This window comes from Desmodus rotundus, chromosome 11 (genome assembly GCF_022682495.2).
Source record: "Desmodus rotundus isolate HL8 chromosome 11, HLdesRot8A.1, whole genome shotgun sequence".
In the NCBI taxonomy this organism is placed as follows: domain Eukaryota; kingdom Metazoa; phylum Chordata; class Mammalia; order Chiroptera; family Phyllostomidae; genus Desmodus; species Desmodus rotundus.
The window spans coordinates 46,395,139-46,539,317 of NC_071397.1; the positions used below are offsets into that span (position 1 = coordinate 46,395,139).

General features: G+C 38.0%; 1 protein-coding gene across 3 annotated transcripts; it reads right to left on the reverse strand.

Annotated features, from left to right (window-relative positions):
• Positions 1-46,214: 46,214 nt before the first annotated feature.
• On the reverse strand, positions 46,215-104,390 carry MAP3K7 (mitogen-activated protein kinase kinase kinase 7). 3 transcript variants are annotated; one of them, XM_045188595.3, is made up of 17 exons: positions 103,963-104,389; positions 92,038-92,148; positions 89,147-89,212; positions 88,605-88,650; positions 87,083-87,221; positions 78,388-78,512; positions 75,762-75,890; positions 73,883-74,013; positions 72,183-72,264; positions 70,017-70,147; positions 69,238-69,367; positions 66,679-66,759; positions 63,584-63,648; positions 54,843-54,948; positions 50,538-50,599; positions 49,723-49,838; positions 46,215-47,179 (listed from the first exon to the last, which is right to left on the reverse strand). In XM_045188595.3, exons 1-17 carry the CDS (start codon positions 104,080-104,082, stop codon positions 46,999-47,001), a joined length of 1,821 nt encoding a protein of 606 aa, XP_045044530.1. In that variant the 5' UTR covers positions 104,083-104,389; the 3' UTR covers positions 46,215-46,998. The 3 variants fall into 3 exon arrangements, with proteins under 3 accessions (XP_045044530.1, XP_024407495.1, XP_045044531.1); XM_024551727.3 differs by lacking the exon at positions 66,679-66,759; XM_045188596.2 differs by lacking the exons at positions 72,183-72,264; positions 73,883-74,013 and having other exon boundaries at positions 103,963-104,390.
• Positions 104,391-144,179: the final 39,789 nt, after the last annotated feature.

A 144,179-nucleotide genomic window follows, 5' to 3' on the forward strand; every position in this document is an offset into this window, starting at 1 on the left:
CAAACCCTGGTGCACACGGTACTCAGCAGAGGCTCATTAAAGGTATTTGGTATCAACCATTTGAAGGACAGGTGTTCTTCTGAAATGCTGGAAAAACACTGTATTTTCAAATAGTGATAAAACACCTCTTTACTTTTATTAATTAAAAAAGAAACTATTGAGTTGTCACTGAGTGGTTTTACTCCTATAGATGGACCTGTGAAATGGAATTATCACAAACTCCAAATCCTCCTCTAATTGTTTGGGAAATATTTTTCTGAGGGAGCATTCCCAGGCTCTCCATCATCTGAGATGCCCTGGGTTCTCCAACACTGGCTGACATGGGACACGTGTGTGTCCTTTGTTAAGGAAAATAAATACACAGATTCTCTTTGGAAATAAATAATGGATGGAAAAATCAAGGAAACCACACTTATGAGCTATCCCTCCATTTTAGCTTTCACCTGGGTATAGAAATTCGTTGAGGGCAGCCTGCTCCTGTAAGGAGGCAGACGGGAAAAGAGTAAATCTAGAATGCGTGCAATGCAAAAACAATTGCATTCCATCAGCAAAGGAAAGTCCCTGCGTTGCTCCCACACTGCATGATTCTCCCTCCTCTTCACTTCTGCTTGCCCTCAGGACCCACGACATCTGCTGGCCAGGAGGGACGCCGTGAGTCTGCGGCTGTCCACGCCCCACATCTCGGTCAGCCAGTGACCCCAGGAGGCACCATCGCCTCTGTGCTGTCCCATCATCACCTTCGTGAACAACAGTGTGTTCTGTTTGAGCATTGTTTTGTAAATAGTTTGCTCTAGAAGAGAGAGTGGCCTTTTTAGAAACTTGCTCCTGGCATGAAGCAAGATATTTTGTGACTCTCAGCTCTTCTAGACAGCAGTGTGTGTTGAAGAGCCAACAGGGAAAGCGATGGTTGCTAGGGGAACAATTGAATTGCTGACACAGAGAAATATGACATGACCCAGGACTCTTTTCTTCTCCTGCCACATGGAAAAGAAAGCAGATGAGTCACAGGGAACGGTGGATGGCCCTTTCTGCTGTTTCGAAAGCTAAAAGCCTATTAGCCTACAGTGAGAGTGTCCAGTGGTGGTTAAGGCTGAGAAAAACTGACAGCAGCTGGAATGTTGGGGGTAAGTCCTGAAGGCTGAGGGCGAAAGTGTGACACGGGGTGAGCTGAAAAGAAAAAGCCACCTACTAAGGTGACTGACATTAGTAGTTGATGACAAAGTGCAGAAAGCACTTAATCCATATAGAAATGTGTTTCCTTGAACACCTTCTCCTGCATACTGGGAGATGTTTTTGAATGGGTTAATTCATTCACTCATGTACCATCCAGTTGCTATTTTGAGAACCTGCTGTATGTTTAAGCAACTTGTTGGGGGATGTAATTTACATACTTTAAAATCCATCCGTTGTAATAAGGTAGTTCAATGATATTTTTTAAAGTAACTTTGTAGAGCTCTGCAGTCGTTCCTCCAATCCAGTTTTTGAACATTGCCATCTCCCTTTGTCCATTCCTAGTCATCCTGCTCCCAGCCGCGGGCAATGCTGATCTGCTCTCTCTCTAGACTAACCTTTTCTAGACATTTTATTTAAATTGTATCACATGACCTACAGTCTTTTTGTCTGGCTTATTTCATTTCACATAATGTTTTTGAGATTAATCCATGTTGAGCCACATGCCAGTAGCTTCTTCTCTTCTAAATATTAAGCAGTATTCCACTGTACACCTATACCACGTTTTCTTTACCCATTCACCTGTAGATGGACATTTGGGCTGTTTCCCGTTCAGGGCGATCAGGAGGCCATGAACATGCACACACAGGCCTTCGTGTGGACATAGGTTTTCATTTCTCTTGGCTGCATGCCCAGGATAACTACTGGGTCACATAGTAACTATTTCTTACCTTTTTAAGAAACTGCCAAAGTGTGTCCAAGGTGGTTTTCCCATTTTGCACCCCATCAGCGGTACATAAGGGCTCCAGTTTGTTGCAACCACAGTCTGCATCTGGAGCTGTCAATCTTTTCAACCACGGCCATTCCGATGGGTGTGGAGGGCCCTCATTATAATTTTTAAATTGCATTTTCCTAATGACTAATACTGTTGAGTATCTTTTCATGTTCTGAATATTTTTTATTGGGAAAAATATTTGAAATAATAGAATTTTGAGTGGAAAATATGAAAAACAAAAAATGATTAATGAAAGCACACGTTTTTCAATTATAAACTATTTGCATCAGAATCACCCAGAGTATTTGCTTAAAATGCAAGTTCCTCTAGCCTACAGAATCTATGCCTGGAACAGGATTCCAGAGACCACATTTTCTAACCATCCCCATGCTGGGCAATTTTTATGCACACTGGAATTTGAAAGCCACCACCCTAAACCCAAGGCCCTTCTGCTCCACTGGTGACCCTTCACTGACTGCAGGTTCAGGCGTCCCCACCACCTGGCGTCCTGAGTAACAAGTACCCCTGAAGAAACATTTGCCCTAAGCATTCTGAACTCAGAGTGTAAACCTTCAGGAAAACCATCTTTCAAATTCCATATTTTTTTCTCTGAAAATGGAAAAATTAGAATTCATTGGACGCATTTTACATAATACTTGTGTGCTCTTACTGCACAAAGAATTGCAAGAACATGGTCCCCTCTCCTCTGTGAAGTGGGTCAGAACTGAGTGCTCTGCATTCAAATGTGAAACACAGTCTCAGCTGAGTTCACAAAAACATTACCCATTTTTGGCAAGGAGAACTCTGTTTGAGTATCATTTCCACAAGGAAAGCTTTAATGTTATCATTAGGTTAACTAAAAACGCATCAGCAGCTGGCTTTAACTCACCTGCCCCAGGTGGGGAATAGTGGTCCGGGATGGGTGCAGGTGTCTTTAATCAGTGTCACTGCTTCTCTGATACTTGCCTGTGCAGGCCAACTGCCCTCAACGGTTTAAACAGCACGTTCAGACTCAGGGTTGTTGTCATCGCTACATCACACGTTATGCAGAACTCTGAGAGTGCCATTGCTGTTACTGAAAAATCAAAAATGAAAACACCACGGCCATGGCCAGGACAGGCTTTGGGAGGAAATTTCACTTTAAAAGAAAGATCTAGGACTCAGAGGGACACATTCTTTGGACACCATGATGATGGCTCAAAGCGGAAATTGTTAATAAAACTGGTAGGAAAGGGTTCCAAGAGCTTAAAGTGGAGGTGGGACTGATGGTCTGGAATCTTACCAAGAAGCTGCTTTTGTTTTCATAAAGGAAAAGCTAAAAAGGAACTCTTCCCATTTGTACTTCAAACTAGTTTAAAACACATTAGGATATGTGTGTGTGTGTGTGTGTGTGTGTGTGTACACGTATGTATGTAGACACACAACCAACATCCTACCCAGACACCACCCTCCCTCTAGCTGTTACTTCTATGTGAATGGTCCTTGGGTGGCGTCCTGGGCAGCCAGTACCTCACTGTGCTGCTGCATCCCACCAGGGACACTCAGAATACACACATGTGACACCAGGATGGGGCACTGCCTCTACCCTCTACTCTTTGGGGGAGTCTTTCCCTCCAAATGTCTACTCAAAAGCACTGGGAAGTAGAATTGCTTTGTAGGAACCCAGAAATGCAAACATTGATGGAATTACTAGGCACTGCAAATTGGAACAATTAGCAAACCTTTGTGATGAAGGCGGGGTGAACATGAAACAACTTGAGAATGGAGTAAAAATGGACCTATTATTCTTCAACTTAATTAAACGCACATAATATAGTCAATGTGCTTTTGCCAAACCATATATTTATCCGTGCTGTTTGAGATGAGGGCAGGGCCACTCCCAAGCCAGACCCGTTCACACCAAGCCTGGACTGAAAGGAACAAATAGTTCCTTCCAGTGGACGAGAGCTAGCTCAATTGCACAGTATCTTGTACACAAGTAAAATGATGCCAATAGCACTGAGTTATTTTTTTTGTAACAGTCACAGGTTTTTATAGAAATTAGTGATAGAGAAATGGACCATCTGAAATAATGCCATTTAGTAATGTGACTTTTCCCCCTTTAATTAAGTCCAAATTGTGGACATTCTGTTCCCTATATTTGCCCAGATGGTAAATTAGACATGTTGGTTGGAAGTGAGGTTTAAAATTGGCACATAGTTAGAATTTCTGTCCTACTAATATAAAAATGTCAAGTGGCCTGTTAATAATTTTACATTTTCAAAAGACCATGAAACTCTTTTCTAATAACATGGTTGTTTATCCATGTTATTTTTTAAAAATGTGATCTGTATAGTTATCATTAACAACCACCCTCTGGGGAGTGAGTAACCAGTGACTCAAAACTGTCATCAGAAGCTTGAAGGGACTGTAGAGATGATCTGGGGGATTTTACTCCTTCCCTACAGGTCAGGCAAACCCTGGTCTTCTGACTCCTTGTGGAGCCTGGCCCACATCACTCGACTGTGTGCAAACACTGGTAGTGGAGAACTGGGTTGGGCCAATGGCCTGTTCTAGACCCCACCTCTCATTCAGCAAGGACTTCTTGTGGGCCCTGCTTTCTTCTGTCACCTCTCTCTCCCTGTCTCTCTGTCTTTCTCTCCATTTGTTTTCCCCTTGAAAGTCACCTGTGCTGTAATGCAAATATTCGCTTTTCTTCCTCAAATAAACTCTTCTGATCCCTGGAATACACTAGTCGGCAGTGTCTTGTCACCTATGTTTCTAAAGTTGTTTCCATTTCAACCTTGAATGTCTTCCTTGATAGGACTCTTTTGGGGTGGGGCAACTTTTAGATTTTGTGAAATTTCAGAATGTCTGAAAAGTTGCAGGAACAGTGCAAAGAATTTCCATGTACCCTTTGTCCAGGTTCTCCAATAGCTAACATTTTCCCACCTTTGCTTTATCATTTTCTCTTGGCGTATGTACATATTTATTGTAGTGGGTTTTTCGTCTGACCCATTTGAGAGTAAGTTTCGGTGTGATGCCCCTTTGCTCCTATAGTTCAGTGCGTGTTTGACTATGAAGAGTATTGAACTTCAGTGCTGAGAAAAGAAAAAGGAGATAAGCAAAAAGCAGGAAATTAAAATCCATCTGGATTCTTACTACCCAGAAATAAATATTTTTGCTGTATATTCTTCCAATTCTTTTCTATGCACATATTCAATTTCCTTACACAAACATGGCATCATACAAAGAGCTCTAAGCCCTGCTCTCGGAGGATGCACAGTGCCACGGGAGAACTCTGGCTCTGGAGTCAGCCTGGGTTCAAATCCTGTGTGTGCTACTCACTATCTGCGTTCATTTCCTGTGGCCTCCATAACACAGTACCACAAATGGGGTGGCTTAACACAGCAGAAATTTCTTCTCTCAGAGCTCAGGAGCCCGGAAGTCTGATGTCACAGTGCTGGCAGGGTTGGTTCCTTCTGCAGCTCCGAGGAAGAATCTGTCCTTTGCCTTTTTATCCGAGCTTCAGCTGACTGCCTGCAACCCTCGGTGCTGCTCGGCTTGTAGATAGATGTCCCACTCCCATCTCTGCCCCCATCTCCCAGAGACTTGTGCCCCGGGAGCCTGTGGGTCTCAAATCATTGCCTCCTTTCTCATGTACAGGTGCCTGTCAATGATGAATCCAGGATGATTTCCTCTTGAGAGTCTTAATTAATTTCCTCTGCAAAGGTCCTACTTCTAAATAAGGTCACATCTTGAGGTTCCAGGTGGACATTTGGGGGGCCCTCTGTAATCCACTATACAAGCACTGTGTTCACGGATTAGGAGTCCTACCTTTCTGGGTGTTCCATTACTGGGGTGTGTTAAGGATTCAATGTGAAAATATGCAAAAAGCAATTAGCACAGTACCTAGTACATAGTAAGCATTCAATAAATGCTAGCTATTGATTAGGCAATCACATGACTGTAACAAAATGTATTCAATCAACAACCTATTGGCTATTTAGTCCCCACCCCACCCCTTATTTTTTGTTAAGCTGTTAGTAAACACCCTTGTGATTTTATTTTTGAAAATTTTTTACATATTCATGATTATTTTCTTATCATAATTTCCTTGGCCCGAGTCACACAATTCTAAGGCTTTCCATTTAACAATTCCTTTCTTGGGCTGCATGGTTTTATGATTGATTTTCATTATTTATATTGGGATATCATCTTTGCACAGGAGATCTATCTGAGTTTTCCTCATGTTGCCGTTCCTGGAGAAACACACTATGCTCATGGTCTGATGATATTGGTACCTGTTCTCTGGGTGACTCCTCCCTGGATGGGAAGGAGCGCAGTGAGGCCTGAGAGGACACACAGCAGGACGCGTGTCACTGAGGGCAGAGGCTGGGCGGGGGAGGAGCAGGTATCAAATCTGAAGCAAAGCCACTGGATTCAGCAAAGCAGTTCTGAACACTCAGGTGAACGGTAAACCACATCTGTGGCAGGAAAACAGCCCACCACAAATAAGAGCCTAAAGCCCCAGCTGACACATCGGTGTTCATGTCTTAAGATATTGCTCAGCAGTTCAAACGTCCTGGTTCAAAGCCCTCACCACACGGAGAGGAACCTGAGAGGCCATCTTTCCGGGGTAACCCTCAGGCCATGGGTGATTCCAGCAGCTTTGTTTGTCCTGCCCCCTTCCTCCTCTTCCTCTTCCTTCTCCTCCTCTGAGCACAGGGGAGATGGGATGTGCAGAAGAGGAAAGGCCCATATGCAGTATTCCTTGCTGCCACCAGACTACTTTGGTTTTCAATTTTAATGTTGCTGTTCATTATGTCAGAGCTCAGAGAGGTTCATATAACTGCACCAGCAAACCAAGTCAAGTCAGATGACTACAGGCCGGTGCACTAAAGGCACTGGCTTTTGACAGTTTACTCCTGACGCAAATGCACAAACCATTAGTCAGCTTATTTTGACCACAGTTAGAAAATATTGCCAGTGCAGGTGACCACAAATGGTATTTGAAAACATCTCGACAGTTTGGGGAGGCCAAAGCAAAGAAACACACACACACACACACACACACACGGCTTTATTGCCTCTCCCACATAAAACTAGTGTTCTTTGGATAGACATTCTTTTTTAAAAAAATACTGACTGGAATAATTCCAAAAAGTCAAGAATTTGGAGGTGAGTGGGTCTATCTGAAAAATCTATATTTAGCTTTGCAAAGGGCTTGTGAAAACTTGTTTTTATTTTCTATATTTTGATTGTTGCGGGTTTGCACCCCTGGAGTTTCGTTTTGACTTTTTGGGTTAAATGAGTTTCAAAATGAAACTTGTCCAATTGTCAAAATTTCCCCCAAGTTTTCATTTAAAAACTGCAACTCTCTTACTCCATCAGCTATGACTGTTAGTTTTTATCCAGAATTCCCTTCTTCTCCTTCTTGCAAGCTATCTTCCTCCTATTGTTTACTTCCTCTTTCCCTAATGCCTTGGGAAACAATGAGCAGAGGCCAAGGGAACATTGATTTACATGTCCAAAGAACTGAGCTCGTATTCTTGCTCTTGGGTGGCAAAGCAAACCTGAGCAGATCTGTGCCTCAGTTTCCCTGCTGGAGAAATGGGATGCAAACAAGATCTCCCTTTTATTTTTCAATGGTTCCATAACCAGAAACCAAGTGGAACTTGATTGTCAATGAAGGAACAATGTTCCTCCTAAGTAAAAGTTGTCATTATAGGGAGGGATTCATCACTCAAGTGTCTTCATAAGCATTTGAAGTCGCAGGACCTGACATTGGAAGCTACCAATTGGATTGCCTGCCACCCCAGGAGGGGATAGCCTTAGACAGATGCATTGATTTGCAAAAAGAAGAATGAATTATCACGCCAATCTATGATGCAATAATAAGGTAAATGAGCTAATCAACACTCTATACTTCCTCTACCACATTATGCAAAATGTTGAATAAGCTACAGCTATATTCAGCTTGTATCCATTTCCTATTGCTGCTGTAACAAATCACCATAAACTGAGTGGCTTTAGCACAACGTAGATTTATTACCTAACAGTTCTGGATGTCCGAAGGCCATAGTCAGTTTAACTGGGCTAAAATCATCAGGGCTGTGTGCCTCCTGTAGGTCAAGGGAGAATGTGTTTCCTGTCTTTTCCAGCTTCTGAAGGCTTGTGGTCCTGTCTACCTCTGTCCTCTCATAACAACCTCTGTGATTGCACTGGGCCCACCTAGACAATGCAGGATAATCTCCCTGTCCCAATATCCTTTTCTTTGTGACATCTACATAGGTCCTTTTGCCATATAAGGCCACAACAGGTTCCAGGGATCAGGATGAGGGCACCTTTGGTGGGCCGATTGTTCAGCCTGCCACCAGCTCTAACAGCATGGACCCTTGTCCTCGCTCACTGTTGATGCCAGTACTTAGAACACACCTATGTGGTAGCAGGCACTTGATTAATGCATATAAAATGAATGGGAGAAATAGATTATGCTTGTTCTTGGCAGTTTGGTTCATCAGAGGCTTATGGAGCACCTATTATGAGCCAGACCCTGGCATACAGGGCTGTTCTGGAGCACACAGCCTGATGGGCAGACAATTAAGAAGGAAACTGAAAGGAACAAAAGTCAGCCCTGGGTGTTCAGAGCCCAAGGGAGCAAGGACCCCATAAGGGTTCTGTTTGTACCTTGTACTTTCTTCCTTTAACTATTGGCTGCTGTCTTCTTTAAGAATTGTTTGAACACATCCCTTTGGCAAATGTGATTAATTTTACTCAGCTGTGTTTCTTTGTTTCTGTTTTTTCCCCCTTGCATACTCTTCTGATGCACTGAGTTTCTACTGAGAATTATTAAGAGAATCGATGACTACATCTCTACAGGGTCTACCCACTTCCACCAGGTACCCACTCAGAGGAAGCTCAGGTGGCTTAAAGGAGGTCTGTTGCACAGCTCAGAAACACACAATCGGTCAAATGGGTTTCCAGAGCCAGCCTTGGGGAGGCAAGCACTGTAGCTCACTGCTTGTATGTGTAAGTGTATTTCAAATTTCAAACAGCGCCAGTACACACGTGACCTTTCCAAAAATAACCTGTTAGCAAGTGTTAGACTGCCTGCTCATACACCAGTGTCTACAACGTGAATATCTCGGACTCAATTCGGGATGACTCAGGTAAATTGCGGGACACAACATGGCTTAAGGCCCTTTAACACTAGCCATTCTGAATTTCAGAAGGGCTGTGCAGATGCAGGCCTTCTATTACATGGAGCCAAGCACCAGTCTCCTCTGTCTTCACCAGACCTGGGGCTTTTTGCTTCCCCCACCCCTAGCCATCTGAAATGGAGTCCACTTCAGTGCATGAGTAGCTGGCTTAGAGGAGGTGGGCAATGGGAGGCTGAGGGAGCGCATTCCAGCGCTGCAGCGGCCATGTGCGCAGAGGTGAGCCAGACATGGCTACGTGTCACTCAAAGGGTGAGGACTGTCTGGTATTTGCAAACCCAGATCCTAACCCCCTCCCCAAGGACATGAGATTCTTGCAGAAATATATAGTTATCCATTTTTGAAAGGTTGATAGGTCCTGTTAGAGTTTGAAGGGATGCCTATGCTGTTCAAAGGTATGAGTTAAATTGTGAACACATTTGGTTCAAGTTTAGTCCCCAAAGCTTTTCCTCTAGAGTCTATAGTGTCTCATGTCCTATTAGCTGATAGCATTCCTGAGCATGAATGTTTCTGTGCTGCTGACCTTTTGGTGGTGGATGCTGGAAAAAGTACAGAGTGCTAATCCCACACACCTGCTTTCAATTCTGCCCACATGGGTTTGGAGTAGGAGGTTTATTCACCCCAAATATTTCTGCACAATTTTCAAAACCCGCATTTTTCCATGCTAACACATCTCTGCTTGTCAGCACCTAATTGAGTACACACACACACTCACATACCCGGTTTTGGGGGGTGGGCGGTGATTAGGTGCCTACCATTTTTGTTCTCAAAGGGTGGGGTCAGTGAGTGTGAGCTAGAGTGACCACTAGATGGCAGTATATGAAACACTCAATGTGAGCAAGTGAACGGAGTTTGAGGACTAGCCGGGGCAGAGGTTCCCAGATTTTAATCTGTAAACTTTTTAAAGAAGAAAACAGAGAGTGCTCCATAGGCTTGTCAAGTTTTTATTTTGCCAGCAGATATAAGATAAAAAGCAACTCCCACTGCTTCCCAAGAGAAACATTTTAACCATAAAGAAATAAGGACACAATCTCAAAAACATGATTGTCTTCTAGATCTAATAAATGTAGCATTGTGAAAGCCTCACCACATTGCCCTTGTGCTCTCACATTGATGCTGACCAGTGAAAGAGTCATCGTGAACACGCATTTGGGAAATAAACCTAGAGGAAGATTTGTAATTCCAGATGTGTTTCTGAGTAAAATCAAGATCTTTTGCCTCACACCGTCTTACCTACAAATTGACCCAAAAACTTAAGTAGGATTTCCATCCACAGGCACAAAGGAGAAGCAGGATGGCCATCTGATTAAACTGGATTGGATGAAACTCGCTAAGAAGTGTGTGTCCAGACAAGCACGAGGAATACCTGCACCTGTGCTGGCTGCATTCTCGTTGAGCCGCCTGCTTCCTCATCTGAACTCCCTCAGTTTTCGCCTTTTCAGGATCAAAACTGACCATTGCTAAGCCTCCCTAGCCCCTGGGACAGGCCCATCTAGCAGAGCCTTGCTGAGCTGGGCCAGCCTGCTGGGCAAGGGCAGTGCCAACCCAAGCCCCCACCATCATTGCATCTTGCTCTGACTTTCCAAGGAATTCTTCACGAGAACATGGGGCCCTGTCTGCACTACCCCTTTCTGTGGTAGAGGTGGGTGTGAGTCTACCTACGTACTCTTAAAAAATGTGCTAAACACTATATAGTGAGACAAATTATGGGCTTTCAATCAGAGAGACCCTTACTCAAATTCTAGGGCTTGGGAAATCACTTCACCTCTTTAATCCCCAGTCTCCTCATTTGAAGATGGGGATAATAATAACATATGCCCACTATAGTCATAGTGAGACCAAATGAAGTCATCTATAATACAGTGCTTACTCTGTGTTCAATATGCATTAACTAATATTAATAATAGAATTAGTTTGGGTGCAGGGTGCTCCTTTCTAAGGCAGGCAGGATGGGTCATCCCAAAATATGCCCTTGTTTGCAATGAGAATGCTACACACTGTGTTTTGGGAGAAATTTGCTCCCAGCAAATTGCCAACTCTGAGTCTCTGGTTTCCTTTTGCCAGCACTTACTTTGTAGCTGAAAGTGACTGGGATGTTAGGCAGGCTGAGGATTTGGTTCTGCAGTACACTGAAGGATACCTAGCTTGTATCCTCCCAGGACCCTGGTAGTTAACTGAGCTCTGTTAACTCAGGGATGGCTATTACTTGGCATCAAAAGGTTGGGGAGTCCAGTTAAGCTTTTCTGTCATTCTTAATTCAGAAAAAGGTTTCATAGCAGGTATCTCACCAGCAAATACGCAGCTTCTGGTGAGGTTGGAGAGCACAGAGAAAACTCCAGGTAACCACATACTGAAACTGATACTACGACACTGGAGTTGTGGAATGACTAACTCTGGCCTGGTTAGGAAACCCCTCATTTGTCACGCCCTCGGATAGCTGATGATAAGGCTGTGCTTGTACTGCCACCTAGTGGTTGCAAAGAGCAAGAGTCGGTCTGGGAAGGATTGTGGTCCCCACAGTCAGACCTAGCTGTGCGGTTATCACCAAGAACCAACATCTTGCTCAAGAAATTTTATAATATGGACATTTTGTTCACAGCTTTGCAAGCCAATTTATTAATTTAATTTAATTTCATCATCCCCTCAAAGCACTGGCAAGCTTGTGAGAGTCAAGCTAGAGACCGAAGCACCAGCCCTAGAGCCTAAGGGCTCATGTGAGTCACTACGTCAATAAAAATCTTTAAGTGGCTTAAACTAACTACTTTAAGTGGCTCTAACCTTCCATTTTCTCTTAGAAAAATGGAAGTTAACAACACCTAGAGTTGAAGTGGCCGTGAAGTTTGCAAGTGAAGTCCCCTTGTGAACGGAATGGAGTCCTCCCCTGGAGTCCTCCCCTTTCTACCCTGCTGCAGCCCCTGCCCCTCTGCTCGGGTACTCCGCCTCTCCATCTCTGATGCCCCCACCTTGCCTCAGTGCACCCAACCAGCCCCTCCTCTTCTTCCCCAGGAAGTAGAGGTTCCCTTTCCCTTGACAGTGCTGGAAAGTGAATACCAACAAAAACAAAACAAAACCAAAAAATTGGGAAAGATCCAGCCCAGGAAGCCCAGGACATGCTCATGGAGTTGCTAATCAAAAGAGGTGAGGCGGACGCTGCCATTTACCACCTGCCCACGAACCAGCAAAAACTTTCATGCAGAAGACAACAGCCACCCAAAGGTGGGTTGACAAGACAGGATGGGCCCGGAAGCAGAGACCAAGGGTTCTGCTTATTTCCCCCAGCCTCTGCGTAGGCCCTCGGCTTTCCTGCATGACCTGGGTGGATGCGTCTTCAGAACAACTTCCTGCCGGTCCAGCCCTCCGATCTCTGAAATTCTCCCGTGACTGGTTTCTGCAAACCTATTTGCACTCCCCTAACTGTACCCCTGCTCTGCCCCCCACCCACCGCGGCTCACTGTGTGTGTCTGGTGTCCCCAGCTGACGTTTAGGGCAGAGGTTTCCAAACTTGCTTGATTATGCACCCTTATCCATAAAATCATTCTGAGCACACACCTCACTATTAATATTTAAGTATATATGCACTACTATATTAATGTCATATATATTATGAAACATACAGTAGCTATCCTAAAACGATGAGAATTTAATGTACTCTATGTCCTAGAGTGGGTGCAGCCTCTTTGGGGCCCATAGGTCCATAGGTCTGGACCATTTTTTTGGTTGTAAGAGCTGTAGTTCAGGCATAGAGAGGTTGTTCTCATGAGTGGACACTAGATAAGAGAAGCTGGACATCCGAGGAGGACTCTGTCCTGAAGCCCCCACATAAACTCAGAGGTGAAGGAGACACCTGCCGGGGGGGGGGGCAAGGCATGAGTAGGACCCATGATTCTCTTTTCAGATTACACCTTCCTTGGGCACATCTCAGAAGGAGGGGACCACATGGGGTGGAGAACCCAGAGGCCGCTAGCTTCCCTGCCTTATCTATAGAATCTTCCAATTGTCCTGAGAGGACTCTGTTGAAGTACCTATGAACAGCTGCTCCGCATCTACTGGATACAAGCATCACTGGTTCACTTATACCCACTGTGATTTAATCCCCAAAGCAACCCTGACAGAAAGGTGAGCCCACGGCACCTGGATGCTGAGGCCAGGAGAGGTCAAGGAGTGCCCTCAAGGCCACACATCTCATCAGCACTGGAGTCCACCCACTTCTAAAGCCCCTGACTCATCAAACACATTCAGAAGAATCAGTGTGTGACAGGAACATTAATATCAAATTTGTTAATGTTTAGAGGTGATTAATCTTTATAAAGGCTTCACTGTCGCACTTGTTCCTCACAGAAGCACTGTGGAGGTAGAAGAGAGCTGGTGAACACACAATACGAGATACAGATGATATATTACAGAATTGCACACCTGAAACCTATATTATTAACCAACGTCACCCCAATAAAGTTGTGAAAATGTGATGTCTGACCCCAGAGCCAGAAACTAACTTCCACCTCCTTCTCCAAGTCAGTCCAGCTCTGCTGACCAGGACATGGGAATTCAGGACCTGAACAGCAGCATCTGGCTCTTGCAGGAAGGCCTCCCCCACCGGAGTGCTGCCTGTTCTGGGCGGGGTTCACATCCCACAGAATTTGTCTGTCAGGTAAGCACACGGCGGATGAAGCCAGGAGCCCTCGCTCAGAGTCTGTGCGAGGATCGGAACTTCAGTTTTCTTGCTGTGAAATGGAGGGGCTGGACAAAGACTCTCCAAGGTGCCCCTTACCTCTAACTTCTGTGGTTCTAGAAGACCAACATTTTTGAGTAGAAAAGGAAAGAGAAGTTTGAGAACAAGGATAATTGCCACTCTTTAACACAGAGTCAACTCTACCCCTTGCCTGGGGGACAACCCTCCTCCCCTAGCTGTGTTCTCGAACTCCTAAGCACGTAGGGTTTGTTCCTTTTTGAAATTGAGCTAGCATGTGGACACCCAATCCTTCATGTAATTTCTGAAGTTTAGGAAAGTATTCTTTGTTTCTGGAGACTCCTTGGTGTCAGAATGTGGGATTGTTCCCCTGAACTAACTACTTTAAGAATGCCAAGCAATGCTCACAGGGCCTGGTCCTCCATGGGTGGTTTCTCCTCAATTCTGCAACAATTAAACCCGAATTTCATCCCACGATGTGCTGAGTCCCTGAAACACAAAGTTTGGGAGATGTATTCAAGGGATAGTTTCAAAATCCCTCCTAATAGTTCGTTGTGTGTAAGTATACTTTCAGTTAATTTTTAAAACATCCAGTGTTGCATATGCTCACAAGGGAATATTTACAAATATAAAAATCTAAGCCTGTTTATAAACTTGTGCTTGTTCATTGCCTCTAACCTATAGCACAGGGCAGTGAATTCTCACTCACCCCCTACACCATTACCTACCTACCTGAAGGTCAGGGGCCACGTCTCACACATTTGTTTTTCTGGAGTTCTAGTTCAGTGCTGTCTCCGTTGAACTAGATGGGCTTTAGCAAAGGGGAGTTCACAAGTTTATTTTGTCTGTCTGTTGCTGGACAGCTGTAAGGGGGCATTATTCCCGGCGGAGCTAAGACCTTCCTCTGTGTCTTCCTCACAGAGCGACAGAAATTAGAACGGCTCATTAAGTCCTCTCTGATGGGTAGCAGGAGGAAACAGCAAGAATTCTGGGAGCCTCTGCAACCAAGTGTTCTGGACACTAGTCCCTGCTCACCTTTTTTTACCCCCAAATCAATACACAGCTTTCATTGCATGTTTAAAATATCACAAATAAGTATGAGGAATCATTCTGCCTCTTGCTGTTCTATAGCTGGACCACTTAGATTTTAGTCATCAGCCTGCTGAACTATCGCTTTTTCAGAAATATAGATCCCATCCAAAAATGTTTGATCTTTGTTTTAACTGCTGTGGCTTGCTGAATTAACGCAGCTGAATTCAATACAAGTTCAACGTCATTTCCCTCCAGAATCAACTCATTTTTCTGGGCCTGAGATATTGAACAAGAAAACCCCGAGGATGTGTTTTTTGCCTAAGAAATTTCTGATTTCACCAAGAGAACCATCCTCCTGAATAACGACGCCGATGGGGGAATGAGTGCACATAGACCTTATCTTGTGCCAGAAGCCCAGTGCATCGCCCTTGACCATGTTCCGTGTGTGACTGCAGGCAGTGCGAACAGCGGCCAGTTCCTTCCTATTTCGCCACCACTTGTCAACCCAGAGCCTCTTCTTGTTCTTTCCCAGGAGAATGAATGTGTTGTACATCGTCGTGATTGAAGTCCCTCTGCAGGTGCCTCCGGGGCCCTTCAGAGTGACTGCAACGTTTTCTAGGAGGTAGACGCCTGATTGCTGAGAATGGTCCTGATCTTTGCAGTAGACAAAGGACCTTTGCAGGTCCTGATCTCTGCAAAAAACTCCTTGCTCCCTTTTTGATATTTTAGCACATACCCACCCACACCAGCAACATACTGTAGAAACTGGCCATACGTGAACAGGTTGGGGCTTCCTTGGCCCAACCGCCATTGGGCTCATCTTGCACCATCCTCCACCCTAAAAGCAAAAGTTTGTCCTGCATTCAGTCTCAAGGAGCTTGTAGTTTTCTCTGTGGCTGGCTGTAAGCAACATCACTAGGTCCCACTGACTCTCCCTTCTTTCCCACTAATCTATTATTATCACATGAGCTAGAGGTTCCTACCTTTAGATTTTATTTAATATAGAGCTCTAATGATGAAGAGGCTTAAGAGATCATTTGCCTGCTTTGTCCCATATAGCAGCCACTGGCCTCTTGTGACTATCTAAATTTTAAACCGATTAAAATTAGATAAGAAATTGGAAAATGTGGCTCCTGAGTTGCATTGGCCATATTTCAAGGGCTAATGCCCACTTGTGGCTGGTGGTTTCCATAGTAAAAGTGTAGGAGTAAGTACAACATTTCCATTGCCACACAAATTTCTATCAGACAGTGCTGGTAGACAAAAGCACTGATTTTAAAAACAAAGAGATTAGATGCTTCACCCAAGGTCTGTGGCAGAACTATGAATGAAACTGTTTTCCACACTTAAAAGCTACTCCCCTCTTCACTACATTGGAAGAGGTGTTTACAATGCTAGCGAGAGGTTTCTCAGTGGTGTGTTAATACATGCCATCACAAGGTGACACCTAGGACTGTCCAGTCCTCCCTGGAAGAAGCTGGGTCAGGCAGTGTGGAGAGATAGGCAGGATGAGTCACAGGAGATGAGGGTCCATCATGATTCAGGGTGTGTGTCAGGCACGCCCAGAAGCAGGGTGTCTGCCTCCCACATCTGTATTCCCAGGGCCTGGACCAGGACCGGGACTCCCTTGTGCCAAAGGAAATGAGAGGAACTGGTGGTAACACAAGTTGCTCTGTGTCAAGCAAAGGGGTGGCTGGGGAAGACTGGAGAACTCTAATGAGGATCTTTAATAAGAAGTAGGGTCCCTGTGCTGGCCTGTCCCTCTGGCTTGTCCGGGCCCTCTAAATTTATGCTCTGCATTCTGGGATATATGACACCATCTTGGAGCTGTTAACCTTTGCCTTAGTTCATATCATATGAGACTTGGTCATGAATTTCAACCCATTGTGAAAACATAGACTGGGCATAAATTAAAAGTTTTGTTTGGTTTTATTTTGAGCGGCCACAGAGCAGAGCCATGGGAACGTGGAATAGGAACTCCCATGGGTCTTGGCTCCAGCACTCTTCAAATCTGGGCACCTCACTTAACATGGGGCCCGTATCTGTGAAATGGGACAACAGCAAGGATTCCTTGTTGGGGTTATTGAGGAGACTGATTCAGGTAATAACCAAGACAATTATGTGCAAAGCAGAGAACTCTGTACAGGTGTTAGTTAGTTATTGTCTTTATTATGTTCCCTGATTTGTACCTCTTTCATAGCAATTACAATACTGCATTCTGGGGGGGGCACCATTACCTTAGGTTTACCAGACATGCGTATTGTGTTGCGTTTAAAGACTTAATGGATTGACCCAACGTCCTTATGTGAGGATGATGTAATCACAGCCTATGTGGTTTTGTGAGCCAGCAAAGAATAGTTTAATGGTTCAATTAGCTCCTTGAGGAGATACATGATGCTTAAGATATGCCAAATAAGCAGCATGCAACCTCAGTGGGGAGAAGAGAAGTCAGCTGACTTCATGTGAAGACACAGCTTCCTGCAGAGCCAGATGCGGTTCACATTTTCCTCTTGCTTTTTCCCAATAGCAGTGCTCAGGGGGGATAAACTTTACTTAACCTAATTAATTTTAATCACAGCTTTCAAATCTCATACTGTGAAAAGAATTACAAATTGGAATACATTAATAGAAACCATAGTTTATGCTGTAAGCTAATCATGAAATGTGCATTTACATTTTCTGCATGAGTTTGCAATTACCATTAAGATAAAATTTCATTTGTCCTTTTAAATTACCAAAATGTGAAGAGCAGATTGAGCCAGGCCCATTTTTGTGCTAAATTACTAGAAGAATGTCTAAATTTCCAAGAATTAGACAGCTTCCTCCACTGAGTTGTAGTGAGAAGTGATTTCCAGTCATCTGCTCCAAGCTATTTGTTTTGAAATGATAATCTTTTAAATTAATTGTGCAAATGTCTCACCCACTTTAACAAGTAGTCCTTAGAGTTTAGTACAGAGAAATTTTATCTCTTTATATATATATGCATCCACCCATCCATCTATCTATACACATAGAGGTGTATTTAGATCTATACATGTAGTTTTGCTCCCAGGTTTTATGTAGACTTTGAGGGATGGAGAAAGGAAAAACTAAACATGACCTGGTTTCTCAAAGGATCTGAGGCAGTTCAGAGGAAACACAGAGGGTATAATAATACAATTTTAATAAAGAATTAGTTTTCAAGTTAGAATAGAATGGTGAGACATCTGAAGAGTACCATCCTGGCTTCTATGAGTGTAGGATTTGGCGATTTTTTTTTTTACCTCCTTTCCCGAATGTCATCTCTCTTGGTCCTCAGGTGGGCAGCACAGGTGTGATCATCTCCATTTTACAAAGAAGCCTGAGTGTTAGTGAGGAGCAGAGAGGGCCTCTGGACTGCAGCCTGAGGCTATTTCAATAGGAAGGTCCTGGCAGCTAGCAACACAACTTCTGGATTATGATAGCTAGGTGAGGGGAACAAGTCAGCATGAGCAGTGACCACATGCAAATATCTGAGTGTTAGTTATGCAAAGTGTTGCAGGTGTGAATATTCCTCCATAAAACATTATGAAGCTTCAACTGGTTTGTCTTGATTACCTGGCTGGACTCATTTATGCTTCAGTTTCTCAGAAATATTTCATATCTAAATATGCCTGAGAATGTTTCTGGTATATTGCTGGCTGGTTCTCTAGCAATGCCTTGAAAGCAACCCACAGCAGCAATAATGGTAATAGCTGATTTCAATCACTGCTTGCTGACTGTGTCCAAGACACTGTGTCATATGCTAGTCCTACCCATTTAGGGCTCTGTCCTTTTTTCCCTCAGGTAAACATTCCATTTGTGCCAAAATTTCTATCCAAGATAGCCTTAAGATATCCAACAACCAGTTGGCTCACCTCTGCATGTGCGAAGACCACGAGGGGCCCCATTGGTCCCCTGGCTGGCCTACCTGGAGTCAGATCTCCTTCAGGACCAACAGCCAGGCTACTTTGCCCACAGGTGGTCCAATTCCAGTTTCCAGGTCTCCTTTACATGCCAGCTTCTCTCCACCTGCTTCCTCCTGGCCTAGTGCTTTCTTCATTCAGGGCTGACATCACTTGCTTTTGGATTCACTATCAAAAGACCCTACCCTGGGGTACCTTAGGCCTAGGCCCAGAGCCCATATCTTGTCCATTGTTCTAAGGAACAGCAGACAGTGTGCAGTCCCTGAAAGACCTGGGCTTTCAGGTCACGCTGATCTGGGTGTGAACGGTGGCTCCACAAATGTGCCTGCTGGGAGGTCTGGTGATTGACTGAACTGCTCTGACCTCCAACTTCCTCATCTGTTAGCTGGGATTTACAGTCCGCTTTGCAAGAGCTTTGGGTAAGGATGAAAAGTGCCATCTATGTAAAGCATGAAAACGGTCCCTGGTCCATAGCTAGTGATCAATGCTCTGGGTCCAAGGCTCCGCCTGGGACTTTGCCCGATCTCCTGCTTTCTTTTCTTGTGTCCCTTAATATCTTACTTAATTCTTACCACAGGAGATTTATGGGCCTATTTTCTGAGCAACTGTCAGACTTATCCAACCATTTCTACCTCCTTCCTCCCCACTCTACTCTTCAATTCTAGGTTTGTGGAGTTACCTGAGGGCCTGGACCCCTGCTGGCTGGTGCCCTGGGTACTGGGAGCAGGGAGGCCCCAAACATGGCTCTCTGGTGATTTCTGCACTGTTCACTGAGTCGAGGGCAGCAAACCCCTTGTGGTATCTCTAGGTTGGCAGACAATCAAGATGGGCAACACAGCAGAGATCTCATTATCAAAGTGTGCTCTGTGGACCAGCAGCATTGGCATCACCTGGGAGCTATCTAGACATGCAGAATCCTCAGTCACTTGGTCAGATCTGCATCATAACAAGATCTCCAGAGACTCATATGGCCACCAAGTCTTAAGAAACTTTGAATTGGGCCCCCAGAGGACAAGGGTCCCCTAAATCACCTCTAGAGGAGAATTTGGGTTCTTCTTCCCTGGTCTCAGTGTTGATGTCTACAGAACCTCCAACAGGTGTGTGTTCAAAACATGCATTAAAGTCAAATTCATTTGCATAGGAGTCAGTTTTTTCTTCTTTCCAGGTTATCTAAGCAAACCTTTAAATCTGTCTTCCCAAGACCCACAGATAATATTGATGCTGCCAGCTTGTTTCAGGCTAATTTTTCCTGTCTGCAAACCATTCAGTAGAGTCTCCCAGACCATAACTACTCTGGCCCTTTCCTGTTATGGAAACACAATCACACACACACACACACACACAGACATACACACAAACATAGTTGCATACACATGTATGTACACACATCATGTACACACATATGTACGCACACGTGCGCACACCAGAGGCCATGCTGTTTCCCACCCCTGGGCCTGAGCCTGTGTCATCTTTCCTTCCAAGATGGCCTTCATGCCCGCATTCAGTGAAATTTCAGTCATCCTTTAGTTAGAGTGTCAGCTCAGCCAGAGCCACCACTTTGCTCCCACAAGGCCCTATGTAACATGGCAGTGTGATGGCCTTTCTGTTGTCACCACATTGCTTCACAGTGTTCTGTTTATGGCCTGACTGTGTCCTGGAAACCCTGAACCCGCGAGGGCAAGGACCCAGATGTATTTATTCATCTTCTATCTTAACACCCAGCACAACGTCAGGCCCTTTGTAGATGCCCCCCAAATGCTCATTGCCTAAGTGAAGTGGAAAAAAGCTTAGCTTGTTCCGGGGGCTTGGCATTTTGTCCTTTGAAGTTTAATCAGAATGAAATAAAATTGCTGCAGACTCTGAGTGTTTGGGGGGAAAATTCTATACAACCTTGCAGCCTAACTGGAAAAAACAAATCAAAGAGAAATTAGATGGCAATTTTTTTTTTAAACCTGCAGTGGTATTTTAATTAGAGAATATTCTTCTCATTGAAATTCAGAACTCACAGGGAAATAAGTGTGTTAGAATACTCCTCCTTACATTTTTTTCACCAGCTATTACAGGACCTGCTGAGCAGCCTTTGTGAGAGAAAGCTCTGTGGAGGCTGCACAACAACACACTCAACCCTTACACAGCACGCTGCACTTGTGACAAGCTTTCCTCACTCCCGGCCCTTGGGGGGAGAAGGCTGGTGTCGTTGACTGGACTTGGTGGCTGAGGTAAGGGATCTAAGCGCAGATGACTCACTCGCTTTCACACAACCGGCATGGCCCACACAGAATTCAGAGTTTCGGGTCCTCCTCTCCTGTCAAACAGTGGTTTTTCCTGCCTCCGAATGTAATCTCTTTTGACAAACATTACACTTCCAACCCAAAGACTCTTCATAAGGAGGCAGTTTGGCCTGGATCAGTGTGCCCCAGACTTTGAGATGTCACACATCAGTACAATTGCTGAAACTAACTTAAGGGTGACTAAGGTTAGAATTGCCAGCTTTTTATTTTCCAAACTAGGAATGCTAAGAAAGTCTATGGTCAAAATTATGGCCTAAAAGAAAATAACTGCTGACATTGAAAAAAAAGGGCTGATCCCAGGTAAAGCTCAGTTTTTACATTGAGTACATTTAGCTTTATGAGAAATGCACCACAGTGTTGTGATTCTTCTCCTATCACGGCAAACCCATAAAATGAGCAATGGCTGGAGTCCTGTTCAGGGGACTCAAGCTTTGCTGATCTTTAATATGTTCAATCCATGTATTTGGTTGAGACCCCTAAACCAAGCTTTGGCAGCAGAAAAGTGATGGAGAATCCACTGGCCAGCATTCCTGCGTGCTCATTACACAAATGCACACGATGACATTACTTTTCCAGAGTTGCTGTGTAGTGTCTACTCTATGTTCATTAGAGAAAGAAGATGGAAGACTTGAGAACCTTGAAGAGAGTTTCCCTAGCCAGTTTCAGATAGGATTAGGCTAAGCAGAAGTTTTGAGCTGACAATTTTATTTATTTATTTAAAGATTTTATTTGTTTATTTTTAGAGAGAGGGGAAGGGAGGGAGAAAGAGAGGGAGAGCAACATCAATGTGTAGTTGCTTCTTGAGAGCCCCCTACTGGGGACCTGGCCTGAAACCCAGGCATGTGCCCTGACTGAGAATTGAACCAGTGACCTTTTGGTTCGCAGGGTGGCACTCAATCCACTGAGCCACACCAGCCTGGGCTGAGCTGACAATTTTATATTGTGATGTATCCTACTCTTATTTTTGCTTTGTCTACACAAGAAAAATAAACAAGATAACACTATAGAGATGTGAATTTGGGGACTTACATGCTAAGGAGAAATAAAACAAACACAATGCTCTATGTACATTATGTGGAACTTATGGAGTAAAAGGTCTAAAAATAAGTACTGTGATTGGTTGAAGGAGGGGAATTGTGGATAGATTTTTCTTTTGCTTTCCAAGTTTTGTTACTGTATTTGCTTTACTTTTGGAATTTAAAGTAACTTTGTAATTATAAAGATATGAGAAAAATTGAAGATGTATATCTGTACTGACTTTAAGGGATGTGAATGAAATGTCGTAGGAGCAAATTGTAAAGTAATGAATGTGTTGTGGCGTGTTGTATTTTCCAAAGATAGCTTAACAATTGCCCTGGCCACACGCTTCTCTAACAAAGGACCCTAAGACTCCTCCCGCTGAGGTCTTCCCCTTAAACCAGGACAGACCTCTATGACAGCCTCAACCTGTTGAGTATAGGATGCAATGTGTCTTTTGAAGCTAGATTGCAAAAATGCCATATACTTCTGCTCTGCTCTCCTGGAATTCCTTTTTAAATTTAGCTGAATACCATGAGGAAGTTCAAAGGAGCAGCCCATGGAGAGCCCACATGCAGATGTTCTGGTCCACGGCTCAAGTGACCAGCATCAACTGCCAGTCATGTTAAGTGAAGAAGCCTCCAGATAATTCCAGCTGCAGCCGTTGAGTCTTCCCAGAGGAGGCCTCAGACACCTGGAGAAGAGACAGCTGTCCCTTCTGTGCCTAGGCCAAATTCCTGACCCATAGAATCCCTAATTCTAAGCATAATTAAATGGTTGCTTCATACCATTAAGGTTTGTTACATAAAGAATATGTGTGTAGTATAATTCTTTCAGTAAAACCAATCAAGAGCAAACCAAAAATCTCTATACATCTATATGTAAAAATATCTATAAATGTAAAACACCCTTGTACATCTGTATATGTAATCACTTAAAAATTTTTATTGTTAAAATATATACAACATAAAATTCACCATTTAAGCATTTTTAAGTGTACAGTCCATGGCGTTCAAGCACATTCACATTGTTGTGCAACACCATCACCACCACCACCACCTCCACAACGTCTTCCCAAACTGAAACTCTGCGCCCGTTTAACACTAGCTTCCCATTCCCACCTCCCCGCAGCCCCTTACCAACCACTCTTCCCCTTCCTGCCTCTGTGAATCTGACTACTCTAGGTATCTCGTAAGTGGGATCACACGAGATTTGTCCTCTTACGCCTGGCTTAGGTCACTTAATATAAGGTCTTGTAGATTCAGCCATTTTCTTCTTTTTTAAGGATGAATAATTTTCCACTATATGCATAGGCCACATTTTATTTATCCATTCATCCACCGATGGACACCTGGGTGGCTTCTACCCCTTAACTGTCATAATGTCATAAACCTGGGTGTGCAAATATCTGTTCAAGTCTGTTTCCAATTCTTTGGATATATAACTACAGTGAAATTGCTAGATCATATAGTAATTGTTTTTAATTTTTTGAGGAAGTACCCTGCTGTTTTCTGCAATGGTTGTACCATTATACATTCCCACCAGCAGTGCATAAGTGTTCCAATTTCTCCACATCTTCAACAAAACTTGTTTGTTTGTTGAATAATATCCATCCTAATGGGTGTGAAGTGGTATATCCCTTCAGATATCTGTGATATCTGATGGTAATTTGCATTTCCCTAATGATTAGTGATGTTGAGCATCTTATCATGAGCTTGCTGTTTATTTGTACATCTTCTTTGGAGAAATAGCTATTTAAATCCTTTGCCCTTTTAAAAATTGGTTCATTTGGGTTTATTAATTTATTTTTGTTCATCTATACTCTTTTAAACGTGTGTATACAAGTATATATACTCAAGGCAGAGGCAGAGGAAAACAGGCAACAGAACGTTATCTCACAGGGTGTGTGCTGGGGAGAGAAGGCCAAGAAAAGTGAGTCCTTTTTGCCTTTAATGTCGAATACTGGGGTTTCACTGGTTACTAGCGGGTGTCACGAATTGAATAAAGAAAAAAAAATACACAAATTATCAATGTCATTTTGATTAAATATGTCAAAATATCTGACCTGAGATTTCTTTTAATAACACAGCCTTCAAAATGAAATAATCTTGGGCTGACCCTCCCTGCAAATTTCATTGGTAAAATTGTAATTATGAGACGAAAACTTCCCTTTGTTGTTCAAATTGCAGATCCTTGGCCTATCTTTTTCCACCTCCCCCCTCCTCCCTTCTGGAAAGATCTCAGACTAAGAGAGGAGCCTGTCTCTCTTTAAAGAGACTATTTGTTTCCATGGTAATGTGCCACCTACATCTTCAGAGTTGTAACCTGGGAAATTCTATTAAAGGCTTATCCAAGCAGTTGCTTTTGAAATGGTTTTAGATATTAGCCATTTGCTTTATTCACCTTTGCTGCCCAGTAATCTTTTGAATTTGGTAATTCTGCTTGTATCAAATAAAGGAAATAAAATAAAATAATATGAAGTGGATTATAATTGGTCTGATGGGGCCCACTGGGCACTTTTGCCAGGAACTGTCATGGGCTGCCACAGCGGAGCCCCTGGGTGCCTGGGATCCTGTGGCCCAGACCCCCTTCTGCACGGAACTCCAGCAGCAGGGCCCAGCAACTAAGCAGAACTTCTTGGAGAAGCCCTGTGAGGTCAGCAGACAAGAGACAGAAATTACCTCTATTGTCAAAAGTGACTTCAGTTGTTAATGGATTTCAAGTCTTATCTGTGAGACTCTGACACAGACACGTGGAGCAGATTGTACCTCTGCTGTGAAAGCGAAAGCAACTGCAGGGCAAACCACGGCAGGCAACCCTGTCCCCCGCGGCCATCACCCGTCCTGTAAAACTTCATTCATGGATGCTTGGAATAGACGGTGTTTATTCACCAGTATGATTGATAGGCACACGGTGTATATGATTTTTAATCTGTCTGGACCTTCAAACAAATGACATTTAAATCAGTTCATAAACAGAAGATATTTCAAAAGCACTTTTTCAATTTAGGGAATTCAACAACTTTACCTTATACTGAAAAAAAAAAAGCATTCTATTGGTTTTCCTTTTAAAAAAGCTAATTGTTGATCAATTTTTTACCTCTAACTCTTGAACAGATATTTTAGGTAAAATATTAATATTTTAAAACATTTAGATTGGGATGGTGAAAGGTTCTGGAGATGAACATGGTAAGGTTGTATAACAATGTAAATGTACTTAATGCTACTACTGAACTGAACACTTAAAAATGGTAAACTTTTTTACGTATATATTACCATAATAAAAATAATATTTAGAATTTTCCAGTTGTAAAATATGAAAGTTTCTGCACTTGCTCAAGAAAGCACATTAAACATGCTTAATGTAAAAGAAAGAAGAACCGTGGCTGGTGTGGCTCAGTGGATTGAGTGACGACCTGTAAACCAAGGGGTCGCCAGTTCGATTCCCAGTCAGGGCACATGCCTGGGTTGCAGGACAGGCCAGGTCCCCAGTGGGGGGGTGCGTGACAGGCAGCCACACATTGATATTTCTCTCTCTCTCTTTCTCCCTCCCTTCTGCTCTGTCTAAAATGAATAGATAAAATCTTTAAGGAAAGAAAAAAGAAAGCAAAACACAATTGTGAGAGAGTCTCAGGCTCCTAGCTTTCTTCCCCCCAACTTATTTCAGGTATAATTAAAGATTAAAATTATATATATTTAAGGTGTACAACTTGTTTTAATATATGTATATATTGTGAAATGATCACAGTTAAGCTAATCAAGCTAATTAGCATATCATAGTTACATAGTTACCATTTTCTTTCTTGCTTTTGTTTGTTTGTGTTTGGTGAGAAGTCTTAAGATCTACCGCCTTAGGAAATTTTAAGTACACAAAACATATCAGTAACTGTAGTCATCATGCTGTCTATTAGGTTTCCAGAATTTATTCATCTTACACCTGAAAGTTTGTGCCCTTGACCATCACCTCCCCAATTTTTCCTTCTTCCATCCCCTAATCCCCCACGGAGGCCCTGGCAATCACCATTCTCCTCTCTGCTTCTCTGAGTCTATTTTAGGGTCCACATAGAAGAGGATTTTACCTTTTCAGAAAAAGTATACCAAAGGAGCCTATTGTAGATCAAGGAAGAATTCCTGAGGAAGTAGTGTTTAGGCTGGGACCTGAAGGCCGGGCAAGAGTTAGCTGGGAGGTGGCTGAGAGAGACCATGCCGCTGGCAGAAGTGGGTATGGATGGAATTGAAGGGGAAGGCAGTGGCCAGATGAGGTGAGAATTTGTAGGCACGTAGCATCTCTGATTTACCTGGAATACCATGGGAAATCTTCTTAAGGGTTTTAAACCAAAGACAGTCACAGTACAATGTGCATGTTATCAGACTCCCTCTTGCTCTCCATGGGAATGGACTGCAGAGGAGCAAGAGCAGAGCAGGGACGCAGGAGGGACGCACCACACTCCAGGTCTCTAGACTCAGTGGTGAACAAGTCTCTCACCTTTGCTTTTGTCCACAAAGAGCATAAAGTGGAAAATGCTGACATACCTTTTGATAGGATGTTTTCCCTCCTTTTTCATGAAATTTCTAGTTCTTTAATCTGAATACTGCTTTTCAAATAAAGACAATATACATATTACATTTGGAAAATTCTAATGGACATCTAATCCTCAGGTTGGAAGTGCTTGTCAATTTCTTCCCGGACAATGGGCCCTTGGCTTCTAAAGGGTTCCAGTGTTCAAATTCTGGGGCTGATCTGGTCCTCGGGTTCTGTGTGTGTGTCGGGGGGCGGGGGGGCAGGGGAGTGGGCGGACTTTGGCTCCGGGTAAAGCTGCAGGTCAAAGTTCTCCCTCTGCACATGCTTTGGCTGCGTGACTTGTGGTTTTGGTTTATCATCTTTGAAAAGCAACTCAGTATTTCATTAAACAGAACAGGACCATTCTGAGCTGGCTTTGTGGTTACAATATTACTTACAAATATGGTTAAACAGAAAAAAATGGATTGAAAGCGGGGGTGGGGCAGCGGCTGTTCATTTTGTAGGAGATAAATTTGATTTAAAATCTATGTGCATGTATTACCTTAAAAAATTGAAGTCCATCTTCAAAATGCATTTTAAAAGTCAGGCACATTGTTGAAGTACTTGCTGAGGTATACTCATATTCTGCTTTTCTGCTCTGAGGCTTTCTGCCTTCCCCCAGACATGTGGCCAGGCCACTGTGGACGTGCTATCCAATTATGGCCCTTAAGGAGCTGAGCCAGCAGGCAGAAATGAAGGAGGCGTCAGCATTTCGGGGCTTGGTTTGCTCTCATGTTAAACAGAGCCAAGGTCTGAGGAGTCTTAATTAAACTCAAAGTGTGAATGAAGGAGGGGGAGGGGTTAGGAGAAGAGATGAAAACCATTCCTTGCTGCGGCGTGTCTTGTCATATACTATTGCTTCCATAGCAATGACCAGCCCTACTCACCCACCACTGGGGAAATTACCATATGCAAATATGAAATTTGGGCTCACAAAAGGTCCTCCAATGCTCCAAGTGATTAGTGTTGAACTTAATCTTCAGGGATTAGTATTTATGCCAAGTTAATAACTGAAAGGATATTCCTTAAATGACTCATTTGTGTGTACCTTGATGATTTTATACAAATAATCACTACAAGTTATGGTGATTAGAGTATCAAGTTCAATTTCTACTTATGTATGGAGGCAGCTTTTCTCTCTGTGTCCCTCAGGTTTAATCCAGCAACATTTACAGTGGGTCATCTGTTGGATGTGGGAATGCTACCCCAGCATTTTTTCCGAGAGAGATCCCATTATGCTGGTTTTGCGAACACATCCTTAATGCAGAGCAGTGGTAATTTGGTCCAAATCCAGGACTCTCCCTACAGTCCTAGAGTCTTCCATGGAATTTGAGTTCAATATTTGTTCACACAACATTTAGTGATTTCTAAATCAAGGTAATGTTTTAAAGGTGACTGAAGAACTTGTTAACATTGTTATTATAAATGAGAAAACTTACGATCTCTTCTGAATGGAGGAGTAAACAAATACACATTCAATTCTATTTCCCCTCGAAACTTTGATTCATTCTTCTCTTCTCATCAACATCTGAAGTATAGGTGACAGAAGAAATGAATTAGCCCCAGTGGAGGATGCGGAAGGTAACATTCACAATACCGTGCTTACTCGATGAGAGACCTAGGCCGAGCCTCCAGCCTCTCCCCAGTCTCCCAACAGCAAGGTGCCATCAAGCCAGGACCAGAACGGGTCTGACACCCAGTCTTGTCCCTCCAGGAAGTGCTATTTCCTCACACAGCCAGCTGCAAGCCTCCCAATTTCAGGCTCCAAAGCAGAGCTCCTTTGATGACTGCAGCTCCATGCCTGCATCCAGGAGCAACTTGGTGAATGCTGATCTGTACTTGTTACCATTACATCTAGCGCTGGCAGGCCTACCTTATAATCACAAATCCTAAGAACTGCAGATTGTCATGTCAGTGAGTACTCTGACCCTGTCCCCATCACTATGGTTTTCTTTTTCTGCCTTTTCTTTATATGTATAAAAATCACTAAAAAATATACCTATTCACCAAGGAAAAAATTAAAGGAACATATTCATGTGTTCTTGAAATCAGTTTGTAAAGAACAGTCGTATGAGATGAAAGTCATGCAACCCCCATGTTCACTGCGGTGTATTCACAACAGCTGAGATTGGGAAGCAGCCCAAGTGCCCATCAGTAGATGAGTGAACAAAACAGCCGTGGTACACTTACACGATGGAATACTACTTGGCTGTAAAAAAGAAGGAAATCTTACCTTTTGTGACAGCGTGGATGGATTTGGAGAGCACTATGCTAAGTGAAATAAGCCATCAGAGAAAGACAAATACTATATGATTTCACTCATATGTGGAATCTAATGAGCAAAATAAACTAACAAACAAAATAGACTCATAGACACAGAGAACAGACTGACGGCTGTGGGAGGGGAGGGTTGGAGAGCTGGGTGAAATAGATGAAGGGATTAAACACACAAACAAAAACAACTCATGACACATAACAGTGTGGTGATTACCAGAGGATAAAGGGGAAATAAATGGAGATGGAAAGAGACTTGACTTGGGGTGGTGAACACACTATACAATATACAGATGATGTAGTATAGAGTTGTACACCTGAAACCTATATAATTTTATTAACCAATGTCACCCTAATAAATTCAATTAAAAAAGTCATGTTTTAATAGATAACAAAATGCCCCAATCCTAACAGACAGCAAAATAATAGAATTCGAAAGGAAAGGAAATCTTTTAAGTCATAAGTACTTAATCCTTCCTAGCCCCATTTGGCTTTTAAGTGTAAAACAGAACATCCCCCCCCCCCCCATCACCAAAGCACTGTGTCTGAGTGGGGGCATATTTCACTGCTTCATTTTAACGAACCTGCCTCTTGCTCACCCAGGGAACAATGTGCTGGCACGCAGCCTGCTTTTGCATTGTGGACCAACCACCCCCGCAATCATCACAGCGACAGGCTGTTATTTGAGGGGAATGACAGGTTGTTCAGATCCTAAGTGAAGTTCTAAGGAACAATTACCGGTACAGCGATGTTTAAACATTTCAGGCAGCAAAACTGGCTCAGGTACTAGCTTGTTTAGGCAAAGAAGAAAAATAAGTGCAGATTGCCTGTATTTCCTGATTTATAGACTTACTCAAAGAGTATGAATTTCTGTCAGTTTTAAGATAGTCACTGAAGCTGGCAGCTTTTAGTTTTAGGTGTGGTAGTTGTTGTGCTGACATTGGTAAAGACAGACTCATCTGCTGCCTCCTCCATGTGAGAATAAGCTGAAATAGACTTAAAACTAAGGTATCTCTGAAGTATTTTCTCTGGTCCTTTGCCATGTCCCCAAGTGGTTGGCCAGTGTCACCTACCGGCAGGACCTGAACAAGAAGCACAGCAGGAAACTCTATCTACTCAAAGGAACTGAGTAAGCAAAGTGAAAGGGTATTTCATAGCTAGTGAAGGTGCGTGAGAATGAGAGAATACCTGAGAGCTCCTTGGGCTCCTGGTTTCAGTGTCTGATCACCTTTAGGCACAAAGGTGCTTTGTTTAAGCACGTTTTCTGTCAGTGTGTGTATTCTGTTGCTAAGCCTGCTCATAATGCTATACACTGAATGTCTCAGGCAGAGATTGGGATTTGTTCCCCACTGATTTATGAATTTGCCTCTATTCTTTCCCTCAGGAGAAATAAATACAACTTCCTGAGGTTTTCCTTGTGTGCTTCAGATCAAAAACCTCATTGAGGTGCAGAGATTTATGACTCATGTATATGTGGCTGTGGAAGTCCTCTGAAAAACTGCTAGATGCAATTTTCCTCTTCTAGATGGTTATAGACCAATGCATTATGCTGTGTTCTCGTGTTTCCCTCCCTCCCTTACTTCCCTAGTCATTAGAGACTTTGTCACACTATTTGCATGCAGACTAAGGAAATCACAGATCAGTTTAAAAAAGGATATTCTTGATTATCTAAAAACAATTATTGTTGAAGGACTACATCAGGGTTGGTGACATTATATAGGCTATAAATGCCTGTAACATATATTAGGAAGGCCTACTCATCTGATACAACTCGTGAAAGGACTATAACTAAAAATTATTTTCAAAATGGAAATCATTTTATAAATCAATAAATTCATACATTTTTGTTGCAGAATCTTTCAGAAAATACAAATCACTTTAATTCCGACCCTCCCACAGACCGTTCGCTGCATCTGCTAATGCCCGGCCACTCCCTGTGCCATCTCCTTGTCTGCCTCCTCCTTCAAGTTTGCTTAGATTTCCAAATGATCAACTTATCCATTCTCAGGAGGCATGCTAAAACAATTCAGAAATATATACAAGAAGTAATAATCTTTCCACTACCATCTACCCTTTCTGAGATAACTGCTGTTAAACGTATCCTTCCCCATTATATTTATACCCATGCCACACACATACAGGTTTCTGTTTCGCTTTTTAATTTTTTTTTGCCAAAATAGCATCATGAATCCGTTCTTCAATGTCCTATTTCCCTGCAGCAGTAGATCACATTGATCCAGACCAACACACACAGACCTAACTCTTCCTTTAAGAAATGACATGGTCTATCATAATTAATTTAGTCTCCTCCCTGTTGATAGGCATTTTTGTTGTTTAGAGTATTTTTTCCCTCTTTAGTTAGAAAAGGTTTTTATGGCTGTTATGCAATGTTTCAAGTAACTTCTTGGTGTCTTAATTCCGTAGATTCCTAAGGTGGGGATGTTCAGCCCAAAAGGGATTTACTTTTAATAGAAGCTACCAGACTACTTCAGAATAAATAAAATAAAACCTGTCCAAGATATCTACATCAAAACTACAAAACATTGCCACGAGAAGTTAGAAATGATCAAAATAAATGGAGAAAATCACCATATTTATGGATTGGAAAATTCAGTATTGTTAAGATGTCAATTCTCTCCAACTTGGTCTATAGATTCAAGGCAATTCCAATCAAAATCCCAATAAACTGGGGGATTTTTTGGTAGTAATTAAAAAGCCATTACTAAAATTTATATGAAAACTGCTAAAATAATTTTCATAAAGAACAAAATTGGAGAACTTACATTACTGATTTCAAAACTTGCTATATGGCTACAATTTGATATAGATCAATGACAAGAAGTAGTAAACCCACCAGTAAACTCACACTGAGTTTAACAAAGGTGGTTAAGGCAATTAAGTGGGGGGAAAAGGAGAGTTTTTCCTACAAATAGTGCTATAACATGATTGGATAGCTGTATGGAAAAAATGAACATTGATCCTTTCTTTCTATTAAACAATATAATTACTCAAAATGGATCACAGACCTAATGTAAAAGCTAAAATGGGAAAACTTCTAGAATACAGGGAAAATACTTTGCAAAAATTTTTTAGGCAGAATATAGAGCATGAAACATAAAATTTCAAAATTGATAAATTGGACTTCATTAAAATTAAAAGCCTTGTTTCTTTGACAATAAAAAAGACAAGCTACAGCCTGGAAGAAAATATTCACAGCAAAAATATCAGATAAAGAACTGTAATAAAAGTAAATATACAAGTCTTACAATACAATATTAAGAAGAGAAAGATCTAAATTTAAAAAATGGGCAAAAGATTTTGGCAGACACTCCATAAAATAAATTATATGAAAGTCTGATAAACACATGAAAAATGCTCAAAATCACTTAATTAAAATTGCAACAAGGTATCACTATAAACCTATTGGAATGGCTACAATTAAAATGACTGGCCACACCGAATGCTGATGAGAATATGGAACAATTGGTATGCTAATACACTGCTGGTGGGAACACAGAATTGTATAACCACTTCAGAGATGTTTGGCAGTTTCTTAAAAAGTTAGACAAAAACCGAGAACCAAGATGGCGGCATAGGTAGACACACTGCGCCTCCTCGCACAACCAGAACTGACAGAGAATCGAACAGCAAGGGGGACCAACACCAAGGAAACAGAAAATAATCATTCATCCAGACTGGTAGGAGGGGCGGAGACGGCACTGGGGTGGAGAGGACTCGCGTGGCTGTGGCGGGACTGAGACTGGCGGAGTGTGGGACAAATGGCGCAGGCAGTCCGAGCACTAACAGACCCTGCGGTCCCACATTTGCACAGATAAACCCAGAGGGCCGGACTCAGAGTGGCAGAGAGTGGGGCAGGCAGAGTGGCGGATAGCACATTGTGGCACCACATTCGCCCACAGATAAACCGGACAAACGGCGGGCAGAGAAGCAGACCTCTGCGCAACCCAGGGCTCCAGCTCGGGGAAATAAAGCCTCAAACCTCTGATTGAAAGCGCCCCTGGGGGTTGGGGCGGCAGGAGAGACTCCCAGCCTCACAGGAGAGGTTGTTGGAGAGACCCACAGGGGCCTAGAGTGTGCACAGGCCCACTTACTCGGGAACCAGCACCAGAGGGGCCCAATTTGATTGTGGGTAGCGGAGTGAAAGACTGAAATCCGGAGGAGAATGAAGCAGGCGCCATTGCTCCCTCTCGGCCCCGCCCCCACGTACAGCATCACAGCCCAGTGACCAGCGTTACCCCGCCCTGGTGAACACCTAAGGCTCCGCCCCTTAAAGTAACAGACGCGCCAAGACAAACAAAAAAAAAATGGCCCAAATGACAGAACACTTCAAAGCTCCAGAAAAAATACAACTAAGCGACGAAGAGATAGCCAACCTATCGGATGCACAGTTCAAAGCACTGGTTATCAATATGCTCACAGACTTGGTTGAATCTATTCGAAAAACAGATGAAAAAATGAAGCCTATGCTAAGAGAAACAAAGGAAAATGTACAGGGAACCAATAGTGATGAGAAGGAAACTGGGACTCAAATCAATGGTATGGACCAGAAGGAAGAAACAAACATTCAACCAGAAAAGAATGAAGAAACAAGAACTTGGAAAAATGAGGAGAGGCTTAGGAACCTCCAGGACACCTTGAAACATTCCAACATCCGAATTATAGGGGTGCCAGAAGGAGAAGAGGAAGAACAAAAAATTGAAAACTTATTTGAACAAATAATGGAGAACTCCCCCGATCTGGCAAAGGAAATAGACTTCCGGGAAGTCCAGGAAGCTCAGAGAGTCCCAAAGAAGCTGGACCCAAGGAGGAACACAACAAGACACATCATAATTACATTACCCAAGATTAAACGCAAGGACCTACGTCCAAGATTACTGTATCCAGCAAAGCTATCATTTAGAATGGAAGGCAAGATAAAGTGCTTCTCAGATAAGGTCAAGTTGAAGAGGCTCATCATCACCAAGCCCTTATTATATGAAATGTTAAAGGGAGTTACCTAAGAAAAAGATCAAAAATAGGAACAGTAAAAATGACAACAAACTCACAGTTATTAACGACCACACATAAAACAAAAACGAGAGCAAACTAGGCAAACAACTAGAACATGAGGGTTGTCAATAAGGGAGTGGGCGGGGGAGAGGGGGGTAAAGGTACAGAGAATAAGTAGCATAGATGATAGGTGGAAAATAGACAGGGGGAGGGTAAAAATAGTGTAGGAAATGTAGAAGCCAAAGAACTTATAAGTATGACCCATGGACATGAACTATGGGGGGGGAATGTGGGAGGGAGGGGGTTGGGCAGGATGGAGTGGAGTGGGGGGGGGAAATGGGACAACTGTAATAGCATAATCAATAAATATATTAAAAAAAAAAAAGTTAGACAAAAACCTACCCTAAAACTCAGCTATTCCACTTCTATGTATTTACCCCAAAGGAATGACAGACCACATATGTCTACATGAAGACTTGTACACAAATATTCATAAGAAGCTTTATTTATAAGAGCCAAAAACTGGAAACCCAAAATATCCATCAATAGATGAGTGATAAACAAAATTTGTTGTATTTATACAATGAAACCCAGCTCAAAAATAATAAAGGAACAAATTATTAATACATGCAACAACTTGGGTGAATATCAAAATCATTATGCTGAGTGAAAAGCCAGTCAAAAAGATATTATATCTTGCAGGATTAAATTTAGAAAACGCCAAAGAATCATAAATATAGAAAGCAGATCAGTACTAATCTGGTAGGGGCTGGGGGACTGAGGGAGGGGTTGGTGGTTAAGAAAGAATGAATTCTCAAGGGGCAGAAACAAATGTTTGGGATTGGGGAACCTCTCAGAATCTTGACTGTGGTGGTTTCACAGGTGTACACATTTTGCCGACACTTAACAAATTGTACTCCTAAATATGCACAATATGTATGTAAATAATACATCAGCTGTTGAGCATTTATTACTTAAGAGCTTTAAAATCATTTGTCTAGTTCAAAACAAATTTACCATAATTAATTTAATTATGGTAATTAAATGACCACTCCCAACTCCATTGGATTTCTGATTGAAATTATATAAAACAAATAATTTATATGTACATCTAGCTATGTAAATATTTTATCATATTGTTATTTAGGGAAATGTCAAATTCATGTCTTGCTCCGTATTATTCATGGCGATCCTGGTTTCTTCAGTGCCTCCTACTTCCTGCGATGTTTTCTCTAGTACTTTATGGTTTTATTGCCATTATCAGTATGATTTAAAAAAAATCTCATTTCTACTTCTAATTATTGATATTATAGAGAAGAACTACTGATTTTGACTCATATCACATACGGTCACTATCAAATTCTCTAATAGAATTTAAATAGAATTTTGTGAACTTTCTATACAATTTTACATTCTGCAATTAAAGACAGTCTTATTTCTTAATTGCTAGTGCTTATACTAATTATTCTATTTGGGGCTCCTTTTTCATTAATTAAAACTTAGAAAATGTTGAATGAAGATAGTGCATCTCTACTTTCAGATTTAATTAAAATGTATCAGATTTAATTAAAATGAGTCATCTGTTTAGTATGCTGTTGGTTTAGATAAGTGGTTTATATTAAGCTTGGGAAATTACATTTTAATCCCTCTATGCTATTTGTAACTATTATCAAGTGTCCTCTAAGGCATCTATTGATATAACTGTACAGTTCCTTTAAAGTGTTTATATAATGAATTACATTGAGATTAAAAATGTTCTTCTTGTTATAAACCTTACTTCTTGATTGGTGCAGTCACTGTGGAAAGCATTATGGTGATACCTCAAAAAATTAAAAATGGATCTGCCTTTGGCCCAGTGATCCCACTTCTGGGAATATGTCTGAAGAAACCCAAAACACTAATTTGAAAGAACATTAACATCCCTCTGTTAATTGCAGCATTATTTGCAATTGTCAAGGTATGGAAGCAGCCCAAGAGTCCATCAGTAGGTTGAGTGGATAAAACAACTACAGGACACTTACATGTGGAATACTACTTGGCCATAAAAAAGAAGAAAATTTTACCCTTTGTGACAGTATGGATGAACCTGGAGAACATTATGCTAAGTGAAAAAGCCAGTCAGAGAAAGACAAATATCATATGATTTCACTCATATGTGGAATCTAGTGAACAAACTGAACTAACAAGGAAAATGGGCACATACCCATAAATGGAGAGCAGGATGACAGCTAGTTGGGGGGGAAGATAGGGGGTAGAGAGATTGAGCAAAAAGGAAAAGGGACTCATGGACATGGACAACAGTGTGGTGATAGCTGGGGGGATGGGGTAGAAGGGGACTGAACAGTAATGGAAAAATACCGTAAAGATTAATACAAATAAAAATAAAATGAATCAGAAAAAGTCCTACTAGTTGGTGTATAAATTTTAAAAATATTTTGAAGCATTCAATTTGGACAGATTAATGCAGCGATGTGAGAACTACAATCATACTTTAACTTTTTTTATTAATTGATTTTAGAGAGGGGAAGGGGGAAATATATATATATATATATATATATACACACACATATACATATATAAACATCATTTTGTTGTTCCACTTATTTATGCATCCATTGGTTATTTTTTATATGTGCCCTGGCCAGGGATTGAACCCACAACCTTGGTGTATTGAGATGATGCTCTAACCAACTGAGCTACCTGGCCAGGCTATACCCTGCTTTTTAATGGCTACATCGTATTACATGGTGTAGCTCTACTATAATTTAACCTGATGACTAATGCCTACTTAGGTTGCCTTTTTTTAACTTAATGCTATGATAAATATAATTATATAGTACACCTCTAAAATGATTTCTAATTTCATCTTTACTTTCTTTGCTTCCTCCTTAGGGACTGAAGTGGTGGAAAAGACAAAGTTCATATATTCAAAACTTTTAAATTTTTCTGTCATTCAGGTATCCTTTCTTATATAGAAAGGCAGTTTTTTATTCTGTTTTTGTTTTTTGTTTGTTTTTGTTTTTTCTGTTTTTGTTTCAGCCTCCACTTATCCAAACACATTTTGAGTTGGCTTTCCATTGTTTTTGGAAGTTCTGTCTCTATGTCTTTCCTAATCTCCATGCTCTTATTTTTTGTGAATCTCTGGGATATGGCAGATTTTATCTTTCTGACTCAATGATTCTGACTCAAATTCAAATGTGTGGGTTCCCTCCCCACACCAAGCAATTCTTGGACAACAGCTGGGTGCCCCACAATTCAACACCATTTTGACACTATCTACTCAGAGATAACATCAGATTCCTTAAGGATTCAGTCCCATGAGACTGCCCCCACCCCAACTCCAGTTCAGACACCGATGGTAAATTCAGGTTTCATCTGTGCTTCTGATTGATCAGCTACAGATTAGAAGTTCCAATGCTCCTCAGCTTGGATTCAATTCATTTGCTAGAGCAGCTCACTCAGAGAAACATTTTATTTACTAGATAACCTTTTTATTATAGGAAGACATAACTCAGGAACAGTCAGATGGAAAAGATGGTATGCAGAAAGGTGAGAAACTTACATGCTCCAAGTTATGCCACTCTCCCTGGACCGCCGTGTGTTCACTGACCTGGAAGCTCTCCTAACCTTGTTCTTTTGGGGTGTCTGTGGAGGCTCCATTACACAGGTACAACCAGTTCAATCACTGGCCACTGGTGACTGAACTCAATCTTCAGCCACTCTCCCCTCACCCAGAGGTCTGGGCTTGAGACAAACAGTTCCAATTTTTTAACCTTGGGGTTATTTCCCCTTGCAACTAGTTTCCATCCCTGCCTTACCCACAGGGTTTCCAAAAAGTCACCTCATTAACATAACAAAAACACCTTTATTACTCTCACCACTTAAAAAATTCCAAGGGTTTAAGAGCTGTGTGCAAAGAACAGGGGACAAGACCAAATACATATTTCCTATTATAATGCACAATATCATATTAATCATTCTAGCTTTCACAATACCAGGTGGATTAGTCTAAAAAAATTACAACACTCTTTATATACACTCTATGGTGCAGGTAATTCTCAAGTTTGTCTATGCAACAGAATCACTTAGGCAACTGGGGGTGGTGTGGGGAAAGGGTATGTTCCTGGGTCATATCCTGTATGTTAAGGCGGAATTTCAGAGGCTGCCCCCTCACCCCCAGAATGTGCATTAAAAAAAAACAAAACAAAACTTAAAGCCATTAAAGTTTATTTTTTCCGTCCTCTTGTTGGGACTGGGCTTCATCAGATCTGTGGGAGAACCTTTGGAATTCCCTCCCCTCAGGCCCACCCCCACCTGCAGGGGTCTGGGTTGGGGCCAGTAGTGCGGGGAAGTCCCTGTCCTTGTAAGCCTCAGGCAAGGGCTCCGACTGTTGCGCCCATGGCACAGTGCTCTGGGTTCCTGCTGAAGAAATGTGGAGTTGTGTGTAAGGTGGTGTCAGTGTTAAGAAACGTCCAAACCTGTTAGAATTTTTATGAGTTTATTTGAGCTGAACTGACAATTGCTGGGAAACAAAACCTCAACATGTTGAGAAAATGCTCCAGAGAAGGGAAGTTCTGCACCCTGCTTTGTACAGTACAACCAAAGGAGAAGACGTAGGTACAACAGGTTACATGACATCCACTGGTGACAGATTAGGAGAGTGGGAGAAAGCAAAGTGGGGAAACCTCTGGGGTTGGATGAAAAGTGAAATGATAGACACATGCTTCTTTTACATGAGTAGGTACAGGACAGCAAACGTCCAACAGTTAACTCACTGACAATGAGGGGATTTGTGGTCTCTGCTCTGTGCAGTATCTGTGCCTTGAGGGGTCCAGAAAAAGGAAATTTTCTTGACATTCCAAAGGTATGTTATTGTAGATGCGAAAAGACAACAGACAGGCTGTATTCAAGATTGACTTTTGTCGGGGAAAGATTCTAAACTAGGACATGACTAGCTCTTATAAACTGCTGTTAGTAAGATTTAATTTTAGACTATCATTTGTGGTTACTTTAGGTCTCTGAGTTTTAAGGCCACCATGCAGGCCTCCCCTGAGCTTGTCAGGTTTAGTGTGTGGCCCCTTTTCATCTCTCCACAGTGGTCTTCTATCCTCGTTTTTATTTCTACTGGGCAACATACAACAAAAAAGGAAAGAACTTTCAAAAAGGGTAAAATCACCAGTGTCAACACCTGAACATCAGCCACTTCATTTTTGTTTTCTCTTATAGTACTTGTTGGGACTGTTCCACTAAGTGGCATTAGTATTTCATTTCCACTAAAGACCAAATAGTTTCTTGAATGACCTTAGGAACTTAGCTCTTCTCTCCTTTATTAAATCTCTAAGAAAATGCATTACACGTTCTAAACTGAGATTTTTGTATGCCTTGATGCTTAGGAGACCTGGGTTTCAACTGGAGTCCATCATTTATTAGCTGGGCAAGTTTTCAAACAACTCTGAGCTTCAGATTCTCTAAAGGAAGGATAACATTTAAGAAATGGCTGCAACAGTACACTCGCAGTAAATGTTAATTCTGTTGTTTCCTTCTAATAGCACCTCTAAGTTTGTTGAAATTTTTTCCTCTTATGGCTAATTTTTTTCTCATTATAATGGGTTGTTCTAACAAAGTTTGTTCCTTTATTTTTTAACCCCTTCACCTATTTCATCCAGCCCCCAAGAAGCCTCTCCTCTGACAGCTGTCAGTCTGTTCTCTGTATCTGAGGCTGTTTGTATCTTGTTAGTTTGTTGTTCAACAGATTCCACATAGAAGTGAAATCATGTCTGCCAAAGTTTCTATTCATTCATTCATTCAAGATGAAATTGAAACTTGTTTCCTGAGGTGGATTGTCTGTTACTGAATATAAATTACTTCAAGTCTGGTTCCCAACTAGTGTTCCAACTAAAATGCTCCAACTTCACATTGTGAAGTATTATTTTTGCAAGCCACATCAGTTACAAATCCAGGAAAATCTTTTTTAAGTATTGTACAGCACACTGGTCAGGTTTTGATACTAATGAAAATGCAAATTACATCTGCTTTCCTCTGAGAGGCCAACTTTTCCTATTTTTCTTTTTACTATGAAGGGTAGGGACAGAGGAATCAGAGGCAGTGACCTAGCTAACCCACTTAAGTTAGGCTCGTCTGCCTGTAACACAGACATTCCCCAGCATCCCTGAAGGTAGGGTGGCTATGTGATGTGCCACAGTAAATAGTTGTGAGCCTATGTTCTTCTTTACATCATAGACTAATAGTGGCCACAGAGTCCACTTCCATGAGATTCTGCTTAAAACAGGCGATAGAAAGGCAGACTCAGTACAATCCTTAACCTTAAGGAGCCTCTTTTCCCATCTGTGAAATGGGAATACCTTCTAAGTATCATATGACTCAAGTGGGCATGTAACTTGGCATTAGCCACAGCAACTTGGGTTACAGTAGGTGTTCAATAAAAATTGGAAACAAGAACCAGTTAATGAACAGATAGATTTACTAAAACAAAGGTGAGTTTATAAGAGTGTGTATGCACATGCCTATGTGTTGATTGGGGCCCAGCAGGTTGACAAATGAATATAATACTTAATGTAATTTACATAGATTACAAAAATAAGTTTTTTAATTCAAAGAATCACTTAACAATGCATGCCATGCTGTACTTCCTATGAGGTAGAACTCGCCGAGATTGTGTAGAGCACCCACGTAACCAAAAATCTGAATAGCAAATGATGTGTAAATTGGTCGATCAGCCAGACCTTCAAAAATCAGGGTTATCTCACTACAGTGTCAGCATTACAATACTTTTAAGTTTGTATTCGACTCTGTGTAAAGTGGAAGTATGCTGCTGGAGCAGTACTCCTCACAGCTCATTTGCTGATATAAATCATTCACCATCTTTAAGAACAAGTTTAGAATAAAAATCTGAGTTTTATTACAAAAAAATTTTTTTCCTTCAATTATATAGTATGTACAAGGATTTCTGTATTACATCATTTTACACAAAATGTTCTAAATGATGGAAGATGAACTTCCTACCATTTGAAGAGAGGAACTGACTGCTGAAAACCACACACCTACAGAAACACATTTCGCAAGCATGCCGGCCTGTAATCGCTGGCTACAGGCAGGAGCTGAAACTAGAAACATCAAAGAAACTTGGAGGGGAAAAAAGACATTCAATACCCTAGCACACATCAGCAAAAATAGTCAAACATTTATAAACAACACTTAAACAAATCTCTTCAATATGCTATATTGCTATAACGTAAATATTTTTATATAATTTATTTAAAAAATTAAGATGTTTTCAACTACAGTTTACATTCTATATTATTTTGTATTAGTTTTGGGTGTACAGCACATTGGTTAGACAACCATATACTTTACAAAGTGGTCACCCCAATGTTCCCAGTACCCACCTGGCAGCATACATAGTTATTACAAATTATTGGCTATATTCCCTATGCTGTACTTTACATCCCCATGACTGTTCTGTAACTACCAATATGTACTTCTCAATCCCTTCACGTTTTTCACCCAGCCCCTCCCCACACCCCAGCAATCATCAATCTGTTCTCTGTATGAGTCCATTTCTGTTTGTTCATTTATATTGTTCTTTAGATTCCACATATAAATGAGATTATACGGTATTTTTCTTTCTCTGACTCATTTCACTTAGGCTAATGCCCTCTAGGTCCATCCATGCTGTTGCAAATAAGATTTCATTCTTTTTTATGGCTGTTTTATTATTCATACTTTAGATCTTTTCTTCTTCTTAAAAAAGGCCCTTTATTTCTTGTAATACTGGTATGGTTGTAATAAACTCCTTTAGCCTTTTCTTTCTGTGAAGTTCTTTAGCTGTCCTTTAATTCTAAATGATAGTGTTGCTGGGTAGAGTAATCTTGGTTGTAGGTCCTTGTTTTTTATCACTTTGAATATTTTGTGCCCATCTCTTCTGACCTGCAAAGTTTCTGTTGAGAAATCAACAGAAGCTCCCCTGTTGATAACTCTATGGGAGCTCCCCTGTAGGTAACTGACTGCTTTTCTCTTACTGCTTTTAAGATTCTCTTTGTCTTTAATCTTTGGCATTTTACTTATGATGTGTCTTGGTGTAAACCTCTTTGGGTTTGTCTTGTTTGGGACTTTGTCCTTCCTGGACTTTTACAGTTATTTCCTCCCTTGGGTTAGGGAAGTTTTCCATTACTGTCTTTACAAATGTTTTCAATTTCTTGCTCTCTCTCTTCTCTTCCTGGCACCCCTATGATATTAATGTTGGTATGCTTGAAGTTGTCCCAGAAGCTCCTTACACTATCTTCATTTTTTGGGGATTCTTTTTTCTGTTTGCTGTTCTGATTGGTTGTTTTCTGCTTCTTTATATTCCAAATTGCTGATCTGATTTTGTTCCATCTACTCTACTGTTGATTCCTTGTAATTTATTTTTCATTCCAGTTAGTGTAGCCTTCATTTTGAACTGGATCTTTTTTATGGTTTTCATGCTCCCTTTAATGCTAATTTTTATTTGACTCAAAAAAGTATTTTTATGGCCTAGGCATACTTCCCTCAAGATTAGATAAAAGCTTTGTTTCTTTTCCTGGAGACAATAACCCTTGTTCAGGGATTACTTGTGAATTTCTTAAGACTGGGGACTTTTAGCTACTTGTCTGCTATTTAACCCGCAAAACAAGGGTTAGAATAAATGGTAAAACCAGAATTAATTAAAAAGAAAAATTGCAGAACCAAGATGGAGGGGTAGGTAGACACATTGCGTCTCCTCGAACAACCAGAACTGACAGAAAATCGAACAGCAAGGAAGTTGGACACCAAGGAGATAAAAAATAAACATTCATTCAGACCGGTAGGAGGGGTGGAGACGGGCAGCCGGGGTGGAGAGGACTCGCGTTGCCGAGGTGGGACCGAGACTGGTGGTGTGTGGGACGAACGGGGCAGGCAGTCTGACCACTAGCAGACCCTGCGGCCCCACATTCACACATAGAAAAACCAAGAGGGCTGGACTCAGAGTGGCGGAGAATGGGCCAGGCAGAGCAGCGGGTAGCACCCCGCAGCCCCACATTCGTGCACAGATAAACCGGACGAACGGTGGGAATGGCGGGGAACAAAGCAGATCACGTAACCCAGGGCTCCAGCCTGTGGAAATAAAGCCTCAAACCTCTGAGTGAAAACACCCATGGGGGATGGGGCAGCAGCAGGAGAGACTCGCAGACTCACAGGAGAGGGTCGTTGGGGAGACCCACAGAGGCCTAGAGCATGCACAAGCCTACCCACTCGGGAACCAGCACCAGAGGGGCCCATTTTGATTCCGGGTAGCAGAGGGAAAGACTGAAATCTGGTGGAGAGTGGAGCAAGCGCCACTGCTCCCTCTTGGCCCCTCCCCCATGTACAGCATCACAGGGCAGCCACCAGCGTTACCCTGCCCCAGGGAACACCTAAAGCTCTGCCCCTTTAAGTAACAGGAGCACCAAGACAAAAAAAAAAAAAAAAAAAAAAAAAAGGCCCAAATGACAGAACACTTCAAAGTTCCAGAAATAATTCAACTAAGCAGTGAGCAGATAGCCAACCTATCAGATGCATAGTTGAAAACACTGGTAATTAGGACGCTCACAGAATTGGTTGAAATTGGTCGCAAATCAGATGAAAAAATGAAGGCTATGCTAAGAGAAACAAAGGAAAATGTACAGGGAACCAATAGTGATGGGAAGGAAAATGGGACTCAAATCAATGGTATGGACCAGAAGGAAGAAAGAAACATCCAACCAGAAAAGAATGAAGAAACAAGAATTCGGAAAAATGAGGAGAGGCTTAGGAACCTCCAGGACATCATGAAACGTTCCAACATCTGAATTATAGGGGTACCAGAAGGAGAAGAAGAAGAACAAAAAATTGAAAAATTATTTGAACAAATAATGAAGGAGAACTTCCCAAATCTGGCAAAGGAAACAGACTTTCAGGAAGTCCAGGAAGCCCAGAGAATCCCAAAGAAGCTGGACCCAAGGAGGAACACACCAAGGCACATCATAATTACATTACCCAAGATTCAACAGAAGGAGAGAATCTTAGAAGCAGCGAGAGGAAAGGACACAGTTACCTACAAAGGAGTGCCCATAAGACTGACTGTCTGCTGATTTCTCCAAAGAGACCTTACAGGCAAGAAGGGGCTGGAAAGAAGTATTCCAAGTCATGAAAGGCAAGGGCCTACATCCAAGATTATTGTATCCAGCAAAGCTATCATTTAGAATGGAAGGGAAGATAAAGTGCTTCTCAGATAAAGTCAAGCTCAAGGAGTTCATCATCACCAAGCCCTTATTACATGAAATGTTAAAGGGATTTATCTAAGAAAAAGAAGATAAAAAATATGAACAGTAAAAATGACAGAAAACTCACAGTCATTAACAACCACACCTAAAACAAAAACGAAAGCAAACTAAGCAAACAACTAGAATAGGAATAGAACCACAGAAATGGAGATCACATGGAGGGTTATCAATAGGGGAGCAAGAGGGGGAGAGTGGGGGGAAAGGTACAGAGAAAAAGTAGCATAAATGATAGGTGGAAAATAGACAGGGGGAGGGTAAGAATAGTGTAGGAAATGTAGAAGCCAAAGAACTTATAAGTATGACCCATGGACATAAAGTATAGGGGGGGAATGTGGGAGGGAGGAGGTGGGCAGGATGGAGTGGAGTGGGGGGGGGGGGAATGGGACAACTGTAATAGCATAGTCAATAAATATATTAAAAAAATAAATAAAAAGTAAAAATAAAACCAAACCAAAACAAAACAAAAAGAATGTGATTATAGAGGAAAAAAAAAAAATTTGGCTCCCTGATAACATCTGTCTTTGAATGTTTCATGGGTGAGGATACTGATGAAACTAGCCGTGGACTTCGACAATCACTGCAATCCTTTTCTCTGACCATCAGTGACAATCAGGACTTACAAAGTATGAGCTTAGCAACGCAACTGTTTAAAAACCAAGTACGGCTAAAGTGCACCCGTGTCCAGGACAATTAGTGAAGATCTCCAGGAACTTACTGTAGACAAACAAGCAAGTGTGCAAAATCCTTTTTCATATTTGGCACCATGACTTAAAAACACTATTTCAGTTTACCTATTTACATATTTTTATGAAGTGACTGCATGTAATAATTACAATAATAAAAATTTTTTCCAAATATGTAGAACAAAACCACATTGATGATTAAGAAATAAAATCAAAATCAAAATCCTAATGGAAAAGTCAAGCCTTAGCATCCATGCTTGGATACCTCATGCTCTTCTGTGATAATGAGAAAAGTCTCTGAACACCTACTCGGCCTCTTTTTGTGGAGTGACAGATGTATACAAAGCAACAATGCTATGGCCGAGTCATACTTTCCCTTACTCTACAGTTATTTCTGTGCCAATTTTATTTTACTATTAATATGTTGAAGCCCAATATTACTTTCAGCCAGGTAATCAAATTATTTGGAAATGATAACCCTCCTTTTGTTTAAATGACGTGATAGGAGACATTTAATAGCAGAGTTTGAAGAAGCTAAAAATGACACAGTTTAGTACAAACTGTCCTTTACCTTTATTGCTTGTATACACAAAGAATACATTATAAAACTCAGTGGGAGAAGGAAAAAATAAAAGAAAAAGTTACCTGCTTTACCATTTTTAAGAATAGTTTGATAACTTCTTAGATTAACTTGCTTCTCTGAAATAGAGCAAAACTACAATACAATCATGATATAATTCTAATCATCACAGAAATTATGCTTTGTTTTAACTTTTTCTTCAAAAACATTAATGTTATAAAAATGAGGTTGATGACATTCTTATTTAAAAAGACACCTTGTACTGGTATCAAAATATGATTTATTTTAATACCAACTGAAAAAAATAGATCTCATATAGTCTATTACTTCAATGAAGTTTTATTATTTTTATTTTCAAAGTTGGTAGCAAAGTTATTTTTAACAATATAAACTTTCTCTTTTTTAAGTGTTGAAATTCCCTTAAAAGTATTGAAAGGCAGCAGGCATTCTAGGAAGGGTTTGCTAGGAAAATCAATTATTCCAATATTGATAAATAGGATACTTGATGAATTTATAATTACTTTAACTTCCTTACTAACATTTCCTGATTTGCCAGGTTTTTTACCCATTTAGTATCATAAAAGTGTCTAAGTCCAAGCATTTTTTCTGGAGCCATTTTTTCTCCTCAGTTTTTCAAATATATAGTAGAACGTTCCAATAGTCACTGCAGGAAGGAATGATCATTTAAGTTGGATAGTGCTGATTTACCTTTTAATTGCATTTAAGAGATATCAGTATTAGAGTCACAAAAGCTTTACAGTTTCAACACACATACATGCCATTACAGAATTAAACGTCTTTATACCCTACAGAAAGGGTTCCACTTTGTTTAATGTATCATAGTCAAATTTCAGTCTAATGAAATATGCTTTTATTAAATTCAGCAGCCACCACTTACCTTTAAATATTTTATAGATGAAACTAAGTTCAATACTGATCCAAGGAGGCTGACATCAAAGCCCTCACTTCCAACTATCCCTTAAAAAGGTTCTGCATTTTTAAAATGCACCACCAATTATTTTAGATTTATCATACCCTGTTTTTAACCTGGTATATACCATCTTTTGGGAAAGATTTATTTTTTGAGATGAGATACAAGAACAAAATCATTCTGAGGTTCCACCTCGAAAAAAGATGATGTTTGCGCATAGCAGCTATAGTGTGACACCCCGTTTTTGTTAGGCTAACCTTCACACAAAGAGCATGCATATACAGCCATGGTTCACGCATCTGTTTTGAAGTTGGGAACTGCTGCTTATTCAAGTCACAGATGCCCTCAGATATGCAAGGAGACAGTTAAATTGTATGTCCACCATGAGAAAAGGAAAACTAATGATGAAACAAAGTAGCAAATATGGGCAGCTGGCATTCAGAATACGCCAAAAAGCTAACACTCTTGATTGTCATTATCAGGGTTTTTCTTTCCTTAAAAAAAAAGTCTTTCTTTGCATATTTTAAAACTTAACGGTCCCAGAGAATCATGAAGTGCCTTGTCGTTTTTGCTGCTGACTTCTGATGACCTCTAGTTGTTTTTTGCATTGCTGGTAGTAAGTAGAAAGGCTTTTGTTTTCATCTAAGAGCTTTTTATGTTCTTGTACCAGACGAGATGTATTTTGCTGGTCCTTTTCATCCTGGTCCAGTTCAGCAACTAGTTCTTGCCTAAAAACAAATACCAATAATAAGATATTCTACACGATGGAAAAATTCATACCTTAATAGCTGCTGATGAAAGCTCAATGAATTAGAATTTTTATTCTGGGTCTATCATTACGAATCTTAGGTGCAGCACTCAAATTTATTTATGTACTGGAATGTAAACTATCAATCACTCTTCTAGTATAATCATACAAATATCATAATCTTTTAAATAAGTACTGTACTTAGATAATTAGTGAAAACAGATAAAATGGTATAACACAAGTTTCAGAACATTTCCTCTGATACTCTTTTTGAGAAGGAAGAACAAAAGGCTGGGAAGGGCTTCATCTGACTATAGGACAAATAACACGAAATTTTTATTGTTAACATTGTACTTTTATACTCATGTACTTATGTTTTGAAATCACAATCCTATTTAAATACAGTGCAAAGTGGTAGCTAACAGAACATTTGCAAGGTAATTAAAATATATGCTATCAACTTAAAACATTGAGAATAATACAAAGTACCACTTTGAAACTATTCAAGTTTGCAAACATTTTCAGGAAAGACTCTCAAGACTCTTTTATAACCTGATGAACTTTTAAAAGTCCTCTTTATTTGGGGGATATTAAGTAGTAGTTCTTGAACTGAGCCTACTAGATATACTTAAATATTTCATAAAAATCCTCAAAATCATTTCCTAGTAATATTTCTCAGTTAAAGTATTTAAAATTGATTAAAACTGTTATAGTTTCACAGCCCTCAAGCTACTATTTGGTTTTCTAGCATAGAACTTCTCTTTCAAATGATTAAAGTATGGAAAAAGGCCCTGGCTGTTGTAGCTCAGTGGATTGAGTGTGGGCTAAGAACCAAAGGGTCGCTAGTTCAATTCCCAGTCAGGGCACATGCCAGGGTTGCAAACCAGGTCCCCAGTGGGGGCCACGTGAGAGGCAACCACACACTGATGTTTCTCTCTCCCCCCCTTCTCTAAAAATAAATAAATAAAACCTTAAAAAAAAGCCTCCAAATTAAAAAAAAAAAATAAAGTATGGAAAAAGTATACGGTAAATATGTGAAATGAGAAATACAGAGGTTCTTTTTTTTTTTTTTTTAATATGAAGGGCCAACAGTTCCGTAATTCATTCTACAACTTGTAGACTCTAATACAGGATGGGGCAAAAATAGGTTTATAGCTGTTAGTATGGAAAAGAAAATGATAATTAACAAAGAATCATATAAGAATTCTGTTTTTGTATACTCACAACTGTAAAGCTACTCTGCCCTAGCTTGTATTTATTTCCTTTAAGATACTAGCTTGAATTCACTTAAATCACTGTTATCAGCAAATTGTGATGAAACTATTCTTTCCCCCTATTTTTTGAAGTACAAACAGAAAATTTTCCACAGATTATTGCAGGAAACAAGAATTTTTACTTATCTGACTGAAATTAACAGAGGAAACCCTGCCACCACGCATGTACAGTTTCCATGAGCTTTTCGTGCAACAACTCCATGTTAGTTACCTCCGTAAGTCAGCTTCAGAGGCATAACACTTCCTGAGGGTCATGCTTAAGCAAACTAAAGCATTTTTTCTTTTACAGAATTGTAAACGAAGGAATATGAAAATTGTACTATATCTCTTAAAAAAGAGACAAAGACAGTCTCTACAACTCTCAGAAAGAAACATGTGTGAGTATAAAACTCCCCAGAAAAACATTCATAAGGTACGAAATAAAGCCCACTAACAAATAATTCTACTCTCCTAACCATACTCCTGGAAAGGATGTAACCACAAAATGTTTCTAAGATAAAGCACAACTGAACATTAATAAATCAAATTATTTTACCTATGTCCAAGAGAACAGATCTTTATAACAATAAATCTAAATAGTTTTTAACTTTAAAATGCTGAGAACACTAAACACATTTATGTAGCACCCAATTTACTTTCCTCAGTACTAATATAATATGATATAGTCAAAAGAGTTTGAAAAAAATTTTTAATCCTCACCAGAGGCCATGTTTATTGATTTTAGAGAGATAGGAAGGGGAGGGGGAGAGGTACAGGGAGGGAGGGAATGGGAGAGAGGAAGAGAAAGGGAGAGAGGGAGAGAAAGGGGGAGGGGAAGGGAGAGAAAAGCATCGATGTGAAAGAGAAACATCAATTGCATCGATCGGTTGCCTGTAGTACTAGGGACAGAACCAGCAACCTAGGTATGTGCCCTAACTGGGAATTGAACCTGAAACTTAGGTACCCTGACTGCAGATTGAACCTGTGACCTACGTATGTGCCCTGACTGGGGATCAAACCTGCAACCTTTTGGTGCATGGGACGACACACTAACCAAATGAGCCAGGGCAAAAGGGTTGAGTTCTGCATGAAAAATAGCCAAAAAGTGCTTAAACACAAACATATATAAAATCTCCAAGTTAGAAACATGCTTAATGATTAATTTTAAAAATGATGAAGGTTTCATGTCTTCAAACTATACTGCAGCTTAACATATTTCAAACTCAAAATACTAATGAATGTTAGTTTTTACTCATAAAAGATAACTTACTTTCTCTGTAATAACAATGCAATTTCTGTTTGAACTTTCATGTATTCTTGTGCCATTTTACAATGCTGTTCAAACACTGCCATAGATTCTTTGGAGTTTGGGCATGGTGCTAGAGGCTGAAAATTAAAAAAAAAAAAAGTTAAAACATAATTAAACTAAATCTCAACATCTCACTATGAGTTAAGACAGTGAGTGTGGTATATTTTTATAGCACTAAAGTAATGATCTTTTAAAAGTAAGTGTTAAACTGTGCCCTAGAAATCTGGGTCCTTTGGTCAGAGTTAACTCAGAACTTAAATTTACACTTGCTGTTTTAACACTTGCTATTCCATAAAACCATGCCTAGGGTACGCTTGGCCTCTGGTTTTACATTTCAGGTTACCAAGCTGTATTATACCAAAGATGCTGACAGTTCTCACACTCATGAGGACACACTGCAGTGTATTACTTACATTTGCAGTCACTACGAAAATGCCAATGTATCACAAAATTTACTACGTACAAATGAGCTTGTATGAATTTTATATTTTAGTGCACTAAAATTAAAGAACAAAAATGCTATTCTTGGCAGTTTTAAAGATGTGAGAGTACTTTAACATGGCTGTTGGGATAAGAGCATATGATTTTGCCAATTTTCGATTTGATTAACTTAACTGAAACAATCATTTATTTTAACAAGAATAAGGAGGCGAACTGAGAGCATAAATAAATGAATATACGATGACAGAAACACAGTTGTCAGCCTTAAAGATACATTGTCTACATTCTTCTAAGAAAAAAGAAAACACCGAGTGAGAAAGCAGAGACTCCTTTACCTGCAGTTGGTGATCCAGTGTAAGGTAAGCCATTGGGATGGAGTTATCTGACCCACTGGTGTCTGTAATACAAGCATGTTGTTTTATTTCATATAAAACATGAAATAACTCATAATTCCATAATTCATTTTCTTTCATAAATTATTATAAATAAAAGTAGGAAAGCATGCATGAAATACTGGTATTTTTTCCTAAAGTAAACAACACATAAGTTACTGTTACTGGTAATGAAGAGTCTAGTTTTGAATTTTAAAGATAAACAAAGGATATCTGATTACCAGGTAATTAGAATGCAATCATACTTTCATACTTTCAATTTAAGTTGGCTATAAATTAAATTAAAGCTTGTAAGCCCTTGTTTAATTAAAAACAAAAATAGTGACATACTAAAGTAATAATCTTTTAAAAATAAGTGTTAAACTACACACTAGAAAATCTGTGTCCTTTTGTCTGAATTAATTCAGAACTTAAATTTACACTTGTTTTAATACTTTTGTGGTTAATCAGGACCATGACTATAGTACCCTTTATATTTAATTCAGAATAATGCCATTTACATTTTAAATTCAGTCCTCACACGCTGAATGTACCTACTCAAACCCACATCTCTTTCTTTCCTTGATCATGCTAGGTTTACTAACGGGTTGTCTCCACTCTGGCAACACTTGTGTTCCTTAATAGGGAAAAGGGGAAAGCAAGAGACACATGCTCTTCCAGTGGGTCACCTTCAGTTTCCAGTGGGTCACCTTCAGAGCCCCCAACCCCACCTCGCCTAATGAGAATCACTACCAAAAACGAAAGATGTTACTGATGGGAGTGTATCATACACATAAACACTGTGGCTCAAATAGTTAAGTGAGTTAATTTGAACCAGTCAAATTTTATCAAACTATTTCAACAGATAGCTTTTGTTTGTGTTTCAAAAGAGGTGAAACTGCCCTAACTACTTGCCTGAGAAGCATGGAATAGTCTCTTCCCAACATTAATGTTTATGCACAACAGTTCCAGAAGCAGGTAGGATAACTGTGAAGTAATATAGACTTTCCTATTTCAGAAGTAGCTGCTTTCCTACTGTTAGTAGAGAACAAAGAACTAAACAAACGAGCTGCTGTTTAGTCCTTTTTCTGACAAGTAACTCATTCAAAAAGTAGTGTGGATAAAGGCAACGTCAAGGTAACAGCAAGGCACTGCATCCAATGTGATGAAAAACTAACTGATGGTTTGATCGATAATCTAGCTTTTTTTTCAAACTATGGAGAATGTGCTTGTAACTCCAAAAGCTAAGCTCAATCCAACTACGTGATATGAAATCATGCACGTAAGAAATACCATGCAATGCTAGCATATAGTGAGCACTCAACACACGGTAGTGATGGTTATTATTATTCTTGTTATTGACACTAAATGAAGAACAGTGAAGGAAGGGCATTTTAAAATACTCGAGTTTGTATTTCAGGTAGAAAAAGTAATGTTTATTAAAGACAAAACAACAGAGTATTGCCTAGGAGAGCCTGATTTACCCTAAAATCATAAGTAACATAAATGTTTTTCTGAAATAGCTCAGTAGGAAGTAGAGTTAATTTATTTCTCTGACCAACTCTCTCCCCACCCCCAACAGCAGTTTCAAACTATGCTCCCACGGAACACTACTTTCCACAAAGTTAAAACCGAGTGAAAATGATTTCTCCTTGACTTCATAGGAAAAATAGTCTTCAAAGGTTTTCAATTTAACATTCTCACTCCTATTACTTTCTTAAATATTTGATAGTTGATATATCTTATTAAGTCAGTAACTTGTATCTGATATGTATTTCAGAATTAAGTATAATATATCAATGTTGCACAATCTTCTAGGGGTGGAAAAAAAGTCCAAGGATTTGTCCAAACAATTAAAGCCTTTCAATAGTGGGGAACATAAGGTCCTTTATTGTGGTTTTTCTCTAAAACCAAGAAGTGAGATTTCACTTTCTCACTTACATACAGACTGAATGTAGTTTTTAAGTCTGTAATAGCAATAACTGATTATAAGACAGCAAAGGATATTCCATGAGTTTGGTTTTTAATGTTTGAATTGCTAATCAAATCTAATCTCATTTTTTGACTGTCCAGACTCACATCTGTTTGGTTAAATTAGGCAAAAATATCTTTTCTGGCCTTTCAAACACAATACTTATAACCATCTCATATTTTCTAAGTACGTGGTCCCTTCATGTGAAATGTTGTCTTTTTTCTGCTTTATGACTAAAGAAGAAGTCTCACAGTTTTACAAAAAAGTTGCAGACTCTGCCAGGTCTTACCTGATTTCTGTCTTAATTTAGTAGCTGACTACACAGCATGATGACTTTTTTTAATGTGTCAGTATTACAATGCTCTAATCGGACTGCAAGCAATGGATGTCTCATACTCCTACCTTGGCAAAGTGCTAAGCACAGGAGAAACTCTCTTCAGGGAGTTTTCCCACGCTCTGCAGCTCTCTACTAGGTCCTGGCACCGCTCTCACTAGTTGCTTTTGGGCACATTTATTTTTTTTATCTCCACTATCTTCTAAATAGAAACCCAGAAACCCAAGAGCACTCATTATATGCTATGATTATTAAATCACCATACTCTTTATTTTTCTCTGGAAACTACACAGAAAGCTTACCCCTTTTAATTTAAAAAAAATTAACTAATTATGTTGTTTTCACTTATGTATGCATTTCTGATTTTTTTCCTGAGTCCATAGGCCTTCAAAGAAAAAGGCTTTACCTATTTCTTTCCTGTAATTTATTTCATTAGCTTGATTATCAATACCTTTCCTTTGAAATTGTACAAAGCTGAACTTCATTAATTATAAACTTAAACCAGAGCTTCAACTTCTAAAATTGTATTCAATATTATTTAAAAAATAAAGACTACACATATGCAATAATTTCAAGGCAAAGAAAAAATTCAGTTAATATCACAAGCTGGACCTACGTATGATTTCTGGCTACTAATATTTTATGGTATTTTAGGTCCCAGAAAAAAAATGAAATGGGGGTTAGAAGGGCAGGAGAGAACACAGGGAGCAGAAATGCAGCAGTTAAGTGGAGATGTGCATCGGAGAGTTCTGATTCTACCCTCATGGACTCACAATCTGTCACATGTTGACTGGCATGTCTAGGTTAGTCCAGACTGAAGTCAGGAGGACCACCAGGTTGAGTACCAGGTTTAAGAAAACGCTGTAATATCAGGGAGAGTACTTCTTCACCGGAGGGTTTGGGAACCAAAAGAGCTGGTATTACCTGACTGCTGATGATCGAATCTGCCAAGAGCATTTCCCTGTCTGCCTCTGAGAACCTCACCGTGGGGACTTTGCACATGTGCTTAGTGGTCAATGCTCTGAGCGATCCTAGGCTGGGCTGCGGTAGGGATGAAACTTAGAAGAGTTTTTGCTACCACTAAATTTAAACTTACTAAAACTACAGAGTACACACCCCTGGCTAAACATAGTTCTATCTTAACATGACACAGAGAAAAGCCACCCGGTTAATTTTTTAAATTAAATTATAAATTTGACTAAACCATGCCAAATATCTATAAATACTTATAAGCAGTATTTTAGTTTGTAAACACAGTAATCTAATTTTTTAATTTCAATTTAATTGCCACTATTAATAACATAGTTGATTTTTTAACATATTGATTTTATATAAAATCCCAAATGGTTTAATTTTCCAAGGTCTAAGAGATTGTCGTTTTTTCTCTGACATCATACCATATAAGTAATTTTTATAGGTGCATACTGCCAAGTATTTATCAAGGCATTCTTCTAATGCTAAGGAAAAGTTAATTCCACTAAGGCATACAATTTCCTGCTTGCACATAATGAAACTACTCCAGATTAGATATTAAGGCTAATATTTTGACCAGTTATTCATGTTAGGGAGTTTTAATAACTCTTAACAGACTTTTAAAGGTCTATTTAGCAGACTATTCATATAACTGAAATGAAGTTTCCTTATTATTTAAAATTGATTTAAAAGGTCATAGCCAGAAATTGTTTTCTCACTAAAGTACCTGATATCTTATTATCTTTAAAACAAAAGACTGGCATGAAGGTAATTATTTTTACCATTCTGCAGATGTTAGGTATTGGTCTCTGTGTCAGTATTCAAAAAGACATTTTTAAGTTTATTGCTAAATATCTGATTTTATTAATATGGAAATCTAAACTACTGTACAATGCCTGCCTTTGTAAGGATTACAGCAATGACACAACTAAATGACAATAAACATGGTAAATTCAACCTCATAATGATAATGAGGAAATACACTGGTCACCTGTGGAATCATCAGGGGTCCATGGATGACTTCGAGGTGGCTTTTCTGAGGTTGGTCCTGAGGTAGTGATCATTCTGATGCTAGGACTAGATGACCTACTGCTCACCTGTAGGAAGAAATGACAGATTAAAAAAAAAAAATGACAAGAAAAAAATTTCCACCACAAGGCAAAGGACAGAATTCCATTTTTATCAGAAGTCCTGAAATACTCTTGCAAAAACAAAACAAAAAACCCAAATAAATCCTCTAAGGAGACTGCACATATACACAACATACACACACACTGAACACTAATGGTCAAGAGCTTTTGTTTGGACTGCCTGCTGCACTCAGAGAAACAGGCTGAAGTCTCTGGCCTTTGTAGGACGTGAGTCAGGCTGGAGAACCCCATTCACGCTTAAAGCTAAAACCCCAAGAAAGGCTTTACTTTCAGGTAAAGAAGGAACTAGGAAAAAAAAAACCTATCCTACAAAAGAAGATAATATATAAATTTGTCTGTCTTGGAAGTGGCTGTGGGTGGAGGGGTGAAAATGTATCCACTGTGAATCTGCAATTTCCAGAACTGATGGAAGATACAACAAATCCCAATCATTACAAATCCCGAGCAGAAAAAATACGAGAAAACCTGCAATACTGAGTTAAACATGGGGCAAATTATAATCAAATTCAAAACAACAACAAATAGAAGAGTGTAAAGAGCAGCCATAGAGAAAGGATAGATTATCTATAAAATACCAGTAAAATTCTCAATAGCAACAAGGGAAGCCAGAAAGAGAATTATCTCAAACTGATAAAATAGAATAACTGAGAACTAGAATTATTTAGCCAACAAAAAAGTGAGAATGAGGTCAGAGTAACATTCTCAGATGAGCAAAACCTGAGTCTATCATTCATAGACTCTTACCATAAGGGTTTCTATAACATGTTCTTTAGGGAGAAGAAAAATTCTTCCCTAATAGAATGGTTAAGTTGAAATCAGGATTATTGGTAAATACAAGTATGGATCCATATACTGAAAATATTAAACAATGAAAACAACAAATAATTTATAGAATTACCAAACAAATAAGTAAGATGGTACTTAACTCTGAATAAGCAGCATTAGCAAGAGGAACGTAAATTAAAGAATCTTCATAATGATTAGAATTAGGGTAAAAATATTAACTTTATGTTGGGCATGAGTGTTAAATTTCCCAGGTAATTACTAAAAATAGTAATATATCTAACTCCCAAATCAGATCAAAAAAGAATGGAATGAGAAATATATTTATTGAATTCAAAAGAAGGCAATAAAGGAGAAGGAAAGAGAGATAAAGCATATAATAAGAGAGAACAAATTTGTCAGCAGTCATAATAAATATAAATGCATTACATTCTTCAGTTAAGATATTTAAAAAAAAATCAGATAGCCAGGGTGGATTAAATGCTATTTATAAGAGACATATATGATTCACAGAGGTAGAGAAAATAGAAAGCGAAAGGATGAAAAAAGATAACCAGGCAAAAACTACCCCAAATAAAGTTATATAGCTATATTAATATCAGAGGAATATATTTTAGAGCAAAAAAATTACTAGGGAAAGAGATATAAATGATTTAATTTATAACATAATTCAAAACTAATATGCTGTGCTTATAACAATATAGACTGTACCTACACATAACTTCCAAACAGATAAAGCAATAAAACTGTAAGAGAAACATTCACGATCAATCATAGTGAGATATTTTAATTCTCTGTAAATGATACATAAAATCAGACCAAAAAACAAAATATACACATAGCATAACCTAAACTCCATGAACCCTATGTCTGAAAAATGAGAATATGTATTTCTGAAGCACCCATGGAACATTCATGATAACTGATCACGTGCGAAGCTATAGAGATCTCAAAAAAGTTGAAAAAAATTATTATCATATAAACTGATCTTTTTGTATTGATTCACAATTAATCTTTAAAAAATCCCATGTTTAAACATTTAAAGACACTTCTAAAACACTCACTGGTCAAAAAAATGGAAATTAAAAAATATCTGAATTGAATTTTAACTCTAATCATGCTAAAAGTTGTGGCATGCGACAAAAGCAGCACTTAAAGAGAAAAATGTGTAATTCCAAGTTCGAGGATGAGGAGTGCCTGTATCAGTGCGCAGCACACAGAATGTTTACTAGTTGTTATCGGGTCAGTTCTGAAATTCTCACCCTGGCACTCCTGAACTTCCATCCGCGGGTTTACCTTACCTATACAGAACGCCTCTCCTCTGACAGTTCCTTATGCCCTTTTTCCTCCCTGCTTTTAATCTTGACCTGGAGTCATTCAAGGACTACATGGTACAGTGCAAAGAGCATGTATGAAGCTGAACTATATATGACTGCCACTTTTATAGGTCAAAACAGTCAAATGCAGCAAATTCACATGACTTAGTCCAGCGATTTTCAACCTTTTTCATTTCATGGCACACATAATCTACTAAAATTCTTATATAAAACACACATAGTGACTAAACCCTATCACAAAGACTTTTCTCCTTGAGTTTTGGCTGTATTTACAGTCTGTTCCTACATAAACTTCAACTTGATCCAGAAATGCTCTATACTATTTTCAAAGTTTGTGATTTTGCAAAAGCATAATAATCTCATATGTACTTTTGTATTATACTCCCCAGGATTTAGGAAATGACTGACTATACAATAACCACATAATTATTGAATAAGATAATAATATAAGCTGTTGGCACTCAGAAATACTCATTGAATAAGATGATAATATAAGCTGTTGGCACTCAGAAATAAGACTGGCACTGCTTAGGCTTATTTACCTTGTATACAATGTATAAGAAGAATAACAATACACACCACAGAGAACCAGTAAGGAAATAGATTTCTTATTTTTAAAATGCTGTTACCCTCGGTAAAACAAGTACATATATTATTCTTACTGAGTCCTTTTAACCTCTTTTACTGAAAACAAGTCTTGTGATTTAAAGAGTACACTGATTTAACCACAGTTTTAATCTCTATTGTAAAACAAGTATAATTTTTCTTCAAAGTGCTAGTAGAGGAGGGTTTCATAGTCAACCTGATTTTATCTTAATAGTTTAACATTTTAAGAGGAAAAATAAATGTGTTTGTAACATGAGACTCATATCAGTTATAAGATATTAAATAAGATACAAGTAATAATCAGGTTTAAATATAAGAATAGATTTTGTATATTAAAAAGGCCACTGAACATTTATCATATTAAAACAAATAATCCTATTTGGACCTACAATGAATTACAGTATTTCTTAAGTTTATATCTTTCTCAAGAGAATTCTTTGCTACTTATTTCTTTTCTCCTTCTATTTTCCAAGAAACTCTTATATAGCACCTAAAGTACACAGTCATTTTTTTCTACTTGAAATTTATTATCGCTATAAACCTAAAAAATAAGGCTAATATTTTTAGGTCAAGTTTCAAAACTGGTCTTTCCTTAAAGCTACAAGAAAAGTTCTAATGAGCTAAATTTAAATACATAAAAAGACTTCGTAATTCGAGGAGTATCTCATATATTCATAATACCTCAATGAATAACATAATATGTATGTTTGTAGAAAAAAACTAAAAAAATATTTAAATATACAACCATAATTATATTTTTTTAATATCTGAAAAATAGAAAGTATAAATAAGAGGAACAGGTAATATCTGACAATTTACAAAAACCTAGTTTGTGGGTTCAATTTATGTTACTGCTTACAATTTGCTAAGGAAGATGTCTTATTTTATAGTAGCTATTTTTTAAAACAATCAGTGGTAAAATTCCGATGGCCATAAACACTCTCAAACTATTAACTTACTTAGGGTGCTCCTTCCTTCAGGACATTTACAATTACTTTATTTTATGCTTAGTAAACTGCAAAGTTTAAGAGATACAGAAAACTTGACTTACCAGAGGGATTGGATATGAAAGTGGTTACGAGAATACAGAAATGCCACATAGCAGCAGCAAAAGAATACTAAGCCAAATTTAAACTGCAGGGGCAAATTTACCATCATAGACACGAATGAGAATTGGACTTTGACCAGAACTTTATCTCCACCGTTTATAAAAATAAATTTGGTGTTATTTTACAGACAAAAATAAAGCTTTGCTTCTTTTTATGTCTCACCTGAAAGACTGGGAAAATATTTTCATGAGGCAAGAATTTATGGCCAGTACTACTGTTTAGACTGACATTTTAAAGCTATTTAAAACCCTCAGAAATCTTAGTTGCTAAAATTATACCAGCACAAAACAGAGATTAAATGTTCATTTATATAATATTCTAGCCAAAGTAACATCTGAATAACAAATATTACGAAGAAATACATATTGGTTGGTAATGTGCATTTACAAGCGTACTCCCGCCATTATGACAGCTACAGAGAATTCAATTAAATCTGTACATGACTGTGTGCACTGAAAACGTTTTTCTAATCTGAAGGTATAAGCTCAATTTAATTCTGGCTTCACTTGTAGTTTATTATGAGAAAATTTTAGAATTTTATTATTCTTACCTGGTCTTTAAATTCTCTAATAGAAAAATACTAAATTCCTATGACCCTGAAATTATTTAAAACTACTATGTAAGTTTCTGATTTAGTTTTATCACAAAATTATTTACACTAAAGGTACAGATTAAGGATGGACAAAACGTAGTCGTATAATAAATTACATCTCTTAAATAAAACAATGTATGATTATACATCTCTGGATATGTGATAGAGGCCTTTAAGAAAAATATTTTCCATAATCCCTGATAGAAACTTCTCTTCTGATACAGAAAGAATAGAATGACAATAGATTACTTCTTTTCAAGTGTTGTTGTTTTTCTTTGTTTTACTTCCAGATTGTAATACACTACAGCAAGAGCAAGGAAGTGGTAAGAGCCCTGGAAGGCAGACTATGGGGAGACAGGCATACAACATATATTAAGCATCTCCTGTGTCTGGTACTTTCACATGTTATAACCCTGAGGTGTGGGCATTATATAACCACTGGCAGATAAGGTTACTGAAGCTTAGTCACATATCTGACTAGTAAAACTAGACTCTAAACTCCATACAAAATATAGTATGTCTACCTTTCTAAATAATCATAATTGCATCATCTTGCAGTTGTGATTTTACTGATTTTAGTCCCCTCTAAGAGAAATCTTATAAATAGACCTGTACTGGATACATTCCCAGAAGGGCTATGCAGGTGTACATGAGAATATAATTTTTAGTGAACCACAGAAAGGTTAACCCAACTGTATAAAACACAAATTGTGCAGTCATCTGTAGACATTTATTATGAAGGTAGGTTAGCCTGACTCAATGACATGATGCAGCTAAAATTCATCATCACTGCAAACTGTTTAATTAATGACAACAAAGACTATCAGAAGTCAAAACACTTGAAATTAAAAGGCTCTAGGATTACTTTAGCTTCTGTTACATTCAGTTTTATATGCACAATGGAATGATAAAAGTGTAGAGTTTGGGTGCTTTGGTATCAGATCTGGATTCAAAACTTGGGTGATAGCAATTACTGACAATGAGAGTTAGGCGAGCTTCTCTAACCCCCAGTTTCTTGATCCACAAAATGAGGAAAATAAATGATACAAATTTATAGGATTAAGATTAAATAACATATATTAAAGGCCTGATTGGCACAAAGTTGGTACACAATAAACAAACAGGACCTGCTATTAGAAAGTGCTGTGGGGTAAGATCTGCCCAAATATGCTCCTTGGGGACTGGGCGGTCTTGGTAGTTAGTCTCTGTCCCCCAGCTAAACGCCACCAGGAACACACCTACAGTAAGACAAGTTGGTTTCAATTTTTGTTGCAGTGAAACAGAAAGCTCACCATGGGGCACTGTGGGGTGTCTGTGTCAGAGGGTTTTAGAAGGAGCTTATTACAGGATTTAGGATTTTGCTTTGTGATTTGGGCATGCTCCAGAGAAGAAGGGGTTCACTCTAGATGGGGCCAGAAAGCAGGAGCAATTCTACAGGGAGAACAGACCAGAGTGAGGATAAAACTACAACCGGAAAAGCAGCAGCAGTCACTCAATCAGCTGGGAGAAGGCAGTGTGCAGCATTTTGTGGGTGGCACAGGGACCTTGTTCTTGTCTGTGCTTGGACAACATCACAAAATGGTCTTGTTTCATCTCATTTTATCATGGTCTCAACATAACCTTGCCTACTGGTGCTCTGCGAAACTGCTTATGTTCTAACAACACTGAGCCCTCAGTGTCAGATCAGTTTGTGAACATCGGGCTGCTTTTTCTCAGCATCTTTTCAAAGCATCTAGGAAGTCCGATCCATTATGTGTGCTTAATAAGCTTCCTGAATAAATACCTGAATTAATTAATTTAAAAGTGATTTGTATATTTTGAGTTTACAAAAAAACTTACACAACTACTTTTAATAAAGAAGCTTGCTTAGTTCATTATGCCTTTCAATAGAAATGGCAGTACAAAAACTAATTTGATTTTAGTTTATAGATGGAAAGTCTAAGTGATTTTATTAAGATCAGGCTTAAACCAACAGCCAAAAAATACAGACTCTGGTCAGTTTAATTTCCCCTAGGAGATGGAATATTAAAACTTTATTAGTAAGCTTTCTCTCTTCCTCTGATGACTGTACTAGGTGGGCCAATTATGTTCTTCGTAGTCTTCATCAACCTCCGTGGCTGTAACAAACGAATGGACCCAGCAACCCTGTGCGTGTGTTTCATCATTGTTTAGCTAGACTCTAAAAAGAACTGTGCCTTCAATTTTGAAAATGCATGTTTTGCAAACTTTTCTTCCTCAAACATTATTATTTTCATGAGTAATATAAATTATTTAATGCTCAATTATCATTAACATTTTCAGGGGAAAATGTTTTCACAGTACATTAGGGTTACTGTTTGCCATTCTCATCCCAAACTGGGTATTAGGCATTTAAAGTTTCTAATACTTAAGTAGTTTTGAAAGAGTGAACCAATTTTAAAAACTGTCTACACATAAGTTATATATCACCTATTTTAGAACACATTTTACTCCATATCACACTCCCCCTCATGCCAACTCTTCTGGAGTAATCCATTGACAACTCGTGCAAACGACTGACTTACAACCAGTCTGCCTTAATTCCAGTGTTTTACTACTTGAAGATATTGTAAACAAGGGTAACGATCATAATCTCAAGTAACATAGAACTTGTGAGGAAATAAGTAAAGTTTCGTATGGTGAGGTCAGTCCCGAATTATAGCAATGCCTATTAGAGTACAGAGAAAAGCATTTGTACTAGCAGATGCTTCTAAACTGTCTTAGGGCAAGCTTCTCATTCCTAGTCAATGGGAGAATACTTGGCTAGAGTTTGTCATAACTGGAATATCAATGGCAATAGTAAAGAGTTAAAAAGACTGAGGTCATCAAGCCTTTAAGCAATCAAAGCAAATACCAGATACGTTAATACCAGTATGTTACTAAGTGCCCTGACTAATACTTTAAGTACCTAAGGAGGTGAAAAGTGGGAAACTTCATTCAAAAGTTCTGGAGTCTCACAAAAGCAGATATACCGAAAAAGCTGCTATTAAATAAATAAAATCAAGATCTAGGGTCACCTAGTATCATAAAATACACAATAAATCAATGTGTATGTGTGTATGTATCTTATCTATGCCTGCGCACATCTGTGTGTATAAGTGTGTGTATAGACACTGTGAGGAGTAATTTTTATTAACTGCAAAGAATCTCCAAAATTCAAAGTGTAGTATAAAAATGATATAATAAAACATCTTTCTAGGATAAACGGTATTCATACATTTTACCATAAATTGAATACACTATTTATAACATATAACCCTATAATTTTATGAATATGGGTAACAATATTTTTATTACTTCGGATGCATACTGTACTCAAAATTTATTTATATTTCTGCACAACTGAAAACATATCAACAAACACCTCATAATTAGGTCCCATTCATTTCAAGAATATGACATATAAGGTATATATTATATATGTTAAGTTTATCAATCTGAGTAAGAGATGAAAAAACAATGACTGAGCAGCAACTTTACTTGGTGGGTTAAAACTCTGTACTAGTCAGTAATGGCTTAATTATAGCACTGTCTGGATCACCTACAAAAAAGCAGTAATAAGGAGATGAGGGGCGTTTAGCAGAGCATCCAGAAATATAAAGATGAAGAATGAAAATCTTAACCACTGGCATAGAAGCCATTCTAGAGTTTACCCAACCTGCTTAGTTAATATTTTTCATAAAAGTATAAATCCAGTGAATTTGACAAATTAAAAGATGTTAAGAGTCCTCCAGGTATGTGTCTTATGTGATTGCAGAGAAATGACATCTTATTAGGGAAATATTTAATTATTCCCTATAGAGGACAATGGTAATGACAAATTATTTCATTACAAAACTGAATACTTCCTTATTAAAGCATGTATAAAAACCATGTAACATGCACAGGACACTACTGAATTAATCAACCTTTCCTAAATTACCCTTCTAGTTAAATTAGTAATGGCATGTAGATTTTTTCTCCTAAGAACTTCAAGTGCAAATGAACTTCTCTATCACATGTGCAAATGAACTTCTGTATCACAATTTTAGGTCAATTCATAGAATAGTTTTGCAGAGTATATATATTACAGTTAATTCTTGAATACTACCCATTACTACCGTTCGAAGACTGAGAATTCAAATGTTAAGTCTTACCTGACCAGGTTCTGTTCCAGTAACAGTCAAGTCTTGGATGGATCTACGTCTTGGCTGTCCGTTGCCTTTTAAAAAATAAAAACCATAAAATGCTGAAATCTAGTCAGACAATAAGGATGTAATTGCTATAGTAGGAAGTTGGAATTTGCTGCTTCTTGAATCTATACAAAATGTTTGTGAAAAAAGTGAATTTGTTATAAAAAAGAAAGAGAGAAAGATGTAAAAAAAGGAAGAGACACGGCTGCAGTGTTTTAACTCAAAAGTTGCCAGCCTGAAGTGAAGTATGCCCTAATACAATAACCACTCCTACTACACGAATAGCTGCTGAACTCTCTCCCACCATCTTCTGTCATGTATTTAAATAGATGAATGCTTGGGGGATGGGACTGATGACGGCATCTATTTCAAGGGCCTTACGTTACTGCTTCTACAGCAAGGCAGCTATCAGGTTGTAAGACATGACTTTTAACCAACAGCAGTACCTTGTTCATTTCAGGGCCTGAAAGGATGCCTGGGCTTTAGAAACCTCTATGCTGTAATAATTTAAATATCGGTTTATGAAAGAATTCTACTGTCTTCAGTAGAAAGAATTTCTACTTTAAGTCTTCAGCAAAAGAGAATGAATTAAGCAATAGCTGCATTCAGCAGTTTTATTTGGGCATAGGGATGTTCACACAGTACCTTCTAAGATGAGAGATCAGCTGTCTAAAAGGAAACATCAAAATATTATGAATAACAGCTGACAAAATACTCAAAATTCTTCTGATTCTGAATGCTGTGTTATGTAATTTCTCAGCTAGTGGGCAGCCTGGGAAGATGTACTCTAACAGTTGTGTCCTGTTAGCAGGCAGAACTCATTCTTAAAATTTATTCATAATCCTAAGTATCTTATTTTAAACTGATGAGCAACATAATTTAGCATCTTAATCCAGGTGATCCCATTATTATATTCTGTACATAAACTAAAAGGACCTTACAATAAAATAATAATGTTCGATTCAATAATGTGTAGTGAATACAAAAAGTCAAATTTATAGCCACGCTTGAAAGTGTAAAACGTCATCACCCTTTTCCATTTTAAGTTGTTTTAGAATTTTGTAAAACTATAACTCAAAAATGTATTACAAATTTCATTTTATTCCAAGTTCCAACGTCTGATTAAAAACTAACATAACAAACTGCACATTCACTCACTCACTCACACTAAGATATCTTTGTGAAAACTTTTAACTATCACTGGTTCCGGAGGACAAAAAGGATCCTCACTACTATGACTAATGAGCAATTTTAGGCACATTTCATTCAACATGATCATTCTAAAATTAGCTTACATGAGGCAGGCTTGTAAAAGTGTCTGGAATTCTCTTTTCAGATAAGCAACCTTTGTGTATCTGGGGAACCACCTAGTACACGTGTCTAAAAATCACTACATCACCACTGCAATAACAACAAAAACAAACTCAAATCTAGGTGGGGGTAAGAGGAAACGGAAGTAAAAACTTCTAAGGAAGTAGGCTAAAGAAGAGCTGACAGTTAACAAATGCCATAAAATGAAAAATTTTTAAGCTACAGCATGAGCCAAAGCAAGCAATATTAAGCAACGCATTTTAATTAGCATAACCATGGCAGAAACCATATGGCATACAGTTCAGACAAAGCAAAAAAGGGCTGCAATCGAGATACTTGTTGCTCCAATATTAAGTTTTAGGTCATAATTTAGAAATATGAATGTAAAAAAAATCAAATACCTATTATTAAAAATGAAAATTACTGGGTGTGTTCTTAGTAAATTAGATTGATTTTTTGGCAACTAAATACTAATTCAGAAACTCACTTATTTTACATTTTTTATTGTTCCTTGATATGTGCATACCTATGTTACACATGGTAGTATAAAAGGAAAAAGAAACAGAAAGGGGGGGCAAGATGCCTAAATCAAGAAATTTGAAACCCGAAACAATGTCTTTAGTATTCAATTCTGTAATGAATTTTGGAACTTTTCATGACTTATGACAGAAAACAAGTAATAATAAAAAAAAAACTTTTTTAAGTAAGAGCAACAAAAGGAATACACTATATCCCTAGGCTACCTTACCTCCCACTCCTAAAAAAGAAAGGATGGTTGGAATGGTAGCTTACAGGTCAAGTCAGTTGTTTCTACAATAATGTCACAAAAACAGAATCCATCTCTTCAAAAAGCTGCTTTATTAAGTACACTCATGAATGTGTGTGGGAAAACTGTACATTTTCTTATCAAAATTTTGGGGAAGGAGGTAAAGGAAACCCTAAAGCAGAGGTATAAAGAAATGATAATTTGGATAACATACATTGTCTCATACTGAAGGTCACATATGCCATTTAAATTTCTATCAAAAATGGTGATTTAGATTCTATGAAATCATTACCCTAATAAATAAAAGTAATTTACCAATTTGAGACATGAGTACCATGTGTGAGTTAGGTATAAAAACAAGTAATTTGGAGGAACATTCTCCTGACAATACACAAGAATCAGAAATGACCATGATTCTTTGGCAAGATACCATGCAAAACAGCAAATCTTATTTAATTTTACTTTGCGACTATTTTCTAAGTTAAGGCAAAATTGTATTTAGCAACTCTCTTTTCTCAACTTCATATTTCACTTGCTACCAACAGAAAGAGGCTGGGATAGAAAGCTTAGAGGGAGCCCCCAAAGTAGTGACTAAGGAAGAAAAGGAGCCAAGGACAACAAGTACTTTTCAATATGAGTAGTTGTTTCCTCTTTCTGCTGGGTGCAAAACAGGTCTGGGTTCAATTTATCTACTCACCTAAAAGCTGAGAGGAAGTTGGTAAAGTCTGGGCTGGCATTCTCCCTTCTGTGAAAAGGTTTACTTTGCCTTCTAGTTTATCCTCATTTTGGGATATCTGAGGTATCCTGTCAAGCCCACTTCAGTGTAGATAAGTGTATACAGTTCTCAATCTGTCTCCCTAATTACTGCATGCAAGGTATCTATTTTCATGTCCTATAAAAATTGGAGCAAGAAGCATTTTATAAGTACCAGGGATCATTATTCTGGTTCCACAATTAGACCAACTCAGGTGGTCTATGATACCTGATACGACGATCTCAGGGACATCCAGAATGTTGCCAAATGAAGCAGTTTTACGGTGGCCCGGTTTAGGCTTGGAACAGGCTGCAAAAACATATATATACAGTATACATGCAAACAACCACAAACGGTGACACAAAACAATAAATTACAAAAACAGAATAGTTTTCAAATAGTTATGTTAATAACACTCCATGCAGAAAGGCATGCAGAACTATCTGACTCTTCATTCATGCTCAGAAAAGGCGGGATTAAGGAGCAAACTACCAATACAAGATGTTTCACGCATTGGCTTTAATTAGCAAAAGGAAAAAAAACAAACAAAATGGACAGAGACAAACAAAGCTGCAGGGTAATGAGGAAGCTAAATTCAAACATGTCCATAGAAACAATCTACCTAAATGAAACTACTGATAAGTGGTGGGGCAGGGGGAGGATGCGGGGGTGGATGGGTGGGTGTGGTGAGTGGCTAGGATGGAAGCCGAAAGGAAAAGAAGAGTTAAAAGAAACAAGCTGCTATGTTTGTTTTAATTACAAAAATACAGAAATATATGTTCAAGTTAAGGTGTTTCTTGGAGTGTACCACAAAGTAAAACTCATTGATTAAATGATAATTATTGAATCAAAGTATAAAATGTATAAGCTTTTATAATTATAAATATTTATACTACTTCTGGTAACCTGAATATTTATTGTGGTTTCCAAAGTTTAGGATGCAGTCCCACTAAACATAAATAGTGTTGAAAAGCTGGAGAATACGAACCTTTCAAAGTAGGGCACTGCACTAAAAAAATCTGAACTGTATAGAATTTAATGGCTGTTCAATAGCACCTGTTTTACATTTAGGCAGAAAAAAGGATACGGTAATGTAAATCTTTACCCTAGTGAACTAGCACTTCTGTAGAAAATAATTATAAACCAGTACCTGACTAGAAAATTGACACTAGCAGATATAAAATAATAATTACAGCACTACTTCCTGTTTTAGGGTCACAATCACTATTTGGCAGGTCTACCTTGAATGATATACCCAAAGTGGGATAGATTCCCCAGTGTGAGGGTATATCCACACTTATCTGACATTACAGTGAGACTCCCTCCCTCCACAGAAACACTTCTGACTCATGGAGACCAGGAGAGCTTGTCGGTGGCTTGTGACTTCCAATGAACTGGACTGTTTCTGAAGCCCAATCTGTGTGGCAGAGATGCTTATGCCCTACCAATCATTATTTTCCCCTTCTTTCTTAGCAACAGAGACCTTAGTTTTACTCAGGACAGCAACGTTCCCAGGTAAAATATCACAGATCCTTCTTTTTGTTGGAACCATGTGTGGCCAATAACATAAATGTGGAAGTTGTTCTGGGAAACTTCTGGAAAAGCTCCTTTAAGAGCTTGGGCATGTGGCTTTTTTGGTCTTTTCTTAATTTTTCCTTCCTGTTGTCTGGATTGTGTGGATGTGATGACTGGAACTGTAACAACCATTTGGAGCACAAAGTATCCCTGAGGATGGAAGCCGCACCATAGGGACTGTGGCACAGAGGGGCAGAAGGAATCCAGTTGCTTAATGACCATGGAGCCAACCTCAGATACGTTTAAGTGTGAAAAATAAAAGTTTATGGGTTAAAGACACTGTTATTTTGGATATTGTTTTATTGACCTGATTCTAATGCTAAATAATAAAATCAGTGATCATGATTAGTTGAAGGTAAGTATAGTATAATGGTCTTCTGGACTTTTTGAGAAGAACTCCACAGAAAATGAGAATATACACATATACAGTTAAAGACTAGAGGTAAATACATAAACGTGTTTATTTCTGAGTGGGACGACTGTGAAAGACTAAAATTTTTGTTATTTCCACATTTTTCACAACAGAAATGTATTTCCTTTTAAAATCAGCTCCCCTCCACCTTTGGGATGGGAGAAAAGCAAATTAAACCAGCATTACTAAAATGAAACCTGGCTAGAAAGAAAGGGTAGACATTCACTCAGGTACTAAGACACATAATATTTTTATGTGACTAGTCCTTCCATATTTAATCATTTTAAGAACTTACAAAATGGAATTTAAATGTCAGCTTTTTCAAGATCGAATTAAATTAACATGATCTTTTATTTTTACAATTAAAAGCATTAACCACAACCAACTTAACTATCTTTCCCACTGGCAGGAGGAGGAGCCGACAGTAAGGTCATATCATGTGAATCTGGAATATATTTTTTTCTGATTTCAAAACAAAATATTTGCTATTATTTGAGTTCAGCACAAAATTCTAGTAGAGTCACTCAAAAACTTCCAAAACTTTCTGGTTTGGGTAAAATTTCAATTTCTCATATAGATTTTCTGTTCATGTTTGCACTGAATTACATTTGCTTAATTTTATAAATAATATTCCTTATTTGGAATGTGAGAGAAATGTACAAATTATGCTAGAAGCTTAGAAGGTATATTGCAAGCTACTTCCTGCTTTAAAAAATCTGAAGACACAAAACCCCGATATTCTATTGAAACAACTGAAACTATTATTTTCACTCCTCTTCAGACTTTTATTTCCTTTTTACCTGTGGTTGCAGCAATCCTGGCTTCTATTTCAGACATGTCGGCACTCATCCTCTTGCCCTCAGAGGTTGGGGGCAAGCTCTCTACGCTGCTCCCACGGGAAGCTCCCAGGCTTAACCGGCCAGATTCACTCTGTTAAAATTACAGGTCAATTTGAATTACTGCAACTCTTTAGATTTAAACTCCCAGACAGCCTAGGAGAAGAAATACTAACTGGGATTCTTATAGGTTCTGTTATTTTTCTGAAAGAAAACGCAAGTTTTCAGGGAGAGGGAGCTACAGGGCTAAGGGAACAAGCTGCAATACTGCCCTTTGGAAAAGGGCGGTTGCTGGAGTTTGGAGTTAAAGGTCCCAATTATTAGTTAAACTAAATGTAAATGCTTCAGACAAGATGAATAAAATAACACCTTAAAATATTTTTAAACCAATAATAGCAAAAATATAATAAATCTGAACGACATGAAATGATCCATTTAAGACAACTCCTTTAACTGAGTAGAACAGCAAAGAAATTGCCATTTTATAGTTTTAAATATCAACCATTAAAGTTAGGGATCACTGTAGGGAGGGAGCTGCATAGTTAGCAAAGGCAGCAATTATCAGAAAGGAGAACAATTTGCTAAGAGGAGATTCTCGTTATATGCCTCCACTCTTAAGCTTATGTCTCAGGCACAATTTTCAGAATTTGTATAATGGAGGATGGCAAATCATTTCAGTTGCTATAACATTATGACTCCTAGTAAGGTTACTAAATGATTTTACTTCTAATTATAAAACAAACCTGTTGCTTTGCCTGATTTTTCAATAATTTTGATTCTAAGCGTTTAATAGTATCATTTGTGGAAGGAACTTGCTCCATATTAGTGTCACTTTTATTACTGGTATTTGTAGAAGCGATGTCCATGAATGAGCCTAGGAAAACAGAAACATTTATGATTATAAATGGGGAATAATATAAATACTTCATTCAATATGTAATATAACTTCTTTTCTAAATTAGTAAGACATAAATAGAAATAACTAATATTTTCCAAGCTAATGAAGATAGCCCCCAAAATCCATTTTAAATAAAATTTAGGAATAGCACAAAAAGGGAACCAAAATGTTGAATAGTCTTCTCATAGTCAAAGATGGCTTTAAAGTTGTTAGTCTGAACCAATAGTATAAAGTGGTTATTAGTCAAGACGGGGAAACCTTGGCAGGAGTGAGTTTGAAAGGGATATCAGGAGGTTACTTTGGAAAATAAGTTTGAGTTATTAGAATTCAAGTATTGGATATAAGTGTGGAGTTCAGGTCTGTGATGGATCAAAACACCAGCAGATAGATAGTATATAAACCCGTGATATTAAAAAAGATTACCAAGGAAATGAGGCCAAATACCAAGCAAAGAGGCCAAATTACTGAGCCCTGGGAACTCTAACATTTATAGGCTGGGAAGACAAGAAATAAGTAGCACACAAAACCATCAGATAGTGCCCAGAGGTGTAAGACAAAATCCAGGCTAATACGGCATCCTGAAGATCAACTGAAGAAAGTCCTGTAAAAAGGAGAGTGTGATGAACTGTATAAAATAGTACTGATAGTCAAAAAGGATGAGAACTAAAAATTATTCATTTAGTTCCAGTAATTTGGAGATAAGTGGTGATACCCTGACAAGAACAAATCTGGAGCAGTGGTATAATAAAAGCCTGAGAGGAGTGGACACAAGAGACAATGGGAACAGAAGCTAAAGAATAAAGACAGATTATGTATGCTCTGGGAATGATACCAGTAGAAAGGCTGAAACTGATGATGCAAGAGACAGAAGAATTGCTGGAATGGGATTTAATGCCCAAGTTCACAGGCTTGCCTTTGGCTGGAGGCAGGGACAGTTCAGCCACAGTAACAGAAGAGACTGTGGAGTAGATGGACACAGATAACAGGTAGATGGGCACATGTAGTGAAGGAGCTTGTGGAAGCCATCTTCTGATTAATCCAATTTTTTCAGGGAAATAGTAAATGAGGTCAGCTGAGAGTGAGGATGGGGAGGAGGTATTTAAAATTTGAGGAGAGAGGCTAAAATATAAAATTAAGTCATCTAGGAGAGGGAAGTGGGACTAAAATAAAGTACAACTGTCCAAAGCACTAAATAGGCATTTGAGGATAGTAAATATGTGTCATCTCCAGGCACATTCAGCTGCACTGACACAGGCAAGCAGTAAGCAGAGGCAGACTTAACCAGGCTTGTGGTCTAGCCAGGCAAGCTTGAGACAAGGCTAGAGGGCTGAGGATTATTCCCAATGGAATTATAATAACTGCCCTGAATTAAGTGGAGGAGAAATAGGAAGAACCTAAGAGGACTGAGGGTCAGTGATAAGGTGAAAGAATCAAAGGGCTGATGGTCACAGTATAAAAACAGGGACAGGGTTTGAAGGTAGTAGTAGAAACAAAAAAACAGTACAATTTTTCTAAGTTGCAGTATTATTTCTACTATCTTTTTTGATGAACACAAACTATGAATCCCACTACTACTTCATGAAAACTGAAGAACTCTGACCTAAAACAGTAGAAGAGTATCTGTAGACTCTTCTACAAAGAGCAAAAAAGTAGGGTGTGCATGATGAAGAAATACGCTGTTATATATATTTATAATAATTTCTAATACTATTTAATGTAGCAGTATTATATAAAAACTATTCAAAGAAGAACTGACATTCACAGCAATATAATATCCAATACTTTTGTATATAGCTGTGGAAGAATTCTGAGACTTCGAAGCAGGTCTTCAGTAACTCTTTCAATCTGGGGCCTTCATGAAGAATGATGCACCTAGAAACTCAAATTGCAGTCAATCGTATAAAACGAAGAAATTAAACTGCAAATGGGGACACCATTCATTGCTAAATTATAATTTCATGGGATAGATACAAAAAAATTTACTTATTACTCTTCCAATCTCTCTATTTACCTGTACTGGTGGCAGAATTGCTCTGTCCTTCATCCGAATACTGACAAGGGTATTGTAATGGCTCATCTGCTCCTGGAAAGTACTATATATATATATAAAAGTAAATCCAACTTAAAATTTCTTTAATACAAATTAAATCCTGCAAAGATTAACAAGTACATCTGACTTATTTCATTTTCATGGGATTTGAATGTAGCAAAGATGCTATTTTACTTTCCTGAAGGCATAAACTGACTTTGTAGACACCTAAGGTTTTGATTTTATAAAGATGATGATAATGTGTTCCTTTTCTGAATTTCAATTATGATCAATGTCACCTATTATACCTAAGAAGCTATTTCACACAGAGACCAAAACCCAAAGTCTTGAAGAAAACAGCAATATTTCTCTAAGGGATTATATGAAATACAATAGTATCATTCCTCACAAATATATAAAACATATTTATGTTCTCACAGCAGTGATATAAACTTCCAAATTATTGAAATGACTGTTAGACTGACAACTGAGATTGGTGTGCCAAAGAATAATTGTCAGAACTAATATTTTAAATAAAAAGAATAGATTATGGATATCCCTCTATGAACTGGACATATAATATTAGGGATATTTATTGCAAAAATTAGAATTTAGGAAAAAAGGATTTTCTTCTTAAATTAAACAAAACATATATTAAGCACAATTGCAATTTGAACAATTTATGTATCCCAATGTTTTAAGGTATCTGACTATAGAGACTAAGTTGTTTCTTTATGAACATATCTTTAGGGTTCAGAATTCTGTATATAGCTGGTACCCAAGTATGGTACTAAGTTTTAATCATATTAGTTTGAGCTGATTTGTTTGAATTTTCAACAGAATGAACAAATTAAATCTTTGGCCATTTAGGAAATCACTTAGCTACATTTAAGACATTGAAAAATTCTTCTACTGAGCAAACTGTTCTGAAATTCAAGGACTTTTATTAAGTATATTAACTTTTAAAAGTCAAAATACTGCTTGATAGATTTTGTTAGTGAACCAAAAACAAGAGGCCTAAAACTATTCAAATAATTATAAAAGTATTTCATTTATAGACCAGGAAATTTTGGTAATCATTTAAAAGGGTTGTTCTAAATTTAAAAATTCTATGAATTCTAGAAAAGAGTAACTTTTTATTAGCAAATGGAAGACTGAAAATGTGCAATGAGAAAACAAAAGGTAAAAAAATCACTTAACTAAATGTGTCAGAATGCAATCTCTCTATGGCCCTGCATAAACGACTGCTTGATGAAGATTTGCACTAAAGAAAATTAAAAACTTAGTTTAGCAAGTATTTAGAGTAATAAAATACCTAAGTCCTATAAAGGCCTTAGAGATCACCTAATTCAGCTTCTCTCATATTACAGATAAGGCAACAGGCCAGAAACAAACACATTTATCCACTAAGTTACGCAGGAGGAAAAAAAAGCAAGTCCAAAAACCCATCTAGCCAAAAATCTATCTACCTGCCTTTTCATTATATATAAAGAACTAGATTTTCCCCCCCCAATAATGTTTCCTCCTGTGATTATTAGTAATAAATGCCCTTTGCAACTTGGGAAATATGGAAAAGTATAAAGCAAAAATTAGCAATAATGTTCTTTTATCTAAAACTCCATTAAAACTCAGTATACATCACATTCCCCTAAACCCAAAGCCCCTCAAAAGAAGGATTATACCCGCATCAAGTGAGTCATTATTTTCACAATTTCCTCCATTGAAGGGCGCTGAGAAGGATCTTTAGACCAACAGCGAGTCATCAGGCTCTCAATGGGCTTTGGTAAATTTTTGATCAGTGGTGGTCTAGTACCTATAATTAAAAATTAAAGGAGGGTGGGAAAGAATTTATCCAAAGAATGTTGTCAGCTTTTTATATGTATTTCTAAATTAGTGTTTATTTTAGAGACCTTGTAATTTAAGATTTTTTTTGGAGTAATAAAATTTTATTTCTTCCTTTGTTTGGTCCTTTAGGTTAACACTATATTTCCATCAGGAGAAGATACACCATTTCAAAAGTTAAATTAAAAATTTTATATCAGTATGGCAATAGTAAGACTAAGAATTAATAATATTTCATTTGTTACAAATTTTCTTTTAACAAGTAGTAATGGCTTCATGTGTGTTTTATTAAAAGACAAAAGGAATGGCAGTTTGGGGTAATCTTACTTGAACTATATTTTCAGATTCATTATAAAATTTCAAATGTGTCTGAGAAATCATCTTCCATACCTAAACAGCCATCTCCAAATGACTCTTTTGTGGGGGCGGACCTTTAGGCTGCTGTGAATCAACCATCTCATAAGCTGAAAACTGCCAACTTTTGTGTAATTATCAAAACTGTAATATTATCAGTAAGGTTCCTAACTTAAAGAAGGTCTCAAATACAGTGAAATCTTTGCAATTTTATCAATTAACAAGTTCTTTTATCCCTTACTTTACTGCTGTTCAATTATCATCTACTGACAATTGACAGAGAGAAAAATGCTCTAGCATTCTCTACAATGACATTAAAGGAAATAAAATGAAAGGTAGTACAGGAAATTGGTAAAGTGTTAAGATTACTAAGGTGATCTTACTCAGGTACTGTTTGGTAGGTCTACGAACAATCTAAACAGGGAAATATCTGTTTGTATCACTTGTAGACTAATGTATTAAAATTTCAGTAATCAGAGTTATAATCAAGTGACAGAAATTAAGTAACAGAGAGTGATGTTAAAAGTCTGGAAATTAAGCAATTTTCCCTCATGAAGAGTTTATTTTCCCAAAGCAAATATGAAGCAACTTGATCAATGAAGATGAATTCTAACATCATGGGTGGTTAAAAACATTCTAGATAGGGATATAAAATGAATAGAATTGATATAAGGGCACTGAATCTAAGTCAACATAACTTAAACATGAGCAGTGGAGTCAGAAAGATGTGCACTAAATCCCAGCAATATCAGTTACTTATCTTGTGACCTTGGGCAAGTTACTTAACCTCTCTAGGTCTGTTTCCTAATCTGTAAAACTGTAAAATGAGGCACTAATAGTATTCACCTCATAAGGATGAATGAGAAGATACTAAAAAATACATAAATCACTCTGTGTTTTACCTTTCTGCATAGCTTAAGTAACAGCTCATTATTATTCCCTTTCTCTTCTCAGTGAGACCCTTGTGCTTCTCAGGAAAAAAGGCTATAAGCTCTCCAATAACCTTAACCATGTGAGAGATTTAATTAATTAATTAATTTAATTTTAACATTTATTTCCTCCAGAGTCCAGTCCATTGCTTCTCTAACCTCTGCAGAGAGCCAACCGAAGTAGCTGGCTCCCAGTGTCTAGTGACGGCCTTTCTCAATCAGCAGAGCCAGCAGACCTCCACCCTCAGCCTTGTGCAAACACTGGGACCACTACTCAGTCTTGCCCTGCCTGAGTTTTGGGCTGCGGGGAGGGTGGGAAACTGATAGCAGAAAAGTATTCTGGTAACAAAGAGTTGTACATTGTAATGTTAAAGATAAATGGTCATCTTCAGGGGAAATATGCAAATATATTAAAGAAAAATGTCTGTTCACAAACCATTATGAACAGCCCACATGATACGGAAAGCTGGGCCACCAATCTCATCAAAGGGTTTCCGACGTGTTATCACTTCCCAAAGGATAATACCCCAGCTGAAGACGTCACATTTTTCACTGTAATTGCTACCTAGAAAAAAATATGGTATAATTTCAAGACTTTTTTCCACAGGACTTATAGAAACAACTGTTTTCATAAATTTTAAGAATGGGCATCATGTATAAAAACAAGAAGAGGCCACAAGTAGAGCTGAGAAGTTACTCTTTTTGAAGTTTCTTAAGTCTTTACAACAAATACACTTTTAAAAAATGTGCTCAGGACTGTTACTGTTTTTTTAAAAAAAATTATGGATTTTTAGAGAAAGAGAGGGAGGGAGAGAAACATTGATTTGTTGTTGCACTTATTTATGCATTCATCGACTGACTCTTGTATGTGCCCTGACTGGGGATTGAACCCACAACCTTAGTGTGTTAGGACAAAGCTCTAACCAACTTAGCTATCTGGCCAGGGCCTAACAAATACATTTTTTAATGAATTAAGTATTAAATAATGAACTACAAAGTCTACTTTAGAAAGTTTGTCATTTTCTACATTTTCATCAAGAGACACAGGCCTTATCTTTAAATGAGACATAATTTCTCTGGTGCAGAGAATGAAACACTTATACATCCTTTTCCACAATATTTTAATCTTAAATTTTCCTTTCCCATTTTCTTGCTGAAAAGCACTACCTACTACTGACACAGAAGAAATGTTTAATTTAGTGTTAAGACTTTCAATACATGGTGAGATAAAATTCCTAATTTGCAAACTTGTAAACAGTGAAAATTATAGGTAACAAATTTATACAATGGTAAGAAGATTACGCAGCAAAATATATAGGATTTATAAATCAGTGGGTGAATCACTGCACTAAACAGCCAAAAAAATCCACCCCACGCAACTCACTCTAAGAATAAACAATCATATAATAATAGCTATACATGTACTTAGCATGAATGGAACACGCACTTAGCAGTATACTGTGAGCATTACAATGATGTTACAACCAAATCTGGGCTAAATGTGCTGACACCTTTCAGAAATAAAAAAAAAATCTACACGGCCTAATAGTTTGAGCTTTGTTGCTCTAAACAATTAACTTTCATTTCTGGGTTTTTTTGTCCAATGTAAAATCTTTTGCTCTCCATACTACAAGAATGCTGTGTTATTTTAACTCACAGAAGGGTATATTAAATAAATGGTTTTAAAACAATACCAATTATATATATTCTGTATACAAACTTGAAAACATTATTATTTAGGAGGCATTATTTCATTTTGTGTAATTTAACACTGGCTTGTCCCCTAACTTTTACATTGAATTTACGGCAAAATGGTTTCATTCAAGCGATCAGCTGCACAGCAAATTTCTTTCTCTCATGTAAGTGGCTAAAAACAAACAAAAACCTTCAAATTCATAAAAAAGACTAAGCCTTAATCAGAATCTGATTACTGAACAAATCTGAATTTTATGGGCATTCTTGCATCATAACATACAAATCACACATCTTCAATTCAATTTTTCTCATTTAAAAGATAACTGGAAGCTTTTATACAGAAACCTAGCACGAAATTTATGCACTGCTCTTTTAGAACTTGAGCATAGAGATGTAAAAGAAAGTAAACATAAGCTTATCCTTTACTTGTTCTTAGTATTGTATTTTCTTCCTAAGGTGTTCTCATTTAAGACTATCAATTTTTAATTGTGAGAAAATCAGTACAAAAGCAGTTAACTCCCATTATTCCTGGTATTAATGTTCTATAAAGTTGCTATGAACCCTGAGTTAGTGAACACTGAATCATTTGCCTATAGGGGAAATACAGGGTTAGTTACTGGCAAGCCTTTTCATAACATTTTTTGTCAACTGACCAATACATAAAGTGTATTTCTTATTTACATAAAGTGTGTTTCTTATTTAATGTATATGTTGATCCGTTAATACTGAACTCATCACCAACAGAACTATAATTGTGCCTGAATGAAGATTAGTTAGCACATGTATTTTCTCTTTAAGACACATTATAGCCATCTTATACACTTAAGAATCCTAGAAAAACTTCAATACTTTTCTTGGAGGCCATTTTAAACATTTAAACAGTGAAAACACCAACAAAACGCACACATACAAAAAAAAACCAACCAAAAAAATGTAGCACTAAAGAGATGACAAAAATGTCAGGTATGAGAGCTAAAGCAAGGCAGAGCGCTGTTCAACCTTAGCTGGAAACATATGTGTTGGGCAACTCAAAAATTTCTCCCATTCTCTATGTGCCTGCGAATAACCATGAAAGAACCACAAGTACTGATTTTCAGGTCACAAATAGGCAATGTTGCAATTATGAAACCTAAGAAAGAGGATCAGCTGCACATACGCTTGAACTTGCATGGAGCGTGCTGGACAACTTAAATCCTCCCAGGAGATTTAAGATCTACGGCTATATTTAATACCTCCTCAGACTTTAGTATATGCTTTATAACTATGTACTATGTAGAAATAAAACCATGCACAAGGTCATAAACACATACTAAATTTACATGAAGTAATAAGACAGATTACCAACCACGTCATGCTTGTCATTTTACCTTCAAAAACTTCAGGTGCCATCCAAGCAGCACTCCCCTTGTTATTGGTCATGTGTGTCTGAATGTCACAGGCTGTACCAAAATCACAGATTTTTAAAACTGTCCCTCCTGCAACGAGCAGCAAGCTGTTAAAAAACAAAACAAAAAACCCCAAAGGTTTAAGACTAACATTTGATTCTACAATAAGAGACATTTGTGGAAATAGGATTAAGCAAAATGTCACAATTCAACTTCTGCGAAATGTTACCTGTTCACTCTAACAGCTTAATATAGTTCAGAGGAATATCAGCAAAAATTAATTGATCTTAACCTAGTTCTCTTAGGAAGACTGCCAGACCCACAGTTGGATGTCTCCATCTCTATCTCCATAGTCTTTCCTGATAATAGTTCTCTCTGGGCCAAAAAAAAAACATGGCATTTAAAAAACTTGGAATAGGTCAACAAGATGGTGCCCCTAAGTAGAGGAAGATCAACGCCTTTGTAAATCACCTGCTGGCCCTATACTTAATACACCTATCCTTGTGTTTTTCAAGCTGCAAGCAAAAATCTAGTCATAAAATCAAAATCATAAAAATCTAGATGATGGATCTGGAAAGCCAGATCACAAAATCAATTCAGTAGACTATGAGAGCATTAAAAAAAAAACAATACAAACTATCAAAGGGCATTGTAACAAGATTTATTGTTTCACGAAGAGTTGTTTCAGTTGTATAGATATTAATATGTAACACATTGTAGTCTGTGAAGTATTTCATGCTCTGGATCATGGTCTAAAAGTTTTTGCAAACCTTGTTCTCATTAACCTTATGGTGAACAAAAATGAGTCCTTAGATTAGCCTCATGTTAAGTCTGGTTAGCTGTTCACTGACCCATTTCCTCTTCCTCATGGGCACACAGATTCCCCAGAATTATAAGTAGTTAGGTATCACTATATGACCATTCTAGCTAATGGAACACGGGTGGAAGTGATGTACTTCACTTAGAAGCCTAGTCCATAAAAGTTTCCCACATGTATATCCCTTTTCCTTTCCCTATGGCACTGAACGCAAAGGATTCTGAACTACAAGACAGAAGGAGACTGGGATCCTGAACCACCATATGAAAAAATGCCCATTAATCAGGAACATTGACTTTGAAGTTCGTATGATTGGAAAAAAATCCCCTGTACTCTGATAAGCCATGAAATTCAGGTCTTATCTATTATAATAGTGTTACACTAGCCAACATAAGAAAATGGTAACTATATGGGTGTTGCTCTAACAAAAAAATCTAATGTATTTGGTTTTGGCTTAGCAGTAGGCAACAAAAAAACCCTGAAACTGGAGGCTGGAAAGATAGAGTTCCATGCAATGATGTGGGAAAACATTTGGTAAAATTTGTCTGTAATAGTCTGTGGTTTTAAAGGATGGAAAAGCTGATTGCTTCTATACTCCCAATAGCAGGAAATAAGAGTGACAAAGTTCCATTAAGACTCAGTACTGTGCCCTGACCACTGTGGCTCAGTTGGTTGGGTGTCATCCTACACGGCAAGAAGTCCCTGGTTTGAGGTCTGGCTGGGGTACATGCCTGGACTGTAGGCCTGGTCCCCAGCTGAGGTGCATGTGAGAGACAATCAATCGATGCTTCTCTCCCTCTTTGTCCCTTTCTTCCTCTCTCTAAAAATACTGAAATAAAATCTAAAAAAACAAAAAAGAAGACTCAGCACTGCAGCAAAGGACAAATTAATAGAAAGAACTTCTTGCCTAAACTTGATAACCTCAAAGTGTCTCCACATTCAGTTGAGAAAAAGTATTGAGGCAAGGAATCAAATTAACCAAGTTCAAAACTGTATAAAAAAGAATTCTGTTAGTGTCACAGATGCATGGGACGGACTGGAATCAGGAAAATCACAAGCCTACTTTCTGAGGAAGTTTTATTGCTAAGGACACCACTAGTCTGGAATAAAAAAGCCTTTTGCCCCGTATGTGTGTAAGGAGGAAGCAGGCTGTGAAAGCCGTACAAGTTGTGAGGAATATGTGCCACAAAACCCAGTTCTGATGTGGCTATGGAGAATGGAGAGGGAGGAGCCTACAAAAGAGTAAAGCTAGGAGTCATGAGCAATGGATAATGGAGTTACTCCACAAGGCCAGAATCAGGGTCTGACCAAAAGACTCACACCTCTGGGGCACAGGGACCAGACAATGCAGGCCTTCATCCCTACAAACCAGTAACTACTGTATGCCTCCCTTCTACTCTTTTCTCAAAGGAGACTTTTACTGATTGTCTTCTCTTCTACCATTGTGTATGTGCATGTGTGTTGGGGGGAAGGGGATGTGGAAGGTGAGAGATAACTTGTCTTTTTAATTCATTTATTTTAAAGACTGGGAGGAGCCACATACAGACTTGTTGGAGGGGACTGCACATCATCCTGAGACCCTGGACTGTGAGCTGGATGGTAACTGAGAGAGCCTCTGCGGTGTTTAACTAGCAAAGGGCAGGGAGTGGTTCAACCTGTGGTAAAAGGAGAAAAGATCCTGGGTGACCAGAAAGTAGACATGACTGGAACTGGACAGCTACTCACCAAATCCATCACTTCTTCTGGAACATAAGATTCATTTCCCAACCTCTCTTGCAAAGTTAGGTGTGGCCAAGATTGAATTGTGGCCACTGGTATGTGGGTAGAAGGGACATGGGTTATCTCTAGGTCTGGCTCAAAAAACTTCCCATACATGTCTCCATTCTCTTTATCTGTTGGTCCCTAAGTCCTGGAGGATGGCGAAGTACCAGATGAAGGAGGCCCAAACTAGGTCCTTAAATTACCATATAGAAGGTCATCTACCAAATATGAACACCTGTTTTGGATGTCACATGAGTGAAATAAATTTCTACTATGATAAGCCTCTGATTGCCTATAGTAGCTAGTGTTAAAACAACTAATATACCAAGTATTTGGATTTCCTTAAGAAACAGATATTCATAGTCTTAAGGTTTATACCCCAATGCAACTTGTTATTCCTATAATGAAATATATAAAGCATTTTGAATGCATAAAATGAACGAAAGTAAAAGATAATTTTTTTAAGTTTATTAAAAAGGTGTCATTTAAAAATGTAAATGACTATATCTAAAAGACTTACAGACGTAGTTTACTCTGCAAACCAACGTAAACAACTCTGTATTTTGAAGCCCCTCTAATCACCTAGACATGCAAGACCCTTTCACAGAGCCAACGTGCATTTTAATGTATGTTCACTGGTTTTACTTCGCCATTCCTTTGTGAATATTATATTTGCCTTATAAATCATTTTCTTTCTTCCCAAAATACTTTAATGAAGACCTGCTTATAATGAATCTTCTCAGGTTTTGTTTCAAAATGTCTTTAGTTCACTCCCCTACTCCTTAAAAATAACTTAAGGCAGACAGACAACTCTGAGCAGTTAACTCTTTTTTCTCAGCTCTGTGAAGTTGATTCCAGTCCTACGGCTCCCATTTTGGTGTTGGAAGTGCACTTCAGTGTGACTGTCAAGCCTTTGCAGGTAATCTCTTTCTGTTTAGCAGATTTAAAAATCTCCCTTTGTTTTTGTAGCCTCATTATGGTATGTCATAGGGTAGATTCCTTTTCATTTATCCTGCTGAGAATTCATGTCTTTTGTCCAGAAAATTCCTGGCCAATCCCTCTTGAAGTCTCTCCCCATTCTATTTTCTTCTACCAGAATTATAATTATATGCTATTAGTCCTTCTCTTCCTTTTCTACATGTTTCTACATGTTCCTACATCTGTCACTTTTTTCCTCATCTGTCTGTTACCTTCTGGGTAACTGCAGATATATCTTATGGCTCACTAATTCTCTCGTCATCTATTTCATAAATGCTATTTAAATTTTTTAATTATTTCTAGATGTTTTTTGTTCTTTTGGCCATTTTTGATTTCTGATATTTTCATACCTTGCACATTTTACTTTATTAAATTTTTTAAAAAATGTTTTGTTTATTGATTTGAGAGAGATAGAGGACGGGGGAGAAAGAGAAACACCAACTTGCTGTTCCACCCATTCATGTACTCACTGGTTGCTTCCTACCTGTGCCCCCACCACTGTGCCCTGTAACCTTGGCATATTGGAACAATGCTCCAGCCGAGCTACCTGGCCAGAGCTCCTCGCACATTCTCATTCCTTCTTTTGTGTATCTTTTACTCCATATATGATAATTCCAAGTATTCTGAGTCTTAATACTTGAGGGATTAATTCTGCTTTGTGTCTGCTACCACTCATGGTGACTTGCATCCTATGGGTGTGGTAATTTTTACTGTGGCTTCATATCTGATCAATCTTAATCTGGAATAATCAACCCTAACGGCCTAGATTGAAAGCATACGACTTTAAACACTTTTAACCTGTCTTGTTAGGGTTTTCTTAATAGTGTAAGTAGGGCAAATTAAAATTCATAATAGCATGAAGGGAGACCTTCAGTTAAATAAAAGTTTATCTAGTCAGAAAACTGGTATTTTTCCTAGTTTTCTTTAGGTTGTTCCTGCCAAGCCTAAAAAATTCATACAGAGGTCTCAGTCCTGCTACCTCAGCTGGTTCCAGTTACACACAGGCCATTAAGACCTGGGGCTCCATACTCTACATACAGGAAGAGGCAACAGTAAAGCCCTTGGCTTCCATGCATGGTTTCCAAACTCAGGATTCAGTTCCCTCCATCTTTTGCCCTGTTGGTATCCCTTATTTTCTTGTAAGATCACCTATGCATGTAAAAGTGTGTTTGTTGTACTATGAAGCATCTCTGAATGTTAGCTGTAGGATGGTTTTTCAGTTTATCTGGTTTTCCACATTGCTGGAGTGTCAACATTCGTATCATGTGAGCATTTAGAACCCAATGCCCTGGCTAGTATAGCTCAGTGGATTGAGTGTGGGCTGCAAGCCAGGGGGTCTCCAGTTTGATTCCAAGTCAGGGCACATGCCTGGGTTGCGGGCTGGGTCCCCAGTGGGGGCCATGTGGGAGGCAACCACACATTGATGTTTCTCTTCCTTTCTTTCTCCCTCACTTCCCTTCTCTCTAGAAATGAATAAATAAAACCTTAAAAAGAAGCAGAAAAAAAAAAAAAAAAAAAGAACCCAAGCCACATTTCTATATTATCCCTCTGAACACACACAGGGTGTCAGATTTAAAACGCATACACATCATGGCTTAAACTTTATGTGCCTCTCAAACGAGGACATAAAACCTTGCCAGTATATCAATGTATGCTGGGGTAAGTGGCAGGGAGACTATAGAGCCCCAGGTTAAAGTTAGCACATCTCCCTGAAACCATTACTTTTACTCAGTTCTAAGTATTCTTAATGCCCTAACACTGACTTTAAAACAAATCGCGTAATATATGAAGTTGAATATAAATACATATGTAACTTTCCTTAAGGCTTTTACAGACCCTGTCCCTACTCTCAGATCTACTGAGGTAGTATTATATCATTACTCTGTTCTGGGCAGGTGGAAAAGTTTGAGAAATGCCAATTTAGGGCATTAAAATCTTTAAGAATCCCCCAATGTCAAATGATTCAATAGCATATTATTTTCTAAAAACAGCTCTATAAATCAGGTCTTCCAAGTCTAAGAAAGCCAAGAATAATTTCTATCTTAAGTACTCACTTTATTTAAGAGTATATAAGAAATACTATTTAACTATTAAAAATAAAGATGTAAACATCTGCACGAAAAGATGTTCATGTAAGGAGAAAAAGCAACATTATGCACAGTATAACCCATAAATGCTTAAAAACAAAACAGTGGCTACCACTGAGGAGTCAAAATGGGAGGCAGGAAAGACTTTGTATTTTTGTATACTGTTTGAATTTGTTTTTAATCGTGAACATGAATTGTTTTAAAAATAACATTTAATTAAAGAAAATAAAGTAAAACCAATATAAAAGGAAAAACTGTCATTTTACACGTCCATTTTGAAGAAACTTTTTAATACATTCAAAACCCAAACCATTTTTACGTTTTTAAAGTGTGTGGGGGAGGAGTATAACTATTATTGTTAAAATGACTTAATGAAAGATTTCCAGAAAATTTTCTGAAATGAAGATTCTGACTTCTCTAGGTATGATATAACCCAAGTACAATCACAAAGAAGCATACTCTTGCTTAGGTTTTCCTTCTCATGACAAACAGAAATAAAGATAGGGTAATATAATCTGCATCATTATGCTGTAATAATATTCAACAGCAGTATATGGGGACTCATTGTAATCACAATTTTACATACTTTAGTATATAATGTTGTATTAAAATTCTAACTGGAGAGATTATTTAGAAAATTAGTTTTCTTTTAGTCCAGCATGATTAAGGTAAGCCAGATAAACTCCTACTCACATGTCCATAATGCCACACATACTATAATTTAAGTAGAAAGAATGCTAAATGCAATTTACCTCTATACGCTCCTCAACAAATTTTTTTTCCCATTTCACCGGTTCTTGTACAAGCTCCTCTAGTACTGTTTACCAAAGATGAGAACTCTGTAACTGCTTTTCATGTTTTATCCTGATCCTTTCAAGATATCACACTAATTTTTCTGAATGACGTTTATATTATTACTATTATAATTAGCACTCCTTTACTCATAAGGTGTTAACAGTTAACCAACTGTGAGCATGACATTCAAGGCTCACTGAAATAAGAACCTAAATTATCTTCGTAGGCTTACTTTCACAGAATCAGGACCAAAAACACATTTTTATTTTTGAAGTACATACAAATGAACTTGCAAAAGATAAATAAAATAGGGACACGAGCACAAGCTGTTACTGTATAAAACACCTCATCAAATCATCATTTATATACCATTTTGAGGAACTCTTACTAACCACATAATCTGTAGGTTTTCCAGTGACAAGATACAGCATATGTGCTTATATATACAATTGTATATGAAAGCATAGTCATTCCAAAGAATTTTCATTTCCCTAGTACATTCTAAAAAATCGATCCTAATTCTAAAGCCCAATTTGTATACTGGTTGGGGGGTGGGGGTTCAAAGACAATCTACAATACTAGAGATATAACCACAAGGAGGTTCCAAGAGGAACAAACGACCTAGCTTGAAGCCCTTATAAATATTACTGGTATTTGTTAGCAAAAGGAGAGTCTCTATCTACAAATGATTTTAGATTTCAACAGGACATATCTGGTTTATCTAAATAGGTTGGTTAAATAAAATTTAAATACTAGAATTTATGGATTATGGTACACGGTTGGATAGCAAATGAAGGCAGTAATTTAAGCTGTGTAATTATGGAATACAAAAGGTGTTAGAAAACTGAAATGACTTCCTTTGAGATATTTTCATGTATGTTAATAACTAGTCACTTATTCCAAAGCCAAAACACAGAAGGAGAGGGACATTTTAGGGAGTTGCATCCGATGGCTCCTCCAGGAAAAGGATACTTTGTGCCTGATGCTTGCCTGTATCCTTTGAATCAGTCAATTTGTTGCTGGAAAAGGGCAATAATTTCCATGATTTTGCTTTGATAATTCAACTCTGTTAATACAAGTTGAAAGGAGAAAAAAATAATAGGCTAAGTGATTTCTTCTTCGCTAGCCGAGACAGGTTGCTGAGGAGAAATAAGGTACACTAGTGAAAACAGTGATTCCAAGAATTTGAGCCTGTGTAGAGTGTATCCTATTAGACGTGAGAGCCATGCCCAGAAGGGACATTTTAACAATTTAAAGCAGTATTAAGAGAATGGAATACTTAAGACTGATATCCTAGGGAAAACCTCTTATGGTGGATGACATGGGGACTCTTTTACTCCATCAAAGTTGGATAAACAAGAAAAAACTCAGAGGGGGGGAAAAAAAAGACAATAAATACCACAGGTATGTTTTCTTTAATTGAATTCCTATACAAACAACACCTCACGCCCTGAAAGTTTTAGCCTTTTAAAGTACTTATTTAGGGCCCTGGTTGGTGTGGCTCAGTGGATTGAGCACTGGCCTGTGAACCAAGGGTTGCCAGTCTGATTCCCAGTCAGGGAACATGCCTGGGTTGTGAGCTAGGTCCCCAATAGGGGGTAAGTGAGAGGCAAACACACAATGATGTTTCTGTCCCTCTCTCTATCCCTTCCCGATAAAAATAAATAAAAATCTTAAAAAAAAAAAAAAAAGGTGCTCATTTAGGGAATTTTGAAGTTCTTTCTAAGTCCCAGGATCCTCAATATGGAGAAATGTAGAATATTTTCAAACTCTACTCAGATGCCAGTAATGCCCTTTTGCCTTCCTCTGAAAAGGTAAATAAGCGCTCTGTACATTTTCATAGAATATCTACTACGTGTGGACATCGTGCTAGCTGTTAGGTATACAGCAGGGAACAAGGTAAGACCTGTCTCTGTTCTCATAGAACTGTCCAGAGGTAACAATATATAATGCAAGCACAAATAAGATAGGCTAAAAAATTCTAGAAGTATGCTAATCTAAGGTAGGAGTTATTAAAAATAAAATTCAACTAAAATAAAGATGCTACTAAAGACAACACTCTAAAATGCAAGCTTAGATGAAGGACTACTAATGGAGAGTAAAAAGAAACACTCTTAATTAAGCCAGCCAAAAGGGAAGAGAAAAGAGAAGCTCATGTGCAACCTACAAGGTGAATTAGGGATTAGGGGCCGGGGGTACAGGGAGAGAGATACAGACAGACAGAGACAGGCTGACTTACTTGGGTGGTTTCAGGTCCCTGTGAATTAGAGCTTTGGGCTGCATGCTGTGAAGATAAGCCACTCCTTGGGAACACTGTAAACACCAACTCATGGCATGGGCAGCAGTGTAATACGGCAATGGTTCAGCACCATGCAGCACTGCAAAAGAAAGGCACAAACTAAAAAGAACTTTATTGCATATAACAAAAGATATAAGATGAATGTAAGCACTATCAGAACACATGACTGGGATTTTTAACACATGCTCCCCCCAGTCTTGCTTTTAACACGTTTCTAAATAAAAAAATGGAAATATCTAATAATTTCAAATTCATAACCAGTACATAAGTAGGTACCTGACATTTTATACCACTTCCACTGAATGTTATACATACATTTAAGTGAAATTAATATACACTACCATAGTTTTTCATATTGATAGTTGCACCCACACAATTAACTAAATAATAAGGAATGTGAGGCATGCTACTCTAAGAGAGACAGAGTGGCTCAAAAGGAAACACAAGGGTACCAAAATTTTTACAATTATGCTTTCTATAATAGCTAAAGACTAGAGATAGTTCAACAACAGAGCCCTGGCTGGTGTAGCTCAATGGATTGAGAGTGGGCTGCAAACCAAAGGGTCGCTGGTTCGATTTCCAGTTAGGGTACATGCCTGGGTTGCAGGCCAGGTTCCCAGAGGGGGCCACATGAGAGGCCCCCACATTGATGTTTCCCTTCCCCTCTTTCTCCCTCCTTTCCCCTCTCTCTAAAAATAAATAAATAAATAAAATCTTTAAAATGAATAAATGAAACAACGGAGTATTAGATACCCATTAGCAATGATGAACACATGGGCAGTAAATATAAGTAAAAGTTTATATAAAATAATGTTAATTTAAAAAATAAAATGAGCAATTTATTTTACAGAAATGGTGCAACAAGTGATAGCACATTTACATATACGGCTAGTGTTTCTTAGAGAGAAAGAGCTCTGTTTTATAAAGGTAACTAACAATACAGTTTTCTTTCATTGTTATAATTAAAATGTTCTGTAAAGTGAATTTTCAGTTTTATTTTTTGAAAAGAAAGCAAAATGGGGGCTGAGTGGAGGAGGGTAAACGGGAAAAATGGGGACATCTGTGATAGTGTGAACAATAAAAATAAAGTTAAAAAAAGAAAAGAAAGCAAAATAAAGCAGAATGAAATGGAAATATAATGAGTTCTAAAATGAGGAGGCTCAAAGCTAAGAGAGGCAAAATAAATTAAAAGATATTTTAAAATCTATTTAAAAAACAAATTTTACTTTACTTAAATGTGTTTTACATTATGAAAAGTACCATCAAGTTACTTAGAGTTCTACATTGTACTAATGTTATAGGGCTTACCATTTTGTTTTTACCCTTTAGCAGATTTTAAAAAAACTATCTCCTTTTGGGACTCTGAAGGTAAATTGTGAAGACCATTAAGTAACTAAATTTATATTGAAAACTTTTCAATTACTTCATTCTACTAGATATGGATAGGTCTAGTGACACTCACCATTATATAAAGAGCCCCCTTCAGCATATTCCATCACAAGACACACCTGAAGAGAAACATAAGCCAGAGTAAGTAACCACAGAGCATCTTAGGGGACTTGCAAGATAACTCACTTCAATCTTTGATTTTATAAATGCATTAAAAAACATTCTTTTGGCCCCTACGTAAATGGCACTAACGGAACAAAAGTTATCTATGATCTAAAACCTTGTTGGTCTAGGTGCCCACTGTCCAAGCGTAGAGAAGTATGTAACGACATAATCACAAGATCTTCGGGGGCTTTCTCCACTGCTAATGAGTAGGTGCCATCACAGAATAGCATACGCCTCATAAGAAGATGAGGTTTCTGGATAAGAACATCTGAAACAACAACTTCAATATACTATGTTGCTAAGAGTAGGAAGAAAATACATAAAGTAGTGCACAATTTTTTTCCCTAGAAACAAGATGATATCAAAATAGCTAAACTACACACCTGCACACATCTGCCATGTCATTTCTTATGCAGCTGACAATGAAACTTACTGGATTGAGGAACTTACTGGATTCAAGCAGGCTCCATATAGCTTTACAATATTAGGATGGTTCACACGGGATAACTGCCGAAGCTGTAACAAATTAAGGTTTCTTTTAAAAAGTGCTAACTTTTGAGGACCTGATTTCATAGCATCATCAAAATCTGAAGGTTGTTCAAAACATTAATCATTCAACAATCACTATTTACTAGGTGGCAGGCATTGTGGTCCTAAGGCCTTCCCAGAATAGTACAGAATCCCTGTCCTAAAGATCTCACAGTTTAGTTAGGCAACAGACATGTAAACAAATAGTTAAAAGCAATGTTCAAGGTGCCATAACTTAGTGTAAACAATGCAGAAGTACAAACAAGAAACACCTAACTTTGCCAAGAAAAGTTAGAACACCATCCCAGAAATGGCACCAGGCTGTTATCGAAGCCAGAAGAAGCCATCTTACGTTGTCACCATCATCTTCAAACCTGTGGTTGAATACATCTACCTACTACTCTACGCTGGGCCCTAGTGGGCACTTTAAAGATACTGTATAATTCCCCACTACTCTGCAAGGTAGGTATTATAATTTCCATTTTAAAGATGAAGACCATTAAGATAAGGTTCAGAGAGGTTTAAGTGAGCTGCTAAATACCTAAAGCTAGGAAGTAGTGAAGCCAGGGTTTGAACTTTGGTCTGACTTAAAATTTGTACTCTTTCTGCATACTTGCCCTCTCTTCCCACACTCCATCTCACATCTCTTGAACAAAATTCTTCCTCTCCAGGCCCACTACCATTGCCTTAATAATTCTAACTGGAACCACTGCAGTTATTACTAAGGCCTTCTCCTAACTGGTCTCCCTACTTCCAGTTTCAATCTTCCCTGATCCAATGATTCATACTGAGGTCATTGAGGGGTTTGGCTGTCCTCATTTCTCTTGCTACACATCTCAAACTCCTGCTAATGTGTCCCCTTGAACTGCTCCTGGCTTGCTTTCTTCTCTTCCTCCTCCTCTTTTCTTCCTTTCCTTATATATTACCTGTATTGTGCTGCTGCCTCATATGAAGTCCACTAAGATAAACCCTTTTACTACATGGAACAAGAAAGCTGTATGTTTCTACAGCCAATATTTGTGAATTTTCAGCCTTAATAGAAGAATTAATATCACTATGATACATATTCATTTATTATATATATTCATTACATTTCATCTTGTTCAGATTTAGCACTGAGCTTCAGAAAGCAGACTATTCAAGTATTTACTCCTGCTCCTTCCTCAAATCCCAAGACAGTAAAGGCATTTTTTTCAAGGCATAAACTCAGAAGGATGGAGAGAATGTAAAAGTTGGAAGTAGGAAAGAGAATGATGAGCAATAACTGATAAAGCAGACCTAAAAGAAATGAGATAAAGTGAGAAGCAGCCAGATTTAGCTCACAAAACCTCCAAAAGGTTGGGAAGTGGTGATAGCATAAGATGCCTATGTAAATAAGCTAATAAAAGAGACTGGTTCGAAGTTAGACCCAAAGATCCCCTCCCTCCCTGACTTCAAGCAGGCTAGTGACCGGCTCTTTATCACCCCAAACACTAAAGGTAGACACTTCACAGAAGGTATAATAAAGAGTCTCTGGATTGGGGTACATCAAACAAAATAAACAAACAAACTCAAAGTAGTTGCCTTTGAGAAGCAAAAACTTGATGTGAGGAGGTACAGGGGACTGAAATACTTTTAGTAAGAATACGTAGAGAAGTGTTTGACAATTAAAATTACATAATGTATAACCTTGATTAAATTGTTTCCTCCAAGCTATTATAATCTTTTTGACTTATTTCCTAGCATTTAACACTTACACTTCTACCTAGTTTTGTGAAACTGCCAATACAACAGTATATGATAAATGACCTTATCTAAAGTGTAAACAAAATTTATGAATAAGGCATACTACTTGAGATTATCTTTCCTTCTTTTTTAATTTTATTATTATTTTATTACTGATTTTAGGATTTTATTATTATTTTATTATTGATTTTAGAGAGAGGAAGGAATGATGGGCTAGGAATTGAACCCACAACCTTTTGGTGTATGGGATGATACTCCAACCAATTGAGTCACCCGGCCAGCACAGAGATTAACTTTCTTTATGATAACATCAAACTATTCATCACTATTCCTCAACTCATTTAATTAATTACAAATTCCACTTCATCATATCTCAACCAAGTTCTCATTTCTCAATGTTACACATTTAAAATATCATGCAGTATACTTTAAAATTATAATTAAATAAAATCACAAATACAAATTCACAAGGTTTATAAAGTAAAGACTACTTATGCATTGGCCAATGAAGTTAAAGTGATAAAACCACTGATTTAATAAAACACTATGATTTAATATACAAAAATAACACAAAATAGAGAATAAGTGATGATTCAATTTCATGATTATTAAATTCTCCTTCATCAATAAATCTGTATGAGAACCAAGCTGTAAATTTTCATGCTCCATGAGAAAAAACAAATTTGAAATTATTTTCCCTTAAAATAATCTCATTTGAATTTTTAAAAATATCCAGTCAAAATAAATGCATAAAATTTCCCTTCTTAATTTTAGATAATGGGAGAGAATACATTTCTTTTTTACCTTAAAATTTAAATTCTATGTATTGAAATAGATCTGAATTACATGGATCAGGTTGCATTTTAATTCAGAGATGAATTCATTTAGGTAAGCCTCCTTTCACCCTAACTTTTAATGAGAATAAAGAGTGTGAATGAAAAAACGTTCCTACGGCATTGCCTGTAGTTAACTAAATTGCTGATATTCAGGTATAAGGAGAAATGACAACTGAGAAACAATTTTTTTCATAATTAAATTCAGAGTATCTTAGGTGAAAAAATACACAACAAAATGACATCTTAACTTACCTCTACAATGAAAGCTTTCCTCTCAGATTCACTTTCTATTTGTTTAATAGCAACATCTTTTGCTCTCCACTTAGCTTTGCAAACTACTCCAAAGGCTCCTCTTCCAACAACCTAAGTTAAAAAAGAAAAACAAAACTGTAAGAATCATAAACAAATAAATCCAGCCCAATATATAACACTAAAGCCAATCTGAAGACTTATTAAAGGGAGGATAAAAGAAATGCGTTTGTCTCTATCTTTGAAAGTTTATGGTCTAGTCATCTCTTCATTTTCAAATAAAACCAGAACAGCAAACAAAGAAGACCCTTGGGAGACAGGAAACAAATTAAAACATGCAAGATGAGTAAGAAGATAGAAAATGGTTTGAAAAAATAAAAAGCACAAACATAATCAATGTTTTAAGCTATCATGTTTATTAAATTAAAAACAACTGTGAATAATTCAGTAGCAGTAGACAGTGAAAAGGATAAAAATACAGAAAAAAGATCGGCCACTATGAAGGACAGAAAAAGTATGGCATTATTCATAAAATGTTTTGTCAAGAAAAAGAAACAAACCGGTAACTGCTACAACATGAATGAACCTCAGAAACACTATGGTAAGTGAAATAAGTCAGATACGAGAAACCACATACTATACGATTCCATTTATATGAAATGTCCAGAAAAGGCAAATGCAGAGATACATAGTAAATCACTGGTTTGCCTGGGGCTGAGAGTGGAAATTGGGATTAACTGTATGGGGGGGAAGAGGGGAAGGAATCCTACCAAGGTTTGAAAACTGAATTATGACAATGATCGCACAACTCAGCAGTTTGTGCAAATCACTGTAACACTTCAAATGTGTGAATTTTGCTATCTAAAATACCTCATAGTTATTTTTTAAATTATAAATACCTAAAAGTTATTTAAATTATAAAATACAGGTTGGCCATATTTTGTATCATTGTTGAAGCTAAGTGATGGGTCCCTCATGGGTTCATTGCTTTCTCATGTTAGACTACTTTTATAAATGTTTGAAATCTGCCATAATATAAAAACAACAAAACAAAACAAAATAGGTTTTGATATTTGTTGGAACAAAAGCATTAGATTTTATCATTATAAAGGACCTTCTTAAAGTGTCATTTACTGAAATCTTTCAACTTTCAATGCACCTATGTACTTTTCTTAAGTGAAAAATCTACCTCCCTATAAAGCTATCATTGATGGTGTACTTTCCATGCAGTGAGCACTGAGCTAAGTGACAAGGCTATGTGGTTACTAAATATCAAGGGTGGTTTGATGCCATACAATCTAACACCAGAATGTTAAGAATCCTAATTTGTACACACATATCGGTATTATATCTCAAAAAGTATCCCTTGGAGGAAGAGTCTTCACTTTAGACAAAAATTACATGAACAAATTTCTGGACAAAAATCTCTTCTATAACAAAGGTGGCTGTAGCTAGGGTAACTACAGATATTTCTCATGTTGCATAATGTATAAAACCACCCATACGGTTAACATTGATTGCTCATCATATGCCAGGTACTAGTCTATGTGCTTCCATGAATTGTCACATTTAATCCTCCTCTGTTTTAAAGGTAAGTAAATCAAGTCACAAATTTGCAAGTTGCCCAGGCTCACATGGTCAGTAAGTATTAGAGAAACCAGGATTTGAAGCCTACAGTAGGTAACAACTAATTCACTCTATTCAGCTTGTGTGTATCACTGGCTTAAAGGAAAATGGACTGAGTCTAGGCAAAAGTAGGCCAGCATCTTTGGTGTTAAGTCTTTCCTTTAGTGACTTTGTTTTTCCGTTCCTAGCCCACGGTGCTCAGGGTCCACCTGTTCTGTGGAGATTCTTACTACAGTCTCTCCTAAGAGAAAGAAACCAACATCGGACATTTGTACTTATCATCCAGTTGCTTTAACATAAACAGTAGTGGCTAAACCTGGCACTATTAGAATAAAAGAAAGAGCATGCCTGGCCTCTTCAGAACCAATATTCAAACTCAAGAACCCAACAGACTTGAGTTTGAATATTGGTTCTGTCTACCTATTAGTTATGATGCTGGGCAAGTTAATGTCTTTGAGCTTCTGTTTCCTCAACAGTGAAGGAGAGATGCTTACATTTTCCTCAGTGAGTATCTATAGAGTTCATAAGTCAAAACCAGGCATTTCCTTCAATATTACAAAAGGACAGTAAGTGCTTTGAGTTGGGTATAAGCCAGTGCAATAAGTTGCACTACTTATTTCTCTCACAATTAACCATGATGAATAGCAAACAGGTCCTAAAACAAATTTCAACTTTATTGCAAAGTCAGGCTAAGAAAGTATGGATGGAGACTCTTCCACCTACTGGATATTACCAGGAAATGATGATTATGAATTTACTATATTCTGTAACCATGTATTCATAAATATGTCAAAGCACTGGTACTGAGTAGGTCTCCTCTTGTTTCATGTTCCTGTTCTCAGGAATGTCCACAGAGGGATTCCAAACATTGCATCTGTGGATCTCGCACTTATCACAAACTGGGTTAGGTATGTATGACTAATTGTGATGCACAAGTGCCACGTAGTCCTGAAATGATGGCTGACTCTGAACTTTCAACTTAAAACCCTGGGAACAAAATGTGGGCAAATGAGGACATGATACTTTCCCCTTTGGCTTAAGAAATCAATTTTTTGAAATATAAAACAAGCATGTTCATGTAAGACGAGAGCCCATGGCCTTAAAAAGCCTTGAATCAAGTTAGGGCCATAAGCTATGTTACAACTATGTGAAACAACGGATCTAAAAATGCTAATCAAGTTCAAATGCCCATGCAGGTTGTACATACAAACTGAATTATACGATAGGAAAAATGACGGCTGTGAATTCAAAGGAGTGAGGTTAGATGCACAATGTTCAAAGAATTTAAATTTCTGCGTATCAAATGATTCTGACCACCAATTCCAATGTGTGGAGGGGGAGTTTCTCCACAGCACCAAGCAATTCTCAGATACCAGCTGGGTGTCCTACAATTCAACTCAATTCTGACACTATCTAGCTGGAGACACCATCAGATCCCACAGGTTAAGGACTCAATTCTACAAGACTGTACCCACCCACCCCCGCCCTGCTGGCTTCCGACCAACCACCAACAGATTGGAAGTTTCAATAAGTTTTTGGGTTTAGTTTGCTAGAGTGGCTACTCAAATATTTTACTCACTATGTTACCAGTGCATTATAAAAGAATATAATTCAGGAACTGCACATGGAAGAGGTGCATAGAGCAAGGTATGCAGAAAGGGAGGTTCCATGCCCAATCTGTGTGACAATCTGCTCTAATCGTTGTGTTCACCAGCCTGGAAGCTCTCCCAACCTTGTACTTTTGGGTATTAAGGAGGCTTCATTATAATGGCATGGTTGATTAAATCATTCCCTATGGGGTACTGATTCAACCTGTAGCCCATCTGCACTCCCTGGAGGTGAGGGAGGCGGGACTTAAATGTCCAACCTTCTAGTCACGTGCATGGTTGGTCCTCCAGGCAACCAGCCGCCATCCTCAGGTGGAGTCCAAAAGTAATCTCCTCAACATAACAAAAGACAAAAGATATCCTTATTGCTCTCTCACTTAGGAAATTCTTACGTTATGGGAACTGTAAGCCAGGAACCCTGGACAGATATCCTTATTGCTCCCTCACTTAGGAAATTCTTAAGTTATGGGAACTGTAAGCCAGGAACCCTGGACAAAGACCAAATATATTAAAAATACATATTTTGGTTGTCTCAAAGATCGAATAATATTTTTTATAAATCACCATATCACAGTATCAAAAACTGACTTCATTTTTTCAAATGGCATAAATATAGAGATATTAAGGGTGAAAGAAAAAATATATAAAAAATCAAGCCCTGCCTTTATGGGATGAAAGTGAGATCAAGAAGAAATTTAAACAACAGTACTTAACATTTTTTTAAGCATCATCTGAAGAAAGCCAAAGGTTCTGAGAGTCCATGACAATGGCTAAAAAACCAGCCCTATCCTTCTGGGACAGGCTTAAGGATTAGACGGCAGAAAGGATTTATCTCCCTGCTTCACAGTGAGATCCCCTGGAGGAAGCAGCCCCATAGAATACGCTTTGCCAACATGGGAAGCTACAAATGAGTAAGAGTGGCAAGGGAGATACAGAGAGAGGGAGGACCTACTCAGATCCTTCAGCCCCAACAGAGTGTGGAAATGATACAGAAAAACTCTTGCCAAGAGAAAAGCAAGGTAACTGAAAATTGAAGAATCTTCTGACTGCAGGAAGGAGGGTCTTGTTGGGCATGATGTTGGAACCCATATCAGAGGCTGTGGGATGGTATACATCTCAAATACAGAGGGCTAACCGCAGAGCTCAGTGAGTTTAAGAGGACCAATGACAGATGAAGGGAAGGCCTAGTTAGCAAGCAGGGAGAAATGGGGTAAGGTCTGCTTTCAAGAAGTGAAGTGAGGCTTATACCAGGAGCACAATGAACCTCTTTTGTTCTTAAACCAGTATTTCTTGACTGTCTTTGGGATATCAGAAATACAGGAGTAAAATAATACGATGTCCCTGATCTACATGGAATGTACTTTCAATTAAAAGGGAAGAGAAGAAGCAGTCAGTAGAGAAAAAGATGAATAAAAAAACCATTGGACTGTAAGAAATGTCATGTAGAAAAAAATAGAATGATGACAAAGAGATTACAGGCAAGATAAATGTGAAGCTCATCCAAGGAGGTTACTAACTTGATATTTAAATGACACAAGGATCCAACTAAAGAAACAACTAATGTAAAGGCCCTAGGGGGGAAAAACCCCTCATTCCCTATTTGACCATATTTGAACCCCATCTACAGGCTAGGCACTATCCTAGGCACTCAAGATATAAAAGTAAACAAACCAAACTCCTTGCTCTTACGGCTTATATTCTCACAAAGGGAGATAAATACAGAGAATGCAAGATATATAAAAGCATAATTTTTAGAAAATGATAAGCGTGCTAAAGAGTATAATTGTATGTGTGTGTACATGGATATGAACTCCCCTCACCTCAATTTTAAACAGGGTTAGTTGCGCAAGGCTTCGCTGAGAAAGAAGACATTTCAGTGATGACCCAGAGAAACAGAGTGTTCACTGTGGGCAGTGCATAATGGGAGCAGGGAACAGTGAGGCAAAAGGAGGCTGGAGAGACAGGCACTGTGTAGATCCTGAAGGGCTCTCTGCACCATAAAAAAGACTCTAAATTTCAGTCTATGTGCAATGGGAAGCAATAGGAGAGGCTTAAGGAAAAAAAGATGATATGATTTCACATTTAAAAAAATCATTCTAGCTCTTATGTGAAGAATGGATTGGAAGAAAGCTGGAGTACATAGAGAGATCAGGTAGGAGGGCTATTACAGCAACCCAAGCAAAACAAGGAAGTTGAGAGGGCAGATCTGGGATATTTTTTTTTTTTTACAGGTAGACTCAAAAGAGTTGCTGATTGTTTACATGCAAACAGAATGGGTGGCTAGGAAGACAGATTAGGCCAACGCTTCCCAACCTTTCTGGCATCAGGATTTCATGGAAGACAATTTTTCTAAGGACTCGTGTGGGGGCTGGGGAGACAGGAGGCAGAGTTCAGGCCAGGGAGGATAAAGGTTGGAGACCCCTGGATTAGGCAACAGAAGGATAAGAAATAATTAAGCAGGCAGATATTTAAAAAAAATAACAGTTCTGTTTTAGTCATACAAAGTTCAAGATGCCTATTAAGATATCTGGGTGGAAATACCAAGAAAGAAAGTGGAAACATGAGTCAAGAAGATGTCAAGCAGGAGATAGTAAGTTGTAAAAGTTATTAGCATTTAGTTGTATTTCTAGTTAATCAACTGGCTGAGATCACTAAAAAATAATATTTAAATTTTGGGGTCCCAGAATTGAGCTTTGAAGCACTTCAACATTCTGAACACAGAGGAGAAAGAGCCAGCAAAAACTAAGAACAGTCAAAAGGAGGCAGGTAAACCAGGGGAGTGTCACAAGAAGCCCCGAGAAAAGTTCCAAGAAGAAAGCAGATATAAAACCAGGAAAAGCATTAAGCCAATGGCTCTCAAAGTATGGTCTCTGGTTCAGAAGTATCAGCATCTTTGGAAATTTGTGAGAAATATAAATTCTCAGGTTCTAGCCCCAAATTACTGAGCCTGAGGGTTGGGCCCAGCAATGCGTGTTTAAACAGGCCCATCAGGTGATTATAATGATTGAGAACGATTAGGTAACGTTAAAAACATAATTAACAGTGAGGCACGACACCTCAGTGGAAGCCATGACATTGACCAGAAAGGCTTCCCCTACTGTTGATATTATTTATGGAAATTTTTCAGAGGGCTGAGATGTCAACTTGGGCAGGAAGAGAGAAAAAGAATTCTTGTGAGCAAACCGATGTTTCTCTTGACACACAGTGGATCAGTAGAAAAGCCCGCATAGACAGAAAACTGACATACACTGGCAATGAGGTAAATAAAGAAAACCTTAATTCAAACTCCAAAATTCTGAAAGGAAGTCACTTTTTACTTACTACCAAATTTATGATTCAAGTTCACAAATCAAATATGCTCTTTGGAATGCATTCACGTATGAGTAACACAAGTTTCTTTGATGTATTATCAAAATTATTTTGAATGACAACTTTCTCCAGGGACCAATTTTCACAAAGTGTAAAAAAGGGCACAGATCCAGATTACAAGTATGTCCCCAGTCACACACATCCATCCAGAAATATTTCAGATGTTTTTCACAATCCCTCACCTGGAAAAATAAAAGAACAGAGGAGTGCAAAGAAGCTTTGGTCTTTCAGAAGAAGTAAATTTAGAAGTATCTCCTTCTAAATTTATAATGTTTTCTAAATGAATATGTTCTTACACCAATTCTTTTCCGATATGCCTCTCCACCCCCACCCCCTATGGTTTAGTCTCCTCTCTGTTTTGGATCCACAACTTTAATCTCATAGAGTAAAGCATATTTAAATTAAATTTCTTAATAAAAAATGTAGCAGAAAAATGTAAGAGATGGTGCACAGAAAAGGCACACAAAAAATCAGAATTTGGTGTGTGGGTGTGTAAAGAAAGTAACTCCTTTAAAAATTAATTTCCTTAGGATGGAGACTACTTCATTCCTTCATCCAAGTCAGTTTATTAAAAACAAAACACCTAAACAAAACTAAATGGAAAAGGATGTATGCCCTTGTGCTTTTTATTTACTACGAGTAATTCTTAACTGTTGCCAATTCATGTTATTTTTAATTTGGTGACTAGAGCTGTCAGTATAATTTGGCCCTATTCTATGGACTCTGTGAATGGACCCTGGCTAGGCTGCCATTATGCTGGTTAGAAATCTGGAACATTGACAGAACCAGCACAGGCCTTACATTTATTAGTTAGAACTTGAAGCCTGCAACTATTTCAGAACTTCAAAATCTATTAATAAACTGTGGCAGTGTGAAACTGCCATCTGCTGACAAAGCAGATTTGGTAGCACAAAAGATTGTTCAAACTTTCTTTTGAATTTTTCATGCAGTCTTTTAAAGTCTGCCATAAGACCTATGACCCACTTAATAGGCTTTTCTTTTAAATAATATGCTTGTATCACCTTTTAAGCTATACACGCATAATATAAAGTTATCACTGGGCTATCTCTTCACTGTGATGATGATTCCAGATCTACTGAAACCAATGATCACTAAGTTTCACATAAGAGAGTTTATTAATAATTTTGGATATCCATAATTAAATATTAACAAACCTATGGATGCAGTTTCTTTCAGGCCACTATAAATTATGTTTTTCTCTATAACCAGTTTCCCACACACTCATAAATCTAAAACTACAAAATATACACACATCACTTTCAAAGTTTTTATATCTCCCTTTAAAACAAAGCCTTTGCATGTCTCTATAATGAAGCTTAAGAATATGTAAATGTCTGATGATTATATGTGCCTTTCTCATACGCTATACTTGAGGTCAACACTGTGAGTCTTCCTTTTAAAAAGCAACCATGCCGCCTATGGTCTATTTAGGATTTTAGAATAGGTCCACCAATATTGGGCTTATTCACAACATCTGACCCCTGCTAAAAAAAACTATTTGCTAGGTATAATGGAGTGTTATATGGAATCGACACTTGCAAAAAGAGTCAGATTACATTTCTAGTTTATATGCTGCCTTACTCAAATCACTAACTAATCTTAACCTCTGGGTTTATCACATATGTAATATAACAGAACCAGATGGGCACTAAATGTTCATGATTATGTTGTAATAACTTCATCTACTCATTCAACTAGTATTTCTAGAATACCTTCTAGGTGCTAGGCATTGAAGTTGTAAGTGTGAATAAGGCACCTTACATTTTGCTGGGGGATATACAGTTTTGGTTACTGGTAAGTACCATAAGAAAAAATAGAAGCAACAAAGATCTAGGTTGCTGAGGAAAGCTTCTCTAAGAAAGTAACATTTGAGGTGGGACTTGAATGGTAAGAAAGAGCCAGTTGTGAAGTTCTGGGAGGAAGAGAATTCATTCTAGGCAGAGAAACAACTGCAAAGAATTCCTCTTAGCACCTTTCCCAATCTATGAGGCTTACTTTACTCAAAAACTAGTTTCAAACTCTCTTCCACTCAGTGGAGCCTTGTGTGATTAAACATACTTTCAACTTATAGCCTAAGTGTTCAATTTACATTATATTCAGTTTTAAATTTGTGGTCCCCAAAACATAATTAACTGTCCTGTGTTTATTCTAGTTGCACAAGTCAACATTTTTAAGGAGAGAATCCTAAGATTCTTCTATTCATTTCCTCAGTACCTTAGCAATACTGTCCAGGGAGGAGAATGTTCATTGAGTGCTCAGGACCAATTATGTACTAGGAAATCAGTATTTTGTCTCCTCATTCTCAAAATAAGGTTTGGTTATAGAGTACTTTACAAAGAACTAAAATCATACTGTAAATCCAGGGGTAAGAGCAACTGACTCAGGAGTGAGAAATCTCTAATTAAATTCCCAACTCTACCATTTACTTAGGCATAAGTTTGATTCTTACAAATCAAACTCTATGATCACTTGTGAATATCTGTAAAAAGGGGATATCACTTGCACTGTCTGACCGGAATTAGTTGGTCCAATCACATTCCATGGGAGATCATGATCACTGTCCTTAAAGCTTACTGTGGAAACAGCACAAATACTGAAACAATAAAATGTGTTTTCATTTTAGAAAGAGATCGTAAATGATCTTTTCAAACCCTCATTTCACATGAGAAATCAGAGGACCAGAAAAATGACGTGGCTTGGTCAAAATCACTGAAATACATTATGGCAGAATCGTTACGGCATCTAAATTTTTTAAATGCCCAGCTCACTGTACTTCTCACCATACCACACTGTGTTTACTTCTCGCAAGCTAGTTCCCCAAGTAGATACCTCACAATTTATTACATTCTCTACACTTAGATCCAGATGGTAAAAACTAAATGACTTTTTTTTTTTTAAAGTACCATATAGATTTCTAAGGCTAACCTTCACATAATTTGATATCAGAACTGAATTTAGGAAGTGCCATTCTGATATTACTGAGTCACAATATCAGGAATGCAAAGATTAAAATCAGTTGATGCCTTAAACATATGCATCTACTAAATTATTGACCTGTGGTTGGAATGTTTTTCTTACATAGTTTCCAACTGAATCAACAGAATGCTGATTCAATTACACTGTTATTTGAGAAATATAGGATATGATTTTCTTTTATTTATAGGAAATATATGTTTGCCACATAAAATACTGAAAGGGACGTAAAATACTTTTTATTTCTGGTCATTTTTCTCTGTTCTCTTCTTCATGCTATAAACCTAGAAGCAGAATCTAAGTTGAGAAATAATTACTGAGTGTCAATGGTACAGCCTGGATCATATAACACTGTTTTCATGTGTGCAAATGAAGAATATGTGATGGAAATTATGTAACAGCTTCAATGTCAGAAAGGCTCAAATTCAATACTGAAAATACAAATAAACTGGGTATTAAAAAAAGTTTGAAACATTATCTAAACTGAAAGAAGGGTCTTGGGAAACATAATGGCTTTGGGGTTAGGAGTAGCAAAGTGATGTCTCCTTAGTAACTTCCGTTCCTCCAAGAAGCAAGAATGGTAAGTGCTTTAGAAAGTAGGGTGCAAAAACTAAGGTTGTAAGGATCCGATGATGTAAGTCTATGAAAGCACTTGGTAGACCATGAAGTAAAAGTTATTATTATATAACAATTTGTAGTCTACAAATATGACAGTTCATCACAGAGTAGACGTAAATGCTTATTTAAAAACTGCAATTCTTTTATACTGACTCACTGAATTTTTATTCTTAAAAAAGAAGGAATGTTAGCCATGAAAGCTGGATCAACTATCCACTTCTGAAAAAGGAATTTATAATAGCCTCAATAGGAAAAAAAAAAACACAAAACAAAACCAGAAAACCACATACACACAAAAAAATTCTCCCCTCTTTTCAAAATACAGGTTCTTCTTTTAGCCATTCAACCTTAAACCAGGTCACTGTTCCTCACTGTAACTCATTTTCCTAGTAACATGTGTCAGACGCTGTGTTTGGTGTTTTGCCTACTGCCTTACAGGTTCTGTTATACAGATAAAATAAAGTGGAAATTACTCTTATTGTATAGTTAAGGAAACTAAAGCTCAAAGGGGTTAGGGAACTTGCTCCAAATGACACAGCTATTAGCTAATACATATTGGACTTTCCTCCAACTCCAAAGGCCTTGTTCTTACCTTGTAAAATAAGATTGTTCTCGGTGATTAATCTATCATTCTTCCAAAAATATTCATAGAAAAAAACTTATTTGTTAAATCATAATTATCTCACTACTTTTAGTTTGCTACTACCTAAAAATAATTTTGGATTTTTAAAGTAGTGATAACTTATGAGTATAACATAAGACATACAGTGTTCTTCATGGCATATGTAATGCCAAGTACTTAACTTTAAAAATGATGAATAAATGATACTAATAGGTACTATTTTCCACCAAAGGTTTAACACTTTACAAAGTGAAGTCTTTAAAATATATATATGCAATTTTAATTTTTCTAAATGTTATGGTCCTTAGAACCAACCTACTAATTGTGAATTTGAAAAGAAACTATACTGAAGACACATATTACCTTGCTCTAAAATAACTTAATTATTACAGAATAGAAAATGGATCTCGGTTTTCTAACAGAAATTTCTGGTCTGGCGTTATATTGTAGTTGTCAAAGAAAATCATTAACTATCTCTTCAAAATATGCTACTTGAAACAGCTTTTCATTGTAACCAGTCTACATTACTAATGTTGAAATTCATCTAAATTAGTCCAACTGAAGGCAGAACATTTAGTATTACTCTGCGGAATAGACTAAACAAACCATTCCATACTCGGGGAAACACTTTGTTAGATATGATGATGACGCATTAATTTACCAAACATTTACCAAGCACCCATTAAAAGCCAGGCAGAGCTAGATGGCCAATATACTAGTACAATCCTTGGCCCTTAAGTGAACTGAAACTCCAAAACGGCCACAGGCTTGATGAATTCACTACCTACAGATAAGAGAACTGGTGGACCACACTGTCTCACCACTTCACCTTCCTGTTTGAGACGTCCCAAATTCAGGCACCTGAGTATCAAATTCAACTCAAGAATGCCTAAGTGAGGCAAAAAGAGAGCTATCTCGGAGCAGTTGAACGCACACTTCCCACAACACCCGGTTTCTGCAGGGCGATGGGGACTTTCGGTGAACCCTGCGGGGGCCTCGAAAATCAGAGGGGCTGAGAGGCGCCTTTAGAGTCGGGACCAGGTATTGGTGGGGCCGGTCCAGGCCCGCATCTCCGCGTTGGGCCCTGCTCACCTCTTCTACCTCGATCTCCTTATAGTCGATCTCTTCAAAGTTGAGAACTTGGGAGGGGGCTTCGATCATGTCACCGGCCGAAGACGAGGAGGAGGAGGAAGCGGCGGAGGTTGTAGACATGATCTCTCGCGGAGCCCGGGGGGCCCGGGGAGGCTACCGCCCGGACACTCCGGGGGAGACCCGCGCCCACCCGCCTCCGGACCGACCTTCAGCCTGGAGCCACGGCGATCCGTGGAAGGGACAGGGGCTGCGGCCACAGCCGAGTCCCCGCTCAGGTTCCGCTGCGTTTTCCGCCGCCGAGCCCCGCCCACTAGTCTTCCGGTTCCGGCCTGAAATGTGAAACGGGAGGAGGGCAGTGAGCTCAAGGAAAGGGAGGGGAGAATTTTGTAATTAAGAAAGAAAGGACAGTTTTGAGGATGGGTGGGGGAGGGTAAGAGGCTCACTTTGAGCTGTAGGACAAATTTCGCGAGATCTTTGTTATAGCGCTTCAGCAACCATGTGATCTCGCGAGAGCGAGGCAATGACGTATTTAAAATGCGCGAACGGAAGTGGCTCAGGGCACGACGGAATATCAGTGTCTTTGGTCTTATGGGGAACAGCGGGAAAGATGAAAGGTTTCAAATATGCTTCTTCAACTATTTTATGGACTCGCTCCCGTTTCCTTCAGAGACCTGCGGACGGCCCGGGTAGTGCTGGACTGAGTTTTTGTGACAAAGCTTACTTTTTAGTTTCACCCCAAACTAAGCTATTTCTTTGAGAAGCCTTGGAAAATGTTTCTCCGTGGTGTATGGAAGGAAGCGCTTACTACTGTTACTGCGAGCCAGTCCATGACTCTAAGAGAGATTCCAAGAAAATAATACGGAGCGAGCCAGGGCATGGAACCTGAGTAACAATATGTAGGCTGAGTGTTCAGGCACAGAAATTAATATTAGTTAAGGTAGATATTTATAATTTGACGTAATTTGTTGTGTTCATCTGAAGTTATAGGTTTCATTAATAGTACATATAGAGTGTGGAGCACCATGCTAGATGCTATTTCAATCATTAACCATAGCCTTGAAAATTAAATATTTTTGTTGCCATATTCAGGACGTGAGAAAATAGGCTCAGGATTAAAGAGTTAAAAAAATTAGCTTCCACAAGTAAAGTGTCTTTTGTTGTTGTCTTTTAAAGTAAGGTTTTATTGAGCTAGAATGCTAGCCAAAAATAAGACGAGTCTAAATCACAGGAAACATGGCTAGGTAGAAAAGACGGCATTTCTCTCGTCCAGAATTTTGCAGTCATTTTTATACATCAATAAGGGGAAGAAAGAGGTAGTGTAAGAATTTACATTAGCAAAGGGCTGGGAGAAGTTGAAGTGAGGCCAGCTCTGGAATATGCACTTGGTCCACCTAAATGCTTGCTCCTCTAGATTGCTGTGGGCAGCAGTCTGGAAAGCTCAGGTGTAAACCAGAAGAGGAGTCTTATGGAGTTAGATAGTGCCTGGCTAAAATGATCTGTGGAAATGGCCACCTGGAAATTGATCCAGCATTCCAACAGGCAATAGAAGGAATGTAAGCAGTCTTTTGTTGGAGGGCCAGCAGCCATTAACAGACTAACAGTTCTGTCTTGTTCTCTCGCTCTCCAGCTGCTGTAATTTAGAACATCTGAGAATTTTCTGCTTGTCAAAACAATTATGATCCTCACAAGCTAATAGAACTTAGGTCAATGTATCTCCAAGGCAGATAGTGTTGCCTGTGTTGTGCTCTCAACACAATCTCTAGCTTTAAATTAGCTGTTATACTTTACTCAGCTAGTTATTGAAGTTACTTTATTGAAGCCTAACTGGGGAAATTGGAATTAGAGATGAAGGTATAAGGACCAAGGATGAAACACTTGAAATGTCAAATTCTGTGTCAGTAAGAGAATGAAAAAGAACAGAAAGGGGGAAAGTGGGGAATGGTGACCCGAATATCACTGGAGGAGATCTTTCCAATTAAGGAGTAAAAGCCAAATAAATGCTGTACAGAATTAAGTTAAACATGTTATGATTACAAATAGGTTATTGGATTTGGCAATCAAGAAGTTAGGAATTCCTGTGAAATATCCTGTTATTTTTTTATTCATAGTCCTAGAAACACTTGGTATTTTGGTGACTGGACAAGAGAATGAAAGATTAACTTTTCTGGTTCACTCTTTGGATGATTTTACCCAGGATCTTGACTACCTATAGCATTTTTATGATGATGATGACTTGCAATCTCTCCAGTGCTGTTTTTTTCCTGAATTCTGAATCTATTGGTCATGTCTGTTTAGATGTAACATCTAAATTTCAAGATTCCAAAAGCAGGTTTAAAAGTTATCACCCACCACAAATTTGTTCTACCGTTCATTTTCTATCTCCATGAAGGATTGTGTCATCTCCTCAGTTGTCCAAATGAGAAATTGGCTTTATTTCTACATGGAAAATAGTGCTTGGTGCACTGATAACCAAAACAAAGCAGATTAAGTCAATGGGGTAACCATTTTTTCCTGTTGTTAACTCTACTTGAATTCCCAAGCTAGAATCATCACCTCTTAATCTTGTGCTCTCATTCTGCAAGTCTTATCTGATTTAACACCTTGATTTTAATACAATAGATTCTACCAAGTGAGAACTCAAGATAATATTTGTTATATGCTCTGGGTGAATGAATAGCTTTTGCCAGTCCTTCCTTTCCCTGCAAGAGCTGTTTCCTGTACTTTCAGTTTAGGACTAGAATTCTGCTGACAAGGGACTAATCACTGCAGCCGTGGTATTATTCTTCTGCTTGGTTTGTTAACCATCCCCCAACAGTTCCTTACGAATAGCAAACATACAGAAAATTACAGTGAAGACCTATAATTACTACCAAGATTCTACCATTAACTTTTTACTATGCTTGCTTTATCACATATCTATCAGTCCATCCATCCGTACAGACATTATCTGTTTTTGTTGGATATATTTTAAAGTGAATTTCCTGCATGATTTTGAACATTTTCTTTATCCACTGATTCTGACGTCCTGATACTAGTTTAAAATTAATTCATATTTATTTTCTTGCAGACCACCTTTCTTTTTGGGGGTGGGAGGGTCTGCCTGACATGTTTTCACTAGCTTCTGATAATAAAGTCCCAGCAGTATTCATGCCTCTGCATTGAATCAGCCCCAAGGTCTAATCTACTTGTATTCTGTGACTTGACTATGTGAGTTGGTAACTTTGAATTTTCATTTAAGGTGATTCAAATTCTATTTTTGTCACATGCAATCAGAATCCTATGGACAGTTGACCATTGGACAACATGGGTTTGAAGTGCATGGGCTCACTTATATTCAGGGTTCCCCCCCCAGTAAATACCTGTGTTGTTTCTGATCTATGGTGGGGAGTCTGTGGATGCAGAGGACTGACTGTGTGTAGGGATCTTTGCCATTTTGTGTAGGGACCTTGAACATCCCCAGATTTTGGTATTTGTGAGGGGTCCTGGAACCGATCCCCCTTGGATACCAAGAGTAGTTAAGTTTTGGGGAAGTCAAAAGTTATACGTGAATTTTCAGTTGTGTGTGTGGGTGGTGGTGGTCAATGCCCTTAATCCCTGTGTCATTCAAGGGTCAATACAGAGAAATGAGGAGGGAGGCTTAACCCATCTTAGTTCACTTCAATTTTGACTGCATTCCCTTTAATTTTTATGACTTAAGGATGGAAGTTTGGACTTCATAATTTCATGTAAACTTTAGTCACTAGTCTATTGTGTTGCCACAAATTTCCAAAGATAAATATCAAGCTATTTAAGTGGTCTTATTAAAGTCTCTTTCAGTTTGAACTCTCTCCCTATCCACTCTCAGACAGAAAAACAGATACTGACCTGCTGATCATAATTTAAGTCATGGAAATGAATGAGATCACTTAGGGAAGGTGTATAAAGTGAGATAGAATAGGACTTAAAACAGAGCCGTAAGGAATACATTTTTTAAAGCATGGAGGCAAAAGAATTACTAAAAGATTTGTAGAAAACTAAAAATTATGTGTGGAAACCAAGATAAAAGGGTGTTTACTATTGAATTCTAAGAAAGAGTTAAACATGAGAAAAACTAAACAGTGTCCATTGGATTTGGATCTTGCCTCGAGTTGGAGGTGTCCATGTGTGGGTATGTAAGCTTCCTTGCAATATAGAATTTAGTCTAGAGTAGGAGGAGAGGGGTATAAGTTAGGAGCTGAAGGCTAGCTTTGTTCATACCACTACATCCTGGTGAAGGTAATACTGTCAAGGTAGGAGGATGGACTTTATTTCCTTTACTGGTTTGTTATCTTGAGTTAGAACTGGTAAATATGTAGACATACAGTATGTGAGCCTCTATTTATATTCTTGCTCTGGGCCCCACAGAAGCTAGGCCTAATTTTTACAAGTTTAGATTTTTATTCCTATGTACTAGTGGTCTACAGGTAAGCTGTTTCTAGCTTTAATTTGCAATTTTCCAAATTTCCCATAGATGTCTCTATCGGATCACTTAGGTTTCAGCTCAGTCAGCACCCCAGAGGTCATGACATTAGCCCTTCTTTAGCTCTCCACCCCTTCTCTTTCTATTCATTACTCAGTTTTATTTCTAGCCCTTTACCTACCTGACATTATCTTCTTTGATTATTTGCTGTCTCATTTATTTTCTGTCCTCCCACCTCCTCCACATTCCTGTCCATTGAATGTTAGTTCCACTGGGACATGGATCATAAGCATTGTGTTCACTGCTGTCCCCAGGGTTTGGAACAGCACCTGAAATTAGTAGCCACCGTAATTTTCTATAATGTAAATGAGTATCTGCATTTTAAAGTAAATGCTGTTTAATTTATTTCAGGTGTAAGGAATGGGTTAACCAAATATTTTCTGTAATGTCATTGAAGGAAGATTGAATAGTCAAATTGATATACAAGTAGCATACCAATTATTTATCATGGACATTTCTTAAGTATTTGAGAGTTTTGAAAATGTTTTGTTCTCCTGAGTAATTTCAATCTCTTCATTCTTAAAATTACTAATTTTTAGGATAGTTCTCTTTCAGGATTTTGCCAGGGTAAACTTTAGTTCTTCTTTCTAAACATGCACTACTATCTAATCCATTTTAATTGTTTTTTCATTGAAATTTAATAGTAAAATGGTATTGTGGCACTAATGATTACTTTCAGAAATATCTGATATTCTTACTAAAATACATGTACAATCAGACAGAATGTTTTTATTTTCTTAGTTTCTAAGGCAAACTGAAACATCACAATGTACTCAGTATCAGTTTTTAAAAGCAGAAACTTAGATGAGAACATACTTCAGGAACAAAAATAATCATGATAAACATAGTGTTCTTCACTAATTCCATTCCTGAGCGCTCCACCCTCACGTCCTAATCACCTCTCAAAGGCCCCACCTCCAAATACCCGACCAGGCTGGAGTTAAGATTTCAACATATGAGTTTGGAGTGGGGGAACACTCGTACACAGTGAGTTAGTAAGTTCACTTATTGAACTTACTCAGTGTACTCAGTAAGTTCATTTATTAGTTCTAGTACTACGTCTGTCTATTCTTTCAGATTTTCTATGTACACAGTAACATCATCTGTGAAGAAAGGGTTCTTTATAAAAAATAGGGTTCTTCACTACAAAAGCACATTCATTAAATGTTTTGTTTCAAAGAGTAATGTGTCAAATCAATGTTCTTACAATTGATGGTCTTTTTCAGACGAAATTCCAGAAACAGTTTGGCTTCATTTACAGGAATAAATAAGGGTGTTTCATTTCACACAGCCTCAGGGAATTACAAATTAAAACCTTCCACTAAAATGGATGCCATCTACTATTCATTATTTCGATAAACAAACCACTCCACTCTGCTGAAGTTGCAATCAGACTAAGAGATATATAGTGCTTGAAATCTACAAAGCTGAGAGGGCCTACTTTGCATTCTTATTCTTAAGCAGCCCATTTCACATCTTCCTCTGAGTTCTCCAGCACCCCACAGAGCTACTCTCAGTGGTATAAAGCTCCATTAAGTAAATAGAGGCTCTACATTTAGAAGCCATCTCTGGAAATTCAAAGTGTTCTGAGAGGGAAATTGCTACTATCACGATTAAGGTATTAATGAAAAGTTCTGTTAAATTTCTGTTGGGATGCTAATTTGAACTAAAAATTGTTAATCAGTTCAATTATATAACACACATAAAGTTCAACATATGGTACAGGAAAAGTATCAGGGTCTTTGCAGTTATGCCCAGAGGCATTCAGAACATTGAGGGAAATAGTCTAAACAGATCGTCAGATGGTATTTAGTGCTCATATATTTGAAGAAATAGAAGTATTAGAAGGCATTCAGGAAGTGAATTATGACAACTGTTCTTTAAGGGAATCTCCTACCTAAAGTGCAGAAGACAATATTAGCATAGGTTACTAAACCCATGCTGGTAGTTTTAGCTTGAATTGTTAAACAGGGAAATAATTGATAAATTTTAACATTTGAAGCCTAACTGTGATGTCACTGTTGAGGTAAATGAATTATGCTTTGTGAGTTATGCTATATTCCTATCATCATTAAAATATTTTGTATTGTTAATAGGGATGTGAGTCATCAATATTGTAAACTATTAAAATATCGATCTCTAAAGCTTAATGTGGAACTGAAATGAATGGGGCAGTGCTTAGAAAATATGTGTTGCTTAAAAATGTTAATGTGAATAAGTTCTATATAGAGGAGTCATCTATATAATTAGATGGCACAATGTGACCAGTTAGCCTCAGCCTACAGGTCAGTATTACTCTCTGAGATTCGGATCTAGTAGGTCTAAGATGTGACTGAGGCAGCCTTAGTTTCTATTTCACAGTCCAGTCAGAGCTTGGAGCCATTAATGTCACATATAGGCAGTGGCATGTATTTAATAAATAATTTTAATTCATTTTGACAAACTAAAAGCTATTGATACCATTTTAATCTTGGGCTCACTTTCCTGTTGTTTAAAAGAAGAAAGTTGATGTTAGTGATTCTGTTCTGATTTGTAATACATTTCTTTTGACTAAAGTTAATGAGGGTTTTTAGTAGGGTCCATGGGATAATTGACCTTGCTGAGGACAACTTGATCGTGGCCATAATCTTTGGTTATATAAATCCAGTAACTCAATTTTATTGGTTCACTCAAAGTAACGAGTGCATCGAGTGTAATGTTGTTATGCTGCACGGCATTGAGGAGAAATTGATAATTTGGGGAGGATGAAAAATAGTAAATATTATCATTCAGTTTGTGTTAGGGTTTTAAATCTTTAAATTTCTTTAGAGAAATTAAATACTTCTGGTTTCCTTCATAAATGACAGTTGCTTAAGATATGTCATTATCATGAGCCAAACTGAATGGAATTCATAGCCTAAAGGGAAATTTCATTCTCAAATCAAATTAAGCAATTCTTGATCAATCTAAATGAGAGTAAGTTTTAAACCCCTAATACATCCAGATAATTCAAAAATTAATCAATATAAGCCATCTTCATTAAAAGATAATCAATAGTGTATGGAATTGACACATGGTACTTATTAAACTATCAAAATGGAGTCATCTTTGGTTTCAGTTTCTTATAATATTGCTTGCCTTAACTTTCCTGCTCAGAATTGATTTCTACTTTTTTTAAAGGACTCATTATCAATTTTAATAACCCTCATATTGACCCCTTTGGAAAACAAAGAACACATTATTTCCTGTGTGTCTAGCTTAATTTGTAAAGGAAAATAGGTATCAGAAATGATAATTCATCTCCAATTGAAGCATATTGAACGGGCATACCAGACAATTTCTGAAAGCAACACAATTTAGCTGCAGGATCTTAATAAGATGTAAAATCTGTATTCAAAATTTAGCTGTGAAATGCCATTGGATCTTGAGAAATAATGTGGGACATTTTAGGACATATAGAGAACAAGAAGTTAAATAACCGTACTTCCTTCAAGATGTTTTATTAACATGCTTTTTTAGTTTAGATTTTTAATTTATTATATAATTGTGTTTGCCTTAGGGGGAAATTGTTAAGGTTTAATCTGTTATTTTATTCTTGATTCTTTATGGCTAAAATAGAGTAAATGACTGTCTCTTACAGAAGAAAAAGTCCTGGATCAAAGTTATCCCCTGTTGTCAAAAGTGAATTAAAATTTAGAGGTCAGTGAAAGTTGGCTGCTACGACTGTGTGTGGTGTTCTGGTATATCTGTTCCTGAATGGCTCAGTCATAAATTATTTATTCACTACTTCATCAAGCAACAGTGATTTACTGAGTGTAGACAGTGGTAGCCACTAACTATAGTGCCCTTAAAGGCTATTTAGCCTGGTGCTAAGAAGTTGTAGTTGATCAATCTAAATGAGAATTAAGTTTGACACCTCCCTATATATCCAGATAATTCAAAATGTAACCAATATTAGCCATATTCATGAAAGGAAAAACAATAGCATATTTGAATTGATACATGGTACTTACTAAAAGGACAAAAATGAAGCCATTTTCTTTTCATATTCTCTCTTTTTTACTGTAGGGCCTCTTCTGCTATATACCAATTGCTGCTACTTCCCTGATACAGCAGACACTATGAGTGTCTCCCCCATATGCCCTCAGATTTCTTACTATTTTCCATACATGCTAACTTCATTTCTAATGGCCAGCAACTATCTCTTTGTTGGGGCCTAACGTTGGGTTTCAAAACCTACTTTGTCCACATATTTGGGTAGGCTGAAAGTGTGTGGGAATTAATGTGCCTCATGTGATGGCGCTTAACCCAGAGACCTCTGCAGAGGTGTCCAGCCTTTTGGTGTCTCTGCTCCATTCTGGAAGAAGAAGAGTTGTCTTGGGCCACATATTAAATACACTGCGACATGTAATCATACACACACACATACACAAAAGTCTCATAATGTTTTAAGTAAATTTATGATTTTGTGTTGGGCTGCACTCACAGCCATCCTTGGCTGCATACATCCTGTGGGCCACAGGTTGGACACCCCTGGTAGAGGTATAAATACCCAGGTTCTTCACTTCTTTGCTGGAATAACTATAGAGGTTTCCCAAGGTATCCACTGGGGTAGTTGCTTTAGTAATGCACCCTGTATTAGCTGCCTTTTCTTTTCTTTACTACCTGCCGTCTTGCTGTCAGAGTCACTGTTCCAAATAAACCAAGTACACTCAATCCTTGTCTCAGGATTTGTTTTTAGGGGGAACCCAACTAAGAACTTGGTTTTCTGCAAACAATCCAGGTAAAATTTCAGCTGTGGTAGTGCAACTCTATTAAATACATGTAGTGGGTAGGGGTTTTGCTCCTTTTTCGGGTCTGAAAAACTTACACACCCCAACATTAGAGTGGCAGATTATTACTAGGTATTATATTTAATTGTAGATTCACATATAAGTCCTGTATTGTATTAACTGGTTTCAAGAGCAAATAATCCACCAAATTGTTCACTTTAAATAATGGAAATAACAGGATAAAGTGATTATGTGTGCCATACTGTATCTGGACAAAACTTATTGGACATCTACTGTGTGCCAGGTACTATTCTAGGCTTTAATGATATAGTAATGAATAAGACTAACTATTGTTTACTTTTAACACTCTGCCCTCATGGAAGCTTAAAGTTTAACTTATTTTGTTTCCAGCTATGTTTATGTGATGTTCTTGCAAATGTAATATGGTATTCTTGAAGATGTTAATAGTTGAACCAAGATGGCGGCGTAGGTGGACACACTGCGCCTCCTTGCACAACTAGAACTGACGGAAAATCGAATGTCAAGGAAGTCCGACACCAAGTAAATAAAAAATAAACATTCATCCAGACCGGTAGGAGGGATGGAGACGGGCAGAGAAGACTCGAGTTGCCGTGGTGGGACTGAGTTGCCCTGGCGGGACCGAGACTGGCAGACTGTGGGACGAATGAGGCAGGCAGTCTGACCACTGGCAGACCCTGCAGCCCCACATTCACGTAGATAAACCAAGAGGGCCGGACTCAGAGTGGCGGAGAACGGGGCAGGCGGAGAGTGCGGGTAGCACACCGCAGCCCCACACTGGCACACAGATAAACCAGGACACAGATAAACCAGGACTAACGGAGGGGAGCGAAGCAGTCCACGTAACCCAGGGCTCCAGCTGGGGGGGGGGGGGGGATAAAGCCTCAAACCTCTGATTGTAAACGCCCCTGGGGGTTGGGGCGGCAGCAGGAGAGACTCCCAGCCTCACAGGAGGGGTCGTTGGAGAGACCCACAGGGGCCTAGAGTGTGCACAAGCCCATCCACTTGGGAACCAGCACCAGAGGGGCCCAATTTGATTGTGGGAAGCAGAGGGAGTGGCTGAAACCCAGTGGAGAGTGGAGCAGGCGCCATTGCTCCCTCTCAGCCCCTCCCCCACGTTCAGTGTCACAGTGCAGCATCACAGAGCTGCGACCAGCGTTACCCCACCCCAGGGAACACCTAAGGCTCTGCCCCTTAAAGTAACAGATGCGCCATGACAAAAAAAAAAAAAAAATGGCCCAAATGACAGAACACTTCAAAGCTCCAGAAAAAATACAACTAAGCGAGGAAGAGGTACCAACCTATCAGATGCACAGTTCAAAACGCTGGTTATTAAGATGCTCACAGAATTGGTTGAATTTGTTCGAAAAGTAGATGAAAAAATGAAGGCTATGCCAAGAGAAACAAAGGAAAATGTACAGGGAACCAAGAGTGATGCGAAGGAAACTGGGACTCAAATCAATGGTGTGGACCAGAAGGAAGAAAGAAACATCCAACCAGAAAAGAATGAAGAAACAAGAATTCGGAAAAATGAGGAGAGGCTTAGGAACCTCCAGGACATCTTGAAATGTTCCAACATCCGAATTATAGGGGTGGCAGAAGGAGAAGAGGAAGAACAAAAAATTGAAAACTTACTTGAACAAATAATGAAGGAGCACTTCCCTAATCTAGCAAAGGAAATAGATTTCCAGGAAGTCCAGGAAGCTCAGAGAGTCCCAAAGAAGCTGGACCCAAGGAGGAACACACCAAGGCACATCATAATTACATTACCCAAGCTTAAAAATAAGGAGAGAATCTTAGAAGCAGCAAGAGAAAAGGACACAGTTACCTACAAAGGGGTTCCCATAAGACTGTCAGCTGATTTCCCCAAAGAGACCTTCCAGGCAAGAAGGGGCTGGCAAGAAGTATTCCAAGTCATGAAAGGCAAGGGCCTACATCCAAGGTTACTGTATCCAGCAAAGCTATCATTTAGAATGGAAGGGAAGATAAAGTGCTTCTCAGATAAGGTCAGGTTAAAGGAGTTCATCATCACCAAGCCCTTATTATATGAGATGTTAAAGGGACTTATCTAAGAAAAAGAAGATAAAAAATATGAACAGTAAAAATGACAGCAAACTCACAGTTATAAACAACCACACCTAAAATCAAAACAAAAGAAAACTATGCAAACAACTAGAACAGAAACAGAACCACAGAAATGGAGATCACATGGAGGGTTATCAATAGGGGATTGGGAGGGGGAGAGAGGGGGGAAAGGTACAGAGAATAAATAGCATAAATGATAGGTGGAAAATAGACAGGGGGAGGGTAAGAATAGTGTAGGAAGTGTAGAGGCCAAAGAACTTATAAGTATGACCCATGGACATGAACTATAGGGGGTGAATGTGGGAGGGAGGGGGTGGGCAGGATGGAGTTTAGTAAAGGGGCAGAAAAGGGACAACTGTAATAGCATAATCAATAAATATATCAAAAAATGTTAATAGTTGTTAGTAGGTTATTAGTTATACTTAATGTGTTTAATTTTTACTCCCAGTATTTGTATTGCAAGACTCAGAGTTGTAATATTTTTGTCTGTTCTACTTTTTCATATTGATGTAGCTTACTGATTTTACATTTCTGATAGGTCTACTTATTCCTTTTTCTCTTCAGTTTTATACTTCTATTTTAAGAATTCTGTTTCAAGAATACTTTTTTGTTATTGTAGAATTTCAGGGTCTACTTTATTATTCCAGTAATATCTCATTGAGATTAGTATTTTTTGATGTTCTCATATTTGCTTCTGCCATATTTACACTTAAGATTTTTAGTTTTTGATTAAGTATAAAAATGCTCAAAACTGAATATATCCTTTTTTAAAAAAAGATTTTATTTATTTTTAGAGAGAGGGGAAGGGAGGAAGAAAGAGAGGGAGAGAAACATCAGTGTTCAAGAGATACATCAATTGGTTGCTTCTCACATGCCCCCAACTGAGGACCTGGCCTGCAACTCAGGCATGTGCCCTGAGTGGGAATGAAACTGGTGACCCTTCAGATTGCAGGCCTGCACTCAGCCCACTGAGGCACACCAGCCAGGGCCTGAATACATCTTTAATTAAGGAAATAAGTTGTCCAAATCACAAATAATTCCTTACTCTAAAGAATAGTATCTACCAGTTTGAAATAAGTACCACATTTAGCTTTTCACATTGTAGCAATTTTATGCTTAATTTATAAAATTTAAGTTAAAACTTTCTTAGAAATGCATAAAATTCTTATAAATGGTTTCTGCATTCCTGACATATGTCAGGGTAAACATTTATAAATTAAGAGCTAGTGTTTTTGTTTTTTTTTCATGTTCATGCATTGGACTGGAGTGTTCACTTAAAATTTGCATTCAGCTCACCTGGAGGAAACTTAGCAGAAAGTTTATATACATAGAATCTGTTATTTGGAGATTGGTGCTCATATAATATGTGTGTTCCTTTTAAAAAAACAATTGTTTATTAGTCATTCTCTGCTTTTAATATTCTTTGCACAAATGATTCTTATCAATCTGTAGTTGGCTTTTTATTTGTCCACCTCACATTCTCTTTTCCTTTTGGCAATAAGCATCTTAGTTTTCTTTAGAGATGACCCTTCTCTGTACTTGGGTTTCAGGTGAATTGACTATTCTCCTCTTCAGTGGTGGGAACACCAACTAGATGTGGCCACGAAGAATAGTACATCCCTTTGGCCACAGTGATTGGTTCAGGAGTGGATATGTAAACCAAGTCAGGGCAATCAGAACGGATAGACTTCAGCTAGCACTGTGGGGAAGAGGTATTCTCTTTCTGCTAGGGTTGCTATACTGTTAGTCTTCATACCTGGATCCACTAATAGCTTTTTTTTTTCACAATTTAGGAAGAGCTTGATTGAGAACAAAGCTTATAATGGGAATTGTAGCATGGATGGAGGGAGCTAGCATCCTAAGACAATGCCTAAGCATCTATGTCCAGTGGTGCCTACATATCCACCCCCAGACTCTTAAATGAACCAATGAGTTCTAACTCTTCCACCTACACTCTCCCACTACCCCTTCACAGTTTGCTTTTTTTTTCTCACTTGCTATTGTAGGTTTCCTAATATTATGTAGTCTATATGAAACCATTGCTCTCCCTTTCCTAGTAAGACTTTTGTAATCAAAACACCAAATAAATAGGTTCTGGCCAAGATGGAGGTATAGGTAGAAATGCTTCACTTCCTGAAACAACCAAAAGAAGGATAAAAAACAATTTAAAAACAATAAACAACCAGGAGAGCCAGGAAATCAAACTACATGGAACTCTGACAACCAAGGAGTTAAAGAAACATTCACCCAGACTGGTAGGAGGGGCCGGGATGGGAGACAGGCAGCTGAGTGGAGAGGAAGTACAGCAAGATGGCCGACCATGTGGGTAAGGCAAGGCTGGCTGAATGGGAAACTAAAGTCTCAAAGCTAGCTGTAAACTACTGCAGGGGCTGTGATGGTGGGAGAAACTCCCAGTCTTACAGGAGAGTTTGTTGGAAAGTGGGGCTAGAGTAGAGCAAGTGAGTGGCATTGTTTCCTCTCTGGCCCCACCCCACAGGCAGCACCACAACGCAGCAGAGAGGGTTGCCCCACCCTGGCGAATACCTAAGTCTCCCCCTTACAACATAACAGGTGTGCTGAGACAAAGAAATATGGCCCAAATGAAAGAAGAGATCAAAACTCCAGAAAAAGAGCTAAATGACGAGGAGATAGACAACCTATCTGATGCAGAGTTCAAGACACTGGTAATCAGGATGCTCACAGAGCTAATTGAGTTTGGTCACAAAATGAAGGAAGAAATGAAGGCTACCCAAAATGAAATAAAGCAAAATATACAGGGAACCAGTGGTGAAGGGGAGGAAAGTGGGACTCAAATCAACAATTTGGAGCAAATAAAAATCCAATCAGAACAGAATGAAGAAATAAGAATTCAGAAAAAATGAGGAGAGTCTTAGGAACCTATGGGACAACTCTAAGTGCTCTAACATCTGAACCATAGGGCTGCCAGAAGGAGAAGAGGAAGAGCAAGAAATTGAAAACATTTGAACAAATAATGAAGGAGAACTTCCCCAGTCTGGCAAAGGAAATAGACTTCCAGGAAGTCCTGGAAGCCCAGAGAGTCCCAAAGAAGTTGGAAAGGAGGAATACATCAAGGCACATCATAATTACATTCCCCAAGATTAAAGATAAGGAGAGAATGTTAAAAGCAGCAAGAGAAAAGGAGAGAATTACTATAAAGGAGTTCCCATAAGACTATCAGCTGATTTCTCAAAGGAAACCTTCCAGGCAAGAAGGAGCTGGAAAGAAGTATTTGAAGTTGTGAAAGGCAAGAACCTACATCCAAGATTACTGTATCCAGCAAAGCTATCATTTAGAATGGAAGGGCAGATAAAGTGCTTCCCAGATAAGGGACAGTTAAAGGAGTTCATCATTACTAAGCCCTTATAATATGAGATGTTAAAGGGACTTATTTAAGAAATAGAAGAAGATCAAAAACTATAAACAGTAAAATGACAACAAACTCATAACTATCAACAGCTGAACCTGAAAAATAAAAACAAAAACTAAGCAAACAACTAGAACAGCAATAGAACCAGAGAAATGGAGATCACATGGAGAGTTTTCAGTGGGGAGTGGTAGGGGAAGAATGGGGGGAAAGGTACAGGGAATGAGAAGCATAATTGGTAGGCATAAAATAGATGGGGAAATGTTAAGAATGGTTTAGGAAACACAAGCCAAAGAACTTCTATGTACAACCTATGGGCAGGAACTAAGGGGTGAGGGGAATGCTGAAGCTCAGGGATGGGGGTGGTACAGGGTGGAAGGGGGATAATGGGGAGAAAAAATTGGGAAAACTATAATAGCATAATCAAAATATACTTAAATAAAGGTTGAGTTCTCAAAAGATAAAAAACACCAACAATACCAAATAAGTAGCACTTTTGTTTTAAAAGCCTTTCTGCTCTTGGGGTATGTGCTAGAGAGTTAAACTTTTCTTTACTGTGAAGCAATAAGAATTGTCTGTCTATGGTGTAAAAACCATGGTTAGATGTGTAAGGGAGAGCAGGGCCATTGAAACTCCGAGTATGACCTAAATCTACAATCATATAGCAGGCCTATTGTCCTTAGAGATATACTGTTTATTTAACAAATGTTGCCAAGTCTCTACTATTTTAGGCAGTGAGCAATACAGATAAAAATTCCTGATGTTTGGAACTGACATTCTTGTATATTTCCAGAAGACTTGGTACCCTGAACTGGAGCCATTTCTGGAGCAGTGGACACCCAGGAAGGCTTCATTTCTCTGTCTAAGATCCAATGGTTTCCCATTTTACTTCAATAAAATTCAAAGGCTTTAACATGTTTACCAGGATTGCAAGGATCTGGCCCATGCTCAGTTGTCTGAAACCTTATCCAAGGACTTACACCCGCTTGCTGCTCCAGTCAAACAAACTTTTTTCCCTTTCATCTAACATTAAGCTGTCTCATAAACTTTTGTGTCTTATCCCCTTCATCTTGATTATTACTTCCACCTGACACCTCACATGGTCACAGCCTCAATGACACTTCTTCATAGAGATACTACCTCCCCACCCAGTCTAAAGAGGATCTTTTTAGTATTCTGACAAAGAAACCTATTTTCATAGTGTGTGAGTGTGTGTGTGTATGCACACACATACATACACACATATAATAAAATATATATGTTTTCAGTGTTTATTTACTACCTCTCCACCACTGTAGGCTCTTTAAGGTCAGAGATTATATATATTTTGTTCACCATCAAATTACTCAGTGGTTGACATAGTGCCTAGCACATTGTAGGAACTTAAGTATATTTGTTGAATAACTATGAGACTTGATCTCAGGCCCTTTAGATATAGCTTTTACTGTCTCAACCCTTTTTGGAGCCTCATGCCTTCTAAGTCAAGGGCCCTTTGTAGCCTTCTACTTTAGCTGCCTGTCCTGGGGTCATTCTGGTACAGCAGTCATCATCTATTTATGTGATAGTCTGGGCCTCAGACGCCAAACTGGGAGAGTGACCACAGAAACCTGATGAAATAACAGGAACCAAAATGGAAACCCCACCCTTAGAACTAGAATTTCCTAGAGCTGAAATTAAAAGGGGCTGGTTAATCCCAGAAGTCATTGGTCATCATAGAGCATTGAATCTCAGGCCTGACTGTGTGCAGAAGAGGCTCAGGCAGCCACACGGAAGCTAGTGACGAGATTGGGATCATGAGCAAGTGTGTCAACTTCTAAGCTTGTTGGTTTGGAGGGTAATTTTTGTGTCCGTCAGGAGTAGTTATACAGTGGACAGCTGTTTATGTTTCCATACTGACTGCCTAACACATAGAATGGCTGGATAACTGGGCAAAGAATGACCCTCCAGATGGAGAATCGATATAACGTGGGGTGCTGGGAGGTGCTGGGGGAGTCAGAGGCAGAAGTGAGAGAGCTGACATACTGATCTTGCCTATTCTCATCTGGTTCTGGTTCTTTGTTGGTTTTAGAGGGAGTGTAAACAGATTGAGTTGTAGCCTACTACAGTCCCTTTTAGACTTAAAATCTTAGATCCAAAGAACTTATCAATATTTTACTAATGAAAGTTTTCACACATATGGCAAATGAAATAATTTTACTATAAACATCCAAATATTTACCACCTAGATTCTCTTATATATTTTACTTTGTTTTATCACATCTCTAGTCTTCATCCGCCCATTAATGCATCCTCAGTTTTGATGTATTCACTGACGAAAGTAAACTGCAGACATATGTACATTTTCCCTAAATATTTCAGCATTTATATCATTAACAAGAATTCAATATTTTTTACATTTTTTCTTTTGAGGTAAATTTTACATATAATAAATGCACAACTCTTTATTATACTTCTGCTGAGTTTTGAAAAAAGAATACAACTATATAATTCAAAACCTATCAAGATACAGAACATTACCATCATCCTAGTAAGTTTCCTCATACCTTTTCCCTGTCAATTCTTACCCCAAACCCCAGAGGCCAGGCAGGGCTCTTCTTTTCATTTTTTTTCACCCCATCATTGTTTCAAGACATTGATTTACACCAGTTAGTGTCATTAATGAGTCCTCAAATAATCTTTCTCCAGTAATCTGTTCTCACGATTCAAATAGAAAAGAATGCTGTTTCCAAAATTTATTTTTTTATTTAATCTTTATTGTATTTTTCTGTTACCATTTAGTCCCCTTATACCCTCTACCCTCAGCAATCACCGCACTGTTGTCCATCAAGCAAAACTTGAAAGAGAGAGCTTGGCATAGTGTCCACTTCTTAATGGCTTTTCCCAGTTAGGGCCTAATGTTATGTTATTAATTCACATTTCCTTAGGGTGCATCAGGGCCAAGGGTGGCAGGGACACACTAACAGAAAGAACCCCAGAATTTTTCTGGTTATCCTCTCCACTCCATTTCTGTCCTCTTTTGCCCGTCAGCTACCCAGGCCCACTCTGAAGTCATTCTGGCCTCTTCTTACCAATGCTTTCAGGAAGTCTCCACATGTGTCATGTGAGCTTGCTAATAACATATGGCCAAAAATCACCCCTCTGTTGATAAAAGCTTGTTACCCTTACTTGGTATCTTATTGGTACTCCTAAAGTCTCTGCTAACCTAAAGATGAGTTATTTCCCAGGAGCATCCTTGGCCTCTTATAGAAGTAGACCTTTAGTGGCCAGCTTCATCTTGGTAATTGTTGCTACTTTAAAAAATGACATCTTTGAAACTAAATCATTGATAAGGGCCACACCTTTTTCCTAGGCCTTTTTCCTCCAATACAGTGGAAAATACTTTATATTTTATGTTGGACTTTAGCTTTCACACATTCTTTTTCATATATTAAAATGTACACTTTAATACATTAAACATTGACACATCCAAACTATCTTCTGTACAATGAATTTGAATTCTTTTAAACCACCTTACCAGCAATGATTTTGAAACAGTGCAGAATTGGCACTGACTGGCAGCCAAAAATTTAGCTTCAACTATCTTGGTTTTCTTCAAGTACAGTATTTATTTAATATTTGCATATTCTATTTTACCCTTATTTGAAAAATTAATTCACAATAGAAAAATGAAGGGGCCAGTAAGAAACAAAGGCCTAAGTATCTCAATGATGAATTTGGGATAAAGACTAAAATTATTAAATGAGCTGAAAGTAGTGATTTGTCAATCTCAAAGCTTCATTAGATTTAAGTGGTTTGTCTGTATATTGAGGTATATTTTTTTAAAAAGAAAGGACATGTGGGATGGTTTAGAAATATATCATCAAAGATTGGTTCTAAAAGGTAAGGTATAGCTCTTGCTGGGTGGCTCAGTTGGTTGGAACATAATCCCTGGCCAGGGCACATAACTGGGTTGTGGGTCCCATCCCTGGTTGGGTTGCCTATGGGAGGCAGCTGATAGATGTTTCTCTCTTTCTCTCTCCCTTTCTCTGTCTCTAAAATCAGTGAACATATCCTCAGGCAGGGATTTAAAAAAAAAAAAAAGGTAAAGTATAATGAGAGATTGTATGAGGTCTGTCCAGAAGGTATTCAGCCATGTAGTATGAAAAATAGAGACACTTACTGGAGAAGATACAAGATACAAGAAACATTGTACACAGGACAATGACACCTCAGTCCCCTTCAAAGTGGGCACCTTGGGACCTCACACAGTTCTCCCAATCACTATTAGCTGCCCCCATTGTATTTTCCTGAATCTCATCAATGGTCTGAAATCTCTTCCCTTTCAAAGGTTATTGTAGTTTTGGAAAAGCCAGAAGCTATAGAGCACCAAGTCTGGGCTGTAGGCAGGCTAAGTCACCTAGATGATTTGATGTTTCACCAAAAAAACTCCGCATGAGACTTGATGCGTGAGCAAGTGTGTTCTTGTGATGAAGCTGCCAATCACCAGTTGCCCATAGCCTTGGTCTTCTGAATCATCTGAAAAGTTTCTGCGGAGGAATTATCAGGCTTAAAACAAAATTTGATGCAGATTCATCGCTCTACTCGCTCAGTCATTTTGAATGCAACAACAACACAGTACACATGCTCACTCAGTGGTGTTTACAGTCCCCACTGACTTGTACAGTGAAGCTGTCATTGTTCACACATGTGCATTCCAGTCCACTCTCCTTGGCTGCCAGGCTACATAGATGTTGCTCAAACCGTTCTGGTTATATTAACAATGACTGCACTTTTTCCGGACAGACCTCGTAAACAGTTTCTGCTCTTTGAGAAGAAACCCGATGTTAAAATAGTTTATTATAATTTCCCTACTACTATTTACTGCAATTAATAATGACAATTATACTACATAATTATTTATCCAGTGTATATTTATCCTACTGATAAATATATCCTTGAGTTTTTTTTTCTTTTAACCACTCTTCCATAAGAATCTATCAAAGTAACTAGCATTTAGATTGGTTCAATAAATAGCTGAATGGAATAATGAATTTGTATGAATAGTCCTATAGAAAAGCTACTGTGGCACTAGGTTAAAAGATATGCAGGTTTTAAATATTGATAGACACAGCCAAATTGCTCTCCCAAAAGCATAAATCCCATTATTGAGGTATTGGGACAATCTAAAAAGGATGTATGTTTGTTGTTTTCTTTTGAAGAAATTAATATGCTGGGAAAAAAACCCTGTTTATTGTGTTTAAAATGTTTGGATAGAGAGGAATATTGTATTGAGAAATTATGTTTTCAATTTTTGAAATTGTTGCTTCTTATAGGTTGTTGGTATGGTTACTTCAAAGTAACAAAATACAAACTTCTGTGTGTAGATATTATTATAGGAAATGTATTTTTGATGGAGGGAAGAGCAAGTGCAAACACATGATATAAAAGCAAAAATCCAATAATTCAATAATAGATGTGAGATTAAGTAAATTATTTTTTGGGTAATATGGAGTCATTACAAAGAATGAGGTGGTTCTGCAGGTACTGACACAGAAAGATATTTCTATCATATTTATTTGAGGGAGAAAACTAAGGTGATATAATCCTGTTTTCTTGAAACAAATTCTGTGTGTGTGTGTACTCAATTGCCCACTTGGATCTTTGCCCACAGAGAAAAAGTGTATGAGAGGGTACAAACCAAAATGTTAACTTATTCCTGGGAAATGAGAGGGTGGGAGTTGTGATACAGAGATTTTTAATTTAATATACTTCTGTTTTGTGTTTTTAAAAAAACAACCAATTTTATACACTTTGTAATGAATTATTTTTTAAATGGAAAAAATAAGAATGTGATGTGTCAAAACGTGGCGGGCTGCTCTTAAAGCACATTTGTTGATAAATGTGCAGGAAGCATCAGGATATTTCTTATAGCAGTTCTTTACTAGACTTATACAAAATAGGTTAGGTGAGATTGGTGATTTTCTAACATTTTTAAAGCCATGTTGCTTTAACTTGTTTTAACTCCATCCATATGGGCAGAATTCCCATATGTGAAAATAATAAAAGCAGAGTCAGTTGGTGGAAGCTGGTAGTGAGGGGCCTCTCTTGGTGTTCTTCCCTTATAATCTTTTGACAGCCCCTAGGGCTCTGCTGAACACAATTTGAAATACACTGGTGTCGTCCTGGGATGCTTTTGATTTAGTCCTTCCTGAAGGTCAGATGGATATACAAGCTCTGTGATTCTAAAGCATAGAGAATAAAGAATGCCTAAAGGTAAACCTGGAATTCTCTCTTGCCTTACAGAAAACATGTTTAGAACAGGAAACTTTTGTGTCATGTTAGATATTTGAAGCTGTACCATAGAAAAGAAACAGTTTTTATTTTGAATTTCTTGGTTTTGGGGTCTTATAATCTTACTTATTAAAATCCAAGCTTTATGATCTATGCCCTTTTTATATCCTCAAAGTGACTACAACAGTGTTAAACTGACAAATATAGGTTCTATAAATGTCTGGCTGCTCTGCTGATCTTAAATATAATGAGACAAACAACTTTAAAAAAGAGGACATTACTTTGTGTTTATTTAAGAATATGCCTTTTCCAGGTCCAAGCAACTAAACAAAGAAACACATATTTAAAAGCATTAAATACTATTTAATAGTGAAATCTAAAACAATTTTTTAAATAATTATTCTTCTTTTAAGAGTTGCACATAATTTTATTTTTACTATTGCATGCCTAACATTTAATTACTGGGATTACTTGTAATTTAGAAACACTATTTCTTAATACCATATGTTATGTTTAACTTGTTGATAAAATGTACAACTTATTTTGATATAAACATGCTAGTGTGTTTGAAATAACACAGAAGGCATGCTGTCTCAGTTTACTCATGTAGACCCAAGTTTTTGTCCTGTGCCTGAAATGGCTTTATTAATTTTTATTTAAAATTTGCTTAGGTTTGTGTGACTGACTATATATAGTAGAGGAGAATAAAAAACCATAATGTAGAAGATGAAACAAAAATCTCTTCTCCACAAGGTGGTACTGTGGTTCTTTTACTCTTTCAAAAACTAAGCATAGAATTGATATTTTTCTACATGTCTTCCTTCCCCCAATATTTCATAGGCGATCTTCAATGAGATTCTAATAAAACTGAGAAGTAATTTCAAAGGAAACTTGATACTTTTGGACTTGAGGTAACTGGCAAGCAACTAAAAATTCTCTAGTCTTCTTTAAGAGTTTTTCCCTCTCAGCTTTTTGATTCCTTAAAAAGAGTTCTTATACAAAAGTTTGGTTGTAGTTTACAGTATTTTATTTATACCCTTTATACTGTATATACCATGATAGTGTATACAGTAGTAGTGGCTCTTGTTATTATAAAGAAATGACATTATTACACATCTTTTAAATATTCCAGTAAGTAAACATACAGGCACCTCTTCATTTTTAGGCAATTCAAATTTTAGGCAATTAGATTTTCTCTTCTCACCAATCTCAATAATTAAGAACTTGATTTAAACCTCAGTTATAGAGGTAAAAATTACAGAACAGGCTTAAAAAAAAACACGAGTAGAGCTTGTGCTGTTTCTTTTCACACTGTATATTTCAGCTTATTGAAGGTTAAAAAATGTGTTCATGTATGAGCCTGGGACAACATATTTAAATTCGTTTTTCTCTGTAGTAAGAAATCAGGGTGAGTAATCACAAGACTGGGTTCTGGCTTCAGCTTCCTGGTGCTGCTCGCTGGTTGTCTGAAGATGTTTGCCCGAGCCCTTGCATGGATTTCTGGGCCTGGCTTTGGGGACCACACAGTGACAAAGAAGCCGCAGCAGCCTTTGCCCTCAGGGCAGCAATGGTCTCAGGGGTCCTGCATAACAGAAATGTATGGGTGGAACTGGGAGGGGGGCGCGAGGAGCCGTGTGTCTTGAGACAGCGTTTACACAGTCAACGGAGCTCTTTTCTGACTCTGGTCCCTGGGGCGGCCCATGGAGACTACGAAAATTTGCTTTGGGAAGCTCAGAGTCTAGGAGTGGAAACATATCTTTGATGGATTTATTGGCTACAATAATGAACATGGGAAGAAAGGAGAAATGAAAGGAAACGGATTCCGAGAGATTGGGAAGTCAAAATCGAGGGAAAACACAGGATTGAAAATGACAGCGAAGCCAGGGAAGAGAGAAGGAAGAACACAGAAAAGAAAGAAACATAATCCAACGAAGACCGAGACGGTATCTTCGGTCCCGCTGACCGGGTGGGAAAACCTAGATTTTAAGAGATTAGGTAACTGCTCCAGGTCACTGAATTAAGTGTCAGAGCCAGGATTCTTGCCGCTCCAAGACGCAACCTGCTCCAAGGACGCGCGGGGCTGGGGTTTACGCGCCGAGAGAGCTCAGTGGAGACAGCCAGCGGGAAGGAGTCATTACCTTCCCAAGCAAGAGTGCTTTTTAGGGGCGCGGACCGGGTCCTCCTCAGACCTCTCCTCCCTAGCTCGAATCTGGGCGGAGGAATGAGGGCCAAGCAGCGAGAGCAGCCCGGTCCCTCTGCTCCCGGTAGTTTCCAGGCTCTTCCCGAACCTCACTTAGGTTTCCAGGCACGGCATCGCAGGGTGCCCCTCGCTCGGTCCCGCACCTGTAGCTCGGGCGAGACTCAACAACACTCCCGGAGGGCTGCACCTGATGGGTGCCGATTTAACCACACACTTCAGGGCTCAGGCGCCGTGCGGGAACGACGTTTGCAGTGCCTGGGATCCCTGTCAATGAGACCAGACTCAGACGCGAGGAGGCCGGGTTGGGGAAGAAGGTATTTGCTAACCTCACGGTAATTTACACAAACGTACACAAATACGTAAGACCAGGGGACGTGTGCACTTCTTAGGACGTAAAAACAGAACAATCAAGGGACTGTGCCCCACACAGTCCGTACTGTAAATCGATGCAGTTTCATGTTAGGAGCATTCTATCAGATGAATAGCTCCTGCCAATCCTTAGTGATTGCTTAATGATTATTAATTGACGAGACACCTTTCACCTGAAAATGGCTTGTCTGCATTGTCTTTTTTCGCAGAGAACTGCAAATTAAAGTTTCTTTGTTAGGGAGAACAAAGAAGAATCCAAATTATTTTAGGGAGGCTTTAGCGGTTGACTCGGAAAACTGTTTTGCTAGAGATCATCCTTTGCTCTTTGACTCGCCCACTCTCTGTCACAGTCTCACTGCTTAGTTATCTTCGCAACAAGGCGAATGCTCCCGACAGGTTTGAGGGCCCCCACTTTTAGCGATCAGCAATTTAGAGTTCAGAGGAAACTTAGAAGCCTACTAACTTTTACTTTCACAGCAGAGGTAAATGAGGCCTGGAGAAGTTAAAGCCATCTTGGAAGTTGGTGTCAAAGCTTGGGACCTGACACCAGGCCTCTGCTCCGGAGCTCTGCGTGTTTGTTGTGGTGGTGGCGGGACTGCTCCCAAGATCTCCTTCCACGTGGCCCTGCATCCTTCCTTCACCCTCCCGCTTGTGAGCCCAGCAAAAACTCCCTTTTTGAAAGTTTGTCGAGAAGGCAATGTCTTCTTTTCATTTAAAAAATTATTTTCTTTTGCTGTCAGTTTCATTCTGACATAGATCAGGGGTGGAAAAGTGTGTGGTATAGAATAGAGTCATTAGTAAATCCATCTCGTTTTTTGTTTCATTTGACAGCAACACATTAAATTAATCCCTGTCCAAAAGAATCACATTAAGGGAGCTGTCAATGCTAATCCCCAGCTCATTGTTGCTACCTAGCTCAGGGTTGATTTTAATAGGTCGCTCTGACATTTGTTTCTTCAGAGGTATAATGGTGACTTCATCCAGACCCAAATCTATTCTCGTCAAAAAGTGGAGGCCTGGCAAGTTTTGATAGACCCCAAATTCTCTGAGCTTCTAGTTTGGGTTTTGGGTTCTTGTTGGAAACATTGATTCACACTTATACTTTTTACTGAGTAAATATGCTTATAAAAATAAAAAGAAAGTAAGGTCGAATTCTCCCTAAGAAAAACAACAAGCTGATATTTAAATTTAAAAGTAGGATGAGGTACTATCGTTCTACTTGTTTTAGTATCCTGTATTAGCTACCACTGTTTTCTGTAGGTCTGATTGCATACAAGGCAGATTTCAGATAAGAAAAAATATTAAAAAAAATTAAGTGTTTGAGAGAAGAATAGATTACATAGACTAATGAAAAGGGGAGAAGAGGCAAAGATGGAAAAATCTGGGGAAATATAAGCATAAAAGATCTATAGAAAAGATGGAGGGAAAATAGGAAATTTACTGGCAAGGAAGAATAAAATCTAAGTCGTAGCTTGGACAGAAAGAATTTAGGCAGTACAGAAACTAAGAAAAATACATTTTAATAAGATTAAAATATTCCTTTAATCAACATTTAGAAACTATGATTATAGAATGTTTTCTTTAAATGTAATCTCTCTGTCTCCCCCCTGCCTTCTGCACCCCACACCCCACCCTGGTATGGATTATCCAGCTTTGTGCTTATGACATTTATGGATTCCAGATCTGACAATCATATATTAGCTTTTGTCTGGGTGGATAAGAGAAGGCAGAGGGCTGATCCATCTTAAATCTTTTAGCCTGTTCTTAAAGTATGTTTCCCACCTGGTTATTCTTATTTTTATAGCTATTTGGCAAGGTTTTAAAGATGAAATAGGGGCTAAAAATTGAGAAATGGGCATCCATTATTTAACAAACTTATATTGCTTGATTAGTGTACAAAAACTACAGATTTGCTATATCTGTATATCAGAAAAGATGTCTGTATATTCTATTTTTATAAACTGAATCACACTTTATTCAGATTGCAAGGTGATACTGTAAATCTCTTTTGTCAAGTGAATACTCTCCTATGCCTCATTTTTCCCTCTGAAAATCTGTACTTTCAAGTAAACATGACACAGTTGTCCTCCTCACTCTGAGGATTTTATTTATGTTAATTTTACTTTACTTTTATCATAGCTGTCATCTCCTTTTTCTCTTTTTATCTCCTCAGAGTTATCTATGGATATAACCATTTTAAAGTTACTTTCATATAATCTCTGTGAAAACAGTTTCATTGAGCTATCTATTGAAGGCAATTTTATTTATTTGATTGAACAACTGAGGTTCATTCCGATGAAATGGGCTAGGGTTTTGGTGGTTCAAACAATAAGAGTGCAAAGGATCAGTAAGAAAATAACTATGCATGCATCCAAGAATCTCAAAACAAATGCCAGGAGTACAAAGAATAAGAACTTAGGTTCCTATTGCATCAGTGGACTAAGACCTAGATGACATTTTAGAAATTGGTAAGTGAAAGCAGACATGAATAGAATGCTGAAACTCCAGGGGCTCTAAACTTAATGATGCCTGTACTCAGCACAATGTCTTACACATAGTGAGTACTCAGTAAATAATCTTTACATCAGTAATGAATGTATGTGTAACACATGCATGGGGGGGCAATGCAGGACAGAATGAATACAGAGATGAAACAGAAAAGAGAAGACCAGAGGAGGTGGCAAAGTTGGATATTGTTACACGTGGAATTGGGCATAGTTGGTAGTGCCTTGCTGGGTTGCAGAGACTGAGGTGCTGGCTCTGTGGGAATTAAGGCAGAGGGTAAACCCAGTAGACAGTAATGCAATAGCTATATGAGTACTTGCCTCTGGAAATGTTTCTATATTCACTGTTCACTGTATTAATGCTCAGATAAGGGATTTGCCTTCAGGGAATATGTATTTTAAAGGAAAAACATAAGTGTTCATATTTAGGTAATTCACTACGTGTAATGATGTTGTGTAAGGGAATGGCTTTCAGTGATTGACCTTCTGGGTGTATCTCATGGTTCTTATCTGTGCAAAGAGCTTCTACCTTTTTTCTTCTCTGCTGGACAGAGGAAGCAGGGAATAACTACAAACCATTGGTGGTGGATCCTAAGGCCACTGGGAGGGGCTGGGGTGGGACCTAGGAGCTGGTGTTGGTTTGGTGGTAGATGCTGTGGGAGTTGGGTTATATACTGAAGGGGACTTTTTGTAGAGTAAACCCCTAGTCATTCTCTGGAGCCTCAGACCACTTCCTAATACCCCTTCTCTTCACCAATCCCCCTACTGTTGTTTTTTTCACTGGCCCAAGGGTTGGACTGCCTGCTTTCCTTTCCACATTAGTCTCTTGTGGTTTTTGTCTGGGGTTTCCTTTATCCTATGGTGGAATAGAGCCCTGACTTACTGCCTTTACACTATCATTTTTCTGACCTTGAGGCAAACAAACACAGCAATTCTTTAAAAAGAATTGTTGTTGCCCTGGCTGGTCTGGCTTAGTTGGTTGGGTGTTATCCTGTAAACTGAGAAGTCACTAGTTTGATTCCCCAGCAGGGCACATGCCTGGGTTGCAGGTTCAGTCCCAGGTGGGGGGCCCATGCAGAAGTTGATGTTTCTGTCCTCTTTCTTTTTCCCTTCCCCTCTATAAAAAATAAGTATGTAAATGTATCTTTTTAAAAAATAATTGCTTTTATTAGTAATAACAGGAGTGTAGAGAACAAATAGAGGTGAAAAGCTACTCCACTTTTTCTGTTCTTTTATACACTTAGATTTTTATAGAAACACAAATATATAAAGAAAAACCGAACTCAGAAGCTAAGTTTCAGACCCCACTGCTCTAGACATTTGTCACAAGAGTTGGAGTATATGTGTCTGGGAAGAACAAGGTTTCTGAGAGAATAGTGAAGATTTGAACAAGGTTGTGGGTACTGCTGGCAATGTCAATGCTTGGACTGGTTAGGGTAGGGACAGGTAAGAGGTAGTCAGCTCTGGGGCTTTACCCTTCACTCAGCTCTCCTCCCTTGCCATTTCTTCTGAACACAGTCTCCCACCCACCCCCACGCACAGCAGGGAGCAGGGTGAGGAGTCAGATGCAGGATTGTTTCTAGGTGTTGATCATTTCTCTGAGCTCTTCATGGCCTCTCCTTTATTGACCTGTGGTATATTTCTGTGATATTGTTCTCTGGGTTAGTAAACTAGGCTGTGGAATATAAAGAAGACCCAAGGGGAGAAAATGAGGTATATGAACTTACATACTTTTAGTTTTGTTCTATTGCTTCTATGTCTTTAGAAAAGTCTGTAACTGACAAGTACAGCCCATTTTCAAACTTAAATTATATCTGTGCAATTTTTGTAGAAAATGCCCTGGGCAGGTATTATACCTTTTTTTCTGTGCCTTCCAGGGTACCAAGCACATTGAATGCATTTAACAAATAATGATAATAACTTAAAGCAATGGCAGCATTGGATGTATAGGGAGATAAGAAACTGAAAGACTGAGGTCCACTAATAATTAATAATGTCTCAGGAGGTGGTCCTACTGTTTTTGGATTTTAAATCCCCTCATTCAATTTCTTGCTGGAGTGAATTCCACACAAAAAAGAATAATCTTTAATTTGATACTTAGTTACTTCTGTGTCCTCTGCTGGGCTGGCTAAGATTGCATATTCTTATTGAAATATATGCATTCTTAATCAGTCTGATAATGCTGCTCCCCCAGGGCTTCTAAATACAAAAGCAAGAGATCATATATTCAGATATGTGGCTTCAAAGTCATAGAATTCAGAGAAGTTCGCTTTTCTCATTTTTAAAACTTTTATTCTTGGAGTTGAAGGAAAAACAACACCGTAAAAACTTACAATTAATTAAACACATGATGAAATAAGGCTTGGCACCTGCTAGTTAAGGCGTTACCAGGAATGAATAATGTCCTTCTTGTCCTTTCATGTGATAGGCTGAATTGACACTCTTTTTAGTAACATGACAGGATAACTACACTATACCTTTGATTAAGGTTTGATTATGAGTTATTTTGCCCCCCCTGGTGCTTCAAATCCTGAAGATTTGGACTTTGCCTTTATTTGGGTTAAAGTATTCAGAGACCATAGGAAAAGGTACCCCAATGAAAGATTGGAAAGAATGCCAAGTATGTTTTCTGTTTTCTGTGTCCATTTCTCCTTCCAGTGTGTTCTTTTCCTATGTTTGGCACACCCCTTAGCATCTGCTTTGGGTTTGGTTTAGACTTTCCTTCTACTTTCCGTATTAAAGCTTATGATTTTTTTGTATTTTAGATTGTTTTCATAATATTCTTGAATTCTTCCTCTTCTCTATATCCTCTTTGTCACGGTCATATTTTGAGACTGCACCATCTTTTGTTTTAATAACTACAATAGCTTCTTGCGTGGTGCATTCAGTCTAGTCTTCTTGTAGTTCATCCCTCACCCTGCTGTTTTTTCCCCCTAGAACATAGGTCTGTTTTTTTCTCTCCTCTAGTTTAAAAATTTGACACCCTACTTCTAAAAGCTACTGGATAAAAATCATACTTTTTATTAGAGCACAAAAAGTACTTTGTCCTCTGGTCCCTGGCTGTCTTCCCAGCATCATCAATTGCTTCCTGACCAAGGATCTTTATATGAACTGCTTTGCTCCATCTATACCATTGAACATGATATTTTATCTGCTTTTCCCCCTCTGTTTCCCTGGAAGATGCCTACCTTTTTTTCAAGGCTCCACTTGAAATTACCTTTATTGTAACAACAATTATTTCCTCCTCACTCCTACACTTTCTTTTAAGAGAATCTGTCTTTGGACTAAGGTAGAGTTAAGTCAGATTCTCTTCCAAAGGAACTGATATGGGGATAGAGAAAGTGAATTAGATGGCTATGGGTATTAGATGACTAAGGTGTTATGGTCTCATGCTTGATGTGGTTCTATGTACAAGAGAGCTGATTTGTAGGAAAAGGTTGGGAAATGGGCAAATTGCAGGGAAAAACATATTAAAGATATAGTAAGAAACAAAGAACAAGTTGAGAGCTATCTTGGTTCTCATTGGCTTATCAATTCCTACTTGGGTAGCTCTTGAGACTAATTGCTTTTTGGACACTCTTAACTCTTTATGCCAATATCTTCTTTATTTAACTTATTCAATCAAGTTCTGTTTCTTTTAAATTATATTTAATTTTTAGATGAATTTATTGGCATTACATGGGTCAATAAAATTATATAGCTTTCAGGTGTATAATTCTATAATACATTATCTATATATTGTATTGCGTGTTCATCATCCAAAGTCTAGTCTCCTTCCATCACCATTTATCTGCCATTTACCCTCTTACACCTGCCCTCATCCCCCACTCCCTCTGGTAATCACCATACTGTTGTCTGTGTCCATTAATTTTTTTTTGCTTAATTCCTTTACCTATTTCACCCAGTCCTCCAACCCCCTTCCCTCTGACAGCTGTCAGTCTGTTCTCTGCGTCTCTGAGTCTGTTCCTATTTTGCTTGTTTATTTTGCTCTTTATATTCCACATGCAAGTAAAATCATATGGTACTTGTCTCTGAGTGGCTTATTTCACTTAGCATAATACCTTCCAGGTCCATCCATGCTGTAGCAAAAGATAAGATTTCCTTCTCTTTAATGGTTGAGTAGTATTCCATTGTGTAAATGTACCACAACTTTTTTTAATTTTTATTTTTTTATTGTATTTTTTCCATTACCATTTATTGCCACTATACCCTCATCAACTTCCATGCACCCCCTCCCTTCCACAATCACCACACCACACTGTTGTCCATGTCCATGAGTTCTTTCTCTTTTTTCTTTTTTTCTCAATATCTCCACCCCAATCCCCCCATCCCCAGCTGTCAGCCTGCGCTCTATCTATGAGTCTGCTTCTATTTTGTTTGTTAGTTCAGTTTGTTCATTAGATTCCACATATGAGTAAAATCATATGGTATTTGTCTTTCTCTGACTGGCTTATTGCACTTAATGTTCTCCAGGTCTATCTATACTGCTGCAAAGGGTAAAGTTTTCTTCTTTTTTACAGTTGAAAAGTATTCCATTATATAAATGTACCACAGCTTTTTAATCCCCTCATCTATGGATGAACACTTGGGCTGCTTCCAAATCTTGGCTATTGTAAATAGTGCTGCAGTGAACACAGGGGTGCATATATGCTTTCAAATCAGTACTTCAGGTTTCTTCAGGTCTGTCTGGAAAAAGTCCAGCCATTATTAATATGAGACTGGTTTGCACGACATCGATGTAACCTGGAAGCCAAGGAGCGTGGACTGGAATGCACATGCGTAAACAATGACAACTTCACTGTACTGTGGGGAACCGTTCCAAGCGTGGGAAATGTGGCTGAGCCCCGACTCGGAAAAGCCAGTGGGGAGCGAGGTTGGTGGGCAGGACCCACGTCCATGGATAGGTTCTCTAGTGGGAAATCAGGCCTGCATTGTACCTAGACTGCTATGAGACTTGCTCTTGCTAAAACTCCACCACCCTGAGGCAGCAAATGTTCACTGAGTATCTTTATCTTCCTGGGATCTGGGCTAGACCTTCCAGGTCTGGAACCTAGCAGTTTGGATCACTTCTCCCTTTACATTGCAAATGTCCTCCTTTGATGTATTCAGCAAAACCCTCTCCTGTGTCTGCAAAGATAACCACCCCAAACAAACCTTTGCATAATAAAAGAGGACCTTCTTTGATGTAAGGGGCCTGGAAAACCAATAAAAGCTTGTCAAGGCAAGGGTAGGCACGCTCCCCCCTTGAGGGAGTGGCCGAGGCTCTCAGGAGCACTCTCCTCTTGAGAGAGTGGCCACGCCATCCCTTTTCCCCCACAGGACCTCTGTAGTCCGTGTGTGTGTGTGTGTGTGTGTGTGTGTGTGTGTGTGTGTGTGTGTTGGAATACTGAAACCTCAACAGCAGATCTTGCGGGCCGAGATCTGCATCACTGTACTACTCAGTGGGGGCTGTAGATACTGATGAGTGCGCATTGTACTGTGTGGTCATCACATTCAAAATGACTGAGCGAGTAAAGCCACGAATCTGCATCAAATTTTGCTTTAAGCTTGAACATTCCTCCATGGAAACTATTCAAATGATTCAGAAGGCTGCAGCTATGGGCAACTGGTGATTGGCAGCTTCACCACGACAATGTGCCTGCTCATGTATCACATCTTATGCAGAGTTGGGGAAACATCAAATCACCCAGGTGACTCAGTGTGTGTACAGCCCAGATTTGGTGTCTTGGGACTTTTGGCTTTTCCCCAAACTAAAATCACCTTTGAAAGGGAAGAAATTTCAGACCATCGATGGGATTCAGGAAAATACAATGGGGGCAGCTGATGGCGATTAGAACTGTGTGAGGTCCCAAGGTGCCTACTTTGAAGGGGACTGAGGCATCATTGTCCTGTGCACAATGTTTCTTGTATCTTGTGTCTTCTTCAGTAAATATCTCTATTTTTCATATTACACAGCTAGATATCTTCTGGAAAGATCCTGTATTCAGAGAAGTGGAATTTCTTGGTCACAAGACAGTTCTATTTTTAATTTAAAAAAAAATTATTGTTATTCAATTACAGTTGTATGCCTTTTCTCCCCATCCCTCCACCCCACCCCAGCTGAACTCACCTCCCTCCCCCACCTCCACCCTCCCTCTTGATTTTGTCCATGTGTCCTTTATAGTAGTTCCTGTAATTATTTTTAATTTTTTGAGGAAACTTCATTCCTACCAACAGTGCACAAGGGTTTTCTTTTCTCCACATCCTTGCCAATACTTGTAATTTGTGGATTTATTGATAACAGCCATCCTGATAGGTATGAGGTGACATCTTATTGTGGTTTTAATTTGGATTTCTCTGATAAGTGTCATTGAGCATCATTTCATATGCTATTGACTATCTATATGCCCTCTTTGGAGATGTTTATTCTGGTCCTTTGCCCATTTTTTAATTGGATTTTTTTTTTGGTGTTGAGTTGTTTTGAGTTCTTTACAAATTTTGGATATTAACTCTTTATCAGATGTATCACTGGTAAAAATGTTCTTCCATTCAGTGGGTTGTCTTTGAGTTTTGTTGATGGTTTCCTTTGCTGTGCAAAAAATTTTTAGTTTGATGTAGTCCCATTTGTTTATTATATCTTACTATTTTTTGTTTCCCTTGCCTCAGGAGAAAAAATTACCGCTACAAGAAATGTCTAAGACTTTACAGCCTAGGTTTTCTTCTAGGATTCTTAAGGTGCTGAGTTTTCCATTTAAGTCTTTAATCCATTTTGAGTTTATTCTTGTTTGTTGAGTAAGGAGTTTGTCTAGTTTCATTTTTTGCATATATCTGTCCATTTATTGAATAAAATATCTTTATCCCATTGTATATTCTTGCCTCCTCTGTCAAATATTAATTGACCATAAAGGCAGGGGTTTATTTCTGGGCTCTCTATTTTGTTCCATTTATCCATATGTCTGAATTTATGCCAGTACCATGCTGTTTTGATTACTATGGCCTTGTAGTATAGTTTGATATTCGGTAGTGTGACACCTCTAACTTTGTTCTTTTTTACTGAAGATTGCTGAGACTATGCAGGGTCTTTTGTGCTTAACCGAATAAATTTTTGGAGTATTTTTTTCTAGTTCTGTGAAATACACCATTGGTATTTTGATAAGAATTGTGTTGAATTGGTAGATGTGTTGCTTTGGGTAGTACGGTCATTTTAATAATGTTAATTTTCTCTATCCATGAACATTGTATATGCTTTCACTTATTTGTATCTTCCTCAGTATATTATAATTTTCTGAGTGTAGGTCTTTTCCCTCCTTGGTTAAATTTATTCCTAGGTACCTTTTTTGGTGCAATTGTAAATGGGATTATTTTCTTAGTTTCTCTTTCTGTTAGTTCATTATTGATGTATAAAAATGCCACTGATTTCTGAATTTTAATTTTGTATACTGCTACTTTACTGAGTTCTTTTATCAGTTCTAGTACTTTCTTGGTGGAGTCTTTAAGGTTTTCTATATATAGTATCATGTCATCTGCAAATAATGACAGGTTTCCTTTTTCCTTTCCAATTTGGATGCCTTTTATTTCTTTTCCTTATCTGATTGCTGTGGCTAGGACTTCCAGTACTATGTTGAGTAAAGTGATGAAAATGGACATCCCTGTCTTGTTCCTGATCTTAAGGGAAACACTTTTAGTTTATGTTGTTGAGTATGATGTTACCTGTGAGTTTGTCATATATGGCCTTTATTATATTGAAGTATGTTCCCTCTGTTCCCACTCTGCTGAGAGTTTTTATCATAAATAGGTGCTGGATTTTGTCAAATGCTTTTTCTGTATTTATTGATATGATCATGTGATTTTTATACATCATTTTGTTTATGTGGTATGTTTCATTTATTAATTTGTGAATGTCATACCAAACTTGCATCCTCAGAATAAATCCCTCTTGATCACGGTGTATGATCTTTTTAGTGTATTGCTGAATCTGGTTTGGTAATATTTTGTTGAGGATTTTTGCGTCTATGTCCATCAGGGATATTTTCTTTCTTTGTAGTGTCTTTGTCTGGTTTTATAATTAAGATAATGCTGACCTCATAAAAATGAGCTTGGGAGTCTTCCCTCCTCTACAATTCTTTGGAATAGTTTGAAAAGGATAGGTGTTCTTTGAATATTTGGTAAAAGTTGCCTGTGAAGTCATGTGATGCAGGACTTTTGTTTGCTGGGAATTTTTTGATTATCCTTCAATTTCACTAGTTTCAATTGATGTATTCAGATTTTCTGATTCTTTCTGATTCAGTTTTGGAAGACTGTATGCTTCTAGGAATTTATCCATTTTGTCTAGGTTGTCCAAGAGTTTCTGTTTCTTGTTTTTAAGTGAGTCCTTATTAAGACACATCTAGTACATGCAATAAAATAATTGTATATATGTCCATCTTTTCCACCAAACAATAAACTCCATGAGGGTAGGGATGCTTTTATCTTGAGATTCTCAGCAATTCGTGTAGCTGTGGTTGACTGACAATATATGTTTAAATGAATGAAAAGTAATCTCATTTTTAATGCTTTTTCTAACAAAGAGCTGAGGAAATTACAAATTTGGTGTTGCTATCATAGTGGGTGATAAACTGTTAGGTCTTCCCATAACATTTGTATTTTAATAAAGGCTTTCTGGAATCAATCCTTTGAGGTATAAGAACAGGCATAAAAGGAGGAATTTATCAGTATTGGATTTCATGGTGAGGTATTTTGGGAGTCTGTCAATGTCTCTTAACTTATATCTTTGTTCAGGGCCAGCAGTAAGAGGAACTGGATGAGGGACAGAAAGACGGCTTTCCTACAGGCACCGATGATCTTGGATCTAGGACTGCCACTTCGCTGCCCGGAACTGCATTTCCTTCCTTCCTTCCAAATAGTTTTATATAAGCATAGATTATCCAGGAAAAACTGAAATATTCTAAGGGAAACCAATCAAAACACCAAGTCACTTGAGGTGATATCACAGTGGGAAAGTTCACTTTGTGAATCAGGGTATTACTCTTTAAATATCGTTGTCTCTCACACTGAGCGTGTTGGTATTACTGATCAAATGACACTTAACAGACATCAAATACACACTTCTTTTCTATGGCATTAATTAAAGAGGATATTTTCACATCATCATCGAGACATCACTATAGGAAAATCAAGTGAAATGGATCATTGAGATTAGCCTGAGATGAATATTTCCCTCCCCCAAATTTAACTTTCCAACATTTTTAGGTCATGTAATTCTTAATCTCCCTTGTAATAATGAAGTGTACATTTTACCCTCTTTTCTTCTCTCTTTACAGTATTATATTAGTAAGCCTCCCCTTTATTTTTTGGTTATACCAAGACTTCCCCTTTTTTGGCGTGGTTAAACCAGGGCAGTGAAATTCATTTCTCAAGCCACCATACTTACTGACTGGCATTTTTTGTTGGGGTGGGTACCTTTGAGAAAATCAACCTTGACCAGACTGTGTAAGGCCAGACTTCTTCCAGACAAACCTTTAAACAGGGAATGCATCCTTCTTAGCACTATTTCTGGTAAACAGCCCAGGCATTACAGGCTAGCCTTGGTTGAGAACTTAATCAATTCTACTCATAGTTTAAGGTGATCTTCCTGTTCATGGTAAATATAATTATAATAAGATAGATGTGTGGTATAAACATGTTGCATAAACACATAAACTTGCAGATTTTTAATAGAATCTGCATTTACTCTTTCCTTGTGAAAATGTTGCTCAACTCTAGTAAAACATACATGCATTATCCTCCAGAGACTCTAAGAACATAAATGGAGGTTAAACAGCAGGACAGAATGCCAATGTCTTAAAATACAGCTGCAAATCAAAGTTAGAAAGCCACAGACCTTTTAACTTCAAAGGTAGCCAATTAAGTTGCAAACACTATTGATAATTGTTGCTTTGTTCAGAGCCTTATTTTATAGAACACCATGCTGTCTTGAAACTGAAGAGGTGGCGGAGAAGTTGTCTCCATAATCCATAATTGAAAGAATCATAATTGTAACAATTATTTCCCTCTATGATTGCTTTCACAATTTCTTGCTCTCTGCAGGATTCTTGTTTTTTTCCTTTCTTTCATCTCATTGCAACAATCAAGGAATTATAGAGTGGTTCATATTTAAGATTAAATTTTGCATGTCTAATGAGGTATATAAAAGTCTCTTTTTTCGTAATTTGAACTATGTTTCTATAATTAATCAACCATTTAAGTAAGTAGCATTGTTTGCAATATACACTTTATATCTCTTTGGCCTAAATTTTATAAGTTTTATCAATCTATGATTTATAATAAAACAGTGTAATTAATTTGAATATGGATATAAATAGTATAATATTCAAATTGGAAAAACTACTCTGTATGATGGAAAAGAGATATGAAATAAAAACAGCTCTCATGTGGTCTACTTAAATATAATCTTAAAAAATTTCTGTCATTCTCCAGAAGCTATTTCTGGCTTTAAGCACTTTAAAATGTTAGTAATGATCTAAATGAAGATGTTAGTACTTCTCAGGTTCGATATTGCCATTCTGTAGATATCACACAGTGACAGAGGACTCTTACAAAAATCTATTTTTTTCTTTCCTAGATTTAAGAAGTTCAGTTAATATTTGTTTAAAAGTGATTGCTCTCCAGGCTGGGATTGGACACCTGCCAGCTTTTTTTAGGGACCGTGATTTAATGGTTGAGTTTAAGGAGAGGGAAGAAGCTCTCTTTTTTTCTTGTTCACCCCTCACTCACCCTCTCGTCTACTAGAGAGAAGAGGGAGTGAAAGCAAGTAGGAAAGAGGAAAGGAAGAACTGAAGGGCAGTGAGGGCACAGTTCCAGAGATTCTCATGCATTTTGAACAAGTGAAGTTAAAGATCTCCACATGTAAGTTCAAACTCTTCTTATATAAAAACAAAAAAGCCATCAAATTATGTCATCTTAATCAAAGCTAATAGCACTTTATAATATTTTAGATTATATTTACAAAATGTTCAAATATTTCTTCTTTCCATTTGTATTTAACAAAATACATAATACATTTGTACTTTAACAAAATACTATATATTTTAACAAAACCCTTATGTTTTACATGATTTCAAAGTCCATCTAATTCATTCTCCTAAGTGTATAGTAGAACAACTGACTATATTATAATTAGAGTGATTATGTACCTTATTGTCCAAATATGGACACTGAGAATAAAATGGGTTGCTACAATAATTACCCCAGGAAAACAGGGTTATACTGGGAAACTAGGTTTTATGAGCACCTTAATTTAAAAAAATAGAAACTAAGATTACCAGATGTTGAGTCATTACAATTAATTTAATTGCTTTTTTTAGTCTTCCGCCATTATGACAGAGTGAAAGAGTTAAATGGACCATTCTAATAAAACTAACACTTATGGATTACTTATTATGTGCCAGTCATTATTCTGATCATTTTATTTGTAAAAACATGATTAATCATCATGATAACTCTATAAGTTGTTCCTCTTATCCAAATTTTATAAATGAGGAAACTGAGGTTTAGAGAGGTTAAATTTCTTATCCAAAGTCACAAAGCTAGAATAGAGCAGAAGTTTGCAATCCTAGAGGTCTAGAGGTCATAAAAAATTGGAAGTTCTGGGTAGAAGGTTGTGAAGTAGTTGCTTAGATCAATACAAAGTATCTGGTATTATAGGTCAGAAATTAAAGAATGAAGTACTTATGGATGCCCGTCAGTGTGCTCCTTAAGGGTTGGGTCTTACATATGGCTTCAAGGAATGATAACCACATGGTGAACCCAAGGAGAGCAGTCAGAGGCAAAAGGAGCATCTGACTGAGGTGAGGTGTAAAGATAGGGAATGAAAGATAGGAAAATGGTTCTTGACCATTTATTTAATCTACCCATAAGCTATCTATACTACCTTGGCTTCAGTTTTTGTTGATAGAAGGGAAAGCCTTTCTCTTGCTTCCAGGGAATAATACTATGAAAATGAACTGGTGGAAACAGGGACAAAAGGAGGTTTTATAGTCAATGCACAGAATCTCCTTGGTACAACCTTCAATCCTGGCTACCACTAACCTGCTGGGGGGAGACCTTAGCAGAGGTTCCACCACGCTGAGGTTGTGCTGAGAAATCACAGAGGAATCATTGGACTGGATTGTTCCTTGACTTTTAGCTCTATTTATGATGGGGAATTATGAGAGTCAAACACTGAGAGGAATATACTGCCAGTTGTAACGTGAGTTCTGCTGATCTTTTAGGCAGTTATTTTTATCCTTATCAACCAAGGTAACTCTACTTACAATCATTTATCATTAGATTGACTTTGGTATAAACATATATTTATTACATATATTTTGAAACCCTTTGATATATTGTGCCTAAGTTTTCCTGTAAGAATATGAGAACACACACTCATTCACCTGGGTCTCAGTTTGTATTCATTAACTGGCAATCTCAATCTTAATTATTCTGGTCAGTCTTAATTATACTGGAGGATTCTTTTATTGAACAGTGGTACCATTGGGAGAAAATAATTCCCATCTTAAAAGTAGAGTGGTAGAAACATATACCAAAGATCAAAACAGAAGATAAACAATTTAATCAACAGTAACATTAATAATGGGGCAATGATAATAGGAATTACTTATATTAATTCTCAGTGATTATAGTTTAAAAGTGCATTCACCAGACATTTTATCCTATCCTAATTTGTTTGAATATTATTGAGTACTTTTGCAAAATGGTCAAACACAATGTTAAAATCTGAAGAAATTGTATTCTCTTAAAAAGCTAACAATAATTGCTGTAATTTAGATTACATTTATAAAATATCTGTAGATCCATATGTGCTATTGAAAAAATTCTCTAGTTTAAAATTAGAAAGGAGACCAGAAGTTCTCTAGTTCACTCTCCTCCTTCACAGAGTGAGCAATCAAGAATCAGAATCTTTCACAGCTTGCTCAAGCTCATTTGGGAATACAAACAGAACTGGAATCCAAGTTCCTGTCCCCAGCCTGAGGCCCTTTCAATGCTTTGTATTCACTTAAAATAAAAAATTAATATCATATGTATTGAATACGGATTACATTCTATGTAACTGGTGCTGAAAGATATAGGCAGAAATCTAATTCAAGAAAATGAATATTTTTCTCTAACAAAATATCACACTCTTGTGATACACACAAAGCACCCACCCAAATCAGCACACTGCAGACATAGTTCTAAATTCTAACCTTGCTTCTGTCACTGTTTCTATGCAGCATTTGGTAGGTCAGTACACTTGAATGATGGTTACCCCATCTCTATATAACAGGGAAAATAATGTCTTGACTTTCTGAAGTTGGGAAAGGACTGTGTTTTTTTTTTTTTTTAAGAATGCATTAACAATGGAAAGGAACTTGAAAATTCTGTGTTATGTACATACTATCATGCTTGATAAGAAGCAAATTATTATATCAAGTACAATAATGATTAAACAAGGCAGAGAATCTTTAAGCATATATTCTGTTTGTGGCTTTGATTTGAATTCTACTCTTCTAGATAGACAGATTAACTATTTTTCTGTATATATGTTTTTCTTTCTTGACTAAATTCTTGTTAGAAATATTATATTGTAGAACTATAATAACTTTCCTGGACTTAGTAAGCCTAGCTAAATCATCCATGCAATTTCTCCCTAAACCCCTGCCTTAGCTCAAAGAACTGTTGGTATAGGTCACATTAAATGGGTAATTTCTGAATCTTTACTTTCTGATATTACAGCTGAACCAAAAATAAGAAAGCGTGAACACTGAGGGTAAATTGTGAACAAATAGCATAGCTATTTAATTTTTTTGTATACAAATGTTTGTATTTTTTAGAGGTTGGGGTGGACTTTCATTTCAGGACATGAACTAAAGTGGGGGAATGTAGGTGGGAGGGGGTGTGCAGGGCAGAGGGAATAGAGGGGGGAAAATGGGACAACTAATAGCATAATCAATAAAATCTATTATTAAAAAAATTAAAAAAAGAAATAAAAGTGAAAGAAGAATCAAAATAAATTATTTTGGAGTAATATCTTTCTTAAATTAAATGGTTAAATTATAATATTAGAATAGGCATAACCCCAATCTATATTTCAACTTCT

Bases quoted from the DNA above. Each gene is read 5' to 3' on its own strand.
- MAP3K7 (XM_045188595.3), bottom strand. From the start codon at position 104,082: ATGTCTACAACCTCCGCCGCTTCCTCCTCCTCCTCGTCTTCGGCCGGT. The intron at 88,651-89,146 runs GTAAGTTCCTCA...GTTTCTCTTCAG, and splicing joins ATGGAGCCTGCTTGAATCCA to GTGTGTCTTGTGATGGAATA. The intron at 47,180-49,722 runs GTAAGTTATCTT...ATTTGTTTTTAG, and splicing joins GCATTGTTATTACAGAGAAA to GCAAGAACTAGTTGCTGAAC.